At 44.1% G+C, this 140,662-nt stretch overlaps 17 protein-coding genes and 1 non-coding gene across 18 annotated transcripts; 9 read left to right on the top strand and 9 right to left on the bottom strand.

The window, feature by feature from the left end:
• The first annotated feature begins 5,828 nt into the window (after positions 1 to 5,828).
• On the top strand, positions 5,829 to 10,499 carry LOC128711052 (DE-cadherin). Its single transcript, XM_053805919.1, has one exon. The coding sequence runs from the start codon at positions 5,829 to 5,831 to the stop codon at positions 10,497 to 10,499; it is 4,671 nt and encodes a 1,556-aa protein (XP_053661894.1).
• Positions 10,500 to 19,221: 8,722 nt separating this feature from the next.
• LOC128712998 (DE-cadherin-like) lies at positions 19,222 to 37,419 on the top strand. The gene is made up of 2 exons (XM_053807862.1): positions 19,222 to 23,709; positions 37,294 to 37,419. The coding sequence occupies exons 1-2, from the start codon at positions 19,222 to 19,224 to the stop codon at positions 37,417 to 37,419; spliced, it is 4,614 nt and encodes a 1,537-aa protein (XP_053663837.1).
• Positions 37,420 to 42,559: 5,140 nt separating this feature from the next.
• On the bottom strand, positions 42,560 to 43,060 carry LOC128713988 (uncharacterized). Its single transcript, XM_053808863.1, has one exon. The coding sequence runs from the start codon at positions 43,058 to 43,060 to the stop codon at positions 42,560 to 42,562; it is 501 nt and encodes a 166-aa protein (XP_053664838.1).
• Positions 43,061 to 43,961: 901 nt separating this feature from the next.
• LOC128714884 (oxidoreductase-like domain-containing protein 1) lies at positions 43,962 to 44,359 on the top strand. The gene is made up of 2 exons (XM_053809765.1): positions 43,962 to 44,078; positions 44,153 to 44,359. Exons 1-2 carry the CDS (start codon positions 43,962 to 43,964, stop codon positions 44,357 to 44,359), a joined length of 324 nt encoding a protein of 107 aa, XP_053665740.1.
• Positions 44,360 to 46,494: 2,135 nt separating this feature from the next.
• Positions 46,495 to 57,674, bottom strand: LOC128710864 (23 kDa integral membrane protein-like). Its single transcript, XM_053805718.1, has 4 exons — positions 57,584 to 57,674; positions 47,102 to 47,293; positions 46,844 to 47,011; positions 46,495 to 46,758 (listed from the first exon to the last, which is right to left on the bottom strand). The coding sequence occupies exons 1-4, from the start codon at positions 57,647 to 57,649 to the stop codon at positions 46,495 to 46,497; spliced, it is 690 nt and encodes a 229-aa protein (XP_053661693.1). The 5' UTR covers positions 57,650 to 57,674.
• Positions 57,675 to 59,256: 1,582 nt separating this feature from the next.
• Positions 59,257 to 72,283, bottom strand: LOC128713904 (tetraspanin-1). Its single transcript, XM_053808775.1, has 5 exons — positions 72,218 to 72,283; positions 61,911 to 62,099; positions 61,662 to 61,841; positions 61,386 to 61,574; positions 59,257 to 59,487 (listed from the first exon to the last, which is right to left on the bottom strand). The coding sequence occupies exons 1-5, from the start codon at positions 72,281 to 72,283 to the stop codon at positions 59,257 to 59,259; spliced, it is 855 nt and encodes a 284-aa protein (XP_053664750.1).
• Positions 72,284 to 73,154: 871 nt separating this feature from the next.
• Positions 73,155 to 74,518, top strand: LOC128713855 (mitochondrial ribonuclease P protein 1 homolog). The gene is made up of 3 exons (XM_053808726.1): positions 73,155 to 73,483; positions 73,552 to 73,770; positions 73,846 to 74,518. The coding sequence occupies exons 1-3, from the start codon at positions 73,155 to 73,157 to the stop codon at positions 74,516 to 74,518; spliced, it is 1,221 nt and encodes a 406-aa protein (XP_053664701.1).
• An 89-nt stretch (positions 74,519 to 74,607) lies between these two features.
• On the bottom strand, positions 74,608 to 78,594 carry LOC128715609 (ATP-dependent RNA helicase DHX8). Its single transcript, XM_053810517.1, has 4 exons — positions 78,501 to 78,594; positions 78,133 to 78,412; positions 74,902 to 78,027; positions 74,608 to 74,830 (listed from the first exon to the last, which is right to left on the bottom strand). The coding sequence occupies exons 1-4, from the start codon at positions 78,592 to 78,594 to the stop codon at positions 74,608 to 74,610; spliced, it is 3,723 nt and encodes a 1,240-aa protein (XP_053666492.1).
• Positions 78,595 to 79,081: 487 nt separating this feature from the next.
• Positions 79,082 to 79,532, top strand: LOC128712034 (ragulator complex protein LAMTOR2 homolog). Its single transcript, XM_053806930.1, has 2 exons — positions 79,082 to 79,149; positions 79,223 to 79,532. Exons 1-2 carry the CDS (start codon positions 79,082 to 79,084, stop codon positions 79,530 to 79,532), a joined length of 378 nt encoding a protein of 125 aa, XP_053662905.1.
• A 56-nt stretch (positions 79,533 to 79,588) lies between these two features.
• On the bottom strand, positions 79,589 to 80,953 carry LOC128712997 (dynein axonemal assembly factor 3 homolog). Its single transcript, XM_053807861.1, has one exon. The coding sequence runs from the start codon at positions 80,951 to 80,953 to the stop codon at positions 79,589 to 79,591; it is 1,365 nt and encodes a 454-aa protein (XP_053663836.1).
• A 483-nt stretch (positions 80,954 to 81,436) lies between these two features.
• On the bottom strand, positions 81,437 to 83,286 carry LOC128711152 (phosphoacetylglucosamine mutase). Its single transcript, XM_053806017.1, has 2 exons — positions 83,180 to 83,286; positions 81,437 to 82,982 (listed from the first exon to the last, which is right to left on the bottom strand). Exons 1-2 carry the CDS (start codon positions 83,281 to 83,283, stop codon positions 81,437 to 81,439), a joined length of 1,650 nt encoding a protein of 549 aa, XP_053661992.1. The 5' UTR covers positions 83,284 to 83,286.
• A 533-nt stretch (positions 83,287 to 83,819) lies between these two features.
• On the bottom strand, positions 83,820 to 88,148 carry LOC128712995 (DE-cadherin-like). The gene has a single exon (XM_053807860.1). It carries the CDS (start codon positions 88,146 to 88,148, stop codon positions 83,820 to 83,822), a length of 4,329 nt encoding a protein of 1,442 aa, XP_053663835.1.
• A 1,748-nt stretch (positions 88,149 to 89,896) lies between these two features.
• On the top strand, positions 89,897 to 91,661 carry LOC128713492 (pre-mRNA-processing factor 19). Its single transcript, XM_053808352.1, has 4 exons — positions 89,897 to 89,915; positions 90,031 to 90,180; positions 90,252 to 91,452; positions 91,517 to 91,661. Exons 1-4 carry the CDS (start codon positions 89,897 to 89,899, stop codon positions 91,659 to 91,661), a joined length of 1,515 nt encoding a protein of 504 aa, XP_053664327.1.
• Positions 91,662 to 92,067: 406 nt separating this feature from the next.
• Positions 92,068 to 93,595, top strand: LOC128716302 (eukaryotic translation initiation factor 2 subunit 2). Its single transcript, XM_053811223.1, has 4 exons — positions 92,068 to 92,085; positions 92,364 to 92,790; positions 92,899 to 92,934; positions 93,072 to 93,595. The coding sequence occupies exons 1-4, from the start codon at positions 92,068 to 92,070 to the stop codon at positions 93,593 to 93,595; spliced, it is 1,005 nt and encodes a 334-aa protein (XP_053667198.1).
• Positions 93,596 to 94,061: 466 nt separating this feature from the next.
• On the bottom strand, positions 94,062 to 95,042 carry LOC128712994 (uncharacterized). The gene is made up of 2 exons (XM_053807859.1): positions 94,505 to 95,042; positions 94,062 to 94,411 (listed from the first exon to the last, which is right to left on the bottom strand). The coding sequence occupies exons 1-2, from the start codon at positions 95,040 to 95,042 to the stop codon at positions 94,062 to 94,064; spliced, it is 888 nt and encodes a 295-aa protein (XP_053663834.1).
• A 2,072-nt stretch (positions 95,043 to 97,114) lies between these two features.
• Positions 97,115 to 101,027, bottom strand: LOC128712993 (uncharacterized). The gene is made up of 3 exons (XM_053807858.1): positions 100,958 to 101,027; positions 99,506 to 99,579; positions 97,115 to 98,482 (listed from the first exon to the last, which is right to left on the bottom strand). The coding sequence occupies exons 1-3, from the start codon at positions 101,025 to 101,027 to the stop codon at positions 97,115 to 97,117; spliced, it is 1,512 nt and encodes a 503-aa protein (XP_053663833.1).
• Positions 101,028 to 101,745: 718 nt separating this feature from the next.
• On the top strand, positions 101,746 to 109,015 carry LOC128712992 (putative uncharacterized protein DDB_G0289263). Its single transcript, XM_053807857.1, has 3 exons — positions 101,746 to 101,888; positions 105,787 to 105,985; positions 106,103 to 109,015. The coding sequence occupies exons 1-3, from the start codon at positions 101,746 to 101,748 to the stop codon at positions 109,013 to 109,015; spliced, it is 3,255 nt and encodes a 1,084-aa protein (XP_053663832.1).
• Positions 109,016 to 111,209: 2,194 nt separating this feature from the next.
• Positions 111,210 to 111,291, top strand: Trnas-cga (transfer RNA serine (anticodon CGA)). Its single transcript has one exon. It is a non-coding gene; the product is annotated as a tRNA-Ser (tRNA).
• The last annotated feature ends 29,371 nt before the right edge of the window (positions 111,292 to 140,662 follow it).

Raw genomic sequence — 140,662 nt, 5'->3', positions numbered from 1 at the left:
TGAGAGGGTCTGTTATTTATTTTTTATGTTTTGTTATTAACACCTATCAAGTGAACTAATTTAGATTTAATCAAACTGGAATCAAACTGGAATAATCAAGAAGTTGGAATTGACGGTTGGAAAGGTTTCGAACATATTTAAAACAAGTTCGAAAGTCGTTGATAGTTTTGCACATCTGTCAAGAAAAACATATATTTCGGTCAAAAAACGTTCCTTCCAATGCTCAACGTCAAATGGGACGGTGGCCATTTGTTTCTCGAGAATTGTGGTGCCAAGACGTGTCCACGCTGCGCTGCGCCAGTTTTGAATCGTGAGGTAGATTCTTATTTGTTGATTAGCTGATAATTGGAATTTTACTCGTTTGTTGTGGGACCAACGGTCCAGAAGATATTGGATACAGTGAAATGTCCTGCAGAGGTCCAAAGCACACAGCGCTGCAGCCCGAAGCTTGTATGCGTGGTTCCAGTTTTACTTGACCGTGATTTCAATTTACGATCGCCAGGTAGTGTGAAGTGTCGATTTTTCTCCACTATAATCAGATCACAACGATCTATTGTTGGTGCGAGACGTTGACACGAAACGATATTCAGTGTTTTTCAGTGGCAAGTAAAAGCCCTTCATGTGAACTGCGTGGCCTGCGTGTTTGATCATCGATCCCAGCAAAATCTAGGTGCGCACAGGGTGGGTGTCTGCAGCGGGCAGGTGAAAAGATGATTGCGAAAGGAAGCAACGAGGAAGGCATACAAAGAGCAACCGGTGGTGCGTTGGTGTGAGTGTGTGTGTGTGAGCGCGCGTATACGCTGCTGCAGCATATTCTAAACGTAAAAGCGTTGTGTTGTGGCGGTTGTCGAGCAAAATGGGGGAAAATGGGCGACGAAGGTGCGCTTGTGCTCGTGTTTAAAGCTTTTTCGTCGTTCCTCCATTCCACCGCATTCATGCTGACAACACTGCGGTAGAGGTGTGCGCTGGTGTTTGTGCGATGTAAGGAAAGGAAAGGTGCGGGGCAAAAGCGACGCGAAACCGGTATTTTGAGAGGAAAAAAACACGGCCTGTGCATAGCTTTCTTTGTGTTGTGTTGCTAAAGAAAGAACGTTATTCACGTTTGTGTGCGAGTGCTCGTGTGTGTGTGTGTGTGTGTGCTGTGTGCCATCAACATGCCAACAGAAAAATCCAGTCCCATATACCTGAGCAAAAAGGTGCTGCTCGTGATGCATACGTGCAATAGCCAAGAGCACTATTTGCCCAGAAGATAAGCTCCATGTGGTGTTGGTGTTGTTTAGTGCCTGTACGAAGTGTTTCGCTATCAGCATAAAGTTCGTGATCTTACTCGCAATAGAATCAATTATGCATTTTTGCATGTGTACATAACACAACATACAACATACCTTTATGCTTCGAATTGCTTCGAAAGCTTCAATAGCGTCAGTGAGTCGTTTGTTCGATGCTTCGAGAGTAGTTGGCGTGTCGAATAATTAGTGGCAAAAAAAACATATTGTTCCAACAGCACCCGATGACTCACCTTCATCCCCCGGAAAGAAGTGTTCTCATTCCGTATTCCTGAAACGAGTGATCATCTCCGCCGAGTGCCGAGACAGTGAATAAATCATCTCGTTTCGATGGTTCTGTGCGTTCGTCTAATCTCCCAATCGCAGCATGCCGATGGGGAGCTTATGTAAAAAGAAACCATCAAGAAGTAACGCTGGTTTGCCCGTAAAGATTAAATTCAATCTTCCACGCACGTACGGGACGGAGAGAAAAAAAAAGTTAAATTGGAGGTCAATTCCCTCGAATTAATCGACACGATGTCGTGTTTCAATGCGTCAGCTTCAGTGTGGTGTGTGCGGGGTAGTGTTTAGTAGTGTTTTGTTTATGCTTGTGGTTCCAACAATCGGCATGATTCATGCGTGCATATTTTTTTTCTCCTGGTAACAACAAACAAAAAGTTATGTATTGTTTTCCTCTTCCTTCAATTTACAGGCTGCAGCTTAAGTGAAGTGGTCGACGATCGAAAAGTAGTTCAGTTTGAGGGGTTCTAGGGAAACCCAGATTCATCATCCAATCAGTAGCGTGGTGATTCATCAAAGTGCCTCTATAACGAAATCTTATACACATAAGAAAGTGATCGCATTGTGTTTGAAACGAATATTTGCACACATATCAACCGCTCGTAAGGTTAGTTTCCGGTATGGTGGCTATTTATGTGACCCGTTTCAGTGCGAAACACCCGGGCATGTACGGTTGTCGCCCCTTCCTGTCGCGTACGTGACGTGCGCATGCATGGAATTTGAAACACATCATCGGCAGGCGCCAAGTGGATTAGCCACGTTTACCCGACCCAAGATCACGATTCGTTCACAGTGAAATAAGGTGGCAGGGAATCGGAAGTGAGAAACTGCACGATCAAGTGTGTCTTCCCCTTATCGGATAACGCATGCACGTGTGTGTGTGTGTTCAGTGTCGAGATCGAATAATCATCTCCATTCTCGAAGACAAATCCGACTGACAAGACAGATCCGAAAGAGAAACGCCAAACGGACGCTGTTAAAACATCCGGCAAGCAGACAGATGAGCTGAACGAGATTGTCACCGTGTACTAAGGTGCAAAGGTAAGGCAAACAACAACGGCACGAACTTCCTTCACTGCACGGCACACTACCCCGTGTGTTCTTTACTGCTTCTAACTTGGAGAACTTTATGCTCTTCCCTACACAGCACCCCGAAACACCTCACAAATCAACCAACCTTTTCTCCCGTGCGTTTTTCGGGTGATCGTCACACACCGGAAGAAGCGAAGTATGCTTTCTCCCCGTACGATCGTACGCTAGTGCTCCAATTTCCATGGTGGGCACGTTTTGTGTCTCTTCTGCGTTGTTGTTTAGGCCGGAAGCACGGCTAAACGCTAGATTTCAACAGCACTTACGAAGGTTTCGAACAGAGTTCGGTGCGTGTGGCATGAGTAGGTTTATATGTCAAGCACTGTTTCCAAATTTTATCAAGTACCATCCAAGCATAACATTGCTGCTGATTTGGATCATAATTTTGAGATCATGTGTTGCTGCAAGTTGTTAACATATAAGAGATTACACTAATTTTGTTTCAAAATACTCGTTAATAATCTAGAGGTTTAACTCAGCTTGTGGCATTATTCCGAGGTTTTTGGATGCTTGTTCGACTGGCATTTGACTGCAATGGCCTTTAATTTCCCGCGAGATTGCTTGAGGCCATATCTGGAGTCTTTCGATGTCTTAGAGGCAAGTCAAATTCAATACCAAATATAATAGCGTTCTTGAAGCGTTCTGTCCCAAGTCCATCGCTCCATCCAGCTGACGTGTTTGATGGTACCGAAGACTTTGTCCAAGGATGAGGAGGGCACCTCGTCATTATCATGTTAGCTGTGGCAATAGGCTCTCGGCTGTTTTTTTTTTTATTTTTGCTGCTGGTTCGGTTAAACCTACTTTCCAACGTTTGAAGTGCAAATTATAAGAATTTAGATACTTCCTTGTGATCCCTGGAGAAGCCTTCAATTCTGCAGTTTCACGTCCCGAATATAAAATGGTTAATCGTATTTCGTCTACGAGGATGGAGGATTCATGAATCTCTGAGTATGCGTTAATCTTTAAAGAGTCGACTTCTGATATGAATGACTGCTCGCTGATGATTATTAATATGAATGAGTCTTTTGCGCAAAAGATTCATTAAGCACACCACTTGTCGTATCCAGTAGTTCCGATTCGAATATTCTTAGTGTGCTCTCGTTGAGTTTGTACTGCGCCTAAGCGCCTTTGCGAGGATCTACGAAGATCATTCACGATCCAATTTAGCTATATCACCGTAATCGCGAAATTTCTATTACGGGAATTTGGGATACTTCTATACAAGCAGTCGCAACTTAATTGAATTGTATAATTATTCATTTTGAATCATAAAAAAGACGCGTTGGCCACGTATTCCAAAATATCTTTTCGAACTGTAATGGGACGTTCGTTGCTTTTTGCTGTTGAAGTCTCCAGATTTGTTGCAGACTTTGTTTGATTATAGTCCATGAATGTGTGCTGCATCTGAAAATAGAAAACATTGTATTGAAACGATAGAAAATAACAAATTTCCATTTCATAATGTTAAGGTAAGATGAATGTTTGCATAAAACAATAAAAAGGTGCTGCAATCCTGCATTAAGAATTAGGACAAATCTAATACAATTTTCAGATTTAATCCTAGCTCAGCTTTGATTTACATTAAAATAGCGATAGCTATATTGAGTTGTTAAAAACTTGTAATTTAGCTTAAGACGACAAGTGTTGCTCATTATATCAAGCAATAAGTTGTAGTGATTGTCATTTTGTTGTTCCAACATTAAGCCTAGCGTTAGTAAGCAAAAATGTGGCATAGCGAAATAGCTATTATATATATACAGGTTCAACGCTTCCCTCACAGATGAAAAGTACCGAAATTGGTATGAAGCTGCAGGATGTTTACAGCCAACAGGCTGTTAAATCGATTTAACGATGTTGCACCAGGCGATCGTGTGATGTGTGGCGGTCTTGTTTGTTGTTTGTTGCTTCGGTTTCTTAGAAGATAAAGCCAATCGAAGAACATGTTGAGAAAGGTATGCACCTGGTACTGTTCATTAACTGTGCAGCGTTCGAAATGGCAAGCGCTGCTTATTATTGAACTGATCGTAAAATTGTTTTTTTTTATTAGACTTAGCGTTGCGGGATTTTTTACATTCCTGCGGTGTATTTTATTGCATGAAAATAATTGGAGGAATAATGAGCCTCATAAATTTATGCCAATATATGACTTCTTATAGTTATAGTTACATTGCCCTCAGGCATGTGACGTTAATATACGAATGTTATTAACGCACAGTGTAAAAGGCAAGGCAAGAGATAGGATTTTTCACAAAGCTACTGCCATTATTTTCAACCATTTATTATTATCATTTTGTTCAGTTCTTATGTAAATGATTTCTAAGCACAAGCAAAATTTAATATATGTATTTGTTTGTGTGTGCGTGCGTGTGTGTAGCACAAGGAAGAAAAACATTGATCTTCGATTAATCTTAGAATGCAGCCGTTCCGTAATAATACAAAACGTTGAATAAAATGATGTTCCGTGACCGATAAGATGGTCATTAAACCGTAGCTTTAGTGTGATTGTGCATACCCTCTCAACCATCCCTCATAAATCTCATTAAAACAATTTCATAATACACTGATGAGGCGTGATCGCACGCTGTTATCAATACACGTATTCTTACGTTCTTCTACTTTTTATTTCATGCTTCGGCCTGCCGCATCTAATGGTTGGTTATCTGTCACTTGAAATGCCCTTTGTTAATAGTCTTGTGTAGGGGGCACGATCCAGTTAAGATTTTAACGCAGATCAGTCGTTGCGTGTCTTATTTATTTTCCATTGAACTTATCACCGTTCCTTTTGTCCATTTGCAGATGCACGTTCGCAGATTGTCGTCTACTCTGGTCGTCTGATGATCGGAATATCAGGAAATGATGTCTTGCCAACCTTAGAACATACGATCCACAGCTGTAGTATCTGATCAGGCGTACGTATGTAACAAGCCTTAATAGAGGAACCAAGAAGCGAATCTCAAATGAAAGCTGCAGTATTGCTCACAACTTTAAATAATCACCCATCGGTTTGTCGCACGTCGGCGAACGGTTTATAGTTGCGGCTATTTTTAACGTACGCTTCCTATCGCCAACCAGCCTGGGAACAATACAGCTACTGCGTAAACGAAGTACGAGCGATTGTTGGACGTGCTCCACCGAAGGAGCCGTTCGCGAACACATATTGTAAAGGCACATGCCATGTTAAGAAGAGGTAGAAAAATGCGCCAACCAATGGCGCTATTCACTCTATTCGTATTAGCTTTATGCTGGTACAGTTATATACCCGCGCTAGTAACAGCAAATGAAAGTAGTCATAGAAGTGACAGAGCATCACAAAAGCAAAGCAACAATCTCGTTCAAGATGATCGATTATCAGGTGGCGTGAGTAAACTGTACGACTACCATCGTGAGCTGTTTACCGGAGGACAGCGACGAAAACGGAATGCGTTCAGCACACTGTACGATACTGGCAATACCCTCAGCGCGAATGATTATGCTGGCGGCGTAAGCGGGACCGTTAACAGCAATATTGGCATTGGCAATAGTGGCTCATCTAGAGAGTCGTATGTTGGGCCAGAACACTTGCGTGACAATCGGAAACCGAGCTTCGTAGAGTGTGACAGTTACAAACCGATGTTGAAGGAGGAACAGTCGGTGGGTACACCGGTGCTGCGAGTAACCGCCACTGATCCTGACCCCCGACAAACGATCGAGTACAGCTTCGTAACAACGCCGGGAGAACGAGCCCGCTTCCGCATTGACAAGAGCACTGGTGAGATCACAACGGCTCACATCTTCGATCGGGATGAGCCTATTCGTGAGAAGGAGATCTACATTACGGTTCGTGCGACCGATAACGGGCGACCTCGGCTGGACGATGTGTGCACCTTCAAAGTGACGATCCTTGACATCAACGACAATCCGCCTGTATTCGATAAGGTGCGCTATGAAGAGTCTGTGACGAAAGACATGAAAGCAAACCAGCGGGTAGCAACCATTTCGGCGACAGATATGGATGACGGAGATAACAGCATTATCAAGTACGAAATCGTGCAGCAGAACCCAGACAGCAGTTATTTCAAAATAAACGAGAATAACGGTGTGCTCACTCTAACAAAATCGGTCGATCGCAGTCCTGGCCAGTACTATGCGATCCGCGTGAGAGCTTATAATGTGGATCCTCAGGGGGAGGCTGTACAGGATGCGGAGGTGGACGTTAAAGTGCGTGTTGTGGAGTCCAATAAACTTCCACCTTACTTCACCAAGGTACAAGCTACGCCGATCGTGTTAAATGAAACGTTTAAGAATTACACCGAATCATTAGCAGAATTCGATGCAGAATCAAACATTCCTGAGAAACCGGAAGTCATCTTCGAACTGATTCAAGGTCGTGCTGAACAAACGAATTCTAAAAATACCTTCCTACTGGAACAGGTCAATAACACTGCCTCAATCAAGCTAGGGAAGACGTTGGATTATGAAACCGTGACGGAGTATACTCTGACAGTGAGTGTAAAAAATTCACATGATCTGGTCGCAGAAGCTGTGCTTAAGATCAAGGTGTTGGATGAAAACGACATTATTCCGGTGTTCACGGAGGTGACGTCGGGAACGATCCCCGAAGACGAGCCACCCGGTACTGCTGTGATGCAGGTACGAGCATACGATCTCGATGGAACTTCGGCCAACAACATCGTATCGTACCGGTTCGACGACGAAAATCAGCAGTTGTTCCACATCGATAGTCGAACGGGGAACATTACCTCACTGGTGGAGTTTGACCGAGAAGCAACGGATTCTTATCATTTAAAGATCATCGCCGAAGACAACTCCCCATCGGCTTTATACAGAAACGGCAAGCCGAACAGTATCTCACAGCTATTTATTATTAAGATTTCGGACAAGAACGATCATCAACCGAAATTCGTAAAAGATCATTTTGTGGCAGAAAATGTACCGGAAGATGCGAACATTAACACGGTAGTGATCGAAGTGACTGCTATAGATCAGGACACAGCCTCGCTAATTACCTACAGCATTATTGAAGGTAATGTGGGTGATGCGTTCAAGATAGATGAAAACACAGGTCGCATCTCAGTGAACAGCCGCCTGGACTATGAGACAATCCGTAGCTACCAGTTGATAGTGCAAGCGGACGATGGTATCTTCCAGGACAACGCAACTGTCTCTATCAAAATCGAAAATGTCAACGATAATCCGCCACGCTTCATTGACCTCCGCAATGTGACGATTCAAGAAGAAACGATTCCTCCTGGCTGCATCATGACCATCCAGGCGTTTGATCCGGACATCGAGAATCGAGACGAACCGCAACACATTCGTTTCTCGTTTGTAAAAGAACAGGAGGACTTGCTGGAGATCGATGACACCGGATGTCTGCGGCTAAGAAAGGCGCTTGATCGTGATCCTCCACAAGGCTTTAAGAGCTGGCAATTTATTATCACCGCAACGGATGAAGATGGTGCAGGAAAGAAAACGCCGGCTACTGTGAACATTTTTCTGGAAGATATCAACGACAACGCACCATATCTATCGAACGCAATGCCTGTTGTGTGGGGAGAGAATCGCTCTCCGGGATTGATAGTGAGGTTGACGGCAGAAGACGTCGATGAGGCACAGAATGGTCCACCGTTCCATTACAGCATTGATCCTAACGCGCCATACGAAATCAAAGAACGTTTCCAAGTGCAAGGAGACGAACTATATGCGCTGGTGGAATTTGATCGAGAGGAGCAGAAAGAGTATCGAGTACCGATCAGAATCAGCGACTCTGGTGAAGAGCCGATGAGCGACGTCAGTATACTGCAGTTAGTGATTGGCGATGAAAATGACAACGAGATGAGGCCAGGCGAAAGTCGTATCTTCGTTTACAACTACAAGGGCGAATCTCCAAATACGGAAGTCGGTCGAGTATATGTGGATGATCCGGACGACTGGGATCTACCGGACAAGACGTTCCAGTGGGACGATGCTACTCGTCATCAGTCGGTCGACTACTTCGATCTAAATCGGGACACAGGCATGATCACGATGCTACAAGGTACACGAGGTGGAGAGTATGAGCTAAACTTCCATGTGATTGAACAGTCGAACTACTTCCCGCGCCACAACGTCACGGCTAAAGTAATAGTAACAGTGAAAGAGATCCCCGAGGAGGCAGTGGATAAGAGTGGATCGATCCGTTTCCATAACGTAACGGCGGAGGAGTTCGTGTCGCGTACACCTGGCCAACTGACTACACCCAAAGATCGACTGCAAACGAGCATTGCGAACACTCTCAACGTGAGTCGCGAGAATGTGGACGTGTTCACTGTTCTGAAGCGCGACAATGCCAACGGTACATTCTTGGATGTACGGTTTTCAGCCCACGGTAGTCCTTATTACGCACCTGAGCGACTCAACGGAATGCTCGGCTATCGACTCCGACAGCTCGAGGAGGATGTGGGGCTGTCGGTGTTAATGGTGGGAATCGACGAGTGCATCGAAGAGGGTCGCAACTGTGAACTATCGTGCAAGAACACACTCTACAAATCGAACGTCCCGATCGCAGTTTACACAAACACCAGTTCATTCGTGGGTGTGAATGCCTTCGTACAGGCGGAGTGCGTATGCGAGGTGGCTCCCCCTGCGCTTACATGTCTAAATGGAGGCTTCCTGATAAACGATCGGTGTTCCTGTCTAGAAGGCTTCGAAGGTCCTCATTGCGAGATGCTTAGCATCGGATTCTATGGTAGTGGGTATGCTCTTTACCCACCGATCAGTCCCTGTAACATGACGCGAATCAGTCTAGAGCTGTCACCACACCTGGAAGATGGCTTGGTGATGTACATTGGACCGCTTAACTATAATCCTCGGTTGCCCGTGCAAGATTTCTTGGCGCTAGAACTCGTCAAAGGGCTTCCAGTATTGCTGCTCGACTATGGCAGCGGCACTATCCGGATCGAACATCGCCATCGGTTCCCCCAGGGCAAACCATTTACCGTAGAAATCGTACTGCAACCACAAACGATCGAGATGATCGTAGACAACTGCAAGCTTTCCACGTGCATGAGTCTGGATGCACCGAAAGGACCAAACCGTTTCTTGAACGTAAACGCTCCTCTTCAGCTTGGTGGTGCAGCCGTCAATTTAGACTATCTCGGATCATTGTTCAACTGGACGTACGTACCACAGGACAAAGGTTTCAGCGGCTGCCTGAGAAACCTCACCATCAACGAGCGCACGTATGATCTTGGACTGCCGAGCCTGTCGAAAAATGCCGATCCCGGTTGTCAACGTTCCGTGGCAGTGGCCGTATCGTTTGGCATCGATTCTTACTTCCTGATCGCGATCATTGCCTGCATCGTGTTGCTGCTGGTATTGCTGCTTGCGGTGGTCGTCCACAAGAAACACCAGGACGGTTGGCACGAGAAAGACATGGACGACATACGGGAAACGATAATCAACTACGAGGAGGAGGGTGGTGGTGAACGAGACGCTGAATATGATCTCACCGTGCTGCAGGCACCGCCGATTTATCTCGACAAGCCGTACGGCAGTGAGTTGCGACAGAAGGAGGCAACTACGGAGGTGCCCGACATTGGCGCTTTCCTCACCGACAAGAAGGACGCATGCGACAAAGATGCGGACGCGTACCCGATCGACGACGTGCGACATTATGCTTACGAGGGCGATGGTAACAGTACGGGCTCGCTGTCGAGTCTGGCCTCCTGTACCGACGAGGGTGACTTGAAGTTCAACTATCTGTCTAACTTTGGACCGCGGTTCCGGAAGCTGGCCGACATGTACGGCGAAGAGCCTTCCGACACCGATTCGAACGTGGATGACGACGAAGGCTGGAGGATATGAGACGAACGCACGGGGGTGAACGTGTGTGATAGAGAAAAGGGTGGGCAAGTCGCGCCGTGAGAAATCGTGTGAACGCGATAGCAAAGGGATGCAAGAACGTATGCATGAGCGTACTGTGGTACTTGTCTTAATCAAACTAGGCGATAGACGATCCTGTTTTCTCTATTTTGTGATGATCTTCCGTTCAGTAGCTCTGAACCACCGTATCTCATAGCTTGCGTATCGAAGAGAACAACCTTCCTTAGGACAAACATGAGTATTCGAAAGTGAAGCTAGTGCAGCTACTTCACCATACCGGGAACCGTAGCTTGGTCTGTTTCTTGAAGGAATGAAACATCTCTTTCTTTAGAAGGATATATGCACAATTTTAGACAGACAACATCGCACATGTTCCTACGAGTCTCAAACGTGTTAGCAATCGCACGAGTCAACATTCCCTGCAATCTGGTATGTTATAGAAATACTGGCAAAATATTTATTTAAGCTTGAAACGAATTAAAGCTGTTCCATCGATTGATTCATACTTGCATTTATGCGTATACAGTTCCATCTTACTGCCATTTATTACGTCGCCCTTCGGCCGTACTCCTCACCCTCTAGTGTACAGGTCTTATTAATGCCCCAGACGCGTCAAATGTCAAGCTCCATGAGTCAGCTACAATACTGTGAATGTATCATGTAGCTGGCTTCCAATGGTTCGCCCAAACTATGCGTGGGTGATTAATAGTGCAAACCGCCAACTGGAACATCCAAAGCAACGCGCGAACAAAACCAGCTTACGTGCCAGGATATGTAGTTGCCGAAAGGGCGTTGCTCGCATATACAGTACGCACGCTCTCTCTCTTTCTTTCCCTTCGGAGTATTTTCTTGGTTTATTGGTTGTGGTCCTTCTTTCCCTTTTGGAAGGCTTCACTAACCTCAAGCCCGGTTTTTGCCGGTCGCTTCTAGAACGGGAGCAGCTAGGGTCTCGTGATGACTCATGTGCGATGTGTCCCCACACCACCGGCTCGTAGGTGTATTCCCGATATCATCGTCCACAAAGAAGAGGTGTGCTTATATTGTGTTTAAACAAAAAATAATATTTTTCTAGTATTAGACGCGCTAGGCGGTTCCGAGCTATCCGCGTAGAATGAAATTCAACAGCTAGAATTATAATTCAGGACTCCAAAAAACAAAAAACCCCAACAAGCAAAGAAAATGTGAAACGATAGGGAAAGGAAAAATTTCTGTCGTTCATTTTCGGTTTTCGTTATCCAAATCATTTTTGTTTAAGATTACTGCTATACCGTTATTAATTTTTAGGACATATAAGCCAAGGCAAGGAATGGGGAGCGATGAAAGTTTAGATTAAAGTCGAATGCAGCAAAAACAAAACAAGACTTTTATAGTGAAGAAAAATCAAAACATTTTTCCTATGTGCTATTGAACTGTGTAACGTAATGGAATTGATTAGACACAAGTATGATGTGGTCGCTGTACGAACGTGTATGCTAGAAAGATATAAGGAATAATCAATAGACAACAACAGCATTTAGGGTGAAGCCGATGTAGTTCCATTAAGGTGTAATAGTCGCGCTAAGATTAGATAAAAAACCGAAGACGAAATGTGTTATTTTAGATGAACGAACTACGCAACGGAATACACACAAATATCGCGAGGAAAACGAAAAACCGTTTACACCTCGATCGTCCTATAGAGTACTTGGTAGTAGTAGTAAATATGATTGTTACGCATATTTACCGTCGATCGCCATTACCGATCGATCGATTGCAGCGCCTTAGAAATGTAAAATAGCAAAAAGGAGAAAGAAAAACAAAACACGATGCCTTAAAATTCATCCACCCCAGAGGCGGTGTGGCGTTTTGCTTTTGAAAATGTCCACCCGCTGTGCTGGTGGTTGGTTGCAGCTGCTAAAAGACCGAATTCGTATATATTTTTTTTTTTGTGTATTTATTAGCTAGATGAAATCGTATAACGGCGGCAGCTCTTAAGGAAGTGATAGCATATTTGAGAGGTGCGAACAAAACGGAACTCGTAGGTTGTATAAATTAGGTATGAAAGACAGGCGGTGGTTATCCAACAAAAAAAAAGGGAAGGTTCCGAGATAGGTGTGCGCGTTCCACTGTCCACTAGTTACGTGTATGTACAGTTGAAGATTTTAATCACTTTTCCCCATCTCCAATCTACGAGCATCGTACTATTTCAAAAAGCGACAAAACCCTACATTTTAAGAGTGCATTCGATAGTAGCGAACGAACGAACAAAACAAACATATGCAACACGCCGGTTTAGGGCCGAATGTACAGCACACAGATTTTAAATGCGTAGAAAAGACATCGTGCACGGAAGCAAGGGACAGAATGAAGAGTTCGTTTAACATTATTTCGCAAATGATTGTTTAGCATCATTAAATCACAAGACCGTACAATGTATAGACTGCCGCAAAATTCTTTAACGCCCTCCCCAACATTCCAATGCATTGTTCACTCCCATTCATAAGTATCGGTTACCGTTCAGTATATAAAATCCCACCCGGGCACTCCGTTTTCGTGTGCTGCTCCCTAGTGAACTTTAGGTCAGACATTTTGAATCTCTTCTGGGTTCGAACGAACCTTCTCTGCTGCCGGGTTACAGTAATAGTGTTAACGAATTTAGTTTTGTTTTTTTTTGCAATAAATTTCACTAAATCATATCGAACGATGGAGGTCGTCGGGGGGTTGTGTTGTATGTTGCGTCTTTGCTTCTTGCCCGTTGTTAGGTAGTATGTAACGTGCATATGAAAGTAATAGCAAGTGTTTGCAAGTGAGGAATGCAACCACCGGGCAGTCATACTGTATCGCTTCCACCAGGTTAGGAAACCGTGTACGAATGTATCTCCGATAAATTGAACTATGTTGGAACGGAAATATTGCATAAAGTGAAATATTGTATTTTAACAATAGCTTGCAGTTTGTAGTTTTGTTTACTGTGGTTGAGAAATTATTTGATTGTACGAGGTAAAACATTGAGGAGCAATTCATACTGTTCCACAGGTATAGGGTGTCTCAGCAAGCAGAAGCACGATATCTATACGAGGCTACATGCAAAACGGATGACGATGTGTACACTAGAAACAGTAAGTGTGTGCATCGGAATTAAATTATTTCACCGCTTCCATCAAAATGCGAGAAATTTCACCCGAAAAGTGTAAGAGCATTGTGTCGAAATGGTGCTCTATTCCAAACATCTCGCTGAGTCAATCGGCGAAAACTTCTTCAAACTTCAAAGAGGGGGTACTTCAAAGAGCATCGTCCAATGTGCCATGGTAAGAATCCAGCAAATTCAGAATTCAAATTTAATCAAAATTTCCGGAGAGTCAATAGTCACCGGAGTCACCGTACGTGATACCCCTGATGTCGATGATGCTGATAAATCAGTAGTAAGGCGATGTTATGGCGAATGTGGTACCTTACGTGCCGAAACATATGCATCCACCGAACTGCGCTGCAACCAGATCAATCGCAACATTTTGGGGTAAGAAAACAAGCCAAAGCAGCGGACACAATAAAAAGAAACTAGCGGAAGACTGGAAACAAGTGTCTAATACGGTTGTGAAGAAGTCTGTGCTGAAACTGATGAGAAGCGTTAGGGCAAAAGTACGATCTTTGGCATACGATTGACAAATTTGATTTTTTTTCTATGGTATTAACTAAGAACACGATAGAGAACTGGTTATTACATAACCCATATGCATTCTGCTAAAAGCTTTATATTTTTTTACTTTTTTATCGTGTTTATACTCCCTGGGACACCCTGTGTATCCCTTTAAAACGACGATCTTCTACGACTACATCTATTGTCGGCGATTGCCTTTCTTTGCCGACAACTTTATTTTATGGTGTTCGTCTAATGATCTTGTATTTTGTAGCAATAAATGTAGTATAATGTCGTTCTGGTCTCCTTTCCTGCATCTAGTTACCTAATTATTACATAATTACAACCTTAGTGGGATTTCCTTCGAGTCCTTCCTTCGGTCCGAATGGGATTTTGAACCGATCCGTTCGTGTGAAGATCGGCGCCGTTTGCAATAAGCAAAATTTGTTAAGCCAGGACGGCCGGACAAATGTCAATGAACAAAAAATAAATGGGTATGTTTGGATTGGTAGAGTTAGTAGGCTATGGAGCAAAGTATTAATGATCCTTTTTTTTGTTTTGTTTTACTAGTAGACCTTCCCGGCAAACTTTCTTTCTTTTTGCTTCGGCATCCACAGGAATCATACAACAATACCCGCACCGATTGCTCTCGATGCAACTGGTCCAATTTCATCGTGCAAGACAGAACAAAACCACGCAAACGGAACGCATGATGGAAGGATGAAAGAAACTGAAATTGATCCACTGCTTCAAAAGGTTATGATGCCGTAAGTTCCCGTAGCTGAAACTGAAACTAGACGCGAAGCAGCTTGTGTGTTGACGTTTTCAAGTGCACTCGACAAGGGAAGGGACGAACGATCGATGAAGTCTTCGGGTGATTTTTGTTACTGCTCGTTATGTTCCCGCTTCTAGACACGTAGAACCATCATCCACAAAAAAAAAATCGTTGGAACCTGTCTTTCAACGCCGACCGGCTGGCGATGGGGTTTTAAAGAAGAGAATTTCTGGTACAGAAAATCGGGCATCTCAACGGTATCCCGGTGACACGAATCGTTTTAATGCTTTTCAAGATTTTCCCACTTTCCAGATATCCGCAACCCCCTTACTCTGGCCCGGGGCTGCTGCACGATCAGCGCGATCAATCTAACGGCGTTAAAGTCTCCCTCCGCATCTCGCATCCTGGAATGCTTCGGTGTAATCTCTGGGATTGCTTATGCACCCAAAAGAAATAACCTTTTTTTTTTTAGGATGATATTTACTCGGTGAGCGTAAAAGATAAAGGTTACCGCAGAGAGTCGGGTGCTGCGATGGTAGAAAGACTACAACAGAACACAAGCAGCGAAGACACCGTTAATTCGTGACGATGCCGATGTTGGTTGCATCGAAAAACAATGACTCACATTATTAAGCTGGCAAAGCGAGTGTTTGTGTGCGCGTGTGTACGTGTGTGAGGGGTGCAGAAGATCACGGTTGAGAATGAAAGCATCGCAAGTTAGGTTCCAGCTCTTGCCGTAATGTGTGATGATTTGTTCGGTGTAGAATCGTGCGTAGATCGTGTTAAATGTTTTGACAGTGTTTGGGTGTTTTTTTTTTTTGCATCTTTCAAACTCACGGTTATTACGATGGCGCCGCTGTGACCGGTTACGATCGTGCATCGTTTGTCAACGCGTGTCATCATAATGTGTCATCAACGTCGCATTCACACGTTAGGCTACAGAAGCATTCTCACCGGATGCTGCAGGCACCTAAGGTACGTTCCTACGGCTTACATCGTGTACAGGGCTTTGCAGCTTCCAAAGCGTTAACTGAAGTAACCTGGAAGAAGTTTTCCCAAATCGCACTCTTAAGATACACAATACCTTGGAAACAGTTTCCATGGAAGAGGAAAACCCTGCATCTACTAACAAGAAGTCAACGCCGCGTTCGCATTTCAACGACCAATTCCATGTTATATCGGGAACGTTTGGATGAGACCCTGAAAGGTTAAGCTATATGCAGTGTGTTTCTGTACGTTGGGATAAGCTTAGTGGGAGCGATGGCTGTAAGAATCCGCTCCTCTTGTTAAGCGTTGCTAGAAGAAAGAGGTAATGAATTGTTTCTTTTCCGCCTCTTGCTGATGTTATTAGCAACTCAATACATGTTACCAACGGTGCTCTACAATTCTCCCTTTGGCGATCGTAAAATCGAAACGTTTACCCATGTTCCTCCACACGTCAGATATCACCAACACTAGAGCGCTCAATGCCGAGTGACGAGTATTTGCGCATAGTTCACAAAGCATTTCGCCTCTTGTGTTTGAGACGAACGTTTTGTGCCGCTCGCCCAACAATACGAGCGGCACTCTTACGCCTTCATTCTTCGGCTCGCCGCTTTTGCTATGTCCGGTTATTATGCTCGGTGCTTTCCAGGTCACTGCAACACAACTACTGTAGTCTATGACCTCATTCTCCTAGTCACACGTACCGTCCGCGTTGCTTCCATGAATTGGAAAAGGTGGAGCCACATCGCCGGCGACGATGTGGAGCTGCTGGTCGGTTTGCGTTACCTTCGTGCGATCAACGTTTGTTCGTTGATCTGTCCGTAATTTTCTAATACCTTTGCAATCATGTTTATGTTTATTCAAATATATATGTCCACCCATTGGGCTTAGCAAAGGTAATCTTACAGCGTAATGCTAAATATAATAAGGAGGTAAGGAAAAAAATTAAACTTAACACTGGGGATTACAACGAAACGTTGATTAATCGGGCCCGGAACGCAAATATCGAGATTTTGTTGTCAAAAAGGTGAGCAAAGCTGTGGAATGATTTCATCGCTCGCAGTAATGGATCTTTTTGGCCGTAAGAAGTATCGCGGGCTGGAGCGAGCAGAGGCGGACGCGATCTGAGACGGCGACATGGAACATATCGGATCAATGAGGATAGTAAAAATGGGACGTCAATATTGCTGAGGAGAATCTTTGGAAAGAAAATACAGTCAAGTCTGTCTAAAGTAGTGTTTCTCAACGATAGCAAGTCTCCCTAAGATTAACATTTTTGACAGTCCCTTCATGTTCAATACATTGTCTCCTTAACATCAGTTTCTCTAAGCTGCACTTGATGTTTGTACACCAATGTCTCTCTAAGTAGTCGTGTTTTGAGGTTCGCCAATGACAGCTCGTGACGGTTGAGTTTACAGAGTATGGTTGAAGACTTTTGCCATACATAAATGGTATACCAACCAAGTGTGTTTGTCTCCCAAAGCTGCAAGTCTCTCTAAAACAGCGGTTGTAGGTTAAAGAGAGAAGGTAGGAGAGTTAAAGAGACTGTAGTTTGCGCATGTGAGAGGTATGATTTAACATCTACAATTCGCAGCATTCTACAACGGAAAGAGTAGGGAAGCATCGAGATATTCGAATTGCGAATCAATGATCCCATTCGATGAAGTGCGAATCAATGATCCAATTCGTTGAAGTGCGTTGCCACTGGCCGAAGCCCAGGCATATACAAATAAGAATTTAACCCAGCAGCAATACAGCGCCTTTAGACAAAGAGGGTCATCAGGAACATCCATTGAAAGGCGACATTTAAGTCCCAGAAGTTTGCAAGCTTTAGCAAACTGCCATATTCATTTGCTCCTTAAAGGATAATGATTCATCAAGTCATACACCAAAAGGCCTTTTACAAGAGACACTCGTTGTATGGTACAGTTGAGACGTCTAAAAATATATGGAGTAGCATTTTTTCGCGCGCAAAGTTCCAGATCGTTAGAAACATACATCATTTGACGAAGAAACAAGGAAGCAACATTTTGATATCGTGTGCATAAAGCAAGTGTCCAGTACAAGGTAAAACAAATAAAGGCAAATAAAAGGGTGGACTAAGAACACTTACTTGCGGTTCACCAGGCAGGCCAGTAAATTCACAAGATGGATTCAATTTAACAATTCAACAACATATCTTTAGAACAAAATCACGTACTTCGTATTACTTCACGAGTTTCACATGTTGCTTGAGCCAGAAGCAAGCAGCACGCACGATTTGGCCGGGAATCTTGTCCAAGATTTGAGAATTACCTTCTTGAACTGGTCCAAACCGATGTCTATTCATCGACAATCGGCATCCATGCAGAACCAAACAAAAAAATTGAATACAAATCCGGGAAGCGTGGAGTCTGCAGAGTTGTGTCCGAGAAGTCGGTCCAGAATCCAGGTTTGGATCAAATTTCTGTTAATTATGGTACAGCGTGCTGCTGGAGCACGTAGTGCTCATTTCCGCAGAGGTTTCGAAGGCTAGAGACAAAAACCTACACCGAAATTGGCCTTGTTTTGCAATGAATTCCAAGTTCTGCGGGTAGAGTCCCAAATTTTTCCATATAGACACGGAAGCGCAAACTACTGGTCACATAGACATTGCAGTGCCATAGTTTAAACATGGACAATGTTAGATTCAATATTTGCCATTGCTCGAACCCTCCACCGCCACGTCATGGCACAAGTAATTTATTAACACATCACACAGCAGTTTAAACGGGGCTGGAAAGGTAGCATTAGTAAAGCAACGGAGTTTTCTCTCCGATTGTGAATTATAAGAATGTAGCGTTTTTGAATCATTTGTTTGCGTATTAGTCATTTCACCCGCAGTTCGCAGCTCTGTTTGATATGCCGGAAAGTAAATAGATACGATCGAAATATAACAACAGCTAGGCATGGAAATGTCATCAATTTGATGTGCAATTCAGATTGAAATTAGTTAGTCGAAGACTACCCAGCAAAGCAGCTGCCCTGTCTGCTCAGCACTTTTACCATTTTCGTACGTTCAAAATGTAGGTTTTGATCAAAAAGGTTCAGAAGTCATTCTTGTAGATGCATAATTATTGTAGTGGTGTTTCATTGTAGTATCCAGTCAACGTGGATCTCCACTCATCTAACAACAGCAGTCGCGTCGTGCCGAATTTACACCATCCGTAAGATGAAGTGATCGTTCATGTCGTTTGTATTAAGTGGAACGAACGAAACCATCATAAGGAAATCGGGTTTCTACGCTTCTTTCAGCAAGATTCCTATTGTTGGCGAACTTTTGTGAAGATTGCTACGCATATGTGAAAAGTATGTGTCGGTTGCTGGCTCAATTTGCATTGATCTGGGGGGTGGCTTTATGTTGGTACAGCATTGTACACGCAGCAGAGGCAGTAAGTGATGTTGATGTATCCGATGGTGGAAGAACTTCATCAGAAGAATTCTACAGCTCTGTTTTCGGTAACTATCGAATGTTTTCAAGTCTTTACAATTTATACTATGAGATGGGTCAAATAACCAGTATTCAAGATTGTCCTAGCGTGGTAACTGAACCTCACCGTCTTCGTGGCAATTGTAACCCAAGCTTCGAAGCGTGTGACAGTTACAAACCGATGTTGACGGAGGAACAGTCGGTGGGTACACCGGTGCTGCGAGTAACCGCCACTGATCCTGACCCCCGACAAACGATCGAGTACAGCTTCGTAACAACGCCGGGAGAACGAGCCCGCTTCCGCATTGACAAGAGCACTGGTGAGATCACAACGGCTCACAACTTCGATCGGGATGAGCCTATTCGTGAGAAGGAGATCTACATTACGGTTCGTGCGACCGATAACGGGCGACCTCGGCTGGACGATGTGTGCACCTTCAAAGTGACGATCCTTGACATCAACGACAATCCGCCTGTATTCGATAAGGTGCGCTATGAAGAGTCTGTGACGAAAGACATGAAAGCAAACCAGCGGGTAGCAACCATTTCGGCGACGGATATGGATGACGGAGATAACAGCATTATCAAGTACGAAATCGTGCAGCAGAACCCAGACAGCAGTTATTTCAAAATAAACGAGAATAACGGTGTGCTCACTCTAACAAAATCGGTCGATCGCAGTCCTGGCCAGTACTATGCGATCCGCGTGAGAGCTTATAATGTGGATCCTCAGGGGGAGGCTGTACAGGATGCGGAGGTGGACGTTGAAGTGCGTGTTTTGGAGTCCAACAAACTACCACCTTACTTCACCAAGGTTCCCAATGATACGATCATGCTGTACGAAACACTTCAGTCCCATTTGATACCACAAATAGAATTTGAAGCTGAATCAAACGTCCCGGAAAATCCGTTGATTATTTTCATGTTGAATAAAGGACGTGCTGAACAAACGAATTCGCAAAGCACATTCGTATTGGAACAGGTCAAAAACACTGCCTCAATCAAGCTAGGAAGGACGTTGGATTATGAAACCGTGACGGAGTATACTCTGACAGTGAGCGTGAAAAACATACACGGTTTATTCGCAGAATTTGTACTCAAGATCATGGTTTTGGATGAAAACGACATTATCCCGGTGTTCACGAAGATCGAATGGGGATTTATTGCAGAAGATGAGCCACCCGGTACAGCTGTGATGCAGGTACGAGCATACGATCTCGATGGAACTTCGGCCAACAACATCGTATCGTACCGGTTCGAAGACGAAAATCAGCAGTTGTTCCACATCGATAGTCGAACGGGGAACATTACCTCACTGGTGTCGTTTGACCGAGAAGCAACGGATTCTTATCGTTTAAAGATCATCGCCGAAGACAACTCCCCATCGGCGTTACACAGAAATGGCAAGCCGAACAGTATCTCACAGCCATTTATTATTAAGATTTCGGATAAGAACGATCATCAACCGGAATTCGTAAAAAAATATTTTGTGGCAGAAAATGTACCGGAAGATGCGAACATTAACACGGTAGTGACCGAAGTGACTGCTATAGATCAGGACATAGCCTCGATAATTACCTACAGCATTATTGAAGGTAATGTGGGTGATGCGTTCAAGATAGATGAAAACACAGGTCGCATCTCAGTGAACAGCCGCCTGGACTATGAGACAATCCGTAGCTACCAGCTGATAGTGCAAGCGGACGATGGTATCTTCCAGGACAACGCAACTGTCTCCATCAAAATCGAAAATGTCAACGATAATCCGCCACGCTTCATTGACCTCCGCAATGTGACGATCCAAGAAGAAACGATTCCTCCTGGCTGCATCATGACCATCCAGGCGTTTGATCCGGACATCGAGAATCGAGACGAACCGCAACACATTCGTTTCTCGTTTGTAAAAGAACAGGAAGACTTGCTGGAGATCGATGACACCGGATGTCTGCGGCTAAGAAAGGCGCTTGATCGTGATCCTCCACAAGGATTTAAGAGCTGGCAATTTATTATCACCGCAACGGATGAAGATGGTGCAGGAAAGAAAACGCCGGCTACTGTGAACATTTTTCTGGAAGATATCAACGACAACGCACCATATCTATCGAACGCAATGCCTGTTGTGTGGGGAGAGAATCGCTCCCCGGGATTGATAGTGAGGTTGACGGCAGAAGACGTCGATGAGGCACAGAATGGTCCACCGTTCCATTACAGCATTGATCCAAATGCGCCATACGAAATCAAAGAACGTTTCCAAGTGCAAGGAGACGAACTATATGCGCTGGTGGAATTTGATCGAGAGGAGCAGAAAGAGTATCGAGTACCGATCAGAATCAGCGACTCTGGTGAAGAGCCGATGAGCGACGTCAGTATACTGCAGTTAGTGATTGGCGATGAAAATGACAACGAGATGAGGCCAGGCGAAAGTCGTATCTTCGTTTACAACTACAAGGGCGAATCTCCAAATACGGAAGTCGGTCGAGTATATGTGGATGATCCGGACGACTGGGATCTACCGGACAAGACGTTCCAGTGGGACGATGCTACTCGTCATCAGTCGGTCGACTTCTTCGATCTAAATCGGGACACAGGCATGATCACGATGCTACAAGGTACACGAGGTGGAGAGTATGAGCTAAACTTCCATGTGATTGAACAGTCCAGCTACTTCCCGCGCCACAACGTCACGGCTAAAGTAATAGTAACAGTGAAAGAGATCCCCGAGGAGGCAGTGGATAAGAGTGGATCGATCCGTTTCCATAACGTTACGGCGGAGGAGTTCGTGTCGCGTACACCTGGCCAACTGACTACACCCAAAGATCGACTGCAAACGAGCATTGCGAACACTCTCAACGTGAGTCGCGAGAATGTGGACGTGTTCACTGTTCTGAAGCGCGACAATGCCAACGGTACATTCTTGGATGTACGGTTTTCAGCCCACGGTAGTCCTTATTACGCACCTGAGCGACTCAACGGAATGCTCGGCTATCGACTCCGACAGCTCGAGGAGGATGTGGGGCTGTCGGTGTTAATGGTGGGAATCGACGAGTGCATCGAAGAGGGTCGCAACTGTGAACTATCGTGCAAGAACACACTCTACAAATCGAACGTCCCGATCGCAGTTTACACAAACACCAGTTCATTCGTGGGTGTGAATGCCTTCGTACAGGCGGAGTGCGTATGCGAGGTGGCTCCCCCTGCGCTTACATGTCTTAATGGAGGCTTCCTGGTAAACGATCGGTGTTCCTGTCTCGAAGGCTTCGAAGGTCCTCATTGCGAGATGCTTAGCATCGGATTCTATGGTAGTGGGTATGCTCTTTATCCACCGATCAGTCCCTGTAACATGACGCGAATCAGTCTAGAGCTGTCACCACACCTGGAAGATGGCTTGGTGATGTACATTGGACCGCTAAACTATAATCCTCGGTTGCCCGTGCAAGATTTCTTGGCGTTAGAACTCGTCAAAGGACTTCCAGTATTGCTGCTCGACTATGGCAGCGGTACCATCCGGATCGAACATCGCCATCGGCTCCCACTGAACAATCCAACTACTATAGAGATTATGCTGCAATCGCAGATGATTGAAATGATCGTAGACAACTGCAATACGTCTACGTGCCTAAACTTCGAGGCACCTCGAGGACCAAACCGCTTCCTGAACGTAAACGCTCCTCTTCAGCTAGGAGGAGCAGCCGTCAATTTGGACTACCTCGGATCATTGTTCAACTGGACGTACGTACCACAGGACAAAGGTTTCAGCGGCTGTCTGAGAAAGCTCATCATCAACGAGCGCACGTACGATCTACATAGTATGTCGAATGAGTCCAAAAATATGTATGTGCTGTGTACACAACGTAACTTGTCAACCCCATTACAAGAAGATACTATTTTGACTACTAAAATAGCAGTAGTTCTAATAGTGATAGTGCTTTTCCTAGTGTTTATCATGTTGATCGTGTATAAAGAGGCTCAGAATCGAAATAATTTGTATCGCATCTGCGCAAATAATAAGCAAAACAAGGATAATGAAAACAAAGAAATGGAATTGCAACAGTTTCATATCTATGAAGACTTATTGGAAACTTACAATGAGAATTATGAGCAAGCCTCCGACAGTGAGGGCAACTGTAACCATCATGTTTATGAAACGATTGACGAGGAAGATGGTCTCGATGACCCATCGCAGTATGATCGTCTAACATCACCTCCTGTTAATAGCCACCTGCGTCAAGCGTTAGTTGCCAGTAGCAACCCGGAGATTACTGTTTGCAGTGTAGAAAAATCACACCATTACGACAACGTACCATCATCTAGTGATGATTTGCGTTGCTACGGTGACGGCAGAAACATCTGTTCAGTATCGAGCAGTTCGGTAAATGTTGGATCAAACATCGGATGTCCACACGCAATACATGACAACAGATTATCGAATTCAAATTTCGCTAGTGTCGTATGACGGATATGAAGTATGTGCATCATCAAATTGAACTGATACAAGCAATAAAGCGTTTACCTTTTAATTTCCCTCAAGGGGTTGAAATCAATTTGGAAGTCCCGTAAGTTCGGGTTTGCTTAACGATGACCCCATTGCAAATACACAGGAAATAAAATTACTCATTGTACAAAGTGGAAGATATAGCGTTTTGATGCACATAATCTTGAAACGTCTTATCGGCAGGTCGCTTCTTGGGAAAAGAGTCTCACAACACATTTAGCAAAGGTTTTCCCACCCACATTGCAGCACTTCCGCTGAAGGGGGTTTTCTCTAACGACGTGTCATTTGACGATTTTATAACATTTACCAGCAAACACGTCCAACACTGTGTTGACTGGGAAGTGTTTCTATTTTGCTGCGAATAGTCAACAATGATAAAAAGTGTATGACACGAAGTTTTCCTGCTGACGAGCAAGCTTGCAACGAAGGAAAGATCAACATCGGCACCGCAAGGCAAAACATCCCGGCGAAAGTTCTTGGTTGGCCAGTTGCGGCTTCTGCCATCCACTCGAGCCGGGGGGGATTTTTTTTGTGTGGTTCTTTTGACTTGTTTAGCAAAACGCTTGACTCATGGAGTTGGAGATCGCGCACTTCAAGAAGGTTTCCAGAACCGTTTCGGCTCACCAAATGTACTTGACGGTTGTCTGCGAACCGTTAGCCTAAAACGAACGTTCGTTTGTTTAGATCTAGCGAGGCGTCATTATTGGTCCGTAAGCCATTGAAACACATATTGGTTTCGAGCTGTTCATACCCACGAAAACATTAACCAGATGTGGATGGCCTTCAGCGCACCAGGCAAAAATAAGTTGTTTGCTAAACAAAAGATAATACAAGCTGGAAATCTGCTATATTATTTCATGCTTTCCTATTCCTATTTGATTCTCGATGTTTGGCTGGCTCTTTATGGCTTGTATTATAACCCTTAGCAAAAGATGGTAGCTGCAGACAGATGAGTTACAATATATTGGAACAGTACATTGTCTGAGATCCTACTTCTACATGTCATTATTGACTTTTATCAAAAATCGAATTGTTCTCGTCGATCAGTATTTCAGGGAACTCAAGGTTTCATTCGCCACTGCTCTTAGGATCCATGCATTATTCATGTGAGAGCAAATTCTTGATTTGAATGACTCCATGCTTAAGATTTATACGTGATAGATACTTCTCAAAAGATTCATTAAGCACAACACTAGGTTTTTTTTTCTGCCATGTCCCAAACCCCAAACATTGACGTACACAAGGTATTGGTTCACTATGCTTAAGTTCTTAGGCGACCCAACTTACAGAATGCTTCAACATTTTGCTTTCAACAGTAGTGTACTATCATACATGAACTCTTTGTACTCTTGTTTTTTTTTTTTTTAGTGTTTCTCACACTCAATCAAACTTTACCAGCAGAAATCGGAGAAATATAGCCAAACGCGAGCTTGCCCATTGAACGTCTGGCAGCAAACACGGCCAGCAAAATGGAACGATTTGGAAATGTGAAGGTAAAAGGGCGGTCCACTTGTAGTGGATAGTTGCTCCACGCCCTGAAGCCCTGATGCCGAATGTCAACTGTGCACTGGAAGCTCAAATATCGTTATGACAGCAATGGGCGAACCTAAGCATCACCCTCCATCAATAACTGGTGCCGTGACCGGGAAGAACAAAACCATAATACAGTGTGCGCTGGCTAGCCATACCGGGCATATCGGCTTACTGTTCCAAACCGAGTCGCGATGATGTCGCGCTTGTTATTATAAACCGCAAACCCTGAAGGGAACTATTGGTCCGTAATTATTTGTTTGTGTTTTGTGTTTGGTTCTTTTTTTTTATTTTACTCCGATTAAAACCTAGACCGCTTCCCGCTTTCGTCTTGGTCGTTTCGCTGGTCGGGGGCAGCACACCCTGACGTTGGTGTAAAACAGCGGTATCGATTTCATACGATTCGTGACCTGTGGATCTTGTTTATTTTACGCTCAGCTTGCGTTCGTACAAGCCGGTGGAACTGAAACGTATAAACAAATTATAAGATGTGTGTTAATGCTAATCTGAATTTCTGTCTCTAAACCAAAGGGAGGCACCACATCTTTCCACACACGAAATATTCCCCGCAACAGCTCAATGCATCAGACCTCTTAGGCTGAGTGTGCAGCAACTGTTTCCAACCCAATCCACAGTACACTTTCGCTTGCCAGTTGAACGTTTCACTGTGCTACGGATCGTGGAAGAACGGTAAGACACGGTTTGGCTGTGGCTGCACATTTGGGCCCCCGTAGTGTAATTGAAATTGTGTTGCGTGTTGCCATTGTTGTGGTCCGGGAGTTGGTAAAAGTGGAGCACGCGCATTCACGAGATATGACGCTCCACGATCGGTCGGTTGTCTGCCAAACGAAAGCACCTCCCAGAGGGGCGGTTCAGCTCGTGGGTTGAATTGTGTATGCTCATGAAGGAAGGAGAAATGGCTCGAAATTGATCGAACAACTCGCCTTAACCGGCCACAGTAACTGATTCTGAATTGCTTGATTGATTGGTTGGTTGTTGTTTTTTTTTTTCTTCGTTGTTGTTGCCGTTATCTCTCACTTTTTGTTTACTTTCCTTCCCAATGCATACCCACTTCCGCTGGGGTTCGTTTCGTTTGAATTTTTCACACCTTTCTCCTTCCTTTTTGCTATCTCCTTTTATTACAACCGGGCCGAAAAACGTGGTCACGGAGGTCTTACGGAGCTGCTCGATCGCTTTGATTGGCGATTTGTTTAAAAAGTGAAACCATTAGACATTTCAACACCACCGACAAGTAAAGAGGCATTCTGGAGCCGGCGGATTGTTTTACCCGTAGCATTTCTGTTCGATGCTTCGCTAGAGAGAGATCTTCATTAACTCGAAACACCGCCAGCACCTTTCGAGACGAATGGTAGCGGGTACGACTTTTCGGCCTCATCAATGAAACCCGATCGAATGATCTTCAAAGTGTTGGGCTGATCAATTCCAAGAACCGCCAAGAGTTCATCGTTTTCCGAGACCTCCTTTTACACGGGTAGCCGTTCCGAAGGTTGCCAGGCCACGATGAGTCATCGTCATTCACGAACGATTTAAGAAGCGTTTGTTTTTTTTTTGTTTGTTTCGCCGTAGGCAGATCTCCCGTTTAGCGGGAAACACCCTTTTTCCTACCGCATGGAAGCAGATTCCGCACCATGCAGGATGAGTAATGGCGATCGTATGCGCCCAACACCAATACGAACATGGACGGCACAATTGAATTTTACTATTTGCTACTACCCCCCATCCCCCCCCCCCCTCTCCCTCCCCCTCCACCTTACTTATCTCCCATTTATAGTGTTGGTGCTGCCACATCACAGTTGGTGTGGTGGTGGTCACTGATTTAAATGGCAATATGCGATTGATTCGACCGTGTGTATCTGTGTAAGTTACCCCTTGGGATCTTACTTCATCGTACCCAGCCGACCTCCGGGGTTTAATGAATCTTTCTTGTCGCCGGACGGTAAGGGCACGGAAGATTACCGGTCCCGATGATGGTGGGGACAAAGCTACCACGGTGAGAGGCAAAGGGGCAAAGGCAGGGCGGCAAGAATGCAATGCATTCCACTGAGACAGCGCATTCCCCGTGCGGTGCAATGGAGCTGAATGCTCAAGGGCACACAGCGATGATGGTGACGCCGACTGGCTTCCCCACCCGGAGGGGCAACAGATAGGAAACGAGTTTGCTGTCGTTTGCTGCATTTCCGACCTGTGTTGGGACTTAGCGATCTTGGAAAGCGATTTTTGACAGTTAGCAGAAGGAAATTTGTGATCTTTGGGAGTAAAGATAGCTCCACGGCAGTAAGCTGATAAATCAAACTTATTACCCGGCGGTCTGCACTCATTAAACATTTAGCAAAAGCTTTCAAATTGTATAGAAAGTGTTTGTTCATTGAACATATTTCCCGTACGATTTGACAGTTCTTGCTCAATGTCCAATGTCTGTAGACCCTCGGGTTAATGGCCGGAATCATACTCTAAGCCTGTTTTTTTTTTTGTATGTGTTTTGACGTTTAGTAAACCAAGTTGCTAAACAAATGTCAAAACAAACCATTTTGCTAGCAGATTATGTCATGTTTCCTGTATGCTAATAATGCAAACAATTGATTTTTTTAACGAAAGCAACTAAATAAGGGCTTATTTCAATAATCAGATTTATATATGGCGGTTCTGCCAAATAATTTTGTTGTTTATCTGTCAAACTGGACTCTGGCAGGGCGATCGACAGATAGATACCGTCCGGTAGTGTAATAGGATACTAAAGAACTCATCATCAATAAGTTTCGTTTTATTTTTAACAAATCGTTGTGTGATAAATCTGTGACAGATAAACGACCGGCCAAAGCAAATCGTAATCGTGCATGCTCGTTTCCGATTTTGAGATTGTCGTTTTATCTGTCAAACGCGTTTTGACAGATAGATGACAAAACCGCTTGGCAGAATCGGTCCGGTCTAATAACCCCATTATGGTATAATTTACCCCAATAAAGGTAAACCTTTTTTAAGGAGGTTACGAATAAGGTGTGTTAGAAGTGTGATCTACCATACGAGCGCACAATTCGTAGGAAGGTTAGATCTTCTTACGCACATTCGCTCTGTTGTTTAAGAGCTCCGTGCTCTCCGTGTGTTGTACGTACGCCTCCAAAAATGCACGAGATTCAATCGTAATTGGAGGGGGCCATTGGGGTCATTTGGTTCGAATAGACAAACACCGCGACGTGTGCGAGACACACGATGAGCACTTGTTTGAAGAGGGGAGCTCAGATTCACTTGTGTCCTACTCGAACCTAAACTGAAAGTGAGAATTTTTTTTTTGTTAATCTTCAATTTCAATTCAACGTTGATGGATTGGTTCGGTAGTTTCGGTTGGTAGTTACTCCATGAGTGTATGGTTGCTTTGATGTTTGAAAGTGATAAATTGATCATTACAAACTGTGGAATACGATAAACGCGAGCGTTATTGCATGGAGTTTGGTTAGCACACTGTAAGAAAAGCTCAATATTATCGAAGGAACGGGATACGTTCGGTCAGCTGTCACCAGCAGTACCTTATCTACAGTTTGTAAACACACTGCAGACAAACCGATCCATGCTACAAAGGAAGGGAACAGACTGTACGATAGGATAATTGTCCAAACTAGCGTACCCTAGGTCGATGGATTGTGTTTCAATGCATGCCTAAAGAATGCTACTTTGAAGCGCACAAATAGGGCTGCGATAGATAGCAGAAATGGTAAATATTTAAACTCTATCCCGACATTGCTTGCAGGTCTGTAGGTTTATCGCATTTCCCTATTTCCTGTACAGCCAACTGCAGCTCGAGAGGCGTCCACGCTGAAGAAGTGCAAGAGCTTCTCACGGGGAAGAACCATTTAAAATCGTAACCGCTAAGCGTCGTTAACGGTTTTGAGATTTGAGATCGTGTGTGTGTGTTGGATCGTCCGAAACAGCAAAACCGTATTAGCAACAAGCTTTCAAACATCCCAGGAAGCATTAAGAATAGCATTTTTTTTTTTGGGGTACGCCATTACCGCGCGTATATTTTCCGTACTGTGGCCGAATCGGGAAAGCAAACAAACACGCTAAACAAACGAGATATATTGTTTGTTTACTGAAGGCCTCCGGTCGAATGTACAAACATTATTCCGCGTGGTGGAGGATGTTGGGCGAGTGGTTTTGCTTTTTGGCGTAAACTCTCTACCCATTTATTTGTCCCGAACTTAGAGAACGAGCGCATCTTGAGATAGAATTTGAAAAAAACGCCTTTCCCGGAGCAATGAAATGCAGGCAGATGATGAAAGTTTAAGGGTAGGTGACCTTTGGGAAATTCCTCATCCCGAAAGTGTGCAAAACATACAAGCAAGCGAGGTTGCGAAAGGTTGCGAAACTACGTCGGATTGACAAAAAAAACCCCCCCGTGAGAAAAGAGAACAAAGACGCACTGTCTTGTTGTAGAGTGTTGCAGTTTCGGTGCATTCCGAGACCATTGGCGCGTACCTAAGGAGGGTTTTGCGTTTTATGAGGGTAGCATCATGGATGATGTTTTGTGTGTGTGTGTGTGCTCTGGTGAGATCACGAGATGTACCTTCCCTAGCACAAAGCGTATGTGATCATGGAGGATCTTTTTAAGGGGTAGAAAAAAGATATGCCTCAATATCACCAAATATCCATAAATCTCATACCTACAGAGTAGTGATGGGAAAGTTCCATTCGGAACGAAACCAGGTGCTTTTCTTAAAAGAACGGAACGAACCTAGCAGATACGTGGAACACATATTTTACATATTCGGCTACCATCATTAAACATATTAGTAGACAGTAGAGCACCGATTATCCGGGTGTTTGATTATCCGTGCAGCTCGGAAATCACAGTTCCAAGGGAAAAGTTGACATATTCCGGGCAACACCGAAGACAGAAGATTGTAAGACCCAATTTGATCAAATAAAAAAAACCGGTTGGAGTTTTTTTTTGCAACAAAAATACGCACAGGAAAAATAAATTGTGCACTAAAAAAGTCTTAAGCATGATGGATTATACACTGATATTTATCATAAAAAGGAGATGTGCCTATTATCCGTGTTTTCCGGATATCCGGCAACCGTCGTGCCCCGGCGAGCACGTTGATGCGTTCATCAGAAAGGCCGTGATAATGGATTGACAGACGAAGGCGCTCGACCGAGACCGGTTTAGAGGACTCCTGCAGCAAGCCAAGACCGCGAAGCGGTTATAGCGCTTGATAAGTAAGTAAGTAAGTGAGAGATACATTATTCTGTCGATCAGTAGATATCTGCCCGGTATTAGAGAAAACACCACTTCTACACAACAATATTGCGGCATACCGACATCCGTTACCTCTGAGAATAGAATACAAGATTATCCTAGATTCTTTGAAAAAGTGTATGAATTTTGCAAAAGATCATTGAGCCCATACTAAAGCTTTGAGCAAGAGTAACAGAAGAAAACGTTAACGTGTATAGCCTTCGCAAGACGAACAAAGCATGTAGGTGCAAAAAAAAAACCTACTTAGTGAATTTGTATGCACCTTGGTTCGATCGTTCCACAGAAGGAACGGAACGAACCTGTTAGGTTCGGAACATAATTCTCATCACCACTGCAGTGGTGAGCTTTGTTTGTGAAGCAAAGAAATCTTTATTAGCTTATTTATGCGCTAATTAATTTCATTCATAACAGGCTATATGCTTGAGAAGAATCGCCACAAAGAACCCATCAATGAGATGTCCGGCTTGCACTGTCACTGGAGGTCACCGTGTAACGGCACAAGCGCGCACCCGGGTCTTCACTTTCTTTTCTACTACATTAGCTCAAGGATATGGTTTGGCGAAGGCTAACAAGCCGTGCATGATTTGCAATTGCGTGCATCATCATTTTCATAACTAACGAACCGTTCGCCATACCCTTGCCTTTTCCTCCCCATCGTGCTGCGTCACATGCTAGCAGCAGAATCGAAACCTATAAAAGAACCGCAAAACAAAAGAAGCAAGGAGGAAAAAATAACCAAGATTTGTCCTCTCGGCGCAAAGGCCATAAGCATCCGTACGGAGCTAAGAAAACATACAACACCGGGCACCAACGGCAGCAGCAGTACATGGAAGCATGTTTTTGCAACGCAAACAACGAAAGCGGCCGTCGGAGTATGTGCAGCAAAGATCTTGGTTGTGTTGCGGCCCGACATACTTTCGTTCGCGCTGCAAACAAAAAAAAAAAGCAGAGAAAAGGCAAACTGCGATTCTGTCACCAGCTGCGACTAATGTTACCGTTATGGAAACTGCGTGGCAGAAAATGCATCCAAAATAACGAGGCGTCAACGAGTTCCGGTTGCTGGGAAACGCGATCTCGCGATCAACAACACACACGCTCCGGATCCACATTGCAACTGTTGGAGAACATGCAACCAGCATGTCGCGACGCGAACGTAAAAAAAAGGGATTATTTCCTTCTCAGCATATGTGGAGCTGAACGCTGCGGCAAATGGGTGTGAGTAGAAATAATTAAGAAATTGTTCATGGCACCGGAGCGAATTGGAGACTTGCTCCACGGGGCACGTCTCAAAGCGATCGCTTGCGATCCACGGCCTCGGCCAGCAGACGGAATCAATCTTAAATATATCCGTAAGAAATTTCTCATTTCATACTTTGCTTCCTATTTTACAGCAGCAACACTGGAGTATCGCACACACAAAAAAGGGACTTTGGAAGGAAATTTTTGAAGACCGTTGGCGAACCACGGGATCGTGCGGAGGAATAAGTGATCCAGCATGGTTTAAACGATCGCACTTACGGCCCTGTCCCAAACAATGATGTCATTATGCTGCTGTGTGCGAACGCGGCAGCTGATCGTAAATTTTAATTTATGGCAAGATTTTTGGTACTTTACATCACCAACCAACCGCGATACGTGCCGAACGTGGAGCGTTCGGTAAGTGAACGAGTTCACTCATATTCTACATCGCTTTCGATCGAAACCTTCATTTTACGCCATTCGATCCCGTCTGCGGTGGACCGACAAGATGTCACCCGGCCCGGTTGATTTACGCACAGATCGTTAACGTAAATCAAACCCATGGTGGGGACCAATCTAGCACGGCAGGCACCGATTACTTGCCGAGAAGAACCACAGCCGGCGCAGTACCACCAGTGTCCACCCTTGGTTGTTGCATGCAATTGCAATTAACGCGTCGGTGCGTTCCATCATGCGTCCGCATGCGGTCGCCTAGTACGCAAGCGACCGTACGAGCCACCAAACAGTCCGATGATTTGCGTGCGACGAATGAATGGAACGGATTCTTTGTGTCCGTGTGTCATTCTACACGCTGTTGCTGCTCGTCGACCTTAAAATGCATGGTGGTGGACAGGGCAGTAGGCAGACAGAAATGGCAACAGAAAGCGTCATTAGGTAATTGTTAATTAATCAGCTGCATCAATCAGGGCAACTGGAGAAGATCGCACCGACTGACAACCCCGAATGGTGTGACGGGTTAACGTTACACACCCCGCTAACACAACAAGCAGGCTTTGATTGGTAAAATCACCAAATCTGCTGGTGCAATCACAGCAAACAGTTTTGATCAGGACGGTGTTTCGATTTAATGCGGGAAGGCGTTTAAGAAGAGCAAACAAAACACTATAATCACCATAGCAGCAGGGCCGGAAGATTGATTGGTGGTGATTACTCGACGCTGCGCGGGAAAGTGATGAGGCTGGGTCTTAGAATTTATTGAACGAAATCGATCTTCGCAACTCGCGCCTCGATTCTCCCGCAAAGAACCCTAAATGGTCGAAAATCGTAAAACGCTTATGGGAGTTTACTTCATGCGGGAAAAGTACGGTTAACATTGTGTAACATGTTTCAAGTGGAACTACTGTTATACTGTACACCCTACGCCGTGATATGATAGATCATCGCTTTCAGCGATCGTGAGCATGGGATGATCGCTCGGGAAAGTGAAATGGAAACCCCGAAACGTGAATGCAACTCCCGGGCCGTTGATGAGAACCACCACAAACAACCCATTTGTATGCCGCAAGATGGAAACTGCCGGGTTTTCCACCGCAGCGCCCCAAAACCACTGCACTGCGATCCGTTCACCGGTTCTTCGCCGGTTGTTGTTCGCTTCAAGCCGCGTCTTTGATTTACGGATGCGTTGCTTCTCACCCTTCACTGGCGAAGCTGCCAAACCACGAAGAAATATTAAACCCATTCAAAAAGAGGGGGGGGCGCGCACACGCTCGCTCCTGAACGCACCACCAGACCCATGCTGCAAACCCATGCGTATGTGCGGGTACTCGATGTGTGTTCGTCTCAAAGATTTAATTAATTTCTCGTTGGATGGACCAAGGCAATGGTACCCCTTTTTTTTCGGGTGCATTTAATTTTGTGTTCCCTTCGCGCTCCTTGAATGATTGCCATCCGTTTGGGTAATTGGTGGATGGTTTCTCCCGGAGTCCTAAAAAGGGGTGTTTGCTTAGTGTATGCAGCTAAGCAGCAAGGTTAGCCCTCGCAAATCGCAAGTCAAGACCCATAAGGTCGGGCTGAGTAATGAGAAACACATTAGATATCATTGCTTTTTAAATGCTTCTTTGCAACGGAAGATTAAAGCTGGTGCGTTTATGTGTGTTTGTGGTTGCTGGTGGGCGCCCTCGGGTCGAATAACTTGTTGCAGTGCTGCAAGCGATAAATTTTCCAAACCAAACGAAACCCAACGAACCCGGACAGTGTGTGTGTGCGTGGCTGGCAAGTGTATCAATGTTTGAACAATGGTAATCCCTGTGCCGCACATTAATCTTACCGAAACGGAGAACTAGAAATGTTTTTCTTCTTGCTTTGAGGGTTTTTTTTCTTTAATGCTCAGCATATTCCTTTCGAGTAATACAATACGGTAACCCCTTGTAGAACTCAACATCACGCTTAGGTCGACGGAGGACAAGCAAGTAAGGATGGAAATTGCATACAAATTCTTGATTCCGGACCCCTTTTGTAATAGGCGCTAGGCCGAAGGATGGATGTGCGCTTCGTTTCATTTCCTCCACAGTACATTGGACAAACAAATCAAGATTTTCATTGCGCCAGCCCTCTTCAAATGAGAGGAAAGGAATAATATTTATCTAAGCCCGGTTTGGGATTTTCGGAGAAGAGTACATTATCCGATGTCAATAGATCCCGGACGGGAGAATCGGAAGCAATAAATCAACCCACCCGATTGCGAGCGGAAATTGGAAAAGACTTCCAAAACTATAAACCACACAAAAAGCCGGCAACAACATTCAAGCGGGAGATCTCAAAGACATGATGCCGCACATGACGCTGATGATGCACGGTGTCGAATTTCCGTCAGCGAGGGGTCAGGAAGCAAGGGTCGGCCACGCACACCGCGTTTGGTTCATAAATTTGACGAGGTCTGTGAAAATCTTCCATCTGCAATAAACCTATCAACCGATTAACAACCTTTTCGCCCCCGTTGCTTTTGTTGTACAGTGGACCGACACTCGCTCGTCTCGTTACCACTTCCATTCATTAACTGGGGTCGCCCGTTGAGTGTGCGCTTCGACAGCCCATTGAAAAGCTGGGGAAAATCGCCACTCTTGACCACTCTGTTTGAGACGAACGCGTTGCTATTTCAGCTGTTTGTCCGTTGTTCCGGCCCGCACGGGAAGGGCGAAGTAATAACAACCCTCTCCACCCCGTAGGAACCCGGCCGGTACGTAGCCCATCATGTTTGCAAACCCATTAAAGTGCAATTAAAAGTCCAATAAATTTGTCACACTATTTCGCCGCCGGTGAGGTCGGCAGGCGGATCGGCATCCTGAGGGTAGGGTTGTGGAATATGTACGCAGCGTGGGATATAACTCATCAGTTTGCGTCGTGCTTGATTTGCAATAGAAACAGATGTCAAAATGGCGAAGGATGGAACCCCGTTAGTAATTTAATTTGACAATTTCAAATGGCATGCTTTTTTTTGTCTTCTTTTGTAGGTTACTTTCGCAAGCGAAGTGCCTCCTGGACATTGTCGTATCATTCTTTATTCTTATCATCAGGGCGTGTTCTATAACGGCACCCCAAAACCAGGGAAAGCAGGGCTTTCGGTAGTACAACGTTTGATCTGCTGACATTAACCGTGCGAATCGATAAAACCGATTCCACGAACAAGTCTAACATACACAACAGTCTGCATTTCAAAGCAAATGTCTTATCAACGGATCGGGAGCCGTGCAAGGTGTGCCCATTAGTGAGAATTATGTTACTGCACCCGGTCTAATCACATCTTTGTATCGTGTTTTGGCCCGTAGTAACTGCCACATTGAACCATTCTTGCCGTTGTATAACAGCCTTGTATAACAGCACACTGATTTTGTATAACTTGCGTATAAACTAGTGTTTTAACTAGCACGATTGTTGCACGAAGCTTTATGAAACGATCTTAAACACTTAAGGCACGCAATTAATTATCAGTTAATCGTACCTGTTTGAAGCTAGTGCAGGGATAGAGATGAATCATGCATCATCGCCGTTCGCTGTCGTTTTCTTCCATCAAAGTTTACGTCCTAAAATGAAACGAGCTTTGTTAGTGAAGTTTTTCTTCTGTAGATTCACCATTCAATTAATACTGCCTGTCTTTTCCACATGTCGGTTCAACTGTTCTCTGTTTCACAATAACTAGCTATGCGTAATCAGGCAAGCGCATGTTAAGCATATGAGCCGACCATTATCGGCGGCCCAAAAATTATCGCTTTCGATAGAGCTGAGATTAAAATTTAATCTTTCACACATTTCACACCTGAATGTATACGTTTTTGTTTTACCAGCTAAAAATGGTGCATTTACTTCACTAAAACATCTGGACGATGTAGTTATGTGTTATTTTACGGTACGAGCGGGTAAGTGCGCGCTGTTGCGCGGCATAACAAGGGGAACGTATCAATTTTCGTTCGCACAAATATTGAAGCGGGTTTTTTTTGTTGTATTGTTTCAAGTAACCTAAATCGCTCTCCTTCACGTTGGATAGCACGGTTCAACGATAACTTATCGATAAGGGCGAAAGTATCTGAGGCACATATTGTATAATAAGGTCTCATTTTTTTTTATATGCCAGTACCAGCCGCGACCGCTTTTTTCCAAAGAAACAAGGAAATGCAGGACACGCTGAATTACATTTTTACATGCCAGTGATCGAATTTCCACTGGGGTGGTTCCCAGGCGATGTGTAGCATAGAAAAAGTGCCAGAAATGAGCTTCGGCTGGGAAGTTTGAAATTGGACCCGCGGTGGTAATAGAAAGCATGAAAGCGAACAACATCCTTCTTGCAAGTGCTCGCGTGGCCAATTGAATACAACGATTTTTTTTTTCTCTTACTTTTTTTTCAGTCCCTGGAGAGACTCACCCTAGAGTGCCGCACTGTGCCGCGTTTCATATCTTGCCGTAAGACAGGCAGGAATAGGAAGTAAAAACACTTCAAAATCGTGCCCGGCTAGCTCCTGACGGCCAACACATGGCCTATCCCTGCAGGCGCTTTGGGCGAGTTTAAACGAATCCTCCTACACACGGTCGGGGCAAGGCAACGGCCAACTGCAGCCAGCAGGTTGTAGTTTGAATTCCTCTTTCCACTACATCGCTCAGAGCGTCAGCAGTTAATCTGCTTCGTGCCGGTGGTAGCGTCCTTTACCTTCGCCATTTGTTACTCAACTTCTATACACGCACATACACGTATTGCTGCGGATCGCCCGAAGTCGTCCAAAGACGCAAGATACCAGCTGAACCTTCCAAACAACAAAAAAACGTATACGTAATCCTCCCGTGTGCACGTGTGTGTTTTTTTTCCTTCAATTTCTTCTCAAAAGATCGTCTCACCTTGATCGCATCTCAGCTTCCAGGTAGATTTGGTATTATTTCATGCCTTTCTTTTCTGTGTGTATTCCCCACAGTTTGGACCCTCTGTTCGGCCGTGCAGTCGAATACTGATGAAGGTTGTTGGAAAGAAAAATGATCACGGTGTGATCGTTGCGTCGTTGCAGCTGCGTGCCATCGTCCTCACGCCGGTGACGATGTGATGGTTGTTTTCTGTTTAATGCCACACTGGCCACAAGCTTTTCGCCCGTTCGCAATCTGCTGCCACGCAGACGGTCACTTCCGGCAGAATGGCATTGGTTTGCAGCACTCGGCGAGCGTGTCGCGCGGAACCGATGAGTACACGTTACTTCCGGTTTGCAATGCCGGCGGGAAACGTGATGGCGAACACCATGCTACAATGTGGCACTGTCTTAAACTACCTTAAAGTCTCGATCCAATACACAATCTTTAGAAACGCGCGTATTAAACTAAACATTGCATGGGCAGAATGAAGTAGTTAACTCGTTAACTTAAAAAACATCTTTCCAATGTTGAACCTTTATCGACTAATCGGTAAATGCATCCGGTTTTCCTTCCCCTTTGATGTTCTTTCGCGCAGGGATTAGGGTCTTCCCGTTCCCATACCATCGCGCAACCCAATAAAGACCAATTAGGGCACGTGAGAAGGAAGGATATGTTGGTGTTTCTTCTGCACCGTACAAGCATCCTACTGGTTGAAGCGGACCGTTTCCGAATCACGCCAGTTCCCAAGTCGGTCGTTTGTGTGTACCTCCAGGGAGCGTACTCCATTCGCCGGCTTGGCGTCCGTGTCGTCCATCAAGCGCTACATTTAATGAGGGCCTCCTAACAGTGGATGATGAGCACGGATTTGGTGCAGTTCTAGCGGTGTCCCTAATAAGGAAATTTTCCTTCCGGCGAGTGTTTTGTTCCTTTCCAGTTTTTTAGTTTTTTGGTCGATAATTTAAATAAATTAAATCGTGAATCGTATCGGGACGCTGTCTAATGAAGTATAGAACGAACATGGTTAACTAATACAATTTATTGTTTAATGACTTCATTGGCATTGGTACACTATCAATCTGTAGCACTTGCTGAAAGTCACAAATAGAGTTGGAAGCTTGATTGTTTGGTGTCACTCTTCTGACGTAACAATACCTCAACAGGGTTATGTCTAAAGGGACATCTAAGCATGTGTGATTACTGGGTCGTTCGATTTAAGTCTCGGTTGTCACTACAGGGGCATTCTTCCGACCAACTATTTCCGGGAACCTATAGATCCCTTCCCACAAGAATGGTAGAGACATGTACCAGCCAGATTATTTGTACATGAAGATGAAGAAAGTACACTTTCCACACACAAAATCTAACGAATAAGATTAAATCCCACCTCTACACAGCAACCATTGCCTTTTCGTTATCATGAAATATGCAACTGCCACCCCGTAGCTACAAAGTTCCCACGACTCTTAACGTTACCGCAAGTACCGGGCCGGGAATATTTGAGATAAAGTCAGGGCCCAGGTATCTGGCGCTGGCTCATTTCATTTTCGCGAACTTAATCTTCCAATGATCCATTTATTTGACTCCGTACGCAAACCGAATGTGTGGGCCATAGCTTCCCGGTTACGTTATTTTTTTTCCCACCCAGCCATCCATGGCACGGAAACTCCCGAATTTGGAGAGCCCACGGGGGTTTCGCAAGGTATGCAACCATCCGCAACGGGTACCGGCGCGGGTTTGTATGCGCGATGTGCATTTTAAGCATGTTTTTTTTCTGTAATGTTTCACCCAAAAAAAATTGTATAGATTTACGTATCGGACCGTATGTTTGTGTGTGTGTGTGCCCGTAGATCCGTTCGTTCGGGTGTACGAACGCCGTTGCATCACGCTTGAATGCAAACGCCACCGGTGCTGGACGAAGGGAAAAGTTCCCATCGTGATGTGGTACACTCCTCCCTCTCTCTCTCTCTCGGAGTTTAGGAATTGGTCATCCATTTTATGTCGCATATTTCGAACCAAATCTTTCACGGGTGTGGGTGACGATAGTTTCCCCCCGCTTCATATCTCTTCTTCCCGTTAATCACACAACAAACAAGCATCTCCCCACCCCACCATAAAACATATAACCCCTTCAGTGTGCCACACCTCCATTTCGACGAGTGGTCGACTACCGGAAATGCTAGCAATCTGTCACAGATTCGTCGGTGGCGCTACTACTGTGCTGTGGGGCTAACTTATTGGAGCCATTTTTACGTCAACAGTGGCTGTCCAAACAAAACATTCGGTCCCGCTACCTGCCGAAATTGTGTGCCCATAGGGTGCTGTTTGCGCGTTGGTAAATCATCACATTTCTTCCAAACGATCTGGACATTCAATAAAGCGCTCCGGGGTGATCTATGCTCATGATCCAGTTCCAGTCCCCGAACCAGACCCACAAAAGCACAGCCAAATAGAGAGAGAGAAAAAAAAAAACAAACCGGTAGTAGGCCTGCGCGTGGTGATTTATGGGATTGGTCCAATGACTGCCCCAAACCCGTGGAATGGAAGCGAGCTGCGTTGAACAGAGAAAGCTCCCTTTGTTTTGATCGTGCGAGATTCTTTGGTACGGCATTCAAATTGTCCATCTTGGTACACACAATGGAAGCGACACTAACCTTCAAACGGGGGGGGGTGCATGTGTGCGTTTGGTGCATGTCACGATCACAGCACGATCTAGCTCTACCAAGGAGTGCCAATGAGTAGCATAGACATGTGATGCACTCTACTGCTAGTGCTATGGAATTGGAGCTTTTGTTTTGTGATAAACTTTAAACAATCACACGATGGCGTTCAGTTTGCTGTTGCTTTCCTGTATAGAACGCACTGCTAATGTCTAAATGTCTACAAAGATCTCAACACACTGTTATACACCGTAGCAGCTTTGGTGCAAAGAGGTTTTCAATGCATACTTGTTTCTGCTCGGTATTAACTCGGATATTTCAGACTCAATTTATTGATCGACGATAGCATTCATTGCGTTGTGTAATCGAATACTTTTAAACCCTCTTCAATCAAACGGTGTTGCTCAATAATGTTCTCTTTCTGTTTCTTCATAGGAGGATAACGCTACTTCGCAACTTCATGCAGTGCTCAGAATACACCCCAATGCTACGAGGGTAATATTCTACCTGATAAGCGATATCAGATACATCACCCATCAGGCAGGGGGGTTCATCGATAAGGCGAACACATACATCTTCTTTTGTTACTCATGAACCGTACTCATGAGCTGAGGTAGTAGTAGTAGCCATCCTCTGAAATACTTTGCATAGCCGTGCGCATTGACCTTTTTTTCGCATTCGGTGTACTCACCCCACATTGTGAAAACGTTTTTATTGACAGAAACCACATGAGGGACAGCAGATACCAGGAAAGCACTTCTCTGCATGATTCCGTACAAGCGGTTAAATATTCCCTTCCAGGTGAATAAATAGCGACGTACAATACGCACACGTTCTTCCGCTTTCTCGTGTCTAACCCAAGGGTCACATTGCGAGCTTCCCCGGTCGATGCTTCAAAGTTTGATTAAACTAGCCGATCGGGCCGATTACAGGGCTACGCAACAGAACTGCGAGCTGTACGCAAACTCATGGGTGTATTAATTGCAGCAATTTTATCAATTGAACCGGCAACCGTTCAACGACTCTTACTGCAGTTTGATAAAGTAGGTATGGTACAGTTAGAGTGTAACTTTTGCACGTCGAACTGCATCTTGGCGAACAAGATACATTGGCCTGCTAAACCCTACATACAGATGTAGTAAAGAAGCAATTTATTGCCTCACCGAACAACTGGTGAGGTGTGCTCATTCTGACTCACGCTGGAACAATTCATTTTCGGAGGCCCATGGTTTAGGTTCTTCTACATTCGTTGTTTTTTTTTCGCGAATGAGACATGAAAAATGACGGGAAAAATGTGTACAACTTCCGGTTACGGCAGGGGATTGTTGGACTGACGTTACCACTAGCTGTGATCATCGCGGAAAGATAAACGCGCCACGCTAGTGTTTTGTTGGAACAAATTTCTTACAGCGTTGCACAGTGCATTGACCACGGTAAGCGAACGGTGTTTATCTGCTGTTGGTTTTGAACCATCCACGGAAGGAAGACACCGGCCCATCTTGCCCGTGGAAGGGTGTGAGAACTGTTCCGTCCTGACTTACCATTCATTTCGTGGGTGACAATTTAAGCACCAATTAGGGTTAATGTTAATGGTGTTAACTTCAATTACACCCTAAACTAGAAACGCTTTAAGGCGCAGACTTTTCCGAACTAATTAATCGATCCAGAGATATGCGGTGTGTACCTTTTCTGTGATGGATTCGTCGATTTCGAACTGACAGGTAGGGGGAGTATACTTTAACATTAGGTAGTAAAACTAACGAAAAAATAAATAAATACAGGAAATTCTACATAAAACACACCCTGCTAGGGATGCGGAAGGATCCAGCTGTTCTGCTTCGTAGCACTTCCGTTTGCATCGCTGCACCCCACGCTGTGTGGAAGGTGAGTGCCGAAGTTTCAACCGTTCGGGTTCAATTAATTTAAACGGAGGGGAAGTCATGACTGGTTTTGCGTTTTACGGCATGAAAAGTTCACTCGGCTGATCACCATTTCCACCTTTGGCCGTGGATGAAAAGTGAAACGTACTTCCCGTTCCTCGTGCACAGCACCGTTGACGTAAGGTCAGGTTGTGGATTGTCGAAGAAGGTGAATTACTGCAATTGGGTGCTAATTTTCATGTTCATCATTTAAATTTCGTGACCCTGCCCGTTATTTAAAATGGTTTGTTTCTCTTTTTTTGCAGACGGAAGTACTGTGCGTCGTCCATGGTGCAACGCACAATACAATTGATCGGATAATGAAACTGTAAACTGTCTAGGTACCGCTCTCATTCTCAACTTTCAGCTTGTCGAATAGGACATAGACCACATTATCACTGTCGCGTCTTCTAATGTCTAGTAATCAAAATTGGCATATGAAAGATATCTTATCTTTAGTTAGTAACATTTGGATCGTATGACTTTTCGCAGCCCATTGTATATTTGTTTTGTATTTGCTCTTGCGTATAATAAGCTTAAACTCCTTTCTGGCTTTAATTTTCTGTTCTAAAACGGCGAATTGCATATTCCACAGCTGTTGAATTACATTCCTTGTACTTGAACTATGTTCGAATGTGAGATTGTTCACTCGTATCTTAATTCTCGCACCAATCCTCGTACACGCACTGTAGTATCCACAGTATTTATTGCCTAACATGCTTTACAACGGAACCGGAACCGAATTTATCCATTTTCAACACTCACTTGCCGGTCGTCCATCCCCGTTCGCGTTCCTGAGTCAAGGTGAAATCGTAACGGTTCGGATTGACCGCGCTGACGGCGTGTTTCTTTACATCGGGGAAAAATTCCCAGCCTTCATCCACGGACTGCTTCTTGAGTGCGCCCGCGACGCTGAAAATTAAACCAGCTACCAGCCCACTGATGACATTTCGCTTCCACGCGCCGTACACACCGCCAGCCGCAAACGCACCGGCAACGTAGTTCCAGCCATCATCCTGACCGCGCAGCTTGTTGGCAGCGTATGTACCGACGGTAAAGGCCGAGGCCATCCCGACGAACGGGCCCGTGAAATACATGTACCGGGCGATGGTGGGCATATATCCCTTCGGTTTCGATACCATCATCACTTCGACCGTGGACCAACCGAGACCACCGGCCAATGCGTACTTGTTGGTGGCGATCATCTTACCGAATAGGTCTTCGCCCTCCGGCTTGTCGTAGTAATTGGCCTTTAAGCTCATGTTTGGCTGAAAGAAAACAATACACATTGAGCAAATGGTGTAGAAAGGATAGTACAGATGGGGTAACAATGACAAATCTGCAATTTAACCGCTTCAAACTGATTATTGACGAGTTTCAACTCAATAACCGGAGATGTAAAATCAAAACAAAACACAGGGTCGGGAAGTTTTGCGAACTTGCTGCAACGATTCTCACGATTAAATCGATTTATGTTTAACGTATTTCGGTTATATACTATTGAGAGAATCGGACACTAGATATTTGAAACAGAAATTTTACAAATTTGTCACAGTTTTTGCTAAAAACTTACGTATTTGTTAGAGCAAAAGGCAAATTTTTACGTAACTTCAATCCAACAACGACGTTTCGCCAAAAGTCACAAAGCTGTTCGAAACGTCAAACTGGTTACAGGGTGCCTCGTGAGAATGACAATGTTTGGAGAAAATTACCTTGGAAGTTGGTGGACAACGTACGCAGCCCAATTTTAATCATAATTCGATTTTATTTCAACCGACAAAAATCTATACGCAACTAAATGTTAGAGATACTTTTATTTAAATAATCTCTTTTCTAAAATCAAAATAAGCTAGAAACTAAATAATTTATTTTATAAATTACATCGCACACTAGGTACGCAATTTCCCGCCCTCTCTTGATTACGTCAAGTTGTCAAGTTGCAAAATTAGCGAAGTAAATAGAAAGCAGCTGATAGGAAGATTGTTTGTTTTTAATCCAAATTATGCGTCTCTTTAAACGGTTTGAGAGTTTCAAAGTGTATTGCGATAGGTACAGTACCAAGTAGAAGCAAGAATCGTTTAGTGAAAGGTGTTTTTTTATCAGATCGGTTGCATATAGTCGCGGTGCGAGTCGCCTTGCCTTTCCGGGTCCAAGGTGCAAACGATGAATTGCGTTATACTGAATACAATCCGCAACGTTCAAGCTAGAAATGCTGCTTACCGCTTTTGCTCTAGTACAAATGGACCTAATGGAACGGTAAAAGACAACATTGTTCCGGAGGTAATGATCAAGAAGCATTCTGCCACTGCCATAAGGGGAATAAAGTTCTCATTAAAACCGATTCCCATTTTTAGCTTCCACCTGAGCCCACCACATGCTGCATGTCCGGTTGCCAGAATTGTGTTTGGATTCAGTATGCTGCAGATCTGACCAAAATACTAGACGACGGGGGCGAAAAGGCACGCGAAATTGTGCTGCAAAGGATCGCCGATCCAAGCTTGAAAATGTTTTTGAAAATGGAACTACAAAACATACAATCGACAAAAATGGATGCTTCGTGAGAGCAAACCAAGACAGCTGTTGTAGTTATAGTAATTGTCCTATACGAAGTGTACATTTTGACTTTATTTAGCAAATAGACTCATGAAATACTTAACCAACGAAGACGTTTTTAATCAAATGCTATATAAGTAAGTGTGATTTATCAACAGAGGAAGGGCTTTTTTTCTTTCTTTGATTAATGAGATGAGCCCACAAAACATTCAATAAAAAAGCAAAGGAAAATTTATCAGTAGTTACAGCCTTAAATCGAACCAAAAACAAATCAAAGCAGAGAATGGAAACATCGCCCAAAAACATGAATAACAAGCTACTACAGCACGTTTTCCACAAGACAGACACACACCCTGTTTTAACGACAGAAGTTTCTTCATTTTTGTATATATATATATTTAACTGCCTTTTGTTGGTCAAATTCAACAGTTCTCTCCTGGTGAGAAATACTACACTGAAAGTACATGAATTGTTCTGTTCTAGAGCTGAAGATGTGTTTGATACAAAAATTATAATATAAACTTTGCCTTTTTCAGTTGCAAAAACCAATTATGAGTCCTTCCTTTTGGTAATAAACATTATAAATGTGTGAAATATTTCCCTGCCTATCAACAACAAACACTATAGGTCCGTTAACGTGTATTGTTTGTAAATTTCATTTGAATTCGTTCAAATTTCCTTTTCGTTATGCCATACAGATATATATATATAGTTCAATGAGGATGGAGATTTGCCTTACATGCTAACGGTCGTGTGTTTCTCCCTTGCCCAAACAGACCCACACAACGTTACATACATTATATGTTTTGCGCATTACCGTACACACTCGGGAATATTCGAAGTTCGGAAAGAATTGAAAGCAAACATGGACCAGTTGGTGTTGATCAGCAACCTAATTAATGTAGCACACACTCTCTCGTTACTCTCTCTCTCTCTCTCGTTTGTAAACAGAAAGCCAAAAATAGATAAATATATGCGGTTTGCATGTGATGAGTAGCATCAATAGCGAAAAAGCCCTTTCTTGTGCAAACATAGAAAAAAATACAACATGTAGCAAGTTCGAGAACGATCAACGATTTACACGCACCCCAACACACGTGAACATATTTGCTTAGTTGTGTGTGTGTGTGTGTGTTTGTAGTTTCGCGTACGTGTGGCACACGCACATACACACCGGAAGATAGAACGATCCACGATGATCCTCTCTGAAGCCCCCTTTGGTGATGGCTGATGGTGTCGGTGGTGATGAGGTTTCCTTTTGAGGCGCGGCCCTTATGATGATATTCGCGTGTTTGTTGTTCTTTTCAACAAATAAGAACAAACAGCAGCTGATTTGTCTTCATTGCATGAATGAATTGTGCTCAAGAGTTGTCCTTCGATGTGTTCCTCTCCTGCAGGATGCATTATATCGTTGTCTAGGCTTTCTCATAAGGGACATAATCCCAACATTAAACCGCAACCCCAATGACATCACAAACTCGTACACACACAAACGTCCTCGTGTGCATTGGTGTACACACACACACACACACACACTACAAATAATGTTCCCGCCGTTTGTCTTAAATCCCAAACTTATCTCCCTACTATGGTTACTAACTTGAAAGCATCATATTTTCGCGGTTTCGTTTCCTTCTTCCGGCACTGCCATATAATAAGACGGACGACATACACCACCCCACCCAAAAAGCTACTAAAAAGCTTATAGTAGCGAACACTTTTTAGCTGTATCTGTATTGGTAAGAGAAACGGGACGAAGAACACGACAAAAAAAATAAAGACACAAAATAATGCATTAGATGAAAGGTTTGCACTTCCGGGACAGGAAGAAAAGAATCATGATGGCAAAGTAGAGATATTAGGAGCAGGTTTTAGTTTTCGTTTCGTTATTATAATGATTGTTCATTACATGTAGGACACACTGTTAGTAGGTGGTAATAGTAGTAGGTTATACGCGTTTCATATTAATACCGAGTAAAGGGTACGCGCGAATAACAGGCGCATAATACACTTTCCCTCCACACTCATCTCTCCATGGAGCTTTGGTTTGTGTTTGGAGGAAGGATAGATGAGAAGGAAATGCCGGGTGAATATGGGTGTGACACAGAATACAGGATTGATGGGAAGGATCAGGAGGTTCAATCTAATATCCAGACCTTCTCTGCTGGTTGCGGATGGCGTTGGCCAGGCAGCAGGCCGAGATGAGACCGACCAGCTCGATGGCGGCCACACCGAGCGACACCCAGGCGACAATGTTACCGGCACTGTCCAGGAACTCGGACAGTCGGCTCAAACAGCCAGTGGCAAATGGAACGCACAGCGGAGCAGTTCCACCGGTGCTGCAACACGACTGCGGGAACGACGAAATACCGTAGTCCAAGAAGCTTGACTTGCCGCAACATTCCAACTACAAAATTGGGTAAAAAAAAAGAAATTAGTGCTGCTCAGTAACTTTCAAGCGCGTGGCAGTGCGAGCCAATAACCAAGCTTACATTCTGCTGGATCGAGTTGATCAGATCGGCGTTAACCGGGTTGTCGCGGTTTTGGAATACACGCTCGAAGCCCTTCTTGATGGCAGTGGTCACATCACCGACGAACACAAACACCAACACAGCGATCACGATCTGGGCGATCACGAGCAGGATCAGGAAGAAGCTATACTGTTGTATCCCGGGAGTAGAAAGTGGGATATAAAATTGGAATTAGAATTGAGTTGACTTGAGGCCACTTAACCATCGACAATTACTTACGGTCGAGGTCATGCAGTACGATTCGCGGATAGCACCACAGCATCCGAAGAACGAGATCACAAACACGATCGAGCCGAAGACGATCAGCAGGATGGACGGTGCGACGATGTTGTACTCATCGCTGATCTCGCGCAGTTCCTCTAGTTTTACCAACGAAACGGCACCGATCACGATCAGCGCAATACCGCACAGCTGTGGTGTGTTAGACGAGGAGAGAGAAAAAAAAATATTAAATTAGAAATAGATTTCTGACAAACATTGCACTATACGGTATAAGAAAATGTTTGCTAATTCTAATCAAAGTCATCTTCATGTCGGGACAATACGTTGTGTTGCCTCAGTAAACTGGTAACTGTTGAGTTCGTATGCTGCTACAGCAAAAACCAGTCCACGAAGCAAAAATCTCAACCGAGTACAATCTTAACTTAGCTGCCTATACCACATCTGCGCCACGAGCTTATCAACGAACCGGTATCCGATATCAACACAACTTTATTTTTACATACACACCGCTCGCTGCTCTGGATAATTTTCGAATGTACAAATGTTTGAAAAATATCGCTTGGCCATTTTAAAAATGCACAAAGAATTCCCTTCTGCCGTGAGAGTGTGAACATATTTTACCGATAGATAGATCAATCTCTGACATATGCACACGTACTCGAGATAAGACAAGTCCTAGCCCAAGAAAATCAACTATTATCTTTTACTTCATTTGTTTCATATGTTCACGCATGAATCATACCACGCATGGAACGGAAGCGATAAGATAAAGAACGATGCAACAAGTTACGCATACGTCGTAAAGCGAAAACATCTCCGTTTATTTCTCTATACGGCCAATAAGTAGGACATACCAGCTCCAGACAGCCTACTTTTGCTACCAGTTTGGTTGAGTTATCGTAGTGTGATCAAGCTTTTCATGGAGAAACTTGAAATTTTAACTGCCGAAAATGTGACCATTTAAAGATTGCGATAGGTAACGACTCGAACGTTGAGGGAATTTAACATTTCCCTCAAGACTTCCATGCAATTCAATCGATTTTCGATCGATCGATCATTCTTTTCTCCCTGTCTGTATCGGAATGACTTCCTGATTAGATCATTCGTTCTCTACTGCTATGCTTCACCAGCACACACACACATACAAACAGATACTTGTGTGATATGCTTGCGGGGAAAGGGACTGTTAGTATTGGAGCCTTCTCTGCTTTGAATATTCTTCGCTTCTCGCTCCATTCCTGCTGAACCCACCGTCTTCCCTCCACATCACACCCATCTTATCCATCCCGGATATGTTACGGAATTCGTCCAAGACGAATCACACCATAACGCCCAGCAGCACAACATCGTTGTTGACGCGGGCACAACCCCTTAAATATGCTGGCTGCCCCACGGCAGCAGTAATAACAAGCGCAGCAAAAAGAAGCAGCACTCCGTCGCCATCCTTAAACTCCCCCCGGTACCACTGTCCTCTCGTCCCTTCCAAAACCAAACCAAAATGGTGCCACGATTCTGTGGGTGGAGGGATGCAGAAGCGGCATACCCGACATAGTGTCGCGTCCATACGGTGGTGTGAGAGGAGTGTTTTTGGGGCGCAATAGCAATTACGCCGTTTTAGGGGGGGGGGGGGAGGGGGCCCCGAAGCCACGAGAGGGTGTTTGCACAAGACGAAGAAGAACTGCTACCCTCCCCCCGTCTCTCACTGCCAACTATCGAAAGTTTGATGCAGATGGATATAGAGGCGCGTACGCTTTTCGGATTGATTGTGGCCGACAAAAAGGGGGAAGCAAAAGAGTCGCATTTGGAATTTGCGACCGGAAAGATTGGGAGCCTGCGCGCACGTGTGGTGTGTGCTGTGTGTGTGTTTTCCCGGCGGGTTTTGTGTTTGGGATTTCATGTCACGAAATAAAAGGCAAAATAGTGATGAGTAAGAACAGCTCCATTTGTTTCTAAGTACTACTTACTTTCCTTTGTGTTCTTTAATTTGGGTGTGTTTTTTTTTTGCAAGCACAAATAAAGCTGTAAAATGCTTTGAAAAACTAATCTCGTAGCGTGTTTAACAATATTTATGACTTCCGCATACGGTCAAGCTTTACAAAGGTGCCCGGCAAAGCTACGATGGTCACCAAGCCCACACAGACCAGCATCTTCGTCGACCCATCCCACCACAACACACTCAACCCACCCAATGAGATAACCTAAAAGAATTTTGGGTTAGAGGGTTCCCACAAATACCGTCGAAGAAGACTTCAATTTAGCATGAGGTACCAAGAATTGGTCATTTCATTTTGCGCCCATCAAATCACATGACAAATTGAGGGAGCTTGGTGACCCATCGTCATCGTCATCACCATTCCGATTTACATACCGACAAGTCGCAGTACACCAGAATGACAAAAACCGCGACATGATGTCATCGTGACCGACAGAGAGAGTCACAGCCACAACCTCAACCACGGCCAACAGGCAATAGCAGCAAGCAGCACACACAATCGCCCATAAATCCGGCAAGGTTCTCGCGCGTCTCGGGCGAGGCGTGTATTTATTTTTCACACTTGCATATATCGTATTTCCTCTCTCTGCCGCTGCAATAGGCAGTGTGTGGTTTTTCTGTGTCGTGGACGTGATTCCATTTAATCTTTCTTTTTTTTTCCTGTCGGCAAAGCTCCAGTAATACATGGGACTGACTAGTTGATTGTTCGTAGCAAGATAAACAAAAATCACGCAAATGGATGTTTGTTGCGCACTGCATTCGCGCTCGGAACACATATTGGTGTAAAATGGTCCGCGCGGGAGTACACACTCGGTTGTAGGAGTCTCGCACTGACCTTGGCCATGGGATACCGGTAATATCGCCATCGTGTGCATGAGATGGTTGATTCGTGATCACACACACGCACAATTCCAATGGACATGGACATGGACAATTACAACCGTGCACAGAACAGCTATCATTAGTATGCAGGTCAGGATATTCACGCCACATTTACCCTCCCATACGTTGATGGTAGTGTGCAAGGCACTGGAGGGGCAAGTCAATAATGCTGTCACTCATTTCAAATATTAAATGGAGACAACAATAACTTGTCCCATTAATCGATATCGAACACCCTTCGTCAACAGTAGCGCACGCAGTAGGGGGCACAAACGCGCGTGAGGACAAGATCGCGACTTCTAACACCCCAAAAAAATGTCCTGACTGGATTGTCGGGTGTGCCCACCCACCAACAGGGCTAAATAAACTGACCTCCTTTTGCTCCCACTTGCTTTCACAGCAATGAAGAAGAACAAACCATTTCCTGTTCTGCTGTTGTTACAGATACGGGGACAGAACTCTGGCGGGAAAATGAAATCCACCGGAACAGCACACTGCCACGTGACTAATCACCGCAAGCCACAAATAAAACCGCACCATAATGGAGAACTAAACTGGGTTGATTGAAGGTGAAAACATGAAAAGTGCGAAAGCGACCATGAACCTCTTAACGCACCGCAGGTTTTTTTTTTGCGTGTACGAAGGAAATAGTCTCTCCAATCAACAGATAGCTTCTTTTCCCACGCTAAATTCTATTCCTCTGATTCATGCTTTGTGGCAGCAGAGCAAAGGCGGTTCTCTCCTCACCAAACTAAAATCTAGGTCGTGAATATTCATGCCCCGTCACGATCGTCATTTATTTCATGGTGAGGCCAAAAGGTTCTGAGGTGCGTTGCGATCAGCGTTCCACGCCGCGCGCTCTGTCCGGTGAATTATTGGGCAAAATTAATAAATATTGTATCAATACCGGGTCGAAGGGCGCGCTCTGGCTATCTGTTTGGGGGAAAACCGGTAAAATAGAGCACCGACGAAAAGCAAACAAAAACAGCTCATCAAATGAGTGGTTTATGCTCGCTAAATCGTAACCAAAAGCGGATTATACGCTCAACCTACCCCGAAAAGGCAGGAAGAGGGATAGTGGAGGAGTCCCCCTGTGAGGGCCATACCAAGAGTGTGGTGTTTTTTTTTACGATTTCAAACGCCACACCAAGCGTAAATGCGGTTGCGATTGGAAGGGTATGAGAGGTGGACAAGAAAAGCTGTATCACCCTACTGCTGCAAAAAGAATGGAAATGGAATAATGACCTAATGACGGGTCCAGAAATTTTTAGTGCGTTGTGCCTCTATACAGTGAGCGCGTAAATGAAACGCCTTAGAGTTTCACCTACACGCGCACAGCAACATCCATTTTCCGACTGGAAACGCGACCAAGTCTCGGGGGAGAGGGCTGTTAGTATGTGGGTGTTGTTGGGTGCCAGTTCAAGCTGGTAAATAAGACGCCCCCGAACAGCTTCTTGGATATTACTAGTTCCAGATGGTTTTTGTAAAAAAAAAAAAAACAACAACATTTCGTGTGTTCTTTGTCTCAAATATTTTTCAAATGCGTAATCGGAATGTGTTCATGGTGTCGCTTGTAGCTTTCCCGCTTAAGTTTGTTTTCTCCCCATTTGTTACAACACGAACGATCAAGCACACAGTCGGACCCAAAAACGGCTCCGTTCGCTTGTATGGTGCGAGATCAAACAGAAGTTCGTGCTGAGACGGCGATCATCATGTGGTTATTGCTTCTTTCCCCTTGACACGAAGGCGTTCTAGTTCCATAAACTTTTCGCACAACGCCTCGTTTAGGCAGCAATACGATGCCGATTCCGAGGTTGGTACTACTACACACGGTGAGGGTTATGTGGCTATTGCAGTAAACCTCATCCTCAGGGGGGTTCACCCGTAGTTTTCAAACACTGAGGTGCAGCCACCCGTAACAGCGATCGCGTGGACCGTGGCGTTCTGTTTGCGTTGCTCTATACGCATGTGTGTTTGTGTACGGTTGCTCTCGACGTATCATGCAGTCCGCCATTTGCAAATTCTGAATCGATAGTGTAACCCCCAAACACATACACGTGACCCACCACTCTTACCCCGCTTGGGGTTCTTCTGGTGGGCAGCGAACGGGTAATGGGGGAGGAACTTACGTTGTTCCCAATGTATATACGTGCCATATGTCATTCTGATGAAACAGTTCTAATTTCCAGCAACTTCCCACGTCTTCCGTGATGACGGTGTGCGTCATCCCATGCAGAATGGGGATGGATCATCAAAGGTAAACAAGCGCGGTGGCGCACACTCATCGAACCATCCACCAACTACAGTATTTGCTCCTGTCCCAGTATCAGCCTGACACGCACACAAGTCATTTTCATGCGTCCGCCGCCGCTGATCAAATGCGCCTGTCATTGGTTTGAGTGATCGCGCGCAAGCAACGATCGAAGCAATTGCACTAGCGCAACCGAACAAGTAAACAGGTGATTCATACAGTTCGTGCCCAAATGACATTGAAGTAACCGACGATGCCGCTTGCTCGAGAGAACGCGAGTTTGCAAAGCGGAAACCGCCATATGTAGCACCGTATCGAGTGCTCGTTTCGCAAACGCACCGAAACCCAATATGTCATCCTCATGGTCTCGCGGGAATCGGTTGGGGTCTTCTATCCGAGACGGTGCGTGACCTGAAGCGATCCTCCAAGTAGCGCGACCTTGAGGGGGGAAATAGCATAGCTGCTGTTCATTTTCGTTACATACTAAAAAAGGAGGAACAGAAAGAAGAATTAAAACCAATTAAATCTGTACCAAGCCAGATAAACAAGGGGGCCTTCAAATTGCAAAAAGGAAGTGTTAATAAATTTGAAACATCCTAAGGCTCGCGACACGGTTGTCAGTCAGACCAACTGCTGTAATATGCAGCACGTCATCAGCACACTGTTGATCGCCTTATTTCCTCGATTTTTTTTTTTTGCAAAATATAATCGATCGAGCGCACGATTGCCTCATGGGTTATTACTAGGAATGCGCATAATCTTATCAGTTAGCAATTGATGCACATCCTGGGTTACAACCTCTATCGCACACATACAAAAAAAAACAGATCCAACAGCGAATACCGTTCCGTTTAACATATTTAGTGAGTCTGTTTATTTATTCGAACGTGAGTAGCGTGAAATTGGTTTATGTGAAAATAATTTTCCAAGCTTTTGCGCCGACCCGGTGGTGTTGCAACTTTAACAAGCGAAAAGAAAGAATAAATATTTACATTTCATCTGAGCCCGATTGCAAGTGGAACCGAAATTGGATTGTAATCAAAATTCCACTGATTCGTTTAATCAACACTTTTTCTGACCACACGCCCTAGCAGCAGATATTATTCTGTCCAATCACTTGAAGCCCTGTGGTACAATTATTATTTTTTTTTTTTGTATGGAATTAGGACAAGTGTCAAGTTACGCAATGACTCATCTTATCTACACCTAGGCATGGTGTTTATTGATAAGATACCTGGGTACATTGGCGATGTATTTGGTAAGCCTTTCACCTAATCACAGATACGGCTCTCTCGATAGGACGTGTTAGGTGGTTCTGGATACAACAATTCTTCATAAAAATATAACACACATTAGTGAAACATTTTTTTCTAATAACGAGCAAATGTAGACAACGTATCCAGTGGTTTGAGTCACGTTATAAGGATGACACCGAACAATCCACCCGTTATGTTTCTATTAGTGGAATATTATGTTGAAGCTTCATGTGTCCAAGTCCACTAACACTAGGCAGTGTTGATAAAATCTTACAAACACAATAAATCAACGGATGCATACGAATACAATTTTATAAAACTCATTGGTTCACTTCTTGTACATTAAAATTAAGCTAAAGTATACCAGCAATAATCTAAAGGGCCTAAAGAGCATGAAGCCACTTTAACGTACTTCCCAATACAAAATTTTAAAATAAACAAACGCACACAACTGTCCATTCATTCTCGATCGAAACGCTTACAAGAGATCTGTTCCCCGCTTCGAAAGGGCCTTACACACATTCCCCGGTTGAGTAATTGTTCTACTTTTCAAGGGATATATTTTTTAACGATCTTCAAAAGCAAAACCACATGCCAGGGCATGCATCCCGAATACACACACGAAGGCCTAAAATTGTTTAATTGTTTACAAATCGTTAGCCGTTTCTGTGTACGTCCGTCATAAGATCTCTTTACATTGTTTTCCCTTACACTTCACGCGTATTGGGAGGAAATGAAATGTGGAGCATTTGTTTACATTCGTCGATGTGCGGCAAAAGAAATAAGGGAAGGCCGAGTATATCCGATTCGCGGTTAGCTTTCATTATCCCGAAGGGTTCGCTGTTTGGGAATAGTAGCGCGATATACAAGTGTCCTAAAATATACACAAAACATTAAGTGAAAGCATGAGAACATAGGAAGACTTGCGATCTTTGTGTATTTGGATTATTAAAACCTCCCAGGAACGAACATTGTCGTCATGCCTTGTGGCGCATAACGTTTACAATAGAAAGAAGAGTTAATTATTTTATTTGTCTCGTTGACTTAATTACATCCTGAGGAAGCTCCGAAGTTAAGACATGCACTTGAGAAATTGACGACACACACCAACAATACTTGAGGGTTCCTGTACTCGTATCGATAAGCGCAACTGCTCACAATAGTAGCAGCAACGTGCTCGCCGGCAGGAAAAGGTGGCAAGCTATCTCACGAAAGTTTACCTTACGATAAGACTGAATTTACTGACTGATGTTTACTTACACTGGGTGTTTAGCAAGAAAAATGACTAATTCTTGGCAGACGAAAATGAAATGCCACAAAAACTTCATCCTTTGTTGAGCTGACAAATACACAAAATGAAGAAATAATAGAAACCTGTTGCTTCTATCGTACCGCAAAACTCGCAAATGGGCCAGACAATTTGCAGGGCGCCAATTTAAAATAAACAACCAATTCAATGGATGAGGTCATCCTGCGTGCATGTGAGAATAACACCGAAACAGGCTAAGCAAGCTTAGACAATGTTGTGACAAACTGTAGCACACTTCGATGGAATGCTACATATAGAAAAATAACAAAATACCGTCGACTGCGATAGGAACCGATCGCAACTTGAGAAGCGTTTTGAAAGGGAACACAATCGATTACCAAATTCAACACAATGTAACGCGAGACGTCTGGGTGCTGCGTACGCGACAATAAAAAGCTGTACAATGGGTAGAAATTTCCATTTTCAACAGAAAGTAGCACAGCATGTTGTTACTTCCCTGTCGTGCCAAGACCTTGGGCTGAAGAAGCAACTCCTAAAGGGCTTGAGAAGGTATCCGTCAGGAAAGGGAGTAACAACCGAACCGCTGATACGTTGTGTGCGTCTGCGCAGTCTGTTTATGTAAGTGTGTTTGCCAGCCCACAAATACAACGCACGGCAAAAGCATTCCAGCATGAGAGCTCAGGCTAAACCTGACACACACCTTTGCGCCCCTGACTCTGTTAGGTCGCGGTTCGCTTTATTCCAACGCTATGTTGACTGTCCGCTTACCGCGTTCGTAAGCGTTTCACAACAAAATGGGGGGGGGAGAGTTGAGATTCGACGACAAAAAGTGACTACGCCTGCGTTTTTAATGACGGGGTGCAGGCAGGCAACCAATATTCCACATGCGCGCATTCCCGTCTGGATGTGGGTGCCGCGCGCAGAAATTCAAGCTTCTACGATCCACAAAGAAGAAAAACATGTTAATAAGGGAGAAAACTCCCAAACGCCACCGATGCCGGTATGAAAATTATCGCACCCTATTTTTTGCCTTATCGCACAGTAAACAACACTTACCCACCACTACATAGCAATAGCACTTTGCCGAATACAACGACGTCAATCGCCATCTGGCGTACGTTATAGGTCCCGAGAGTGGTTAATTTTGCTTTCTTTCAGTTGCTTGTCCTTCGCGAATCCTTTATGGAATATGGCAATGGGTTGGTAGTGCGTACGTGTTGGAATTAGCGAGGTTAAATGCACGTGTCCGCATGTCTACTTCTTCAATAAAGAATGTTGAAATAGGTCATCACCACATTCATATGGATGGATTCGATTGATTTGCTGAAGGCATTTTATAAAACATTTGAATTAGAAAATCAACACAGAAACATATTTTCTAGATTGCTCGTACCCTATCCAGCATTCCTCTGTTCACCATGCAATCTTGATCTTTTGCAAAAGTATTCGGCATCGAGAGCACAACATTTCAATTGTTCACAATTGAAATCCAACAGTAACGAAGATAATCTACAATAATGTCCAAAAGACTACGACACTATTGTACCACCAAATTTCTGCTAGAAACCATATTTTAAGCAGCAGTCTGCATCTTTTCAACGTGCATTGGCCAATTTGACTAAAGCCATCTTCATGTTTTGCAAATGAAAATCATTTTGAATTCGTGCATCTGGTGTAGCACAAAGTTTCGTAGAATCTTATCACACTACATAGGGAAATGCATGGTTCGTAATGCGCTTCATTCCTCCAATCGTAGTTTTCATAGCAACGATAGCTCTTTTGTGCTTTAACGAGAAGAATATCAATTCAATTAGCATTGTACAGTATTAGAGTATTTGTATTCGTTTTCCACAAATTTGATGTCCTTGGAACCCAATGGTCATATTCCGGTAAAATAATCTCCGAGTCTTTAAAATTGGTCGTCTCGCCGTATCAAACATCTTCTGTCTTGGTCGCTCCTTAACGACAATGTGATAGTTGTGTGCGTTTAATGTCCAAAGAAAGCAACAATCCCAGTTGGCTCTGATTTTTTTTGTGCTCCGTCAAACAAAGGGGAACACGCAATTTCCTTTCGCTTATTTTCTCCCTTTGCTTCGGAAAAGATCAGACAGGGAAGGTAAATCCAAAGGCCCGAACAAACGCACACCAGCAGCCAGCAGCGGCGGCACTGCAACGATGGGGAATTGTATTTACGCATCGGTTTATTCGATACGCTGCAACCGGCAACCAAGTAACAGCAAACGGGGAGGAAAATCTTACAACGAATTGTTACAAACAAAGGAGCGTTCTTGCTCTTCTTGCCTCGGTTAAGAATCTCTCTTAACGCGTTGAAATATAGTGTGATTCATATATCTATATCCCAGGTTGCTTGCAAGGAAGGCGGCAGTAAAACGCGCGCGCGATTCAAACTGAAACATGACCTGTTGGGTTGGCTAAATATAACCTCACACACAGACGTTTCGGTCAGAAAAGGTGGGACCGAAACACAGCATGTTAAATGGGTGGCCCAGGAACGCCACCAAACACAAGCGCACAACGCCGGTTGTTTTGGAGCCCGGTGGTAAAGTTTTAAACACGGTGCAGTTTTTTAGCCTCTCCGGCTCACGATTACATGCATCGACGCGCTCTGCCACCAATGGTTTTACAGCTGTGATGGAATCGAAGGGAAACATGTCTAGAGAACACTTTCCCTTTTATCGTACCAAATCGTATGTGCGACTTTCAGCTGTCGTCGTACCCGATGATCTCATAGGGCCGTATAATAGTGGTGTGCTTGTAGAAATGTGTTTTTCATTAAGCGGCGAAAAAAAAAACAGGTCGCACTTACCGAGCACAGCAGGTTAAAGATGAAAAGCAGATACTTTATCGTCGAATGTCCACAGTTGAGAGCCATTTTGCACCGGAATGTTGTTTCGCCTTGCTGGGGTGTTGTTGTCGTTGTTTGCTAGAGGTAGAAACCACAAAATCTCAGGTCACTAAACGAACTCGATGATTAACGAAGGGGAGTGAAGGTATAGCCGTATACTAGCAAGCGAAGAACGAGCGGAAAATCCGAGAGGGGACAGAGTGCTCAAATTACAGCACACACAAACCGATATCACATGTGCACCACTCACAAGAAAATAGCACCGACTCTGGTGTGGAGTTGTAACGGACGAAACAGACCTGGTTAGTAGTTCGAATTGGTTATTGACTGCCCAAACGATGGACCAGAGATGTATTAATAATTCACACTATTCGTTACAGCACTTTATCACAAATGATAACGCTGAAGTCACATACACACACACCTCACGATCTGCGAAGATTTGACGCTGCTTCGATGGAGCACACGCTACGTACGTCCGTTCAAACCGATGTCAAAGGTAATAATGAGTGAGAAACGCAATTCTAGCACGGTCCTTTCTGTGGCATATGAAGCTGCGGCCATACGCAATCCAAACACAACTGTCGAGAGCACGAAACGTCAAACAGTCTACAGGGTGCCTAGTGGCTGTTGTTCATGCTATTTGAACTTCACGTACGCAGCCACAAAACACATGGCACTGATCATATTTTAATTCCAGCTTTATTGAACGTGTATTGTTAACATTTCCGACTTGATTTTCATGTTTTATCATCAATTTGTGTATGAACAAAGAGAAGACACTAATTACTTTACACATGGGGCGTAATTTTAACAGGAAATGCATCAAAACCATCGATTTGAAAAACTATATTCACGGTAGTGTATTTCTCCGTTAATGGTACACATTTATTGGATGTTATATTTTGTATGATGACTATTTGTCCTAGCATAATCTATAAAACTCACACTGGATGTTGAACATAACAAGCGTAAACTGATCGTGAAAACAAAACGTTATATGTAGCAAAGATCTTAACACATCCATGAACAACACATGATAGCAGGTGATTCATCTGCGAGCTTATGTTATTGTATCAGTGATAACACCATTCAAACAATCCTTCGACTGTGACTCAAGCAAACAGACCCACCCCCCTGTGTGTGCTGAAGTGTACTTATTATCAATGGACAACTGACGCACTATGTGCATTACGTTTCTTTCTTTCGCGCTAAACCTGCACGAGTGGGAGTAACTTACCCCTACATTTCGGATTGTCTGAACGATTGGACTCATTAAACACGCCGGAGACTGAGATGATTCATGTTCATAGCTCTCTATTTTTACAAACTCTACCTTAAGCTATAATTATATATTCGATCGTTGCTTGTGCTCAACCGTTAGCCTCAAGATGATTCCCCCGAAACGCATCTTAACGGCCGAAAGGTCTAAAAGCGCGGAATTTAAGTACATGTTTACCCTAACGCCTAAACGTACGAATGATTAAAAAATAAAACGAAATGCGAAATTACTTTGCGTACTTTTTCTGATTCGTTAAAAAGGAGAAACTACCCCGTACGATAGTGACAATATAACGGTTATGGGCACGATTGCCGGTATGCTGGCTGTTGCGTTTGATTAGGGCGGTGACGATTCAATGAGAGGACTTCATGATCGGCTGATCTACGCGTGGCACGACGGGTTTCAGTGGAATCGGCGGTTTTGTACTGCTGTGCGGTGTAGGATTGCCGATGGTGGCCGTCGAAAGAGGAGTCTGCTCGCGCGTTCGCTTCACCCGCATCGAGTGGTGGTCCCCGTTTGGCAACATTAAGGTCGGTCGTCGAAGCAACATCTGGAGCTGGATGACACAGAATATACCTAGACTCTGGAAACGAGAAAAGAGAATATGCGCCCATGAGTCGACTGAGTGCAAGGTTGCATGTAACATTTGTGAGATGATATATTTCACTCGCAGCAAACAACGGTTGAAACATTTCATGCGCATATGAAATATTTCAAATGAAATTATACATAGCTAAACATTTGAACATTGGAGAAGTTTATTCTCACCAGCAGTGCATAGCTATTCTTCTCTTCGTCATACCGATTATAACAAATCGTAACATTGTAAAGAAATGTTACAAAAGATACTCCAAGCACCGTATGATAATGGAAAGTAATATCGGCATCCACAAGGTTTGTTTATTATTACTATCCTCACACGCTACAAACGCGGAAATTGTTTGTCTTTTTTCGTGTGTTTATTAACTGGGTATGAAACATTGCAGCAGGAAGTCCCTGAAGCCAGTGTGTTGTGTTGTGTACATATGTGTGTATTCGGGATATATTTTTACATTTTCCGACCACACGCAACAAAGAATCGTGAGAAGCATCATGGGTGGGGTTGTGCTTCGAGAGTGCATGAATATCATTGGAAAAACAGGCAAAACAAGAAGAAAAGTAATACGCATGCTGTTGCTGATGCTGCTCGGTTTGTCGAGACTTCCGTAATATGAACGCGAAGCTACAGAAACAGAATTGAAATAGGCGTGAAGGGCAAAGGAACAGAAGACGCTTTCCGGCTGGAACCGATAAGTATGACTTCAGACACAAAGGTATTCTATCTAGTGTGGACAGAACATTCCACTATGCTTATCTCAAACAAAAACTGCCTACACTATAAAAATGTGACCGTAGTGTGGCAAGCAACAGTTGAGAAATTCATTGAAGGAACATTAAACGACGTTGGCAAGGTTCCATTATACGATCCTAGAATGAGCGGTGAAAAACCGGCCGTAAGACCATGACCTACATTCGGCGGACGGGTGCGGGCCGGTCTGAGTATCCAAATTCAAGCAACAGGTACACACATCACCAGTCTCATCTACTGGTGTGGTCAGTTATATCATCCCTCCCGGCAGCTGTTACTGCAAAACAATTAAAGAAGAAAAATAAGACTACGGTGTCTTACCGCAACACAACAATGGTGATATTGTGGCCGACTCCGTCCACGACGGACGCGTACCCAATATCAGTCAAAGTCGTGTGACCATTAAATCAGATCGACCAGTAGAACCGGCAACCGACAGGCAGCCGCAACCCACTATGGATGTTGTGTGCCGTAGGAATGAGTGGCATTTGCCATACATTTTCCCGAGACATTCACGGGGCACTGTATACAACGGTGGCCTTCCATTTTCCATTCCGCTGCGAGTGTCTCTCCCTGTTTTTTTCCGTCCACCCGACCGTTTAGCTTAAGGTTTGTGGCGTTGACAGACAACGAACGAATGACGTCGCCAGCGACGGCTCTCGAGGTGTAAACAGAGACACACGCAAGTGAGGACGCATTTTATTTTTGACCACAAGACCGCCAATACACACACAAGGCACACGAATGGGAACTCATGACGGCGATAGGTGCAACGCACCGGCCCCCTTCTGCCCTTTCTGCCGTTCCTGTTTGTGCACCGTTTTGTTGAATATAAATAATCTATTCATTATTTTGAAATCTTTCCCTTTCGCAAACCCGCCTATCAGCGGCTCTCCATCACGCACATCTCCGTGGTCCACCAAAACACCACGAGATCGCTCTGGATGAGATCCTGCGAGAATGACTAATTTTCTTAATTAGTTACTCCATTTATGCTACAAGATTTATCGTCCCACTTGATGCACAACAAGCCACCGGACGTGTGGGTATACGCCGCGCGCGGGAAAAGAATTTATGTTAAGATTTAAGAGGACAGCATTCTTTCATCACCACCGTGAGAGACGCCCACATACCTGTACTAGCGCGGAGGCAACCGCAACCACGGCGACACGAATCATGTTCATCTCGATGCTCCGCACGAACACGTGCATGCAGCCGGTGTTGAAGACTTTCGTGTCGATCGGATCGTAGCAGGACCATGGGAAACCCATCTGTTTGTTCTTTTTGTAGTCATGGATGCCATTATAGCCGCAGCAATGGAACTGGGAGGGTAATTGAGTTAAGATAGTACATCGTGTTAAACACATTTTCCTACCAAGCGGGGATCCCCCCCTGTTCACCGCACTTACATCTCGCTGCAATCGGTTCCAGATGTGCGTCTGATCGTTGGTGTTGTCTTTTGCCAGAAACTCGCTAAAGCTCGTCTCGATAGCCAGTTCGGCCGGTACGATGAGATGCGCCTTGGTGGCCACTGCCCACCCACTTACTAAGAATAAAATCACAATGAAGAACACTAAAAATGCACAGAACTGAAAAAAGGGAAAGATTCGTGTGGTCAAGTTCATGTGGAATGGCTATGTAAGGGACTTGTGTTTTACCAATCCTAAATAACACCGATGCTTCCGGCTCGCTGATGTCCACCCAAGGTAGGCGAGGCCCTGCGATACTACACCAAGCGCGATCAACACGGCGAACGGTTCCCAGAACTGATTCTTTACGATCGGTGCGTATTGCTTATGGGTCCATAACAGGAATGCTCCGATTACTAGCTGCGCGCCGCCACATATCTGGTGAAATGAGTGCAAGAAGTTTATGTTGAGCGACAGAGTACGTACTACAGATCACACGAGCTCAAACTGTTTGCCAAAAATCAGCAGCCAGAGAGATGGACATGCACCTTTCTATTCTAATGCATCCCCCGGTGTTCGTTTGATGATCAACACAGTGCAAATGCAGCGGAAACCAAAGAAAATTAAACCAAGCAATCCCTAATGCATGCTTCCGAACGGCATTGAAAATGGACGGGACTGGATACAATGGGCGAAGTTAATAAATTTGTACAGGGGCGTGCGAGAGATGGATCTGTGTGTTAGCATAAACAAATGCGTGAAAAGTTTATACACTTCGCCACCATCACACACGGCGGCGGCAGTGAGTAGAGTAAGCTAAGATAAACAATCAACTGTCTTAGAAAAGCACGAATCCCGAAACACACACGGTTTATTCATGTACGAGTCTCCTTTACGGCCTTCCTTAGAATTTGGTTCTTTTCAGCCAGCAATGCGTTTCCACCGGTTGAAGCGGACGCCGTACACCTATCGACGTCCGATGAGCAATAGCTTAGTGTAGTTACGAGGTGAGTTTAGTAAAGGTTCTCTCGAGATGTATAATATTGCACGAAGCAGACCTTTGCCGATGATGGACGCACTAATACGCGAATGCTGGATGATGGATTGTTGACAGACTGACGGTTTAAAGCTAAATTTGAGGTTACTCTTTTCTCGACACTATGTACGACTTAGATGCTATATACTATATTTGCATTACATACATTATATAAATTACAAGCATTAGCGGACGATCAACAACAACATTGATGTTGGATACGCGCTAGGGTCCTGGCCAGCCGGTCTTTCTATACAGCCTGAGGAAACTTCTCCACTCAAATCACCTGTCGCGATGAATGAAGCTGGGATTTTATAAAACTTATATAGCTCCAGCACTAACATACGCCTCTGAGACAAGAACTTTGTCCAAAAACAGACGAAACCCTCTTGGTCGCGTTCGAGAGGAACATGTAGGAATCCTCCTGCCGTACAGGAGGACTAGATTCGCGAGGCTCCTATAGGTTGGCCACGTCATGCGAATGACACTGGACGACCCAATCCGTAAAGTCCTTTTTGGCCGCTCTCGACCGTGATCAGTTTAAAGGGCTCTTGCAGCAGGCCAAGACCACGAAGAGATTGTAACACCTGATAAGTAAGTAAGTAATTAAGTAAGCATAACAGTTATTGCGGTCGCGATATCTAACGAGACCCACCAGGAATTCTTAGTGAACAACATCGATCTGGTCGATCAGGGGCGGTCCGGTGGCATGATGGTAACGGCGCCGGTCTTCACACGAACGGACCGGACCAAAATCCCATCCGGACCAATCCCCCGTAGCAAGGACTGACTATCCGGCTACGTGGTAAAATAAGTCGATACGGCCAGGCCGTTCTACCGAAAAAAAAAAAAAAAAAACATCGATCTGGTCTCTAATATGTCTTTACGATCGGCATCGCTACTAATACATCACCGGACGGCCCCTGGGTAACTCTACTATAGTCCATCGAATAGTGCAGCACAAGTTTGACCTCAAGGCTGTTTGATACTGTAATACCTACCAACTTAACTGATGTTTTGCAACCAATTAATTGTGGCTTGGTCTTATACCTTCCTGTAGCAATGAGTCGATATCGACTAATGGAGTATTTAGCCGTTTATATTATTCTAACGCCATACCATTTAAAATGCATTAGTAGACGGCTCATTCTGCACATAGCAGACACGAACGTCCTAGCATTGCAAATATTGCGAAATATAAACAACTATAATTATTTCTTACGGTCCACAGGTTGTGTGGTTGTGTGCGCACTATGGTTGATTGCTCAGCGATCTACGTTCTTTTCCAAAACCCTGGTGATGCGTATAATGCGATGCGTGAGTAATTGAGAAATAACATAGAGTATGGAATTTTCTACACCATTAGCTGCCACACAATCGGTTTTGTCTTGATTGGAGCGTATTGGTATAGTAAATATTTACCAGCAGGCTCGTGCAAACAGCTGATCCGATCCGCGCTTACCAACGAAGCTCACATGATACTACACATTAATCTCAAAATTCTGAAACAATTTAGAGCAACTCCATCTTAAGAGATTTGTTTACACAAATCTCGACGCCATCCCCTCATAGCTTCGAAGCAAATCCTAAGTGCTGATAAACACACATACACATTCTGCCCATAGCCCGTAACTTTCCAGAACTCTTCTCGCGCAGTGTCACTCACTCTACCCCTTGTTCACAACCCCGCACAACAAGGGCGCGTTATGCATGAAATAAAAACTGCCAAAATGGATATGTCACACGATCATCGGTTGTTCCTTCCAATTCCTCAGTCACATCACGTTCGACGCGGATGGTCACACTCACCACAGTGTGAGGGCACGGCGACGAATAATGTGTGAAAAGTTTACTGTGCCAGTCTTCACCACTTTCCGGCATTGTTGGGTCGTGTGGTTCATAGGTTGGTGGCATCGTGCGGACCAGAAGAATGTAATCCAAACACAAACAGCATATTCAAAACCCATTCAGAGAGAAGCATATACACAGTGTGGTTTTGGTGAGTGGAACGAACGAAAACTAACGGAGCGATTATTCGAAACTAGCGGCCGATTAGGAAGTTTGTTCGCCGGTGGTGGTGGCGATCCATGCATTATGCATGTTCTTGTCGATGGTGAGCCACGAATTGGTGTCACCCGGAATCACATCGAGATGGTGACAAGGGTGTCAATTTAAGATGGAACATTTTTACAACCACTTTTATGACACAACACAGAACTACTAACCCTCAAACGCACCGTGTCCTAGGTTATACGATTTCCATAACAATAATCGAAACGGTCCAACAATCATCGGTGGAAGATACTGTGCTGCCTTTTTGCCGCAATTTGCAAATGCTCTGCTGTGTGACATAGAATTTACAAACATTGCAATCATAATGCCAGCATTAAGTGCGTCCCGCATCCGAACCACACCGTGCAACCGGTGTAAAGTGTTGAGGGCACGAACTGGCACTTATTAGCAGCATGGGGGTAATTTGGAATTCCGCATAATAACATGAAGTTTTTCCATTCAAGATCGATAACTGCGGGATTGGTCAGGGTTTGTGGTGGCCGAAGAATGGAAAGAATCTAATTCGCTTTGTTTTGTAAATTTTGCGTTTCGTCATCGGTTACAAAAACGGGCCCATCGTCAAAGCTGGAACTGTATTGGGGTTCGGGAGGTGTCTCTCTCTCTCTCTGTCATGCAAATATATATATATACAGAACTCGTCAACCCATCTTACACCACAATCCGGTGCCGTTTCATTAGCCACCAGCTTCCAAAGCAAGCAATCCATTTTTAATTTGACGTTTTTATTTTCCAACATACGCACCCCCATTATTAGCTTCCGTGCATCACGGCAAGAAACATGAGAATTGGTGACATAATTATGTTGGAAAATTTATTGGAGCACCGCGACGTGCCAAACGGCAGTGGCCGGGAGATTTGCTGCTGGGGACGCACTAGTGGAGACCCCCTCCCATTCGTACAGGCAATTTCACGTGTGCTAACGTTCGATTCGGGTTGAAAATACAAAAATATCACCCGAACGGCATCTGAGACCCGAGACCGATGCTACTGGCAGCATCATCTTGACACAGATAGAACGGTCTGAATGGATGGGAACTAAGACAACACTTCACTGGCGCGAAAAAAGGCGAGCTAGCGAGATGATTTTAAGCAAATGAAGTGTGACTACAAATCATCTTGTTTTTTTTTTTATGAAAAGCACACACAGCAACATTAAGGGTTTGGCTCTCATTTTGCCTGTGGACAACCATCCGGTAATGATGCTAAAACATGCTGGGAGAGAGAGAGAGAGCGATGAAGATATGGCTGTACCGATTGCTTCTTCGCCAAAAGTATGATGTGTGTGGATCGCGTTTCGCAATGCCTACTTGCGCTCGTTAATATCCTTGCAGAAATGTAGCGTTGCATCCTGAAGTAAAGAAGATGAGAAGATGGTTTAGTAAATCAATGTTCAGGAAGTTGCAAAAATACCGTCCCTAAACATATTCGATCGATTACCATTTTACTGTTGCGGTGTAGTAAAATCGTTTCAAAAAACCATCACAAGCGCATAAAAACGTCAGCACTCATCGGTCGGTGGTTCATCCGCTTTATATCGCGCGCGGATTGAAGTGATCACTTACAGATGCGCGCCCGGTCATAAAAGATTAATGTAACGCACGCATTAGTGTGGCATCAAAGATGGAAGATATAGCGAGCGGGAGGCAGCTAAGAAAGATGTGTCCTATCCTGTATTATGTGTCACGTCCCTCAAGGCAATATTCGGTGACCGAAAAACCCAAGAAACAGCATCGTAACGTTGTTAATTAAAGACGCTTCTCTAAAAAAAATCTAAAACTGCAACCAGTGAATGCAGTTCAAAGTCTGCACTGATTGCCACACCCATTAGCACTCGTCTGTCTGTGTCCCAGTCTTTTTTTTTTGCATCATCTCATTTACCTTTGGTGCACTTTTCTTACCTTGGGAAGGTGATGAGAGACGTAGGTGAGTCGTAGTGCTGTGAGTTTGCTGCAGCAGCACCACATTCGCCACACCTTGCCCGCGTGCGCATGGAGGGACTCACCGTTCTAAACATAGACACACCCTTCCATCAGCTGGCCAACGTTTTCCGTATGGTTGCGGCGGGGAAAACCCTTGACTCAAGCGAACTTCGACTGGATGTGAATTACCGACAACCGGAGTGAACCGTAAGTACGCAACTCCTATCGATAGGCACCACCGTAAGCTAGTCGTTCTCCATTTTTTGGCTTGTGTAGAAAAGGGCTTCAACAGCACGCGGCCGAGTGGGTTGGTGAGAACTTGCACGGTTGAATGATCTTCGGTTGCTCCGTGGCCCCGGGTGTGTGCCATTCTCATCCCCCTCATAATTTTCCCCCAAAGGCGAAAACCGCACCCGCCTCTGGAAGGTTTTGTTTATTTATACTTTGCCCCATGGAAGAGCAGAAGTTGGAGTGTATTCCCGTAGTCATTCGATTCGAATTCTTGAAGCGCACATACACGGAACATCTCCAGATGCGGTAGTGGATGTGGCACCCGGCAGGCACCTTCCCCCCGCGAACGATCGTCAAAACAAAACACACTTGATCTGCTGATCGTCAGAGATGGAAACGAGAAGAATCGTTCGTTTGTTTGAGCTTTTCCAACCATGGGGGTGGGGAGGAAAACTGCAACATTATTGCCGTTTTATTTGCTTGTTCGACAGCGTGTTTGACGCGGAAGGCAACGCAACAAAACACACACACACACAAAGCAACATTTGGGTGCTCTAACTTCAAATATCCGATGTCTTCTCGGTACGCCCGTGACGGGCCACAAACAGCAAACAACACATCAACATGGCTAATTTGCACTATTCTTAATGATATATATACATACACACATACACCGAGACGCACAGGGGGAAAAAAAACCTGTTCCAAATTGTAGGCAGTGGTGTGAAAATATGAGAAACGACCCAATGGACCATAAATAGCGGAAGTAAAACAAGGGAATCTCTGCTTTGAAGTGTGCGATCAAACGTGGTGTTCTAAAACAAAATTTCATTACCCTTGCTCGGGTGTTAAATGCTCGGGGTTTTACTACCGTAACCGTAGCAAAAAAAAAAATACACACGCTTTAAAAGGAACCAAAACCCATTTGATCCAGTAAGAAATGAGAGTTGTTTAACGTTAATTATCATCTTCGCGATAACTGACTTTCCAAACAATCGCGAGCGGGAAGGGAAATGTTTGATCAAAGCGCGGCCTTTATATTGTTTGGATCGATAAAGAGCTCTATCGGAAGTTTAAAGGGAATGTTAATGCGTGCAAATTAAACATCAAACTGCCATGAAGCGATTGAGTTCCTTGCTACAATAGCTGGGCGCATTTAAATCTAAGGCAATTCCACATCCCAATTGCAGTTCACACACCCAAAGGAAACTGCAACTGTCCTTCGGGTGTCCTAAAACCATCAACCCTCCAATATGTGTTGCATGAATACGCAATTATGTGCATTGCATTACATCCTTTTTGCGCAGCAGTCTTCACACAATTTCGATTATTCCATCCAAACGAAGGGGAAGTCGGACGACTCAGGATTCGTACTGTTCGGTACTAAGATTCAAATCGTTCGAAGGGACCGCGTCACGATGTTATTATATCTCGCCGTCGGTACGGGGGACCAAAAAACATGGGGTGATTTATTCACCAACTGCGCAAAACTACGGCTTCCTTCTTCCTGTGCCTCGTTCATCGCATATTGCGTATTTCCATCACAGGTTTTGCCCGTACACATTTGTTTCACACGTGGTTTCAATGTGTTCCTAAAATACAAGGAAATTTGTAGAAAATATGAGTAAAAAAAACAAGTTTGTTGTTGTGTGGATTATTTCGTAGAAATTGCCAGACAGTTTTGAATGAGAAATTCCTCAACGCTGATTAACCTATCTCGGATGAATAACCGATGAGAAGATGTAACAGGAATTCCAGGCACTGTTTGGTGGATGTCTCCTAACTCCAAGAACACAAGCACACACATATGTAGCGAATAAAACAGCACCATGAAGCATCGTTTGGTGGTGGGATTTTCCCTTTCGACCAGTCAATCGTGTGCCATTTTGACCGGGTACAACAATTCATAAATTTCTAACCGCCAGGCAGGGCGACTTTACATATCACTTTCCTTGCTTTCGCTGCTTGCGCCGCAACGCCGGAAGACGCTCCTACAAACGTAGCATGTGCACATGGTCAAGAAGCAGCATGTAGAGTACGAGTAATCCAACTAAATGCTTTCTTCTGCAGGATTAAAGTAATTGCCTTTTGCTGGGTTTGCTTGTAAACCATTCGATACCCGCTGGTCTCTCGCACACTGCTGCTCGGACTGAGAACTGTGGACGCCTGAAATGGGCATAGATAATGCAACGCACACGAGAGTGATCGCAATTTGGACCAAATCCAAGCGAAGCCCCATAACATAGGATCTTCATAATCCACCATCAACATACAACTACCCCGCGAGGGACATACGAACGAACGCCTTCCCATGAAGTGGAGTAATGGAATGATGTTTTGTTTTTATGGTTAAAACATGTTAAGAATTATTACTATAGCATCTAGTGTTTTGGGTTTGAAAAATGTACCGAAACAGCTTAACTGAATTAAACGGGATACCACACACAGTGGCCACATACAGAAGTTCGGTGGGGATTCAATTTTGGGTAGAACAATCCTCGAAAAAAAACCCCACTGGTGTAAGGATTAACTCTTCGGTCACGGATAATCCTTTGCCGACAATTCTTCGGACTGGAGTGCAGCAGTATCCTGCAGAGCGGAAGGGATTGTACGGCTTCGGCAAGTGGCAAAGCGTGAGATATGTGTGCCACACGAACTCATTAGGTGTGTGTGGATGGACGATTCTACTGCTCTCGCTTAATGGTGGTCTACGCTTGGCTGGAACTGGACAACTTCGTTACCATTGTTTTTCATGGCCGGGAAGAAAATAGGCATCCCATTCCCCCCGTGTAAGACTGTCACGACCGGGAACGGGAGCAGCCATAATTACAAGTGTGGCGCAATACCCTCGAGACGACGTTGTCTCGCCAAAACCGCAGAAAAGATAATGATGTCTTGTTGGGCCACCAGAGAGAGAGAGAGAGATGAGCAGAGCGCAGTAATGGGCAACGATAGCGCCGATAATGAAGTGGACCCAAACCTCGCGTTCTGTTGACATCGTCAGAGATATTCAAGGGTGTTTCTAGTGTTACTACCAATGTGTTCCTTGCTTCCCTCAGTCAACAATTGTTCACGATGGATGATAAAAACGTGGAGCGATCCTTCGTTTTTTTTTTGTTGTAAAATGGTCCAACCAAAACACACACCGGTTAGACCCGGGGTGATATTTAGCACGGGTTGCGTGTGTTTGCTTTTAGCACACCGGAGCTTTGGGGTAGGTTTCGTTCGGTGCCTTTGCCAACCCCCTATTGGAATATTAGGGGTTGAACCGAAATGTCTCTTCAATGTGTCAACGCAACTGCCGCTGAAATAACTGAATCGCGTCCCTGGGAAGCGATATATGATTGTTGTTCAGCATGTTCCAACCCCCGTGGATGGTTTAACGTTTCTCGCCCCCCCCATTCATGTCCGATTTACTACCACAACTTTCGGCAAAAGTAATCGTATTGCATTCTCCCTCCACACAGAGACAGAGATCCGTGGGTGACTTCTGGGGTTTGTCATGGTTCCGCGATGTAATGTACTCTTAAACGTGGTACCATTTTCCACAACAAGGGTGGGCAAGAGCTTTTGCTTCCGAAATCGGTATTTATGTCCGTAATCACCGGTCCCGATGTTTTATTTACATTCCGCGTCGATGATGGTAAACGAAATTGAATTTTGTGAAATTATTGAACGGTGCAGACCACATCTGGTGACGGCCCCAGAATTGGTTGTTGAACCTTGATTGCTTGGTGTTTTGTTTATAACAGCCCCCTCTGTTTTGGGGAGGAAAAGTCATCGGATACCTTTCCGAGCGGTTGACTCCTTTTTTCGTGGGGAGGTGTGGGAGTGAAGAATCAACCGGGGGAGGTCAGAAAAGATGGATAGATTTAAAATAGATCCTTTTGGTGCTTAATCATTCTCTGGTTCATCATGCCGTGTCCGCCACCGACTGTGTTTTTGATGATGAATAATCACATTTTACACAATGGTGAAACTTTACCATTTTCGGCTGTAAATATGATGATCAGTTTTAGCTTCAATTCCAGCGGGATTTGGATGAGTTTTCCGGCCAGCAAACCAACAGCGCACGCGACAGGCGGCAAAATGCTTGTGTGGACAGCGAAGCGTAACCGGTGTGTAGAGTTTTGAATGTTCTTTGTGGTATGTGTGTTTGTCCTCCGTACAATGGCCAGTGACCAGTGAGGCGGCTTTTCCGCTTAATATGGCTAAACAAAAGTCAATAGCGGTCTTTGTTGTAGCGTTGCCTCCCGATGCGCTCGCTGGGAGATAGTGGGAGAAAGTTCCCGTATTTTATCTTCGGTGACATTTCAGTCTGGCCTCGATATGCCTGCGCACCGTTGATGGATGTGCGTGGATAGCCTAAACTAGGTGCGTTCCTTCGGCGACACAGAGAGGGCCAGGTAAGAAAACTATCGCACCCATACAATCGTAGCAGGCGTAATGCACGCGTACAACCACGACAAAGCGTTGTCCAGGTGTACACACGTACGACGCATCCGTTTTAAATGGCTTTGGTGTTAAATTGTAACCGTGGTGACGTTAGATGACCATTGTTTGTAGTAGGTGATTCCCCAATTAACCAATTTTTCCAACAAACTTCTATGCAGGTGTTTCCAGAACGCTGAAAAGAGCGGGTTTTCTCTTGAACGGTTATTTGGTCTCTTTCGCACCGCTGCTGCTTGCAACCGGGCACGTTTTCTTACCTGCTTTTACCAAGCGCATTTTTGGTCTGTTTTATGTTAGGTTACCCCTCTGCGTAAATTGCTAACCTCATCACCACCACCGACAGACCGACACGATACAGTCCGATTCCGGTTTTGAGAGTGCACCGTGCGTGTGTATGTGTGCGTGTGCGCGTGTCTGTCAATACAGGTTTAAGACCCCCAGCAAACCATTTAGGGTGGAAAGGGAAGACTATTAACAGCGATCACGTAAATCGATGCATTTTGCGAGACTTTTTTGCCTTCAAGAAGTGTGTACTGCCATCCAGAGCACCATTGCGTTAACCAGCAACGCACACTGATCACTTCCAAGGGAAGGATTGCCCTTCACAACACAACGACACCAAGCAGGCATGCAAACATGCCCCCCGCCCCCCCTTTATTCTGATCACAGGTAGCATGACTTCGCATACCGATCAACTCATGATTGCTCAGCGTCGGCCCTGCATCAGTAGAGCACACGAATTCCCCGAACGAAAAACTGATTTAAATTTTCGAACGAACACACGTCTTTATACCACCCATCTCTCGAGAATGCTGCCGATCACCGAGCAAAAAAAACACACTCACCGATATTAAAATCACATACGCATACACTAAATACTTGAAACACTTGATGCGAGCGGAAAGACGCATTTTATGGCTGGCTACACGATTTGCTGGGAAAACACATTCAATCACTCCGATGCACGGTTCAGATGGGATGCTGTGCACTGCGTTGGTACCGTGGTTCGAACCTCAAACGCATGATTAAATCTTAGATCATTATTGCTACGCCCAGGTTGGCCGCTCTTGGACACCTGAAAAGCACAGTAATTGCACAACCGTTTTCTTCCGTTGTTCGTTGCAACAGCGATTCCGCGAGATTGACGCTCCGCGCAAAGGCACACAATAGCTGGCGCGTGGAAAACGACGAACCGATTTCTTGGAACCAACGGTGTGGAAAGCAAACGTTAGCAGTTTTGGATTGGCGCTGCACACTATGGGCGAAGGTTGTGTATCAGGTGTGTAAATATGAAACCGTATAAGCTTATTATCAATGCACGAGTTTTGCGTTTCGTCGCAAATGGTTTCTTGCTTTCAATGATGATAACAAACAATGGCAATGCGCAATACGACCTGGCCGTTCTTAATGGATAAAATAAAATAGTCACCATTGTAAAGCCTTTGCGAATTATTTCCTCTACTTGAAGTATGCAGAAAAATTTCATAATATTTTAACTACCGACTGTAATTGTAATAGTGTTATCATGATTTCGATTAAGTTACAGTTGTTTGATAAACATTGTTTAGTTTTTTTTACACTAAACAATCGCTGATAAATATAATAAAAATATCCCTCAACAAAGCCAGTCAATTTCATTCGATCCATGCAATGCACATCACTAGCTGTATTTCTTGACATTTGCAAAAGGTAAACAAATAAACGCGACTCAATCTGTCACTGGACGCGTGCGGCAGTTTTATGCGATTGTTTACAAATTGTTGAACTTAATTGTTAGACAAAATGTTACGTACCTTTTTCATAACGACTAGAGTACTTGCAAAATATACCTTTTCTGCTGCACCTGGCTCGATAGGTGCTTGCACTCTTAGGCCAACGGGAGCTTTGTGGAAACAGTACACAAATCTTCCACACAGCCGGAAGCTTCCGGCAGACAAGATCGTAGGAAAAGAAAGGATAAAGGGTAACACCACACCTACGATCGATTTAGAAAAGCGAAGAAAAGTGCTCGAGCTTGAAATAGAGGTGATGCGCCAGGAGGGTAGAAAGGTACCATCGGTATCTACCATCAAGCCAGACCAATGGGAACATCTTTTGAGTTTATCGTCCCGGTAAGGATTCTCCGCTTGCTGTAGGTTACAGCGTTGCAGTAATAGGAATGTGAATGTATATCTTCCAGAAATCAACGGCGTCATTACTATCTTTACCTTTGGAACATTGAGATGGTGCGTTTGGGGCAGAAGATTAAGAAAGAACGCAAGCAGGAAGAGATAGCCAAACGACGCGAGGAACTGTTGAAGGCGAATGCGGAAAATGATCACATTGTTTACGGTCTCTTCCACAATTCCATGTTTCTGCGGATATACGATTCGAAAATGGATCACTTTCATAATAACCGGTACGGTTCCAGTTTATCGCGTTCGTAATATGAACCTACTTCATGGGTAGTAATTCTGTCCCTGACCTTTTGCAGACTCGTTCAAGCGATGCAGTTTGGCATTAATCTCGTGATCGATTGCTCGTACGATGATTACATGAACGATAAAGAAATGCGTAACACGGCGAAGCAGCTGATGCTGTGCTTTGCACTGAACCGATCGCACGTGGAGCCATTTAACATTCACCATTGCAATGCCAACTTTGGTAAAACGACGATGAAACAGCTAGAAAAGCATCTGGTGCAACTGCATCAGCCGGAATTTCCTCTTAACATTACCGAGCGTAGCTATATGGATCTTTTTCCCAAGGAACGACTCGTCTATCTGACGCCCCATTGCAAGAACGATCTCACCGAGTTCAATCCGGACGATATCTACATTGTCGGTGCGATGGTAGATAAATCCTCACAGGAACCAGTTTCACTGGGAAAGGCAAAGAAACTAGGCCTTCGGATGGCGCGACTTCCGTTGGATAATTACTTTCAATTTAAAAGCGGCAAATCGCTTACGATCGATCAGATGTTAGCGATCATGTTGGAGCTGAAGACGAGCAACGATTTCGGCAAGGCGTTCCAGTTTGTACCACGCCGGAAGGTGACAACGCTGGATGAAGCTGCAGCCAAGGAGGCGGAAATGCGCGAAGCAGCCAAATTCAAGTTTAGCTTCAAACGCACCGGTGATAAAAGGAACAGCAAAAAACCACGATAGGGTGTGACACTGTATTTTGTATTGTAAGATTAAAAGTTAGTCTAGCCCAGCAGCATGGGTAGTCCCAGTCAATGATGTCGCACAGTTGTTTAATTTCTGCGCCTTCGCGTTCTGCTGATACGCCACGCGTTCGGTTCCTCGTACTTGTTGTACAGCGGTTCTAGACGTTGGTTCTTCTTGAATTTGCTCAGCTTCGTTGGGTCCGAGAAGCGGAAGAATGCAGGCGCGAACTCTACCAACCATTTTGGATCGATTGTGGTAACTTCTCGCATATACTCCTTCGTAGTCTGAACGAGCTCGTGATAAACCACCCTAAAAAGAGAAAATAGTTAAACCAAAGGTTAGTAAAAGAAATCAACACTCCTCAACGTGCAAGTTCTTACCATTCCGGTTGTCGGTTAAATAGTGCGCTGGACGGATGAATGTAAACGACTTGTGAGTCAACCAACGTTCGATATCCCTCTTGTGGATCCTTCTTTGCCGCATTTCGGAAGAAACCGGAGCAGATGGCTTTCTGTACGCGTACCGTATTCTTACCAGCGGAAACAACATCCAGCTTGTGTCGATCCATAATACCGAGCAACTGTTTCCGTACGTCCTGGGCACGCTTTAGCGTACGAATTTGTACAAAATTTTCGTAACACCAGGCGTTAGAAAACTTATTGTTCTTCCAGCTGTTATAAACAGCCAGCAGCGTCAAATGGTCCCCTTCGATCTGGTTGAACTTTGCCTTCTTCTGATCCGCCAGTGCCTGTTTGTCCTTCGGTCGGTAGAACACGTTCTGTACGGAGAGCATGGACACGATCGTGAGCACCTCGTCGGAACACTGCAACGCTACGGACATGATGAGCAGCTTGGAAAGGTTCGGTTCGAGCGGGAATTCGGCCATTCTTCGACCGAGCCGCGTCAGCAGACCTTCGTTATCGAGTGCGGACAGGGAGTGCAACTGCTCCAGAGCCATCACCAGCGACTCGACCGGTGGTGCGTCCATGAAATCGAAATGCAGCAGATCGTTGATACCCATCGTTTTTAGCTGAAGCACCGTGGTAGCTAGATTGGTTCGCTGAATCTCGGGCACAGGCGTTGGCAACATTTCGTCCCGGTAGGCTCGTTCTGTGTATAGGCGGTAAGCTTTTCCTGGCCCTGTACGGCCGGCACGACCCGCACGTTGTTTGGCAGCCGCTTGAGAGATGGGAGTAACCACAAGCGAGTCCATACCCGTCTTTGAGTTGTACACTTTTTGCTTTACGAATCCGGGATCCACCACGTAGTAGATGCCATCGATTGTGAGTGAAGTTTCTGCGATATTGGTAGCAATCACTACCTTACGACTACCGGGCGGTGCTGGATCGAAGATGCGTGTTTGCATTTCCGATGGAAGCGCAGAATATACGGGCAGTATAATTAATTCCGGAACATCCGGACCGAGCGATTTCATGCGTTCGTACAGAATTTCGCACGCAGTGTCAATTTCTTCTTGACCAGTGAGAAAAAGCAGCACATCTCCTGGTGGTTCGCGTAGATGAATCTGCATTACGGTTATGAGCGAAGCGTCCAGATAGTCCGTTTCCGGTTCCTTCGTGTAGAGAATCTCCACCGGGAACGTACGCCCAGGGATGGTGAAAATGGGTGCCTCAAAGAAATACTGCGAAAACTTTACCGCATCAAGCGTAGCGGACGTGACGATCAGTTTCAGTTCCGGTCGCTTCTGTACCGCTTGCTTTAGCAACCCAAACAGCACGTCCGTATGAATCGTACGTTCGTGCGCTTCGTCCAGCATAATGACGGAGTATGATTTGAGGTCAAAATCAACCAAACATTCACGCAGCAACATACCATCCGTCATGTACTTGATCACCGTTTCCTGGCTTGTGCAGTCCTCGAAACGGATCGTATAGCCAACTTCCTGCCCTAACCGGCAACCGTACTCCTCTGCCACACGCTTTGCCACCGACATGGCAGCGACACGACGGGGCTGCGTACAGCCAATCTTTCCTCGCGCAATAAATCCACTCTCCGCGAGGTACTGCGTAATTTGGGTGGTTTTGCCCGAACCAGTCTCGCCGATTACGATCAGTATTTGGTTATCCGTAACTGCCTTTATGAGATCATCGCGCAACTTGTATATTGGCAACGATTGCCGCTGCTCTACCAGACTCATATCCGTTTTCCGTCCGAACGAACTTTTCTTACCGCCAATGATGGCCTTCTTCCATTCCGGTACGTCTTGGGTGGACATTCCGACACCGCGTGTATTGGACGCCATAGTCCGTTCATCATCCTCGTCCGGTAGTGGGTCAATCCAATTTTTGTTCATGTTCGTCGGCACTGCGTCCATTTCTTGTTCACGTTGCAGCATTTTCTGCTCGCGCCGCTCTTTCGCCAATGCCGTCTGCATCATGGCCGCTTGTGCGAGTGAACCATCGGGATTCTTCACTATTCTAACGGGGGAGAGATCGTGTAGGGCGCGCCCATGTCCCTGTAGGAACGGTGGTTCGTCCTCTACAATTTCAATCTCAATGTCTGCTTCACTATCTTCATCCTTCGGCAGCAGACCCGTTTCTTCATCAAAGTCTGGCATCTCGGACCGATCAATCACACCGGACGAGATCATCTGTTTGATTTCCCACCGTTCGGGCGAAGATATACGCGTCACCTTTTTGCGTGACGTTTCCTCCACCGGTTCGAGGGTGCCTTCTTGGAGATTTAGCATAGATGGAACGGTCATCGGACGATCTGGATTACGACCGGCAGCTTCCGAATCTGCCGCTTCCTTTAGATGTGCGTGCGACAATGGATTTAAATCGCGTCCGTTCGATTGATCTACCTCCTTCATACTGAGTGAAATTTTGTTACCCGCAAGGGACATCACCTTCACCTTCACTTCATCACCACGATTGACTACATCCGTAACCAGGTTCACTCTGCCTTCGGTGGAGAGTTGCGAAATGTGCACCAATCCTTCCTTTTTGCGTCGGAATCCACCCAGCTGCACGAAGCATCCGAAAGCCACTATGTTCACGACACGTCCGTCATAAATGTTGCCCGGTTCTGGTTCTTCTGGCATGGGAGGTGTGCGTTTTCTTTTTTCCACCATCGGTACCTCTCGCGAATTGCTCCGATTGCGATGACGGCCTTTTTCCCTCGATTGGCTTTGCGAACGACTTCTTCTCGCTCGACGATCCCTTTCTCTATCACGATCTCTTTCACGACCACCACGCTCCCGGTCGCGATTTCTGTCTCGATCATGGCGATCGCGACTCCTTGATCGGCTTCTGCGTCTTCTTTCCTTCGATCTGCTTCTTCTTCGCCGTTCTCGCGATCTGCTCCGATCCCTTCGTTTTTCTCTCGATCTACTGCGATCTTTCCTCCGTTCTCGTGACTGACTACGCCGGTCACGACGCCTTACTTGTTTGTCCTCTTCAGTCGTTTTAGACGGTGCAAGATTTTCCAGCTCGGCTAACATGTTATCCACTTCGAGCTGTTCGCGGGATTTCTCCTCCTCCTTACTCGCCTTAGATGGAGCCATTTGCTCTAGCTCCGAGAACATATCATCCACCACATCGTTGCCGAAGGGTTTCTTATCTTCCTTGCGATCGATATTTTTTTGTTGCTTCTTGTCATGCTTCGAATCACCCTGCTCCTCGTCTGATGAGTACGCTTTCTTGTTGTTTGGTATTGCCAGGCCGGGAAACTTGAAAGCAAGGTTCTTTCCATCGTTAGCCTCATCCTCGAACGCGGATACCCCATGCTTGCCCGCTGGTTTCATGAGCTGTATAATCCGGAGCAGATTTGTTGTGAAGGAATCTGAAAATTCGGCACCATTTTCAACTAACACGCGCTTGAATGCCTCGATGGCAGGGTTTTTATGTGCAAGATCGATAATAAACTCGGCTGTGAATGAGAAGACCATATGAATTTAGTTGAATACTGTATCCCAATAAACTACACCAACCTTGTCAACACAACACAAATGACTTACCCAAATCTTTGTCGTTCAAACCGAGATGGTTTTCCAGTTCCGTGCAAATTTTTGACACCAGCGACAGGTGCTCCAGCTGCTCCAATTCATTCATTTTGGAGGATGATTAATATTAAAGTAAACTTGTATTTACTCAACTTTCGCACGCTTTTGGCTAGAAGCCATCAAATAAAAAATTGCGAATAAAACTGAGCTGAATGTTTTGACAGCCTTTTGACGTTAACCCTTAATAGTCCACTGGGGGTTTTGGGAGGTTCTGTCAAAAATCTTAATAAAATATTAAATATGGCTTTTAGGTGAATTAAATGCTCGTATTCTTTTATTACTTATTCATTAGCTTAGATTTTATTTTTTAACAAAAATTATTAGTGAAAGTAATTGACCGGTTTGTCACACATTGATGACCCAATCTGCCTTGTTTTGATACCAAGCATAAACAACAACATTAACGGTGTTAATCATTTTTTTCATCTCCTTCCCTTTGATACGTATTGCAGGCTGTTTCACAGCTCGTGATAGCAGATCAAGTTTCTTGTGATTGTTCCATTCGAATCGGAAAGCCTTATCATCTGTGTAGCAAAATGCTACAGCCAAAAGTGTTAACATCGGTTCTGAGTCAAGCCAATACGGGAGGGGTTGAAAATACGATGTAAAGCAAAAAAGGACCTTTCGCTGTTTTGGTGCAGTCGTGATTTACATACTTTCTTTCCATATCGTCTCAGATTACTCACACACGAAGGAGCATTATTAGCATTTTCCGGATTTGGTGACCGAGATGCAACGGTAACGGCGGCAATCGCAAGCAACATTTGGTCCGTGTACGAAAAAAATGGCCGAAACGCGTTTCGGGAAGATAGGCTTCAGTACGTATTTCTTCAGTGTGAGAATGGTAACGTCGTCATCACGCAGGTTGCCAACCTTCTGCTCTGCCTGTATGCCCGGGACAACGTGGGACTCGGTATACTGAAGGAGAAAGCACAAGCGCTTGCAACGTATCTGGAGGGCCCACTGAAGGAGATTGCTACGTCATAGTGAACGGGATGGACGAGATATTGTTATTCCTATTTATTAGTGCTTAATACATTCGTTCACATATTGGAGATTTGCTTGTAAAAAAGTACGGAATGTGTTTTGTTGATGGAAAAGTTCGTTACCGCTGCTAGGGACTCTTTTTGTGCATATGCCTTTATCTTTTCAGTGTGCTGTTTTATCTCTTCCTTGGCGAAAACGGTCAACTGGCGCGTTTCGAAGCACAGCAGACAGGTTTCCTTCCAAGTCCTATTGAAACCACTCTGCAACAAACCCAAGTAATTGCTAGCCACAAATACCGTGTCAAATTTCGCAGCAAACCGATCCAGCTCGTGCATCCGCAAAACGTCCTCAACGGAGAGGAAGTGAACTGTTAAATTATCGCATCGGAGAAGAGGTTTGTTGTAGCGAGCGGCTTCGAACAGTTCCGTACGGGCATCGTGCTTGTTAAGATTTTTCCCCGTATCAAGCTGATGTGATCCAAACCGATGGATGTCCTTTGGATCGAAACAATATGGCTGGCGTTCCTGTATTTCGTACATGATTTGCAGCACATTTCTTTCCGTAACATCGGTCGAGCGGAAGTCATTCACTCCATGTTTCGATCGGGAAAGCCTTTCCTCGGCACACTTGTGGCCGAATGCAATGTAAGGACCGGTCATGTTGTCCCCTACAGAACCACGGTGAAGAAAACCCTTCCCATTGCGCACCAATCCTACTGCGAACGTTTTGTTCGGATCGCTCTGTTCGTACTCGGGGAAGGTGAAGGCAATGCCCGTTTCGCGCCAGTGTTTGTACTCCTGGGGACAGATCTGTTTGGCTCCGTTTTCCCGCAATCTCATTTGCAGATCCCAATCAAACGCTCCGTTACGATGGTCGTATCGCACTCCTAACTGTGTACGCTGCCTGTCTTCCCAGTAGCGGGCGATGTTGAACACGTGCTCCGGGGCGTTTGTCCAGAAGCGAAACACATTTTCCAGCTGATCGCGTTCCTTGTACCGCAAAGCTTCGTAATTGAAGATTGGCGCTTGTCGTTGAGCGTACTCTAGGTCCGTAACGATGCCCGTTAATTCCCGCCCTTTGCTGCTCAAGTATGCGCTACTGAACGGACGGATGAGATTATTTCCGTAGATGTCCATAAAAAGATGAGTTTTCCCCTTCAGCGACAGCAACGTGGGATCTTCGAAAGCGATCGTTAGCAGCACCATATGGCGTGCAAGCAATTCAATGCATCCTTCAGCGAGGTACAGGTTCACTTTTAGTTTCGGGTATAGAAAAAGCTGAGATGCGATCGCCAGAATGTGGCGTGGATCACCACTGCCAAAGAGTAAAATATCCAGACATTCCGGCAGCGGTCCATCGGTGGGTATGATTTTCCTATATTCCTGAACGAAATTAAGAGCTTCACAGAATCCCCAAAACATCGTGATTCGGTACGAAATACTGACCAAAGAAAACACTGCAGACCTGCTGGGATGTGTCGCATGGAAAATAACAACCCGTACAACAGTTTCTCTTGGTTACTACGTTTCCATAGTTACCATTGTAAGCTTTTGCCATAGGTTCATACTTCTGAGCAAACACTGTATCATTTTTTGTATAGGCGCATCTCGAACGTTATTTCAAATTAATAAAGAAGTGTATATATTTTCGTATCCGTTTGTTAAAAAAAAACATTAATGTAAGATTCTGTTTCGATAATCGAGAATAATGTTTTCTACTCCTACACATGTGATGCTAAAAACAATTTACCAGTAATCTCATTGCTTCCGATGCGTTATTCTTAAAATTATTCAAAAGCACTAGAAAGAATGTGGAAAAAACAGGTGCTGTAAAAAAGTGTTGGCAGTTTTCGTAGCACAACTTTTTACTTTAACCGTGTTTCGGGCAATTCGGGTCAAATCTTATCATTCCATTTTAACGGGACGCGTGCCAACACCACCGGCTCGATCGAACACCAGATTAGCCACCTCGAACGCTAGCTGAGTAGCATTTGCTCGTGTGTCGGCCTCGGCATACACCCGCACGATATCCTCCGTTCCGGATGGTCGCACGAATGAACGGCCCTTCGGGAATTTCAATACAATTTCATCGATCGAATCCTGCAGTCCATCCGGTGAAACCACCACTCGATCTGCATCCGTAACGGTGATAACGTTACGATCGGCGAGGTAAACCTTTTCCAACACATTAGGCAAATCGGTATAGCTTGCCAGCCAGTCATCTAGGTTCCAGCCCTTAGCATGGAGCACCGTTTCGACCAGCAGCATATCGGAGATCGCATCGCCGACGGTTTCATTCGTAAGGTCCACGAATTGAAGCAGTCTGGTTGCGGTTTTACGCTGTTCTTCGGTGCGGGTTTCATCGGAACTCGCTGCCCGTATAACTTGCTTCGCCTTATCACTGTAGATGATAGTACCGTGTCCATTTGCCTCAAAGTATACACCAATATCGTACTCGAGTGCTTTATGATGCAAATGTTTGACACCCGTCCGAGTGCAGCTTACAGGGATTTTCATTTGATTTACGATGTAATCTGTAGAGGCTCCGTTAGCATAGGCGGTCTGCACCAAACCCATTTCTAGCTGGACACCGCACTGCCCTACAAGATCCTTCAAATAACCGGCCAGCAGTGTTGCTATTCGATCGCCGTCCAGCAGATGGAAAACTCCTTCATTATCGGTGAAATAGTACACCACACGATCGGCGTCACCATCCACCGAACAGCAGCGTCCACTTGTCAATGCTTCCTCGGGTAAACCCTCCGGAACGCGATGATTCGTTTTCACAAAGTCTGCACCGCATTTAAAGTTGATTTTGCCATTGCTGTTGAACACTTTCACGTTGAGCGCTCCATTTAGCTTTTTGATGAAACCGAGCATCTTTAGCGAACCCACGCCGTTTGCTCCGTCGTAGTACAACTGGTTCCGATAGTGACCCTGCTCGCAAGTCTCTCCACGAAGCGCTTTGAAAGCCGTAATCAGCTTGTTCATGTAGCCTTCCTCCGTAGGTAGTCCGTACGCATTTTGCGTGTTGGTACAAGTAATGAAATAGTGCAACATCGGTGTGGTTACGATACCAAACTCGGTGACCGTTCCTTTCAGTGCTAGAATACCGTTCACAACGGCACGCGATAGTTGCGGGCTGTGGTAGCGTGTATCCATACCGACAAACACCCTGGCCGGTTCGTTATTATCGATTTGCTCATCGTCACAAATTTTCGCCACCTGCGCCTCCAATTCGCTATCGGCCACATTGACGAGATCGGTGGCTAGCTTTTCCCAGCGTTGTTCCAACATTTCGCCGAGCGGATCGATCAGTTTCACCCCATTATCGTGTTCCGGATTGTGGGAAGCCGTTATCATTACACCGATCGCTTGACTCGCTTTCGCCCGCGAACGAAGCGCTGCCAGCACACCCATTCGATACATTACGTAGTCCAGGTTATCAGCACTAGAGCAAGAAAGAGAGAAAGCGATATTAGCACAATTAAAGATAAGCATTTTATGAGGCCGTTTATCCGCAAAAGCTTTGCGCTTTTGGAAAGCCATTGGAATTCTATTGTAGCCGGAAATGAATGTTGAGCGGGACACGCAATGGGTGTAGCTCGCACAAAAAAAACCTTTCACTTTTTTGGGAACCCTACTTACTGTGATCGGAATCCAGCCGTTCCATACTGAATATCCTTCTGCGATTCCTTCTTCTGATGGTACTCCTTGGCGAAAGCAAACACGGAACGTAAGTTGACGGACATTATTATTAGGATATTTAGATGTTGTTATTACAAATGAGTCAAACACAGCCAGCAAGTCCAGGTGGAAATGTTTCTTATACTCGTGACGATGTGCTCGCGGCAAGCGCAATGCAATTTGTAAATTAGCGATCAAAACAGAACAGTGTTCAAATTCTTTCAACGTCAGCAGCAAATGTGGGTTTGACAGTGGGCGGTAGGCAAAAAGAAAACATCACCTCCCACGTTTGACAGCCGTCAGCTGTTACACATGTTTGAAATGATTGTTGTGAATAGCAGTAATACAAATTATTACTGTGTTGTTTATTATTTTTATAGAGACTTTGAACAATTTATTACTCCGGGGTGTAGAGTTGTGAGTGCTATTTATAATCAATGGGCTTAACGGAAATCTATAAGTAACACATATGTGATAAGTGAATAAGGAAAGGTAACTGATAGGCATATGAACAATGCACGTTGAGAAAAAGAAAATGACTAACGATGGAGTATTGAAACATTATACTATTGCTTTTCGTAGCTGTTGCTAATATTCGTAGTTATTCGTCAGGATCGGATGATTCCTCGCCATACACTTGAGGAAGTAATTGAGAAAAGGTAGGAAGATGTTGCAGCTTGAGCTCGCTCTCATCGGAGTAAGTTGTAAGAGTCGATAGTGATTGATATAAAACCTCATCTCCCTCGTAAGCATAGCAACGTAAGTCGTCGAGCGGATAGACATTAGTATCATTTTCGCACCAATACAATTTGTTTGCGAGAAGAACGCCAACATCTTGAAAATTGTTGTCCTGTGTTTCATAGGGGAAAGGCTTAACAAGCGCGTCGAGGTTGTAGATACAGTCAAATTCTCCTCCACCCTCCTCCTCGTATTCCATAACCGTGCCGTATAAATCTTCAGTCTCCTTATCGGACCGCGCATCCTCCTGATTCTTGCGAATTATTATCACAGCTAGCAGTATAACCAGCAAAGCGATACAGATGAAAATAGCGAGCAGCAAGTAAGAATAGATGCCAAATAACTGCGCGGATGCCAAAATCCTTTGATACCCCTGATCGGCATTTTTGGACAGGCTCGGCAGTCCAAGATCGTACGTGCGCTCGTTGATGGTGAGGTTTCTCAGACAGCCGCTGAAACCTTTGTCCTGTGGTACGTACGTCCAGTTGAACAATGATCCGAGATAGTCCAAATTGACGGCTGCACCACCTAGCTGAAGAGGAGCGTTTACGTTCAAGAAACGGTTTGGTCCTTTCGGTGCATCCAGACTCATGCACGTGGACAACTTGCAGTTGTCTACGATCATCTCGATCGTTTGTGGTTGCAGTACGATTTCTACGGTAAATGGTTTGCCCTGGGGGAACCGATGGCGATGTTCGATCCGGATAGTGCCGCTGCCATAGTCAAGCAGCAACACTGGAAGCCCTTTGACGAGTTCTAGCGCCAAGAAATCTTGCACGGGCAACCGAGGATTATAGTTAAGCGGTCCAATGTACATCACCAAGCCATCTTCCAGGTGTGGTGACAGCTCTAGACTGATTCGCGTCATGTTACAGGGACTGATGGGTGGATAAAGAGCATACCCACTACCATAGAATCCGATGCTAAGCATCTCGCAATGAGGACCTTCGAAACCTTCGAGACAGGAACACCGATCGTTTACCAGGAAGCCTCCATTTAGACATGTAAGCGCAGGGGGAGCCATCTCACATACGCACTCCGCCTGTACGAAGGCATTCACACCCACGAATGAACTGGTGTTTGTGTAAACTGCGATCGGGACGTTCGATTTGTAGAGTGTGTTCTTGCACGATAGTTCACAGTTGCGACCCTCTTCGATGCACTCGTCGATTCCCACCATTAACACCGACAGCCCCACATCCTCCTCTAGCTGTCGGAGTCGATAGCCGAGCATTCCGTTGAGTCGCTCAGGTGCGTAATAAGGACTACCGTGGGCTGAAAACCGTACATCCAAGAATGTACCGTTGGCATTGTCGCGCTTCAGAACAGTGAACACGTCCACATTCTCGCGACTCACGTTGAGAGTGTTCGCAATGCTCGTTTGCAGTCGATCTTTGGGTGTAGTCAGTTGGCCAGGTGTACGCGACACGAACTCCTCCGCCGTTACGTTATGGAAACGGATCGATCCACTCTTATCCACTGCCTCCTCGGGGATCTCTTTCACTGTTACTATTACTTTAGCCGTGACGTTGTGGCGCGGGAAGTAGCTGGACTGTTCAATCACATGGAAGTTTAGCTCATACTCTCCACCTCGTGTACCTTGTAGCATCGTGATCATGCCTGTGTCCCGATTTAGATCGAAGTAGTCGACCGACTGATGACGAGTAGCATCGTCCCACTGGAACGTCTTGTCCGGTAGATCCCAGTCGTCCGGATCATCCACATATACCCGACCGACTTCCGTATTTGGAGATTCGCCCTTGTAGTTGTAAACGAAGATACGACTTTCGCCTGGCCTCATCTCGTTGTCATTTTCATCGCCAATCACTAACTGCAGTATACTGACGTCGCTCATCGGCTCTTCACCAGAGTCGCTGATTCTGATCGGTACTCGATATTCTTTCTGCTCCTCTCGATCAAATTCCACCAGCGCATATAGTTCGTCTCCTTGCACTTGGAAACGTTCTTTAATCTCGTATGGCGCATTTGGATCAATGCTGTAATGGAACGGTGGACCATTCTGTGCCTCATCGACGTCTTCTGCCGTCAACCTCACTATCAATCCCGGGGAGCGATTCTCTCCCCACACAACAGGCATTGCGTTCGATAGATATGGTGCATTGTCGTTGATATCTTCCAGAAAAATGTTCACAGTAGCCGGCGTTTTCTTTCCTGCACCATCTTCATCCGTTGCGGTGATAATAAATTGCCAGCTCTTAAATCCTTGTGGAGGATCACGATCAAGCGCCTTTCTTAGCCGCAGACATCCGGTGTCATCGATCTCCAGCAAGTCCTCCTGTTCTTTTACAAACGAGAAACGAATGTGTTGCGGTTCGTCTCGATTCTCGATGTCCGGATCAAACGCCTGGATGGTCATGATGCAGCCAGGAGGAATCGTTTCTTCTTGAATCGTCACATTGCGGAGGTCAATGAAGCGTGGCGGATTATCGTTGACATTTTCGATTTTGATAGAGACAGTTGCGTTGTCCTGGAAGATACCATCGTCCGCTTGCACTATCAACTGGTAGCTACGGATTGTCTCATAGTCTAGTCGACCATCTACCGAGATACGGCCAGTGTTCGTATCTATTTTGAAAGCGTTACCGTCGTTACCCGATTCAATGCTGTAAGTAATCTGTGCAGTTGTGTCTAGGTCGTGTGCAGTTACCTCAATCACAGCCATGTTAATATTCTCATCTTCTGGTACAAGCTCCGTAACGTAATGTTGCTTTGTAAATTTTGGCTCGTTGTCGTTCTGATCTAATACCTTGATGAAGAGTTGCTGCGAGATACTGTTCGGTTTCCCGTTGTGATACAACGCTGATGGCGAATTATCTTCTGCAATTATCTTTAGCTGGTAATAGTCGTTTTTTTCGTAATCAAGGGTCGCTAATGTTGTAATGATCCCCGACTCACGTTCGATGTGAAACAATTGTTGCTCATCGTCGTCGAACCGGTACGACACGATGTTGTTGGCAGATGTTCCGTCCAGATCATATGCTTGTACCCGCCCTACATGAGTTCCGGGTGGCTCATTTTCTTGGATGGTTACCAACGTTCCATCGTTGAATACGGGGATTACGTCGTTCTCGTCCAGTATATTGATTTTCAATGTGAATTCTGCGACCAGGTCATGCGAATTACTAACACTTACTGTGACAGTATATTCCGGCACAGCTTCATAATCGAGCATCTTCCCCAGCTTGATTGAGGCCGTATTGTTGACCTGTTCCAGCAGGAAAGTGCTTTTCGAGTTCGTTTGTTCGGCACGCCCCTGAATCAGCTCAAAAACAACGTCGGGTTTCTCGGGGATGTTTGATTTAGCGGCGAACTCTGCCAACGATTTGGAGTAGTCTTTGAATGTTTCGTTCAATGCAATGACTTCATCTGGGAACATTGTAAATTGAGGTGGTAGTTGATTTGTTCCTATAACACGTATCCTCACATCAACCTCTGCATCGTGCACAGTGTCACCGTGAAAGATTACATTGCGGGCCCTCACACGGATTGAGTAATATTCACCAGGACTACGATCAATTGGTTTAGTTAATGTGAGCACACCATTATTCTCGTTGATATTGAAAAATGCGCTGTCTGCAGCCGTCGGTATGATTTCGTATTTGATAATACTGTTATCTCCATCGTCCAGGTCCGATGCTGAAATAGTGGCCACACGCTCATTTATCTTCAAATTTTTCCTCATGGATTCTTCATAGTACACCTTATCGAACACCGGCGGATTGTCGTCGATGTCCAGAATTTTTAGCTTAAGTGTGCATATATCATCCAGATGGGGTTGTCCGTTATCTGTGGCACGCACGGCGAAATAGATCTCTTTCTCGCGAATTGGCTCATCGCGATCGAAGATGTGTGCCGTGGTGATTTCGCCCGTACTGTTGTTAATTCGTAAACGGAGTAGCTCACCAGGCATGGTCAAGAAGCTGTACTCGATGGTTTGTCCAGGGTCTGGATCAGTGGCAGATACGCGCAATACCGGTGTACCAATGGGCTGTTCTTCCTCCAGCGTCGGTATATAGCTGTCGCACTCCGGGAAGTTTGGTTTGCGATTGTTTGACATGTGTTGCCGGGTTGCGTGCTCACTGGTTGTACTACTGGTTATACCATTTGGTTTCACAGAGATTAACACGAGCAAAATAAATATTCCCATTGATCGATGCGTCATGATCTTCATCTCGGTTACGTCGTGGGATAGTTGGTCACCAATATTTTTTTTTTCTCACTTATGGCTCAAAGAGGTCCATCCTTTATCTGAACTATTTCCACTTTCTAAAGTAAGTCTTCACCTCCCTGCATCAAACACAGCATATTCTCCTACAAAAAGGAAAAAAAAAACCTCATTGTTTTTCATTCGTATGTTTATTCACTAATGACCGAACTACAACTACATCTCTCATTTTAACTTAAACTCTGGAAAGTTTACAGTGTTTTTGTTGTTCACTTTGCTTATTTGCTACACCGGAAGCATTTCGAAGGAAAGGTATCTACGAATAAAGATACGCGGTTAAACATATAATTCACGAATCTGATAGAGAGCGATAATTATTTCCTTATCAACGGTAACATTTTTAACTGATGCATCATCCGTTACGGTCACGATATCTTCCACGGATAAGTATTTTTCGACGGATACGACGCTTTTCATGTAGCGATATTTGATTATCTAATATCAAAGCAATGTATTTGGCACACAGCGTTGTAAGCCTAATTCAAACTAACAATTTTAATATGATTCGATTGAAGCTTCTGCACCATTCGCGATTAAACTGTGCACTGCTACAGTACGCGTGCATTGTGTTAACATCTTTATCTGTTACTTTAAATTTTATCTCACATTATCTTATCTTATCTATCTGTTTCTTTACTAGCGTCCAAAATCCCGTTGACCGTCAGGATAAAAGTGTTCGTTTAAAATTGGACTGTAGCTGAGCTGTGAAACTTTAATCCCGCACCAGAGACATTAAATATTTTCATTGTTATACAAATACAACTGGTTCTCGTAAGAATATTGACGAAATATCCTTTTGAATTTGAACACACGCACAGCACTGAACCTTTGCCCGGAGTCACTCATTCACAGTTGCGGAGCAGAATGATTCATAATTGTTTGCAAATCTAAACTCACGCACTTCTCACGTATTGTTGGATAAGTCAATTGCTTACATTTCAATTCTAAACTTATTGAAAAGTCCTTATTCTTCACGAAAGTATACGACCGACAATAATATCTCGCATTGTTTCGCGACGATCCGATACCATCAAGACGTTTGGTGCGAATGAGTGGGTGTTCACATCGGGTACTTTGCAAGCGTGCGTTGCGATTAGTTGCCGTTTTGAAAATTATTCATGTCATTACACAGAAAACTAATTGTTTGCTTGAGATATGCTATCATTTCTTTAAATAAAAATGAAAAAGCGTGCATCATATTGAAATTAAATTTCTGGTGGATTAAACCAAATGTGTGTTTTATTTAATAAAGATGATTGAGTCCATTTTCCTAGCTCGACGACGGTGGAATTGTTTTGTTAAGCTTTGGTTATCAGCAATAAACAAGATATTGATTTTAAACGTTTGCTCTTGATCGTTTGGTCGTACTTATTCGAATTTGCGATCGAAATATGACTTTCTACCAGCCAAACTCCTAAGGCTTTTATTGTTCAACAAAACAAACCTTATATTTTCTTCAATGTTTTTTGTAACTGCCCAATCAAACGATTTCGATGTAAACGAGCCTTTATAATGGTCCAATACAAATAGTCGCCCTTTTGTTATCTGGGGACAGTTTGACTAACGGCTGTCAAAAAGAGCAGCGAACCCAAAGCAAAAAAGCGTCCAGAGAACCGTAAACCTTTGGTATTGCGCTTGTTGTCTATTTAATATAAATTTATCTCCAACACCAGATCCCTCGTAGCCAATAAACGATGTCGCTGGTGTGCAGTAGTAAGTGCTCGCTGATAATTTTGTTCAATTGCTTGCTGTATCTAGAGATAGTTTCCGGTTAAAGCAAAAGTGAGGTTATGGCAAGTCGGGTAATAAACATCTTTCGCTTTTGCAGTATCGAATGAAGTACCGGAACACCCATGTATTTCGCCAAAATCGGGCGCTATATTTGAGCGTCGGCTGATCGAAAAATACATCGTAGAAAATGAGTGCGATCCAATCAACGGACAGCCGCTGACGGTCGAGGAACTGATTGATGTGAAAAGTGGGTTGTAATATTTTACGCGCGGTTTTGTTTCCGATCCGCTTATTCTCGGTATGTTCGCTTCCTTCTAGCTCCACCGATTGTGCGTCCGAAGCCACCGAGTGCTACCAGTATACCAGCGACACTGAAAACAATGCAAGATGAGTGGGACGCTTTGATGCTACATTCTTTCACGCAGCGCCAACAGCTTCAAACAGCCCGTCAGGAATTGTCACACGCACTTTACCAGCATGACGCAGCCTGTCGTGTAATTGCACGGCTCAACAAAGAGGTGGCTGCAGCACGAGAAGCATTGGCCACACTGAAACCCCAAACGGGAATTTCGGCTATTCAAGCTGCACCACAACCATCGATTGCCTCGGAAGCGGGTGGTGTAGCCGCACAGCCTGTTGAGCAGGCGGGAATGAGTGCGGAAGTAATTCAAAAGTTGCAGGATAAGGCAACTGTGTTGACGCAGGAGCGCAAGAAGAAGGGTCGAACCGTGCCGGAGGAATTGGTCAGCCAGGAAAAGCTACGTGGTTTTCTCACGTTGGCATCTCATCCCGGCTTACATTCGGCCAGTGTTCCCGGTATTTTAGCGCTGGACATCAATCATTCCGATCAGAGCAAAATCTTGACCGGTGGCAACGACAAGAACGCAACCGTGTTCAACAAAGACACCGAACAGATCGTGGCCGTACTGAAGGGTCACACGAAGAAGGTAACGAAGGTGATTTTCCATCCCGAGGAAGACACGGTTATTACGACGTCTCCCGATGCCAGCATACGTGTGTGGCACGTGCCTACATCGCAAACGCAGCTACTGCTGCGATGTCACGATGGACCCGTCACCGGGCTTTCGCTGCATCCGACCGGTGATTATGTACTGTCAACCTCGTCCGATAAACATTGGGCGTTTTCTGACATACGTTCCGGGCGGTTGCTTACAAAGGTGGCGGATACGGCCGAGTACGGTCTAACGTCCGCCCAGTTCCATCCAGATGGGCTTATCTTCGGCACAGGTACGGAGGATTCGCAAGTAAAAATCTGGGATTTGAAGGAGCAAAGTAATGTGGCGAACTTTGCCGGTCATACCGGCCCGATCACTGCCATTTCATTTTCGGAGAATGGTTATTATCTCGCCACCGCGGCCGATGACGCTTGCGTGAAGCTATGGGATTTACGTAAGCTGAAAAACTTTAAAACCATCCAACTGGACGATGGTTACGAGGTAAAGGATTTGTGCTTCGATCAAAGTGGAACATATCTTTCCATTGCCGGTACGGACATACGGTAAGTGGTCTGCATGATGTGAGTCAGTTTTGGGTCGTTTTAATGACTTTTGCGCAATTTTCAGTGTCTACCTTTGCAAACAGTGGCAAGAGCTGAAGGTGTTCAATGATCACACGGCACTGGCAACGGGTGTTCGATTTGGCAAGCATGCACAGTACATAGCTTCTACGAGTATGGATCGAACACTAAAGCTGTATGGTATTGAGTGAATGAAAAGGTTCCACTTGGCGTAATTATCTACCGTAACATACATATAATAGTGCATAGTCTGGCATGTTCATTGCGTTTCTGTAAAATCTTCACTTTTCCGATCAATAAATTAGCTTTGACGATAGTAAAGCGAAACATTATCATACTGAAAAAACGAATTTTATTTTCAACTACCGTGTAACGCTTCGTAACGTAACCAATGTTGACGTTTGCTGGCGGACGAAATGTAGCAAGAAAAGGAAGAAGCATGCGTTGACAGGCCAGAATGTGACAGAAGAGAAATTTACGAAAAGCTGATGCAATATTGCTGCGGTAGGAAGGTTTGGTGGCTCCCAAAAATAAATTAAACGTGCTGAAAGATTGTTGAAAAGGAATTTAAAAGTACCACAAGTGTGAGAGCAAATCATGGCGGAAGATGATGCGGTAAGTTGGGGGCCGGATATGATAGTGGGTATTGGAAAACGAGTGAAAGGTTGACTATGTCTACCGTGTCGCCGTTGTGGGTAGAGAGAAAAGAGCCACATCGCTGGCAGCAGCACTATTCCCGGCAATGATGTTAGGTTATGAATGCTGAATGTGTTCCATAGCTGTCGCTTTGGAACCGAGCCCTTTCCGGTCGATTCTCGATCTACTTGATGTATTTATAGTAGGGAACAGTTTCTCATCCCGTCATGCTTTTCCCTTACCTTTTTTAACCACAGATCTTTGACCCTTCCTTGATGAAGAAAAAGAAAAAGAAGAAGACTCCGTTCGATTTGGATGCGATGGCAGGAGCGACGGAAGAACCGACAGAGGCAGAAACGGTGACACCAAGCGAGTCGAAACCGTTGGCCGACGGGGAGGACGATTTGGATCTGGAGAACTTCAACAAGAAAAAGAAGAAGAAGAAGAAGCCATTCAATCTGGACGAGCTGGAAGGGGCCCTGCCTACGGGTACCGGTGAGGGTGATGCAGATGCAAAGGAAAGCAAGGAAGAGGGCGAGGTCGGCGCTGATGATGGGCTGGACGAGGACTTTAAGTTAGATTTTAGCATGAAAAAAAAGAAAAAGAAGAAGAAGGATCTTACAGAACTGATGGAGCAGGAGCAGGTGGACGGACAGGACCCACTGGACGACGAGAAGGAAAATGGTAAGTGTGAATAGCGGTAGCCCATAACGAATGCAGTGCAGTGTTGAAGAAACAGTGTCGTTTGTTACGTTAATCTGATGATATTTTGCCATTGTGTTGATTTTACATGCCTTACCGAGAGCGACGGGATCGTCACCGAAACTGGTATAACGAACAAGCAAAAATATAGCATTAGATTATCATTTTTCTTTATTAAGTTACAACTTCAAGCAATACTTTTCGTCATTGATTGCTTAATAATTTTTTTTTGTTATTTTTTCCCTGCTCTCGACCATCCACAGTGGATGAAAATGTTACTTCCTGGGCAGGATCAGATCGTGACTATACGTACGATGAGCTATTGAACCGCGTGTTCGAGATCATCCTCGATAAGAACCCGGAGATGGCAGGCGGAAGGAAGCCTAAGTTTGTGATGCGCCCGCCGCAGGTGTTGCGCGTCGGCACGAAGAAGACGTCGTTCGCGAACTTTACCGAAATCTGCAAAACGCTGCATCGGCTACAGAAGCACGTGCTGGACTTTCTGCTGGCGGAATTGGGTACGAGCGGATCGGTCGACGGTAACAATCAGCTCATCATCAAGGGTCGCTTCCAGCCTAAACAGATCGAGAACGTGCTGCGACGATACATCAAGGAGTACGTCACCTGTCACACCTGCCGCTCACCGGACACGATCCTCCAGAAAGACACCCGCCTGTTCTTCCTGCAGTGTGAATCCTGCGGGTCCCGGTGTTCCGTCGCTAGTATTAAGTCTGGTTTCCAGGCCGTCACCAGTAAACGTGCCGCCATGCGTGCTAAGACAGCCTAGATTTACCGTGGAGGTTGATGACAAGCATGGCGGTTTTGTGGAATACCCCGCAAGAAATCGTCACCGGTTGGTGTTCATGTCACGGATGGGTAAAGTGAGTTAAAATTCATCTTTTGTGGACCTTGTCCCTTTCTTGGTTATTTTTATTTCTTGCAATACGGTGGGCGCGCCTTTCATCCATCGTTAGTAGATCGATGAGTCGATCTGACGAATGTCCTCACATCCATAACTCTCTTTGATTGGTATAAATTGCTATGTCGTTCAGGTTGCAGATTGTGTAATGTACTTTTCCGCAGAGTTAGAATCAATGCACGGATCTTATCTAAAACCAATAAAGCGCGATTAAATATTCCATACGAACGAACCAATCAAGCCTCTTGTACGTCTCAAGGAAAATAAATGCTAACATTTGCAACAGAAAAACAGCTGGCTTAAAGATGCTTCTTCCTTAGTCTTTCCAATAGAATCAGCTGGAATTATTTTGGTCGCTAACATTTTCAAGCATGGGTTCGTACACCGCAAGCAGATAGGTCTTCCAGAACAGCTCACAGGAATTGGCGATCTCGTCGTCCGGCAGTATAGTTTGAGCAAATACAGATACCTTGCCTTCGATGCTCGTGAAAGGACGTCCTATAACAAAACATCGTGTTCTTAGCTCTAAGCGAGCGAGCTGCTTATGGCACTGACATTTGGCCATTGATATTAGCAACCTGAGATGTCGCCTTAGCTCAACTGATGCTGGAATCGATTCTTCGTTCAACGGGGATGGTTTCCTTCGCAGAGTCTCTTCGCAACAGGTTAGCTTGTTCAGATGATCTTGAATGAAAATACAAAGTAAATCATACACACGCGGTAATTTCACGTAGATACATTTACAGCCGTAGGTAATTTTCCATTTTTTTTACCAACCTAGCATTTTGTTGTTGGATAACCGGTGGTAAACATAAACTATCGCAGTACCATCATCAAGTTGATATATGGTAACATCATCTTTGAAGTGTTTGGATGTTAACGTTCCATAGAGCATGGCGTTGGTAAAGTTAATACGAAACAGTTCGCATACAAACGTATCCTGGTGTATACGAACGTGGGACATAAAGTGTGCCGGTACACATAGAACATGTTTCACTCTTTTCGATTTGGCTTTAGTACCGGTACGCCTTGCATCGATATCATGCCGCCGGTCGGACAGTGTGTTTAGAAAGCCTTTGAATTCATTCTCATACTCATTCTCGGTAATGTCTATCACTTCGACGGATGCTTGCAATAGTTTGCTTTCGGATAACACTTTGTGCACCGGCAGCAATTCCTCGATATCTTCCTCATCATTCTTTTCTTGCTTTATTTTATCGACAGGCACGGTAAAAACGCTCATTTTTGCGCCACTGTTGTGTTTGTTGATGGCAAAACCAAGTCGAATTGACAGCGTTACTACCAAGATGTGCATATAAAAAGGAGCTGTTTTTGTTGTATGTGATGTAAAATATAATTTGAATGGTTGGTGGTGGTAAAATATTAGCTTTCTATACGAGCATATTTGAAGTAAGTATAAAACTGGTAGTATTGCTGCTTTCTTCTAATATTATTAGCATAAAAAGCTTCATGTGGCGAAGTGTAATGAAAACTGTAACGTGCATGTGTTACCTTTTATGTATACCCCTTGGTTTTAACGCAACAGCAACTGCTGCCAACATGTGAGCGAGAAAATGTACAAATGGTCGAAGAAGAAGAAGAAACAGTCGAGCAAAAATTACAAAAGAGTTTTCGTTTCAGACGTCGCCATCTTTAAGCAGGACAGAAAAAGCATAATTTTCGGTGATTTTAGGCGATGCGAACAGTTACAAACGTAGCGAAACGTTAGAACAGTGTGTGGCAAAGCCATTAAATATAGTGATTCGGTAAGTCGAATGAGGTTTCTAGCAGAAAGTACACCTTTTTAAAATCGTCATGTAAGCGTCCCTGAAGTGCGTGTGCGTGTGTGCGAAGTGTGGAAAAATTTTAGATTTATTAAGCGATCAGCAGCTTTCTATAGCCAAAGAAGGCAAGACGGTGAAATGTAGCACTTAATCTAATTAAGCATCATGTGAGCTGAACTGCCAAAGTATGTGGTCGATATGTAAACCGAATAAAGAATAATTTCTTATTCATAAGATGGAAATCATTCGAGAAAAAAAATAGAGTGGTATGGTGATGGTGCTACAACGCCATTATATACGTCACATTTCTGCAGAGGTCTTCCAGCCAGCAGTGAGTGCCTATCGGAGATTTCTCCCTTTCGACGGGTTGTTCGGCTTGCTTATGCTTTTTCGCTCGTTGTTTAGCGTAGAGTTCAACCATTTGAGAAGTAGGCTAAGTAATGCAAATGGTAAGAAGTTGAAGCAAATGCTTTCATAAGTAAGTATTGTAAGCGGGAGCGCTCGCGAGAAATGCGTAAATTACACGCTTCTGATTTTCAATACATGTGCCAAAAGTGACTGAGCCGTTCATAGAATTTGCGTCCATCAGAATGTTAAGAATATGCTCTGATTAAGATCTACGTTCTGGCTATGTTTATAATGCAAGCTATAAAGAAGAAATCCCCTTTGTAATTCGTCTATTCACGGTCGATAGCAACGCGTGCGTAGAACGGCATCGATTAGTGCCTGGCATGAAGGGTTCAAATCCCGTTTCAATTCGGTCATATTTAAAGAGGGGTATTTTGTACATTAAGCTCCCATACAGCAATTTTTTACTATTGTAACTCCATGCAGCTTGAAATAATGTATCATCAATATATTATTGATTCAAAACGCATTTATCGAATGTTTTCAAAGGATATTCAACTTTTGTAAAAAAAAATCAGTGCAATTACAAGATTAAACTTTCCCTTGTATCTGTTATGCATCATTTCTTTTTTTTTTATGGATTTATAATTTTTTTTCTGGATTCCTGTTGTAATGTCCGTCATATCACATGTTAAAATCGCATATACCTAAAAGGAATCGAATTCGAATGAGGTAAGAAATGAATGATACAAGGAAGAGAGTAACGATTCTGAATATACTATTTTATAATACTGCTGATCGTGGTCCGAAATATTGAGGAATTGATAAACTGTAAAGACTTCCGATCTCCTGCAAGAAATACTTTACGTATGGTAAATTTACGGCCCGGCCTTCTCGTAGCGAATAACATTAGAATATTTATAAAATGGAAGCTGATAAATACGGCAAATGCCGTCATACCCGAATGAATAAAAAAATAGAAGATGAGCCTCGTTGGATGGGTGAGTCGTAGTCGGGGATGTTTTATTAATGTTTGTACACTGATAAGAATGCCTTCCGTACAAGAGAATAAGTGCCCAAAGCATATCACGGTGTCGCATATTTAAACATGTTAAAACAGCAAATCAATTGCGCTCGTTCCAAATTCATAACACTTGGAAATCATGCATAGGCTACCTTAAGAAATAAATACTTTTCTTCGGTTTGTTGTAAAACGCGTGTGCTGGTGGTGCTAGTTTTCCTCACAGCGAAGGCATTATGTGTTCTGCCTCTTGGACGAGAAGCGCTTGAATCCGCGGAGCTTCGGTGCTATATAGCGGAGCGGTTTCTTCGTCGTGGTCATCATCATAACGGGCGCTTTTATTGTCGTACTTGCCACGATCACTTCGGTCGAGGCCGGTTCCTGATAGTCCACCATTGTGGTCGTTTCGGCGTAATTTCCAAACCCGAAATCGAACGATGATTTTGCGGTGGTAGTTTCGGCCGCCATCATATCCTCCGTCGTGGTTTTTAGCGATTCAAAGTCAAGCTTTCCGATATTGAATGTTTCTTCCAGCTGACTGGCAAGAGACTTGATCATTGTAATGTTCCGCGTGGTGACGGCATTGTGGAGTTCGGCAAACAGTAACTCTGAGGGACTGTTGTACGTGTTGCTGTCGGGTGTTTCTGCCTTGGAGGACGTAGGTTCTTCCCTGTAACCATAGGGTCTGCCACGCAGATACTCCTGGACTGCTTTCGGTGCTTTCGAGGCCGCTCTAAACTCGAACGAACCCGTCTTGTGGTTAAAAACGTACTCCGACTGTTCGAAATCTTTCAGTTTGATCTCCTCCTCCTCGCTGGACGAGGTGGACGAGTATGGCATCTGGAATGTGGGAGCCTTCGTCGGTGGCTCCACCTTGGTACGAAGCTTGCTCACGATCGGTTGACGATCTTTCGGATCCGTCGTCAGGATGCTGGTATACTCTTTGGCCACACTCACGATTCCGTTCTTCTTTTTCATCATCATCGCATCGGAGGGAAACGTTACGGGGCCGGTGTTTTCACTCGGTGGTACGACCTTTGCCTTTTGGGTGAGGGTTTTCACTGCCGATTTGGCCAGTTCTAATATATCTACCGGATGCTGCGGTTCCTCCTGAGCTGGTTCCTTGATTTCTGCAGGTTTATAAGTCATTTTGGGTGCTGCCGCTATTTCCTGTTGACTGTGATGGCGCTGATGACTGCCCTTCGGACGGTGGGTATTGCTGACTTTGTGAAAGTTCTGCTCCAACTTCAGCCGATGGGCCACGTGATTCTCCTCCTTTGGTGGCCAATATTCTACGTGTGTACGCTTCTTCTGCGTTGATCCGGTGGAAGAGGTTTTCTCAACCGAATCGTAGTAGTGTTCCGAACGGTCACTAAACATTGTGCTGGTCGGTTTGGGAACGGCGATATTCTTGATCACTGTTACCGTCTTATAGCGTCCAGTTTGCGGCGATCCCATGTCCGTGGAAGAATAGCTGTACGAAACATCACCAAGCATAACGCCTCGTTTGAATATGGAGAAGCTATGGGGATGTTCGATCTCTAGCCCTTCGCTTGGGCAACCGTTAATAAGCACGGCGATGCAAGCTAAATATAGGATCATCTGAAGAATAAAGAGAAATAGGACATGATTCAAAATACTGACTACTAAAGGACGACAAAACCTTTAAATATGTATATTCTTCAACAAAACAAATCGTTCGATGCGTTAGAAGTAGAGAATTAATTGTTCACGCCATTCGTTTCCCTGATAGCTTGCTAAATTCACCAGCGCCATTTGTGTAACACTTCTTCTGTACGTCATACCTGACTAACGGTAAAGCTTACGGAAGAACGTTCTCATGGAGATCATCAATCCAAACGCAGCCATTCTTACCAACTACGAGGTTATGACGGCACTCAAAGACATGAAGAACAGCAAGAAAAAGTATGGTCTTCGCAATCTTGCCACAATCACGTACGAAACGGTACAATATCTGGAGGACACGCCGTGCAAGGAGCAAACGTCGGCCGGCATCGTTGAGTTTCTGCAGGCGATGAAGGAATTCAACCTGACGAAGAACGAGTGTCTTATGATGGTTAACGATCCACCCTCATCGCCGCTACACATTCAGCTGATGATCGAAGACTCGGATGAACGGTTAACGGAGGAACAAGTGAGCCGGATACTAGAGCGCGCAGCTAAACTCCGACCAGTGGTACCAGCAGATCCTACGGCACAACCGGGACAAATGGATAGCTAAACCGTTTGCTAACAACACTAATCGCTCTAGCACTTCAAAAGACTGTTTTGTAAATATAAACATGTAAGAAATCTCACTGGCAATATACATAATCCTTTCGAGCGGCGTACAAATTGAGTGGAAATCGATGCTAACCAAGCAATATGTGTGCATTTGACAGTGGAAAACCGTCCGTATGAAAGTATTAAACCTGTAAACATATCGTCTTCGAACGAAAGTCGTATCCCTTTTATCTCGATCTATCTACACCTGTCTCGTATGACAACGAATTTGCCGTTCTACGGCAAAATATAATATTTTTCAGTAATGTCACATCGATCCGAACGATTCCTTGAGTATCATAAAGCGAGATAATAACGTCCACTAAACGATGGAAAACTCACTTTAAGCAGTTCCATTTCCACTTTCTCTCCAACAGTAATCGCACATACGACGTGTTTTCGTTTTCTTTTCCAAACTGGAACTTGGCAAGTATTTCCAACACAATCCCGCACAAGGAAGATAGATGCACCACTCGCTGATCGCGACTGCAGCCTTTCTTTCCACGTTGCATCGCTTTATAGTGTTGTGAATTTTCCGACCCGTTCGTCAGTGAAAACGGGAGAAAGGGACATGTTACCATTCCCTCCACTGTTTCTCGCGGGTGTCAACTGGCATGGTAGCGAGCGAACAAGACAATCGCAAGTGCATTTGCTTCTGCGTGGATCGTGGATGGATTAGAAGCATATGTCCTAAGCCATATTCACTGCGGTGTGTGGTGTTGTGTACAGCTTTTAGCTCAGAAGGTGCGCAGTTTGTTGAAGGCTTAAGTTCCGTTGCCGTTTTTCACCGTTTACGCTGCGGGTGGTTTGAAAAGATGTTTGCGGTTTGATTTGCAAATTTCCGATCCAATTTTCAGAAATCATACACTGGAAAGAACTTCAAGATATTCATTGTTGTAAATATCCTTGTTTTTATTTTGCGTAATAACACTATCCAAACAAAGTATATTGTGCTTTCGATGTGCCGGGACAATCATATCCTGTCTGTTTAACACTTATAAACCGCAATACTTTATGTAAACCGTAAGCAGGTTTCTTATTTCAATGTGGCGACAAAGGATAATTCAACTTCTTTGAGTACTTCGGACTGTCCTAAACGAGCCAATCGAACAGAAATGTCTATATTTCAATAGTTTAATGCAGAGGTTTAATGCAGAGGTTTTCAAACAATGGCCGCAAACGGGCCGCACAAGGACGTCCATTTCAAACGGGGGCCGCATGCGACGTCCTTGTTCTGGAAAACATAATCTCGAGCGCAATAATTGTGTAAATGATCCGCAAGTTACTGAGTAATTGTCCGTCAGCTACGGCAGTTTTTACCAATGAGGCTAAAAAACCTGGGTGGAGATTCCTGGTTTAATGTGCCAAATGGTGGACATCGCCATACCCTCATCATATTGGCCATAATAAACTGAAGGATTCGATAATTTAACATGATTGAGATAATCGTTTAGAGATACTTTCCTTAAAAAAATATGTTACAATATCAGATATTCATTATAGGTTTTCAGATAACACGCACTGAAAGAAATAGGATTCGAACACCGTATCAAAGCGATAATTGATGTTTAGCCATGTTAAGATCGTGTTGGTTTAGTAGTTTCCGCAACTCTTAAAATGTCATTCATTTCGCTCCTTTCGGACCAAATGCTCTGCAGTAACTTTGCGTCCCAACCTGTAGACTCCCGCTTTTCCTTCCTTCGCGAGAAGAGCGCCCGTGTGTCCGATAGATAACAACACGCTGCCCGGTTTTGTGTGTGGAAAACAGGTTCCCTCTTCACACGCGCAGATCACCGAACTGCGTCGGGTTGCCGGGGAAGTGAACGAGTGGAAGCACCGGGTGTTGCTGTTGCTTCGGTATCATTAATGAGCATGCCTGAACTTCACGGAGGCTTCGCATACACATTCAAACGCACGCACTAATGTTAGCGATCGAGAGGTGTTCGTTCGCAACAATGTTTGAACTAATGATAACATTAAGTGTACATGTCTTTTAAGAGCATTGGTTTGTTATTTGCACACAGGATCACTGGAATATTATGTCACTGGAGCATTTGGTTCCGGACAGACTCAGACCCGCATATCGTGATTATAATTTTTGTTTCGAATGATTTTCTTCTTTTTTTGTAGGAATTTTGGTGGAACCGGTGCTGCTTCCCGTGGAAATTCCCGTTATCAAACAAGGAAGGTAGCGGCGACGCAAACAGTTGACGGCAGTGAACGTGTTGGGAAACAGGACCCGTAACCCGTTAAGCATTTGTATTAGCTGAGCAGTAAAGAGAAGAATTTGGAAAAAGAAACTCTCGCTAGAAACAAAACACAGCTATCAATCAAAAAACCATCAGCCTTCCTTGCGTTCAGTCCTATATTTTGCCTTGATTTGCGGTGCTGCTGATGTTTGTTGTCGTCCTAGCAGGGCCGTAACTGGGCTCTGTTAATCGAAAGAAAAGGAAACAAAAAAAAAAAAAAACCGGAAGCTGTGGTTGTTCGGCGGCGGGCGACTTTTGCCGTCGTCTTACCGTTCACTCTATTTCCCGCGCAACAGCCGGTAGCAGCAGCAGCAGCGCAGCACCACCCGAACCATGAGTGTGATCATTCGTCTGCAGAACCTGCCCTTGGCGGCGAATGCGTCCGATGTGCGCTCCTTTTTCAAGGGTCTGTCGATTCCCGACGGTGGCGTACATATCGTCGGCGGTGCGCGTGGCGATGCGTTTATAGCGTTCAGGTTTGTATTGATTCCGTTTTATCATTTCTCTCGACTGTTTAGCACACTTACATTTCCCTTTTTTCGTGGCATGCCCGGTGGGGGATATTACATTCTGATGGTCCCTCGGAAGAGTATGGGCGCGGATCGTTCTGTGAAGCGTTCAGAGGAGGTTCAGGATAGGTTGAAGTTGAAAGATTGATGAAGTTATGCGGGGAGTAATCTTCCCCATCTATCATTCGGCCATCACACGGGTTATGTGGACGCACTATGCGTCTTCCCCAGGGAATTTGCATTCCATCATCAAGGAAACACGCACGGGTACGGAATGTTTGTTATACAACTCGCATCATTATTTGGTTGTGCAATGCCATGCATCATCCTGTGGACCAATTTCACTATTTTAACACGCCAACGAATAAAAAAAAAACTGATTTTCCTCCCTCAGCGTTGTGTTAACAGGCAGGCGCAATGTGTCATACATGTTCGGAGCTTTATGGCGAATCATATTTTGCGATATCGTATCGTACTACCGCGTACCATAACTAATCTGAATCGTATTCGCTCGGCCATTTCACCCAGCCGGTTGACGAGTTTATTTGCTTTAGCAACACTAAATAGACTTTGCCGCGTCTGTCCCGCCGGCTGCGTGTGTGTTCGTAGTGGAGAAACTAGTTATTAGGTTGAACCCCGTGTGTGGTTATTGGTAGATTATATCACCAGAAGTAGGGAACCGAACGTACTCGGAACCTCCCGAACCGACACTCACTACGTCGGGGTTCGGGTAGTTGCCAGTCGGAAGTGCAAATAGCAAGATAAGTTACTATTGCAAGATCGTATCGAACCGCGTAATCGTCGATCGTGTTATGCTTGAGATTACGCGTACGGTGTCGTTGGGTCAGACAGTTATGCTGCGCAGAAAATAAACCATACATATTCCTTTCGGTTTTCCACGTTTTCTCCGCACATCGGTGAACGATCCAGAAGCGCGCTTGGTGCAAATGCCTGTTTTTTTATCCTCCTTCTGAACACCGTGTCGTACAAACGTCTTCGTGTGTAATGCTCAGTGGTTGGCGATAAAACCTGACGGACGTAGCTTTAAGGAATCTGTGTGTGTTTTTTTTTTCTCTTCTTCATCTCTTCTTCTTCATCTTGTGTCGTTACATATGGTACGATCAAGATGAGACGCGAGTGCAGAGGGGGTGAGTATGACGATGATGCTTCTACTTTCTTTCACGATCAAGTTCGTTTACGTTTGCAATGCGTGTTTCGGGTGCACGTTTCAGGCTGTTTCTCGCCACATTATAAGGAAGAGGTGCGCAACCAACTGCACTAAACTGGTATTCACTTACCACCGATATGCACAAATCTTGTCTTGTGGCATGTGGGAGCAACCGGACATCAGGCACACGGCGCACTGTGCGTTGTGTAAAGTTGATCATTTCGATTTCATTTCGGTGCACAATGCGATAGTGGCTCCCGTCGGGAGATATTGCCGTGCAGCACGCTGCAGAGTTGCCATGGTCATATCTGGTGAGGCAGGCTGTCTGTCGCAGTACTGGTGTGACCGGTGCGGCGTGGTATAAGCAGGGGCCACCTATGGCATGATTCATTCGTTAATGTCGGGTGTCTGGTGGTACGCGATCAAACTAAAAAATGGCTCGGATTTGGGAGTGGCTAATTGATCGTAATGAGGACCATTTATTTTAACCACAAAACTAGGAAACTTTTCCGACCGCCGCCTTATGACGGAGGGAAGAAAGTCCGTTATTCACTATATGATGCTACACTGTAACATAAAATTTTTATTTGAAATGTTAAAATATTTCATCATATGCTAAGACATCATATGGAAAGTGAGCGGTGCAAACCTACCCCGTTCTATTTTTTTTTTGCCTAAATTGGTTTTAATTTCTAAACAATGCCTTGTGAAAAAAATGGTTTTTTGTTTGTAAAATATCAGCAATACGTTTCAAAATTGGGTCAATTAAATAGTTTTGTGGTGTGAAAGTGGGTGATGATGACGATACTCTGGTAGTTGAAGAATAATAAAGTTGGTTCATGATTCAGTTTATATCAAACGCCAGTCCTCGTTTGCATCTGTAAATGATTCGTTGGATAGAATATTTCTATGGGTTTTCTATCGTTGTCGGGATTAGCAGGTTAACAACCAATAGTATGTGGCTTGAATAGTTCATTGTTATTGTTAAGTTGGCTTGAGAGACTTTGTGCCTTATGATTGCATTCGTCTCTTTTTGTCCATTGTTGGATAAACAAAAGTCCACCTACGAAACAGTTCATTACTTCGTAATGGTCGTGGGTTCGTATTACCGACTGTCCACATACTTTACTTTGCAGTTATTCCCAGAGCTTTGCTTTATTGATCCGATAATTATCGTAATGATTCCTAAAAAAATATGTGCAATATTAATTTCTTCCGTATGTTCATCTATACAAAAATGCAAAGTTTGTTGACACAGAATTTGTTCTGTGAGTGTTGCATCGATAGGGTTAATTAATTTTCTTAATTAACTTAAAGTATTACCTTTTTTGCTTTAAACGTTTGGTAAGTTGTTAGAAATTGTTGGAAAAGTAAAAAAAAAGTTTTAATGATATATTGAGCATTTTTTGAGTTATCAAGTTTGATACTCGATTATTAACCCATTATACTGCAGCATTCATACGCAAAAATACTCTTTATAAAAAAGCTGTATTTATTAATCTAAATGGCCCAGCTTGTTTTCAATGGTATTAGCTGATAATTTTAAATAGCCTTTTGTGTTAGGAGCACTTTCTGCGTAAATTTTGGTAATTTTTGTAGTGTTTTGTTGTTGTCTAAAAGTTCCGTAAAAAATTAGTCGAAAAAATTACCATCTAAAAGTCCTAAAAATTGTAACTTATCTTGTTCTGAATTGATTAAACTTGAAAGAAGAGAATTGAAAAATAAGAAAAAAATTAAAAATAAATTTTATGGATAAAATTTTGTACACCAGATATCTCTAATTCTGAAGAGGGCTAAATGAAAATAGTATCCTAGAACCCTCCATTTTGTTTCACTTCTAGAAGGACTACAAAGTTTCCTTCCATATGGAATAAGATTTCGTACCCCTGGTGTGTGATGGGTTAACGAGGCGGGGCTCGGGTGGTGTAATGTGGTAGTAGCACTAGTCTTCACTCTACCAATCACCAATACCACAAGTCTTCACAATCCCCCGTTCGCAGGACTTTGACTATCCTGCTTACGTGCAAATGAAGCCTTAGACCTCTTGAAGTTGTTGTGCCGGTTAAGAAGAAAATGAACTGAATATTTAATTTTATTTCCTACGTACACTTAATCAAATTCTTGAATGTTCCCTTCAATAGTTCTGGGAAAGAAATGGTAAATTATATTTTCCTATCCATTTTCATAAAAGTATTTACAATTAATTTTGTGTAAAATAAACTCTTTATCATATTGCAAAGAATACTGTAAAGATGACATTGCCATTACTAAGGATAGATTGCGAATCGAAGTTTGTTAATAATTACTATTCAAAGTATACTTTTTTTTGCGCATTTTGTGTCCATATACAATTACTGTAGATCATCTGTGCATTATTTCGTAAGTAACGATGACTTTCTTGAGGAAACAATTTTTTAAACAGTTTTATAATAATGGCAACGACAAAGTTACACTGCGGTAAGTATATTCAGAACAGTAAAATCCAACTCCGTTGAAGAACATTTGTCCTCTCTTGGGAAAAAAAAATTTCACGAATGTTTTCTAGGTCACATTTCGATCGGGTTTCGAGTATGGGGACTATGGGGAGTGTGATATCCCTTCCGCCAGTCATGTTAGAAAGAATGTTATCACTTCGTTAGCCAATGCATTATTCTATGTTTTCCTTTTTTTGTTATTTTTCTCCTATATGAATTTTAGTACCGATGAAGATGCACGTCAAGCGATGTCGCTTAATGGAGGTTATATCAAGAATGGACCAATATCACTGCTACTGTCTTCCCGTACCGAAATGCAGAAGGTGATCGAACAGGCACGGAAGGCCGCCCTTAGCTACATGCAACTGAAACAAGCAGCGGCAACCGTTGCGTCCACCGTGCCGAGCGCTGTGATACCCAAGCCCAACATCATGCCGACTCCCTTGAAACCTGGAATGAATCCAAATGTAAACGCGATTGCGAGCATGTCGCAGTTTAACGCGCCACTATCGGGAAAAGCGGCGTCCGGCAGTGGAACTACGCGAACACCCACTACCGCCGTGCAACAACCCCAACCGCCGGTAATATCTTTGGCTGGATTTTTGGCGAAAGCAAACGCGGCCCAGCTATATAATGCTACTGCAACTCCGGTTGTAGCGTCAGCCAAGGGCACCACGGTTCCATCTTTGAGCCCACTCTTATCCCAAGGATCGGCTTACAACGAAATACCTGGTCTGTCCTTTCTTTCATCCGATGCACCGCAAACCGGTGACGTCGGTGCTGTCTCTTCGTTGGCCGGAGCGGGAATTCCGTCGGGTGCTAATGGTGGGCTTAGCGGGTGGCTTTCGGCGTTGAATGGTTCGGGTTTGAAGGGACCCACTATCAATGACGTACCGCGCCCCATCATTGTGGATGATTCGACACCGTGGAAATTTTTGAAAAAGGATCGTTCGAGCCGTAGCCGCTCCAGTTCGCGGGACCGTTCGCACCGGAGAAGCAGCCGGTCGTCTTCCCGCGATCGCCGCCGAAGTCGCTCTTCATCGCGTGACAGAAGGCACAAAAGGGATGGACGCAGTCGCTCTTCCTCGCGAGATCGTAACAACCGATGGTCACGTAGTTCCAGCCGCGAGTACGGTAGAAATCGATCAAGAAACAGTCGCAGTCCCAGCCGCGATCGGTTCGGTCGGACGCGTCAAAGAAGCCGCTCGCGATCGCTGGATCGACGCAGCCACGATAGTAACAGCCGTGATCGGTATGACGCCTCGAACGGTGGTCGTTCGAATCGAGTATCGCGCTTTTCCGACCGAGGCAATTCTAATTTCAATGGCCAGCAACAGATGCAAAATTCGGCGGATAATATGTTTGGAGGTATGAACCAAATGGTTGAACCCATCTACGGACTTCACACGATGCCCGGTGGTATGGTAGAAGGTGGACGCTCGCGGCTTGGGCCAAACCAACCAAGTCATTTCTCTAAGATTAGTGGCACAACATCGTCGGGTTCGTTTGGTTCGAATGGTGGACTCGGGCAGGGCGGTGCGTTCCGTAACACGTCGCCACTGCCGGAAGGTGTTTACACAAACACGCACAAGACAAATAATGGTCCGACGACAAGCGATTTTGCGGTCAAGCTGTCCAACTTTGAGGTACCTACCGGGTACGGTGAGATTAGGCGATTCTTTAAGTCCCACATGATATCGACGCAAGGTATCAAGATGATCAACGATCAACATGGCCGGAGAACGGGCATTGCCTTTATTCAGTTCCTGCGTAAGGAAGGCAAACAGCATGCACTAATGCGCGATGGGACGATAATGCGCCGGACGCGTATTAGAATAGAGTCTATTACGGATCAAGACTTTGAATCGGCGATCGACTCATACCGACCGGGTAACGATAATCAATCGCAGGACCAGCAGGGATGGAGGAACGCACGTACCGTTAACCAGTGGAACATGAACCAAGACGACTCGAGGCACATGGGTGGCGAAGACTCAAATAATGTGCCGCGCAAACAATTCTCAGACAATGGCACAGCGTCAACAACCACTACGCTGGTGGTGTGGAACTTGCCGTCCTTTACCACCGAGCAAGATATTATGAAGATGTTTTCCGATTATACCGTCGTCGAGGTGCTGATTGTGCGAAATCATTACGCACCAAAGCAGACGGATGGATATGTGAAGTTTCACCGGTCGGAAGATGCCAAAGAGGCATGGACCATGATACATCGACACTACATCGGCAATAAGAAGGTTGTGGTGCAGGCATGTGAGGAGATTGACTATGAGGTTGCGAAAAATGAGTACGAGAATCCGGGCGCAGATAACGACAACTCGTCGGAGCAGGACAACACCAACGTGCAGTTCGATCAAAATACTGAGCAATTTAATAACGGCGATTCGGAGCCTGGAAATGATGACAATGACACCAACGGGGGCAATGATGGTCGGCAGGGCCGTAACAATAAGCAGAGCACTAGGTGGGATTCGGTTGAAAGGAATTGGGATGAGCCGGGTGACAATAACCATCCGGCGACAAGTATGATGGACGCACAACGACGGTTAGATGGCGATGGGGGAGCTAGCTCGGATACGAACTGCTCTTGGAACAATCGTGATCCTCGTTTGCAACGCGACGATGAATCGGGCGACAACGGGGATGACAGCAACAGTAACTTCAACAATAACACCATGAACAACAACAATAACTCCAACCGACAGGGCAATTCGCGCGATCCACGCAAACCTCCCAACCGGTTCAGTGGTGGCAATGCCGCGGTAGATAATAGCGAGATGTTCCAGCGTACCAACTGGCTGCTGCTCCGGAACGTTGACTTCAGCGTGTACGAAGAGGACGTGTACGCGTTCTTCGGCAATGATGGGTTCCACGCGAAAACGGTGCTGCTCGTGCACAATGAGCGTGGTGGCCGTACGGGCGAATGTTTGGTAGAGTTTGGATCGCCGAGTGAAGCGCACCATGCCGAGTCGAAGTCATCGCAGAACCTTGGCCGCCGGAAAGTGTTTGCCAGCCATCTTGACCGGGGTCAGGTGGCGGATCTGATGGCCCGCTTCAATGCGATCGCACAGGGTCTGCAGCCGTCCTGGCTGCCGGACCATATGCAGAACAATGGTAATGGGAATAATGGCGATGAGCGGAATGATGATCCGGAGAAGAATCAGGGCGTTGGCTGTGGACCGTACCGTACCTCAACCGTCGGTTTGCTTAACTTGGCCTACAAGACATCGGTGGAGGATGTGCAAAAATTCTTCCAGGAGTTTAACCTACCGCTGGAAAATGTTCGACGCCGGTTCTTGGACAATGGTCAACCCACCGGAGAAGCGATGGTACGCTTCCAAAACCATCAGGATGCAGAGAAAGCGTTGAATGAATATCAAAACAGGCGGCTGTTCGGTAGGAATGTGCGTATCCGATTGATCAATGATGACTGAAAGGAAGGTTGGCGCTCCACAAAGGATGGAGCGTGAACGTGGGTGGAAATGATATTTTAGCTTACAGCCAGGTTTTTCTTTTAAATACCGATAAGAAACCGTCACCATGTAACTGAAAAACAACACATTAAGTCAAGCCAAGTTCCTCTGCAGAGTTCGATCAACAGGAAAGATGGGGTATGAAATTCACGTCTAGTGCATCATCAGCTTTTGTTTCTTTCGAATAGTGGTTATACTACTAATTGTACATTATTAGCGATTAGGCATCGGACGTATATGATTAATTGCATTGTAATTAAGTGATGTATTATAATGATAGCGTAAGAATCGCTTTACTAATTTGTACTACCGTTCGTGAGAGGTAAGCAATGCACTTGTATGCATAATTTTATATTAAAATAAAGAAAAATTAATCTGGAACGAAAATAGTCGCGCATGTTAATGAGAATTTTAATTAGAGAAACAGATTTAAAGGAAAATTCAGGTAAGAACCATGCGAACTTTGAGGCGAAATACTTTCGATTATTGGTGGTGCTAATGTCCAGGTTGTGGTACCGGTGGAACTAGTTAATATCGCGATAACATTAAATATTTGCTTCTAACCAAATTACCGATGCACAAACGATTTCGTGGACTTCTTGGAACGGTTTACCGGTGACAGAGTCACGGTTAGTTTGTTAGAAATTCATGAACGAGTCCCGTCCCGTCTGAACAGTTTGATGCGTGGTAATTTAGGCAATTTCCCGTGCTGTGCATACATGCTGCACATTTGATGGAATAATTAGATTTGAAAGTTAAACAGTTACTCATTGCCGGTGTGGTAAATTTCGGAAAATTCATTGTACTGATGCAAATTATTCATACATCCGCAGCTCGATGATAGGAACTTGTATATGACCATGAAAATTAAATAACTGCTAGATGTATGAAGCGGACTGATTTATACTAGCCAATAATGTGCTTTTTTTAAAACAAACCCTTCATGTACCAACTGGCATGAGTACCATTGGGAATGTAAGCGTTTATCATTTGAAACTTGTGTGGTGCATGTGTAGTACGAACATTCAGCTCAAAGAAGTAAAACTATTTCCGGAGAACACTAGTTAGTGCGTAAGGGCAAGTATGTGTAATTACTAGCTTTCATCAGCCGTTTATTACGGATTTTGCCAGTAGGGCAACTTCCAGAATATCACCAGCCTAGAGTTTTGGGCTAGGGCTTTGCGCAAATATTGACGTTAAGGTTCCCCGTTTGTATTTATGCAACAACTCAAACAATCATGCTCCGACCGGGAAGGAATCGCTCAGCACGTTTCGCTCGGTACTTCTAACGCTCGTTGTGTGTGTCCCGATGGTTACGTACTACAAACAAAACATAGCTACCGTTCCCGCATGCGCTGCTTCCCAACGCTCTCCATAATGGAAGCGGAAGCGGGCTGACGTCTTCCAGGAATTAGGTTTCTGTTGGTTAGCCGACATTGAATACTCCGCCATGTACATGGCCGTATCCCCAGTAACAAAACAGCACAAACCGAATAATTTCCTCCTTGCTCTGCCAAAACATCCAGCAGGATGGATATTTTGGACGGAACGTTTGGCCAGACACAGGGTCGTCCGTTCGGGAAGCTGTAAAGCCAGGCCCGTTAAAGCAGCAGCACTAGGCGCTACGGTGAGTAAGTTTAAATATTTTATTTCGTATATTTTAGCAAACGTCCCAAGCTGGGTACGACGCACGCTGACGGATGCCGATTTGGTTTCTCCTTTTCTTCGATGGTTCACATAAAGTGATGAATTTAAACGGTAAGTAAGCAAGGCAGGGTTCAGGTTGGTTTGGCAAACATCGGCTTAACATTCCTGCCCTAGAGATAACCATAGGGGAAAAGGTTTGGAACCGCTATCGTGTATTTTTGCCTGGTTTAGTACTCTACGAAAGAAACTCGGTTTTCCAGTTTGCCATTTAAGAGTAAACATTTTCGTCCGTTGCTAAAATCAGGTCAACGGGGCACATGTTGCCCATTTAATATGAACATTTTTGGTACGCTTTACACCAGCGTTGAAAATCCATAATTTCCTTTGTCAACAATATGGTACACCCTGTAGGTAATTATTGCATCACATCGCAAGAGGGTATTTTTAAAATGGACACAGGTCAGTTATTTTTGTTTTATGTTGTCCCTGGTGTCCCAGTTTGCGTGGAGCAGTCGTGGCCGAGTGGTTAAGGCGTCTGACTCGAAATCAGATTCCCTCTGGGAGCGTAGGTTCGAATCCTACCGGCTGCGAGCGCGCTAGAGAAGAGTTTTTAACGATCGGGATTGTTTTTACAAATGTAATGTTTTTAAAGAGAGGAGGGAGTATGTGGTTTACCATATTTTCATTCAATTCTTGTTGTTGCTTTGGGTTTGTCTTTGGTGCAAGATTATAAATGAACGAGTTTCTGTACCTCAGTAACCTCGTTATATTGTGCACTTAACTAGGGTGTTTCACACGAACTTGGCATTTGAATCTGTCCGGCTCCACGATTGGTCGATGCTGGGGAGGTTTCATGAAGACAGGACGACTAACTTATGGGTGAAAGAAAAGATCATACAAATGATCTCACATTTCTATTACCATCTTGCTATCATTGCCACCATCTCCACAGTCGTTCTCCAATGCTATTAGCAAAGCGCTACAGTATAAGAACACTTCGCTTTGTAAATTGTCGGAATGTCTTTCCTAAACACTTCAAACACTGTAAAACTAAACATCCGTCTCCCGGAGTTCATCGTTCTTCTTGTCTGCAAAAGTTCGCAGTAAGCAATACAACTCCTCGTTTTACTGGACACTAGAAAGGATCATGTTGTTGATCGAATCGACAACACGTGATACTTTTTTCCAGAAGATTCAAACGAATCTTTGTTTCATGCTGCTTGTCCCAAGGATGCTATCTTAATCTTCAGCCTTATCACTTCGCTTCCATCACTCTGTCTAGTCGGTAAGCTTACCTTTCGGTGGTAATCTTTTGCTCTAAGACTACATCTACTATCTGGCCTCGCAGGTATTTGGCTAGAAATCGTTCAAAGTTGCGCTGCTGTGCGGCCACTTCCAACGTGGTAATTAACTCCTACAGCGTCATCCTTCCTTGGCATCGTTGAGAATTTTGAATCGCCAGACACAACGTTCTACGTTCGAGTATCCGGCTGCACCGATCCGATTCGATAGGGATTTGTCATTTTTGCCAACTCTAACTTCGCCGCTAATTTATAGTTAGATAAATGATTCATTACAAATTAAACACGCGCTCTATTTGTGACTGCAGTTTCCACATTCGACATTTTGTTTTTTTTTTGTAACTGGGTATAATAATTCGAAAGTGAAACAATAAAATGAAAATACGCGTCCTTCAACCCATTCGATCGATCCTTTCCTGCCCTCCCCGGGGTCATTCACCTTGTCACATACGGGAGGTTTTGCATTGGTGAGTTTATTTTATATGTGTAATGCGGCTTCCCCTTTTTTTTTCTTCCCTTACAGCTCGCTGATGGGTGGAGATGGGTCGTAAATTATCCACCCTCCAAAGCGCATAATAAGCGGATAAGTCGTCGGTGTAAAACTCAATGATGCATGAAATCAGCGAGTTTTCCACTCTTTGCTGCAGTGAAAAGTTTCAATTCTTGCTTGCACAAGTTTCATTCTCACTCTCTTTCTCTCCTCTTTCTTCTCACGCTCTCTCTTTCTTTCTCTCTCTCTCTCTCTCTCTCTCTCTCACTCTCTTTCATTCTCTTCCTAACCTATAATCCCTTTCCTTTCCTTGGTTTCGTACTTCCCCGTTTGTCCATCAACATTGCCCGGAAAGTACATCCGGTTTGATGACCACCCGTTGCCCGATGCGCTTTTTTTCGGTCGTTCGATAAACATCGCCCAAGCGCAAATAATAGCGTGAGCGCACGTGCAGCCCGTATATGCACGCTGCGTAAAGCGGGATTCGAATGCAATTAATTTGGCTTTGGACAAAGCAGCAGTGCGGTGAGTGCGCATATGAAAGTGTGTGTGTGAGAGAGAGAGGAGGGTTCTGGTTGGGGGCATATTTGTGAAACCCTCCCTGAAGGAGGGCCAACGATATTTATTTCCATCGAATCAATATTTGTCTTTTGATCGTGATTTTTGTGCGTTTGTTTCGCTGAACTGCCCGGTGGTACAATTGTTTGATCCGGGGTCTCGATAGTAAATTTTGGACGATGGATTTGATCCGCAAGCGGTGCAAATATTGTGTGTGTGGCGTGTAGAAATTAATAAATTTAAGGTTTCCTGGTATTATGTCGGATTTGATTGAATGTTTCAGTGCAGGTGTAGTTCGGTACCAGGCGCCTCCATTCAGGGAGAATTTAATTCGCAAAACATTCCGTTTTGTTGTAGTTTTATGTGGAAAAACAAAGAAATCACTAGCGTAATGCCGATATTTCATTACCATTATATTCATCGCTTTGGTATTTTTTCCTGTTTGAAAAGAATGTAAGAATTAGTCATTGAAGGTGGAAAATGTACCCCACAATTACAGTCATTTACAATATCATTTAATTCTTTACTTAACCAGAGAAGCCAGTCAAGGTAAAACCGGCAAACTGCTGTTGAAACCGTTAAGGTGCATAAATTATTCCACGCTTGGTGTGACTGTTAGGTAACGCGTAAGAATCGCGTTCAGAGTGCTCTGAATCAGAACGAGAAACTATCCAACAAGATGATGTATGGTTATGATAATTTTCCTAGATTAAAGCAAAAAAAAAAACGGAACGTAGCAGGCCACAATATGAATTATGTTGTAGACGTTTGCCAGTGTCTTCTTTGGCTGTTTGGCCGTGCAGTTGCAAGAATACCACTTCAAGAAAGAAGCTTGCACGGTAAAGTAAGCAAGAAGCGTGTGCTGCTCAGTAGTACTGGGAACGGGAAATGTACGCGCAGAAAGCTCGGTTTGCAAAACAGACGTTCTCTCACCTTTTTAACGAGTGTTTATGCGTCGAAAGGTAACTCAATTCAGAGAACATAAACCCCTGCCCAACGTTACACTCCAACGGTAAGTGGGTATTATTCACGTCCAAACAGATGGAAAGCCACGGGAAAAGAGTGCGATGTTCTTTCATGTTTGTACACCGAGATGCGGTATAATTGCTGTTTACGGGACCATTTCCCAGAAGGAAACTTCCATAACTAACACGCTTTTATCGCTCATTAAACGAGCGAATGGGCAATAAGTCAGCACACGGCAGGGCTGTTTGGCATATTGATTGACGAGTTTCGGCCCGGAAAAAAAAGGGGAAACGTGGGAAAGAGTTCAATTTTGGCTACTTTTCGATATCGCTTCGGGCGGCAGTTCGGTGTGTTGTGGGGTGGTGAACAAGACGAAGCAAATAAAACTCTTCCGCCGTATCGATTCTTTTCTTCCACAAACGACCACGGATGCCTTCTTTCGAGGCTGATGATTGTGTGAATAATAAACAAACAAACAAAAAAAGTGGTTCGCCAAAAAAAAGGGACTACCGCTGGTTCCGGGTTAGCCTTTAGCTGCTGTTTATTGTTTTAATTTCCGGTTGAAGCACGAGTTCCGAAAAGGTTTTCGGCGAATAAAATAGCACTTTTCCACTGCAAAATCACCCACACACCGGATGAGTGTTTCTGTACGAATCCGTCGATCGATGTTAGTAGATGTTAGTGTGTACGATCGCGGGCATAAACGAAGCGATGGATAACAAATGGATAGCACAAACATAACATTTGGACTGTTTTTAATAGCTCGCAAAAATTGTGCGCTACAAAAGTTTCGCATCAGTAACAAGATCAAACTTCGGTATTTAGCGTTTTTTTAAATTTATTTTCAATTCGCTTAGAAACATAATGGGTCGATTTGTAGGTGGGAAAAACATATATTTTAAGATCATTAAAGAAACTTTTTCTACCGTAACATTTTTCACCGGCGAGAGAACAAGCAAGGGAAGGAAACAAAATTGAATAAAGTCCAGAAGGTGCCGTAGCTCCATGTATGGCAGACCATAATTGATGGTGTGATAGAGTGGCAGGATAATTACGTGTTTGATTTGTGTTGTTGCAGAGGCTGCTGTCAACATTAATGACACGGGGCGGTATATTTTGACAGCTGGGGTTGACATTTACTGACATGTTAGTGTTGGTAGTGGTAATTTCGCACATTCGTGGATTATTTGGACCCAAAGTTAATAGCAATTATGGAAACTTTCGGTTATCTTGGCATTATTTGCAGTTTGATCACTCGTCAGCATTATAAACATAATTCTTGTAAGCCTTACATTATTCATTTGTTTCCAATTAGCGTAACAGCTATCAATAGATTGTAGTTAATAGCTAATTTAATTATTAACATATAGATCTCGTTATACATATCAATATGCAACACATTTTGTTGTTGTTGTGCTGCTACTGCTTATCTAAACAACAGCACACCAATGCGATTGGTTTATTGAATGTTTGCATCAGACAGACCGAACACGGCTGAATAGTCCCAACCCATTTGTTGCGTTATTGGACACGTGCGTTGTTCGCAGGCACGTCGGTGTTGCGTGTTATTTGGTTGGCTACGATTGAAATCACGCATTAGGGTCCCTTCGAATGCACATTATTTTACATCCGTGCCGGGTTCGGTGCGAGTGCACTCGATAATTACGCGTAATATGGTCACATCAATTCCAACCTCTAATTAATTGACGGACGGTTTAAACGAACAGATAAGGCATCTGCTGGTGTTGCTGGTGCTGGCAGAGAGGGTGGCAATGCGGTCGATTTGCTCGGAGAATGCACCCGTTTTCGCTTTGATGTTTGAAGCTTCCAATATTTTTATACAAATACACATTAAAGAGCGTTTGTTGAAGGGCTTTTCTACATTAAATGAAAACTTTATTTTTTGTTGCATTTTACGATATTGGTTTTATGCCAAATAAAAAAACCCGGCTTGTTTCCGTGATTGTAAAACAAGTGAATGGTTTGAAAATTAACCACCATTAACATGCATTGGGCGTCACCGTAAAGCGGTGTAAACCATTACAGTACGCTATCGAACCTCGATAATAAAAGCATCCGATTGTTTGTGCGAAAACCAACGAGAAAATAAAAAACCAAATCAAGACAAAAAAAGTCAAACTTCAGCACGATTGTGTACCACGACAGATCGGGTTTTGCGAGTGTCCGTTAACGAATCCATTTCCGGCTGCTGTGGAAGGCGGTCGTATTGATTTTGGTTCGTGCTTTTCCGTTCCGATGCGCATATCGGTGCGTGTGGGTGTGAGTGGAAATTGAATATTCCATTCGGTACTTTTACATGCTGTTTGAAGTGCTCGATTACTTTGGGGCCCAAAACGTGCCACCGGATACAGCCAGAGCACGATTGAGATTGCATTCTTCTTGGGGGTGGGATTTACTTTTGGAAGAGTTGGGGGAAGGGGGGTTCCGTTACCGGTAAGCATATTTTTCCAGAGTTTGTTCTTTGAAAAAAAAAAACCTTTTAGTGATTGAAACAAAGATATTGAATTGGTATTTATAAAGGATTAATTCAATTAAACGGGTAATGCCATGCGGATTGCATACTTTTAGACATTTTATTGAAACATTTTAAACACAATTTTTATAAATCTGTTTAATGAGCGCAGATTGTTCAAAGCATTAAATCGCTTCCATTTCCATTAGATAGAACCCCAAATGGAGTATAGTGAGGTGAAGGTACTAACCATAGCACTGAAACATGTCGAGTGGTCTTGAAGTTAACACTTGAAGTGTCCAGTTTTATATCCTTTGTGCGCTTAATTCACTAGACCCACCCTTTAATTTCGTTTCGGCACCGTTCACCAAGCTTAATTGTAGTGCACTGTAAACGAATTCCTGCCGGTATATGTGTCGATTCAATAAAGGGCGGAAAACATTCGCACCGAACCGATGGATCCACCAGAGCAACCGAATCGAACCAAAGCGCCCGAAACCATTAGGGACCATCGTTGGCGATAATCCTTGTGTTAACAGTGGCTGGTACGCTCCGGTAAACACAATGCCAGGCTACATAATTTGTCGGTGAAGGTAAATTATGCGCCATGTTTACCGGCTCCCTGCTATCCATCCGTTTCGGGTTCGGCTCACAAGCCGTGGCCGGTGCTCGTGCAGGTGCTTTGTGTTGTAAAATGTAGAACCAACCGATTCCGCTTCCAAAACCAACTCGATTCAATCGACAAATTCCTCCTGTTCCATCGGAGTTTTACCACCGGTTCTCACTTTTGTAGCCGCGTTAGGTAGAGTCGTCCTTTGATAAGCAGAAGTCTCGTGTACATCCTACGCCTTGGCTTCATTTGGCACGATAATTTCCACGCTGTGTACCCAAAGTCGTGCGCTCCGGGACGGACCCATTCCCGGTGGGGTGGTTTGTGGCTTTGCTCAACAAGAACGCACCAAGTTCCATTCAACAAAAACCACCGGTCAGAGAGCTACGCATAATCATAAAACAAGCCTGGAGCGTGTGTGGGAAAAGGGTGCGGTGGGGAAAGATAAATGGAAACTCGAGGTTTTCAGTACATTGAACCTGGTTATCGCTCATCCCGCGCAAAGCACACAAATCAGGTGGGAAAACCTGTCTCTAGCGCGAGAAAAAGTCATTCGCTGTGGGTGTTTGCTTTTACCTTGTACCCCAAAACCGGCAAAACTTTGGCTGCAAAATGGACGAAATGGGCAAATGGGGGTGGTTTTTTTTCTCAATGTCCCACAATAGGTAAACCCGCTGAGAATGGGCAGCCCACTTTTCCCGGTAAAGCTTTTTAGACGCTTAAAAGCATTCCTTCTGAAACGTCCGAACCAGACAACGCTGGCTGCCAGGCACTGGAAGTGCTGGCCCAAACCGTCGAAACGAACCGGTGCGATGATAACTTTAACATTTTGATTTAATTAGCATTGCATCGGGCGGGCTGTGGTGGCGGGCACGATTTTGAGGCCGGGGAAAATTGCAGCGTTTTCCTTCGGCACGGGGCAAACCCGTCACGAAGGTACGCTAATTGCAACAGGCGTACACCGGTGTGGAATTTGCGTAACGTGCTGTGGAGTGAAACGTGGATAAATGGCTTTTAGTTGGAAGATGGAATGGTTCTACGTTGCTGTAATTTGCTAGCTGCATCAACTTTGTGAGCTGATTATTGCCAGGAAATGGCAGAGAGTTTTCATTATTTAAACAAAACTAAAATGTAGCAGAAATATTTGCAGGTTAACGTAAAGAAGCAAATCGGAAAATATTATGCTTATATGGAGGCGCATGGTGTTTTGCTGCGTTTGTTTATTCTATGGAATTGTTCTGATGCCTTTCACAATCCATGCTTTCAAATATTACATTCAATTAACCAAACATGTGTTGAAATCATTTTTAAAAGCCACCACTGCATTACATTTTAATAAGAGGATGTTTGAAGGCATAAAAAATAAAAAGCCTAAATATAGGCAATACGCCTGACTAATTTCCTCAAACAGCATTTATTTAAAGCCACATCCATGCGCTAGTGAATTATGATAAATTAATACTGGATAATTCAAGTACTTTATCTCGTTTTAATTTTATTTAGATAATGTTATTACCTTCCTTCCACGCAATATTTGAGAACTACTTGATATTACTCCAATTAATTGAGCAACCCTGCGTTTTGGTAGTCAATTTCAGATAATTACAACAAGCGAAAGAAATCTGCCCACTGCTTAACTTCAACAAAACCAGCATCTAATCCACCACAACCTTTCTGCTCGCTGCTAAGCACAACCATGATTGATTGTACCGAGCGCACAATGGCTTTTGACCGGTGGTGGAAAATTACAATCAACACCGGGACAGAACACCCACACACGGTTTCCGGACCGGACGCGGATGGCGAGATGGACTGAGATTGACTATTGACTGGTTTTGCAATTAATTGACGCTTCGGTGGCAAACTTCTTCTGCGGCCCAAGAAGCTGTCACTAATTAATCTTCTACTGCTGATTGGATTTGTCGACCGGTTCGGCTGGAACCGATGACGCTGGATTGGACTGAAGAAAAAGAGAGAAGCATCAAGGGGGAGTGGGAAAGACAAAAAAAAATAAAAAAGACGTCATCGATTCCATTGACTCATTCGGTGGTTTGTCTGTGGTGAAAAGGTGGAATCGTTTTTTCTTACCAATTGATTGGACGATCTAGCTATTTACGCTCTTTCTCTATCTCCTTCTCAGTCTCTTTCGAGTTTGTTAAGTATTGCAAACGCTCTTAGAAGCTAAAATTGAAATGTGGAAAAAAATCCCAACATTTTTGCACTCGCACAGGCTTGAAATGAGCGATTTTGTCGTTCGGCTTGGGGAAAGCAAAGCCACACGAACCGAGGAGGCAATTAATTTCGCTAATCTCCCGTGGTTTTTTTTTTGCCTGTTGCTGCTGCCCGGCACTACGCCAACCGTGGTCTTATTAATGAAGCGGAGAAAATTGAAAGATTAAATAGGCAGAAATAATTAAATGATCTTCTCGGAAGGTGGAGCATGAGGTCGTTAAGGCGGGTAGTTGGAGAGATATGAGGTATTTAAGATGTTCCAGGGATTTTCCAGCCAATTTATATTTAATTTAGTGACAGACCTTGATGCTACTAGCTGCCATAACATCCTGGTCAGTCAGTCGTTGAAGCTTGGCGTTGCTTATTACTACTGGCACATTGTTTCAAGTGTGCCAGTAGTAAAAATAACATAATTTTTATAATGAAAACTAGGAATTTATAGTAAATAGAATTGTTATCTAGTCCTTTAAATATAGCCACATTTCAGGGCTTTTTATCGTTGCACAAAAGCTTAACATATGCTGCTAAACAAAAAAGCTTTCATCAGCATAGGGAAGGAAGGAAACGGATCGAATGTCAAGGAAAAGTCACGTGTGCCGAATTCAAATAGCGTTTTAAAAAAAGCCACCCCTCCCACTGGACCGGTTTTCATAATTTCGATGATTTTCCATTCTTATGGAGCCCTCTTTTACCTGCCAAAAAAAAAAGCGTAAAGTTTTGCTAGTGCCCACCATAGCACAGTGGTGAACGGGAAAGAAAGAACAACATTTTCTAAGAAAAAGTGCACAAACATAAAAACAACCCACAGCACATGGCACCTGAATGTAGAGGCGGTTTTTTTTTGCAGATGAACCAGCATGACCGAGAAATACGGGGAGAAAAAAAACCCGAATTGCACCAGCATTGTTGAACGGGCGCACGGGCCCATCCGTGGTACACACAACACCGTAAAAGACCACCGATGCATGAATGCGATGCACCGTTTTTGAATGATGCAAGATTTATGTGTTGGCTCCCGCTGAGCTTGCATTGTGATGACAACGCGAGGCACACACGGTCTGGCAACGGCGGTGCGCCTGCCGGGGAAAGCGCGGCTGGTGGAAACGGAGCGTTTTCCGGTGTTTCTGGTACGGGTGTGAACGGGGTTTCTGACTGACTGACTGGGCATAGGTGCCGTTCGGCAAAGGCATGCAAGCGCTTCCAGAGCCGCACAGTGCACCGGGAACGGTGCTGATGTCATCACAAATGCATTTGAAGAATAGTCAAAAAATTGATATGCAAAGTCATTTGCATAGTTCGAGGTAACGGCGAGCTTTCGGAGTGAAAGAGAAGCAAAGAAGCGAAAGCAACACACTACACGCATACACACAATAGTGCGGTAGAAACAGGCTAAAGGAAGGATCCCATTTTTCCGATCTTCTCTCCCACATGGGAAAGTGGACCACTGTTCGAGTTTTCGTTACTGGCGCTTTTCGCCTGTCGAGCTTATATATGCTGACGAACAATCGGCTTCGCATTTCGTGTCATCAATCACGGCCCAAAATTCGGTACATGTGATGTATATTTTTGCGGGAACTATTTGAATATCCTTTCCAAAGGGACTGTGGGATTCTGACGGAGGAAAGAGAAATAGAGCGCACAAAAAAAATCATACACTCGTGGAAATAAGTATAGGGATAGGCCCTTTCGCACGCGTAACCAGATGAATGTTGCGTCGATTTATCTTTTCAAAATTTTTATTTAAATTGTCCGTTAGGGACTCCTTACCGTTCACATCACAGTCAGCTAAGATCTTATTTACTTGATTTGGGGAAACCAACAGCAAATTTTCAATCGAATTAAAAGATAAGCGTCCTTATAATTATTTACAAAGGATGTGTACAACAAAAGGCTACATATTTTATTCGAAATAATTTAAACATTTAATCTCTCGTTTATAAGATGTCGCTTGCGGATACTTTAAGAAAAACATTTTTAAGAAAATAAATGGCTGCTACAGCATTTATTTTGTTAAACGTTTGAAAAGGGCTATCATTATACTTATGTCCACCAGTGTATAAAACACTTCATGCAAACCTGCATGCAAAGAAATGCTAACGCCCGAACTAACATGAAAATTGTATCAGCAAAATTTGTTATACTAATATAAACAAAAGAATCAGAAAAAAACAGAAACACTTGCTCATATCTATAAACAAAACTATCAACTAAACCATTCACTCGAAAGAAACATTTAAATAATCTTAAAACAATAAATATGTCAGGCCAATTGCATACTTTACGGAGTATTTCACTAGTGTCAGCAACAATGGTATTAGTAAGAAAATTGTTTCGGTTTTCTCTGGCTGTTGTTGTTTGTATGTTTTTAGAGATTATGGATTTTCTCTGATGTGTTGAAAATAACTGTTGTTTGTTTGTAGAAAACAAACCTATGAAATAAGATTATCTTTTCATAACGCCCATAGCTATGCATTCTGCATTACATGTGATGAGTTGATTAGTGCTTTTTAATTTTTCCACTACCACCAACCCATTCCATTCGTAAACGGTTTATTCATTGCCGTTGCTTCCTGGTCTTGAAAAAAACAGTCCAGCAAGATGTAATAAGGATTGATTTCAGTATTTCAAGCGCAGCGTATCATGTACCACGCTGCCCGAGACCGCACGGTGCACGGTTGGGCCTCTCATCAAAGCACAAAGGATGCAAAAAAGCTTAAACATTAAGCTCATTTTCGGGGTGTTGTTGATAGGGTGCCCTCATTTGCATAGCATTTTTGGGAGGTGTTCTTCGCGATACCGGGCTGCGCGATGGTTCATGGGCGGAACCTTGTGCACGAGCAAAGACATCATGCATTAGCCAACGTACCGCATAACGCTAGTATGTAACAGGGATGCTGCTGCTGATGGCGCATCGAGTATCATCACCGTCATCATACCGGAGCGTGTTTGGCTTTGCTTTAAGCACCGCGTACCGAGTGAGGACCACCTCGCTGTTGTGAAATAGAATTCTGTTCGCGTGCGGCATAAAATCATAAATTTCTTTTAAGAGTAGAGGAAGTTTTTGTTTTACCTTCCCGAACGTACGTACGGTTTGTCCGAGTTTTCCCACCGTGGTTCGGTGTTCTGGTTGCCGCCGGGCGGCAAACTCTCACGTACACTTGCCCGCAGCTCATCAACGTGTGGCTTTGTAAGTAGATTTATGCCATTACATGTGTAAACGTGCCGGTGTGTATGCGGGGCTGTGGTCCGCCGGTTGATGAGAAAAGAATATTATCTTGGCAGAATGGTTGAGTGCGCTGGGTGAATTAAAAATGGAAACCCTCTTCTCGCGTGGGCACTCTTATCTTGACTGTGCTTTGTTTGTGTAATGCTATTTAAAATCAACGAGCCATTGTAATTGTCATACATCTTCTAATTATTCTTTTCTGCAATGAGAAGCTTTCATATGCAGATGATAGGGCACCGAACTTGTTTAATTTCGTTCAAGGTAAAATGCCATTGATATGAAGGTAAATCAGGAAAAGAAAGAATTAACCGAACAATGCACACATGTTTGGGAGTAGAATTTACTACACCACATAAATGTACACCCATGGGAAAACTTTTACCACTTACCTGTTTAGTTTGTAGATTATTTTTTTTTCTATCACTTTCCACAGTGCACCGAACCCGGGCAAACTGTTTCAAATCCCCAAGCATCTGTTAGCACATCATCCGCCTCCGGGTCGAGCTTCCTTTCCGGGGCGCAGAGGAAAAATATTATTCTTGTTTGCAGAAACATATTTCAACTCTATTTTCCACGCGTTCTTCCATTCACGCGCACGTTCGATGGTGCATGTTGGAGAGACTGGGCACAATCCGGCACCGGGGACAGCTGGGAAACGGATACGATTTTGCACCGCTTCAGCAAAAGTTAAGCGAAAAACATGAATATTATGTCGGAAAAGTTGTCTTCGATTGTACGTAATGTAACAAAACGATAAGGGAAATGCAAGTGCAGCAAAGTCCACCGCTGCAAGTTTTGCAATGCATTGCCTCGTAAAGTTAACTCTCGCCGTTGGGTGTGAGAAAATTGTAAAACCGGGAAATGCGGGAATGCTGGAAATGTACATATGTACTGATCGTATCTTGTTTGTTCCCATTACTTTGAGTTATTGCGGCGAATTGTAAAGTGAATCGAACTCGTTGCAATTAGAGATGGGAAATTTAATTTCCTTCAAGGATTGAAATCCAACGAAAAGAGTTAGAATAAATATTTAACTCTTTAACTCACTCATAAAGATTGTAACAAATTTAATTGAGTGAGGTGTAAGGAGAAGACCTCCTATCCAGAGCAATCCTCCGTACACAGGACTGACTATCTAGCTACGGGTAATTTAAGTCAAAGAATGCCAGGAATGGCAGGCCTCCAGACCTCTTAAGGTTGTTGTGCCGATAAAAAAGAAGAAGGGCACCGTGAAGAGAGTTAAATCCCGAATTAACTCTCACAAGTGTAAACTCATTTTTTTTTTAATCGTGAGTTGAAATTCTCCGTGAAGAGTTAAATCCCGAATTAACTCACACAAGAGTTTACTCATGATTTAAATCGTGAGTTTAAAGTGAGGAGTTTAACCCCGAGCTAACTCATACAAAAGATAATTCATTATTTAAATCGTGAGTAAAAGGTCACCGTAAAAAGTTTGATCTTAATTGTTTTGATTGTTTTGATTCTATGTGATTGAGTTAAATCACAAAAAGAATCATAAAAACTTTTCTTAAAGATTTCAATTAACTCACTCCCTGTAAAGATTTAAATCATTCATTCATGCATTATTCATTGTGCACATCACTAGTAGCAATTATTTAATGTCAGGCAAAGTGTGTGGAATTTGGTGTTTGCGTTTGGTGGACAATTTTCCGGCACTGATTCTCGGTATATTCTTCAAACTCATTTCGATTTAAACTGAATAGATTGCAAAACATTCTCAGTAGCATATAACTCTAAAACCAACATCAGAGATATACGATCAATTATCAACACTCCTGCAGGAAACTGGTGCAAATCATTAAGAATTCAACCCAGCGTGAACATTCCGCGTTTCTAATTTGCTAAATGTCTGGTTGCCCCGGTTGTGCGTCGGAGCGTAACGACATAGTTTGAAAGTATAACAAGCATCAAATGAATCCTGTCATCCCAGGCTCAACTTCGGATGAAGAATTCCAACCCATCGCCGAGAGGCTTCAGCAATTGAGCTAGATAAGGGATGGTGTATAAACATTTCCGTAGTATTATGTGTGTATGTGTGTGTGTGTGTTTTCTTCTTTTTACCATCTCCAAGAATACATCGTGGCAGCCGGTGGGTCTGCGAAGCTGAGACACCAAGTCATTCATCCACACGACAGGAAGGCAGCTAAATCAACGCTATAGCAATCGTACGAGAGTGACCTGAAGAAGTTGACATAGAGCATCACCCTCGTAGTGGATGTGCCTGCTGCAGGCCATACGTCAGTGACGGTGGATAAGCGAAACACACATACATCACCCGTTTCGAGGCGGGCAGCGTGTGCATGTTTGCCGGAAATTGGACGTTCCGGATTTGCAACAAATTTCTATCTGAACTGTGAGGGCAAACCCTGCCTACTGTGCAACACATCCCTGTCGGGGACTATCAAATATCCTTAAAATGAGCCAGGGAACTTCCCTATGAATCGAATCAGGGTTCAGGCGGAGGGCGGTGAAAAAACATGATAAAAGGGTTAAACGATCGCGGGTAGGATTTTGCAGCGAAAATATTCCCATGCAATGTCAGGATTCATACTAACACACACATACACACACACATACACATACATGCACATGCACCCTTTGGCACGTCAAGGAGACTTTTATGCTTTCTGGTCACGTACGCGAGGTTTCAGCCGGCTCCAGGTTTTGGTACTTTGACAGTGAATCCTCCAACGTATCCCAGTTTAACAGGATCGCTGCAAGCGGAACGGAGAAGGAAAGGGATGATGAAAAGAGTGTGTGTGAGAGAGAAAGAGAGACAGTGAACCCCTAATTCTCTGCCTCGTTCTTCGGTGCGGTCTTTGGACGATCTTTCCCGGTGGTTCAAATTAGGGCGAAAAGTTGAAAATATGCTGCCGCAGCTGCATGTTGCTGTTGATGTCTAATAGAATTAACTCGACCTGGGGCGGACCAAAGGCTAAACTAATGCCAAGATCGTGCACGGTGCATCCACGGTGCGAGTTTGGGGCGCAAAAGCACTCAACGCGGCCGCTCGGAGTGCTCTTATCCCGGCCACATATGTGCATCCCTCGGCTATCTTAAAGCCTTGAGCATGGGCACGAACATTTGATATGTTCTTTCTGTTTTCGGTGGTGAATCCTTACGACTCTTACGTGCCGTAAAGTGGCAGTAATTCAATTGCCTCGTTCTCAAATTAGAGCAAATTTGGTTGACATTCTGCCGGGCTCGTTGTCGACAATGATGGTGAAGAAAAATAGAACGAATCAATTCGAATACCACCTCCTGGGCTCTTTTCTTTTTCAGCTCCGGTGATTTTATCCTTCCAAATTGAATTAATGTACCACTTATTTGAAGGGAGTAGCTTAGTTAGCGACATTCCATATAGCTGCTTCATGTCGCAGTAAGCAGCAAAGTGTGTTATGATAGGCTGTAGGAATTTAAGTGTCCTTCATACGTACTCATTTACTACCCGTACGCATTGTGCGTCCATTCGCTCAATGGAGGTAATTTTTCCCATCGCAGTAGATCCGATTAGACGGTTGTTTTCCTTCCCGAAAGTGGATCTTTTCTGTGGAATTCGATAATTTTCCCTCCAAAACGAATGAGACTAATTATCCGGTGAATCCGGCGCAGGCGAACACTGCCCACGCCATGTACGTCGCGGGAGGATATTCGTGTGAATGGCTCATGGGAAAAAATATTGCAAAGCAGGATGATACCGCCAAGAGCGTTGGGGGAAATAGGACAAACCCGCAGCACCATCCCTACGACACGATACGAGGCTCATTTATATTGGGCGTGCATTAATCTTGCTGGTAGATTAATTGTTCCACTATCGTAGTAGGATAATTAATTAACTGCCATAATGAAAGGTTCATGAGATGTGTCGATTATTTACGTTGCGGGATTGCCGAGCTACTTGGGTGGGAACGGATTTGTCTGAAGGGTTTTGGTTTAAAGGAGAAGAACGGGATACCTTCAAATTAGGCTGTGAGAAGGAATACATGTATATTTCTAGTAAAACAGGGCTAAGTGAAATTATATGTTGGAGATAATCATTTAGAAATGAATTCTTATGTATTAAATTTGTTTTGCATGGCAAATTGCATACTTCTAGGGGTCATTACTATTATGTTCTGAACTTTATTTTGCAAAACCGCCTATAGTTATGCATTTTGTGTTGCACTGTGGGATTTTCTATTGTTGAGAATTAATACCATATTTTGAATGATGGAAACTGATAATAATCGCTTATTACGCAGGTTTCCTATACTGGATCATCATCTCAGCACCCGCGGTCCGTTACATCAGCCATCATTTTATAGATGTCGTGTTGTCCTACCTCAAATATGTAGCTACATTTATCTTTCCGGCCCATTTGCAACGTGCTGTTGGTGGGGATAACATTACCAGCAGTCCAACCATACCATTAATTTGGAATTTTCAAACGCATTCCCGTGCCCATCTATTTGCTTTCAAATTCCGGTTAGCAAACAGTACAAATCCCAGCTCGAAGCATCGTATGGCGTACCCATGGCAACGGAAGCGGACGACCATTCTAATGGAGCCAATACAAACAAGAAAAAAGAACACAACATGACAACCGCAGGGCACACATTAAACGAGGAAGATGGGAGAGGATGGACAACAAATGGCAAAACAATCCCAACCATTCCCGGAAAACCTAACTACCGGTGCATCTTGGCAATGTGACCGAGAAAAGAAGGAAAATTCCTCATGTTGTTGTTAGGTTTTGTTCTCTCTCTCTCTTTCTTTATCTCTCTCTCTCTCTCTCTCTCTCTCTCTCTCTATCTCTTGCACACAGATACAGTTTGATACCGGCAATGTCGCAATCGATTTTGCGACTCTACGCCACCATCGGTCTAATGCACGCTCCTGTTGCGAAAGCTATAAACAAAATGGTTTCTATGGAAGAAAATAGCTCAATTAAAACCAAATACCCGGAAGCTTTTTATTTCCTTCGAATTGGTAATTAAATGCTGTTGTGTTTTACTTTTTTTGTGTGCCACGCTTTATCTCATTGTTGCGTTTGTTTCTTTCCTTTCTTCGTACCTCCCCGACACTTCCGCCACATGAACGAATGTGCTAAATGACGGACGGTTACGATGGACCGAATGGGACATGCCGGTCTTAGGCAGTGTATTTATGTTACGCCATTTTAAAACTTCACATTCAAACTTCCCCCGACAAAAGCATTAGAATGAAATGAATGGTGTACGCTTTGTTATGGTGTTTCTCGTTTGGTTTTTACTTCCATCAAACATCTGCCCCACCCACCGATGCTGCTGGATGGATGCACTTTGGTGCAGTTCCGTATCGGCAACGATTGAGCGATTCGGGTGGGATTTGTTTTTGGTCGCCTGGACTTATTTATGGTTATGTGATTTTGGGTGATTTTTTTTTGCATTTTTCGCTGCATGGTCAAAAGGGCAAAGAGCTGTAATAAATCTAGCGTTGCATTCTGCTGGTCCAAGAGAGTGTGCTTTCATGCGTGCTTCTTGCACCGGAATAATAGCGTTTATGGCATTTCGCTAGCGAATGATTCCATTTGAATAGTTTGTGCACGGTATTGTTTGTTTAGAATTTATTTAGTTTTAACTGTTGGAACTTCTCCAAACCATAGTCCGAATCAACATATACACTTTTACTCCCTGTTTTGTCTTTTCCCTGCGTTATTTTCAATCCATTTTGCGCGCAGTTTGAAACGAAAATCTCTAACCTCACACGAGAAAGCATAACGTCCGAATGAAAAAAAAAAACGTAAAATAACACACAAGAATGTTTGGTTCCCATTTGTTACTGTCACGCCGGCTAGCGGCAAGGTAGTCGGGAGATAGTTAATACTGATAGAATTTGCCAAAAACTATTTCCCAAACATTTGCTGACCTTTCGGAGGTATGGTGAATAAAGCGCGGAAAGAAGAATTGTACAAACTGCTCCATTACCTGCGTTTTTATTTGTCTTCTTCCTGCCGACATCTTTCCTCCATTCGGTGGCACCGCAGATAGTAAGCTACCAGTGGACATCCAGGTCAGCAGACAAGCAGTGGCCACATGCCAAGTTCAATGTGCAACTTTCTGGTTGGCGTACAAATTAAATCCGCTATCGATACGAGACAGGGCTGCCAAGTTGCACCGGGGAAAGTTGAAGCAGGGTTGTGTTTTCATTGGAATTTAAACTTTCCTTGGATGGCGGCAGAGGCTGGGACTGTTCGAGAGTGTGAAAGTGGACATTGCACTGGTGCACGTAGATAACGGTGCTAGTATAAGACACTCTTTGACATCCATATTTGTACGAGCTGCAGATTGCTGAAGTGCTGTATGGTAACACAATTTTTATTAAATTACGCTAACATTTAAATTGCTCAATGAAATACTGGAAGTTGCTCGATTGGATATACAAATTTTGACTGGAATTCTTTTTCAGCAATAGAACATAAACCTGTAGACTGTTATTCATTGGGTATATACGCCTGGAGGTATGCAATGCATTGAAATTTAAGACCAGTTTTAAGAAGTCAACTATTTTATTCGAGAGCAATTGTTTCTTAACATTTGAGATAAGTCATATACTTTCAGCTTTATTTAATTTTCCAATTTTACAAGATTCCATTAAAATCTTTATGTTCAAAAATAAAATGAATCTGTGGCACTCTTTTACTACAGATATCTAGTCGTATATCTGGTCGTATGTATCCAATCCCATGTTTTCAGCTGAGCGATTTTTTAAATTTCCGTTTACCATGACATCAACAACTTCAACTTCCTGACATCATAACGTTCGATTTGTACGGGTGTGCCGGGTTTGCTGTGTGTATCGAGAATTCCGGGAATTAAAGTGTGGTAAAAGGTCGTAAAAAACTTCTCACTTCTATGTCCGAGCGAAATGGGCGGAAGTTTTCTCCCTTGCTCGCCCTACAACCGTGCATCGACTTACCTCGGTTTTTTTTTCCTTCGCCATCCTCATCCCACCAGCCCCACACGTGAACCATGCTTGGATCTAAATTTTACTTCTATTCCGGGCGGATGAAGATTGCGATCTTTGAAATCTGCACGTCGTTAAAAATGGATGCCCGGGGAAATTGGGAGTGAAAAGTTGGGTGGGAAAAGTTTTTGAATTTTCCAAACCTTTTCCCACCGAAGTACCGAACCGGTCTTGTTGTTCATGTTTTCAACCTTTTGTGCCGTAAAAAGGGGTGCCTCACATCGTGGACAAAAAGGAACGCGTACAGGAAGGAAAAAAGTTATTGATCGATGCTCTGCTTTAACCGCGCACGAGTTTGCTGGCGTCTTGCTTCTTTCTGATTGTTGTGTGACATCGGATGTTTGGATGATTGCGGATACCGAGGAGGGGAGGGCAGGGGGGGGGGGGGGCGGTTTAGAATCGAAAGTTCAAAAGTCACACAACCGCACAGACAGCGACGATCCGTTGATGTACATTTCCGATAACGACATTGACGGCGTTTGCCTTCGCTTGCCGGCGTGGATTGAAACGATATGCTTTTGCCTCTTTTTCGCTTTTGAGCTTTATTTGCTGATGTTTGACTTTGTCCACCAATCGGAAAAGCACAAATCGAGCGGAAGAAGTACAAAGAAGGATAGCTTTTTTTTTGTTCGGTCTGTCAACAACATGATTAGCGCGAAGCATCGGTAAAGTTATGCATTTTCGTTTCAGTAAATAGTGATTGGAATAAGTAATATATGTCGCCGTGTTATTTTAAAGCAATCGGTTGAATAAAGTAAAAAAGGATATATGTTAAACTGAAGAATTCGATAAAATAATAGCAAAAAATATAGAAAAACATATTCTTAACACTTAACTTAACTTTACATTCTACCTCAAAATTCGTATAAACCGCCTAAATATAGGCAATCTGCAATACCTTATGCAGGAAATAGTTTTCTTACATTTTCCCTCGAATTATTAAAAAGATTCTTAAGTTTTCAAATCGTGCGTTCGCGAAAATTACAATTTACTTTCAAATAAGTCTAACTAATCTCGTAACAATACTTGTTACTGCGTATTGAAGCAGTGTATCAATCAATTATTCCATTACCAACTTGGACAAAAGTGTAGCTGTATGAACTGAACTAAAGTAATTCAAAAATCAAAGAAGGAATCAAAATAGACGAAGATTTGACTCAAATGAAATTCTTAACCAATGTGTTTACCTTCAAGTTTTGATGCTGTAAGCGTACTAGAAAAAAATTACATGCAACTTATTGGAATACTGCAAATTCCATATCTGTACCTAACGCTACCAACGAAGCTGTGCTGTTCTTTACTCGTATATTTACTCTACCCACAACCCCAACTGCAGCCCTGATTTTCATCTTTCAAGAAACGCAAGCAATGCTGCATTCGTGCCATAATTTCTAAATTATTTCATCATCTACGCCAACCACGCACACGAGATGGGGGAGCAAGGACGGAAGGACCGGTGAACGAAATTGCATTGAAATGCACCAAGCCAAGTGCCCACGACTTTACGACTTCCAATTACGGTGCACGCCCGGGAACGAAAATTCGTTTAGCGCTTCGCAAGCCACGAAAGGATCAAATTCTTTACACCGACCAATGTTGTACTTCATCCGGTTTGTTGCCGGTTGCATACAACCCTGGCCGGGTCGGGTGCATACCCTCCCCAGGTTGGAGCAAGAGATAAGAGAAATCCAATTTTACATATCGCAAACACACCGCAAGAACTGTAATAGAGGATTGTGCGCTTGAGGTAAGTATCGGCGAAAAGCGAATGACGTTCGTAACGGCAATTTATGGCCAACCGATGGAGGTAAACAACATTAAAAGTTGGTTAGAAGACAGATCTATCATCTTGTTGAGGGGGTATCGTAAAGCGAGCAAAACGTGTTGGGAAAGTAACTGCTCCGTCCGGGTGCTGAGATACGGACTGTTGAAAGGAAAACTTGTTGCGAGGATGTATCGATACGGCCCTTTTGGACACACCTTGCCCTCCTTGCGATGCGAGGCGACGTGTGGTTCTGGTGCCAAAGTGTGTGCTGAAAGTACAATTTTTATGATCATAGAAAAGCCGAACGAACGTGACGGAAGGGAACCCGGGAAGCAAGTTTGCTGAAGGAGAAAATCCTCACGTATGTGAAGCTCAGTAGCAGTCTGCCACAACACGGCAAGAGTTGTGCATATTTACCGAACACACTTCGCACTGTTTGCCACTCTTTGCCACCGAAGAAGGGCAGGGAAGAGGGTGCTTACCGGGGCAGAGGGTTGCTGTGGAAGTGCAAGGGCAGGATATGGGATTGGCAACTACCCTTTACCAAATATCCCGATGCAGGCACGGACAGGTGTAGTGCTCATAAAGGATATGGATTGGAAAGCGCCACAATAAAACCCATTTACGACACTCGTGCTCGCTTTCCAATCGACCGATGGGACGTCCTGGGAAGTCCAAAAGGACAAACAAGAGGTGCAAACAAGAAAAAAGTATAGAACCGACAGAAACATCAAGCAGGAGTAAGGGTAAATATGAAAATATTACACAATAAATAATCGTACAACATGATGCCGGCGGGATACTATTCCTCCCGTCACTTCGCGCATCTATGCTAGGTGCTCGAGTACCTCAGACGAGTTCGAGTCTGGTGCGGTGTGTCATACACCGGCCAGTGTTGCAATGTTTGTGGAACACGCAACAAAAACCCCCAACCCCGAACATGGTTCAATGGGAGACATCGGGAAGATCACATCCTCTCCGCTGTCTACCAAATTTCCACCAATCCCTGGTGAAAGTACACTTGAAAAACTCAACTCAAGCAGGCTTGAAACCGATTCGGTCCTCGGTTGTACTCGCCGCCGGCTAAATTTATTCCGATGCGCTCCAGGTGCAGACATTTCATTAACGTTTTTTTTTTGCTCCACCGTTGATGCTAAGTGAAATATGTTGGCTTATGTATATCCCATTTCGTGGTGGGTGGTCAGTCCCGTCCTGTGCTCGTATCTGTGGGGCAGAGAGTGAGCGAAAAGATAAAAGAAAGGTACGTACCACGGCACCGTGCGCCGTATTTCCTCATTCGCTGCGATGTCGGCACTGTGGTGTCTTGTTGCAGTTTTGCTTGACCACATGAAACTGCTCGCCACTCGGAGAACCGTGGCGAACGGATGCGACCGGGTACGATGTTGGGTTTATCGCCACTGGGTACGGCATAGCAGGACGCTTTCCTTGTAATCCTATTTGTGGCGGAGAGACGGGCAAGAAGTGGAACGAGATTCCCATCTCGTCGGTACATTCAATGTCGATGATTGTGGCTAGCCCACTACGCCACTGGTATGTTGCTGTTGGATTAAAGTGCAAGCACAGCATAATGGGCCTCGTGTAGACGAAAGTGTAGGAAATCGAGCCAGATATAATGGCCGGCTGCAATGCTAATGTTGCATAATAATGTACTAAACACAAGGATTATAAGCGTGCTTAGTACATTGTACAGGTGGTGAGAAATGATACATTTAGAACCTAACGGAGCAGGGGAGTCTGTTTCCTTGCAATAATTAATAACAATTCCTCTGTTTCATTTTCTTTTTGTATTTATAAGATTTTTAATTCAATGAAAGCAGCAGAAAAAACGCTGTGTCTAACAACATAGTAACCATTGTGTCCCAATTATGAAACTACGCTTTCTAGTCACAATGAATAAGAATCCCGCCTAAAGTTATGCAATCGGTACGTCGAAATGGATAAAAAAATGTTTCATTTATTATCTGTCACCTTTGGAATGATGCAATTCTATCTTAGTTACCGCTTTAAAAAAAAAGTTATCAAATGTCTTCAATTTATGCGGCAATAAAGCATAGCAATTTAATTGCCAATTAACTGTAATGGAACTTTAGTACAGTGTGTGTTTTAATAAAGGTTTTTGATTAAATTGTGTTATGACCAACTATACCGACCGCATAACGTATTAATTTAATTGGATTTGCATTGATAATCAACCCATCTCTCGAGCATCCCCATTCCACACACCCATATGTCATCGAACTTCTGTTCCTTCATTTTATTTTTGTCCGAGTTTTATTTTTTTTCAACTGTCATTCGGTAACTGGGTTTGAACATTGTACCAACGCAGCTTCCGAAATGGTTTGCCTTCCTGAGGGAAATCTATCAGAAACGCGCAATAACACGACACATACAATCGAATTGCGGAATGGATGGATACATTTTTCGCTAATCAATTTGTGGCAAACTGACGTTCGGTTTCCGTCCACGCATTGTGCAACTGCTCTGTCTCACTCAGTCCTTTTCTCTCTAACGTGCCGGGCGTGCACATTTCGTCACGAGGCAAATAAAATATTAAATTTGTTCAAAATTAACAACAAAACCCCCTGTACCCCGTTCGCAAACGGTGGGTAACAGTTATGCTTGATTGCATTGCAGACACCCATCATCATCATTAGCTGCCATCGCTTTCGTCATAATGACAGAAAATGACCCGGGACCTGGGATGATGAATAAATATTTCATAAGCGAATTGATTGCGTCGGTAGTTGTTGCGAGCTGCTGGGAGGATGTGGATGCTGCAGTCGGACCATTTGGTGAAATAATGGACGACACGGTAACGATTGGCGGAATGCAGTCCGCTCCGGTTTGGTCGTGCGTACGCTAATGTTCGACTCGGTGCGAAAAATAGAAATGTGTCCCACCTGAGTTATGCGGGACGCCAAACGGTGCATTAATGTTGCAACACGATTTGAATAATGCACATTTACGCAACTGGACGTTGACTTGGTCGCTCGAGGCCCTCCATTAGTGAATTGTGGATAAGTTCGTTGTTTGAACTAGAAGCTGTTTTAGTGCTGCCCATCGTCAATAGATCATATTATCGTGGCGTGAGCATCATAATGGATCCGTCGCGCAATAGATGATTTTCCACAAGGGTCAATTTTTTAAAAGCACATTTTAACGTTGTCGTTTTAAAAGAGCTGAAAATGACAACAGGTTAATATTTAATCAATGGATGAAAGGATGGGACGAAATCATCCTTCAAGGCTGAAAATGTTGGTAATTATGCGCGATGCAAATTACACCGGTCTTATGACACTGTGGTTGGCTCAATTATTTCACCCATAATCACCATTGTGTTTCACTGCCATGGCACCATTCGAAGGAAATTTCAATTAACCTTTTTTCACACTTCCATATATCAAGCTCCGGTGCGTTTTTAAATCGATTTTTCACCTTCACTCTTTTATTAGTTAGGTTCGATCCGTTCGGCTTATCCACGGCGAGGTTTGTGTGTGTGTCTGTGTGTCTGTTTTTTTAATTCCACACCACCAGCTAACGAGTTTATACTTTCAATCAATTTCGAACGCCACAGCGAAGATGGTTTGAAAATATTATTTATCATCCTGTCACTGCACTTGCTTCGCGCCGGCTTATAGCAGAAAGTAACATAAAAGCGGAAGCGGGCCACAGGCCAAACTGTCTCTGCAAAGTTGATGTGCAATTAAGGGGAGTCCTTTTTTCCGTGTGTGGCTGTGAGTGCCTTTCATTTCCACGACGTCGATTACTTTCCGCACAGTGGCTGTCGCTGTTCAAAAGAAGTGATATTTATTGCGATGATGATCCATTTTTCATAGTGTACCGTTTGTTGTTTTTATCACCCCGTCAAAGTTATGATACATTGTTCGAAGGAGTCATTGATGCACATGTACAGCGTGACGGTGCCTGGCAAATGGAGGGTGCTTCATGATGCATGGACAAAAGTTTTGCTTCCGGAGGTTGGGTCGTTTCGTGAAAGGATATGGATAGAGATGCAAGGTATGATTAGTGTGGATGTGCGGATAGTTTGTTTAAAGTTCGTCCTATGGTGAAAGAAAGATAGTTCACATTTCCTTTTTAACTGATTCTTAACATTATGATACCATAGGTAGTTGCAAGGTGTTGTAACATTTAAGCTAAAAGTTGCTATTACTAATTTTGCGATTGATGTAGTTAATACTTTATAAGAAAAAAACTTAAAAGAATATTAGAACCAATTGTTTTGTAAATTAAATATTCTTGAATGCTTCTTGAAAATTTTCAGACAACTCGAAGACATCTTCAAGGACTCGATTATTAGAGATTATTCGCTTGAAGGTATGCAATGTATTGCCTAAAGCATCGGTAGCCTAGCAAGAGCTAAGAAGTTGCAAACATTTAGGCGTGAACTCTGATGAAATAAGCTAATTAAAATACGGAGTTTACGTTTTTAAATTTACTTTTATTTTTACGTTTCTTATGATTTCGGTATTAGAGAAATAATTTTATAGTAATGTATTTTACATCTGTTATCTTAATAGTGTTTAAAAAATCCTTTCAAATTCAACATACATGCGTAAACGCACCTTTTTTTTTAAATATAATCAGTATATATAAATACTTACGACTGATTTCGACGGTGCACATTGCGGTTCAATGGATTGAACCGAGAGTGTTTTCTAATGGTTAATAGGCACATAAATAAAACCCTTTCATTCAGGAAAACGTATCTCCCACCAGCATCAGTCACGACCTTAGAATTGTGGTCTGCTCCAGTTGCGAGTCCCAAACCGACTCCACGCTGAAGCGATAAAAATCATCATCCCATGAAGCTACATAAAACATGCACAGCAGCATATTCGCTCGTATCATCCGCTAAGATTTCACGTGTCTGACTTCCACGGGCACACGTAAGAATAATGGAGCATCGGCGTCGTCTTCCCACTAAAAGCCGGCTTTCACGCAACCGTGTTTCGCGAAAAATCTTAACATTTGCCAAAAAGTGGAAAAAAGAATAACGCAAAAACAGTACGAATAAATGCCGCCATCTTGTGGGGGGCATGCTTTGAAACCCCGGCCCGGTTGGGGTGTGTGCTCTTCCCAATGTGTTTTACAGCTCGAGAAGCTTTTTTTTACCACTTTTAATGCTTCCCGAATCCGATCGGTGGCATATTTGCGCTGGCAGCACGGATAACCACCACCAAAGGTTTTGGCTTGCAATGGGTGGATGAAATGGGGGTTGAAGCATAAATAAAAGAGCGCATAAAATTAATGTTGCCGTAAAATGCAGACGATAAAGCCAGATACGTTGCCGGTGGAGTATGATGTTTGTGTTTTGCTTTTCCTGCCCCGGGCCAAGGTTACCCGGTTCACATTCGGAAGCAATTAAACAAAAATGAAAGAGAAATTCAAGCATGAGATTGAGTAAAGTTTGCATTTCGAGGCGAGTGCACAAATTTGCTTGAACTGGCTAAATGTGAAGGGAAGATAATTACGGTAGAATTAATCATTAAAGCAATTGCTGTGTATTTGATGGGGAATGGCATTTGTGATGAAGATAAATCATAAAGTAATGTATTCAGTACAAATTCGCAGCTTTAAACCTTTTAGACGAAACCATCGGAACATCGGAACCAACCGAATAGATTGGGACCATCTTTGTGATACGGGCAGTATACTTCATTACATTCTTGAGTTATGCATCGATTGCAATGCAGCACAAAGCGTAATTTACATTGAGATTGCAGTGCGCTAAATAGCGATTGCCTGCAGCCGGCATCGCCGGCTTCGATTCCGAGATGATGTAGCGATGCATTCCGTAATGCTGTTCTGATCAAACGCTCAGCATTGCCATCGATAGCTGTTTTCCACTGGGGTGTAATTTTCCCTCGATTGAATGCACTTTGCAGGTGGTATGCTAAAGTTATGCCGTACGCTCCGGCAATCGTCTAGACTCGTAACCTTTCCGTATGACACAATCTAGAAGCTGCAGCTAGGGAACACTTTTAGTTCCGATAACATTGGATGCCTCGTCACGAAATGAAGCCTTCGTTCTCGGTGGGGTTAGAGTCGTCTCCAGCACTGCTGCTGCTGCTGCCGCCGGGTGCCGCTGGCACCATTCAGCAACGCCACGCAGTACGATCTCGTTATAGTCAACGTCACCGGACTGGCAGAATGCCTTAGCATCCGCAGCACAACGACGAGACCATTGCCATATATTTCAATTATAAGGCCATCGTAGACATTGTGTTCCAGAAGATGTGTGCTTTGTGTGGGGGTGGCGAACGGCCAGTATCTACACCCTTTGCCCACGCGGCACGAATTCGTACGATACGGTTCTGTTCTGATGAAACTCGAGCGAATGGGACTTTGCATTCTTGTCCAAACCGTTCACGCGGAACCAGCTGTTAATAAGTTTCAATCTAAGTTCCGAGACGGGGCAAAAGTACGGGTAACTACTACCTGTGGGCCCCGGCAAACTGCCAGAGCAAATTGGACACGATAAATTAATCATTTATACAAGTCTTAACGAACCGGTTGGGAACCGGTGTGCTTTGTGTGTGCAGTTTTCTCCACAGCACTTTATCATATGAGAGATTCGTAACGGAGTCGAGAGTTGCACATAAATGCAGTAGTCCTAATTTGTTTCCTGTTTGCTAAAAACAAAAAGATTTAAAATGATACAACAGCCATATGTTTTTTGAAGCATTGCATTGCATCATTGGTGCCGTGACCAGGATATTTTTCTACCTTTGCCCGAAAAGCGGGCTTGTTTTGTGTCATAAGCTACCCAAAACTCATAAATTATTGTTAAAAAAGGTTTTTTTTAAACATTTTTACTAACTACAACCATCGATCGCTAACGATGATTAACCGTATTTGCATGATAAATAGAAGTCGGTTTATTTAAATGAAGCACCCCGTTTCCACTTTGCAAAATAATTATCTTAATTGAGCTCGCTCGCAATGCGGTGAAATGTGGAACTTGGTACTGCACAAAAAAAAAGAGGGAAGAAACATTGCAACATCAAACATATTAACACACAGGTGGTACATATTTCACTGGCTGTCGATTGAGTTAATGGATTGGTTGTGGATTGGTTCATTTTGCTGTTTCCACGTACGATTCGTTTGATGCGTTATTCGGTGCCATAGACTGTTAAAGCGAGCTTATATTTTATTGCTGCAAACATTCCGGCAAATCCATAGCCGTTCAAACGAATCTGTAGGACTGTAGGAGGAAAAGAGGACTTTAAAAAGTAAACCATCATTTATGATTCATTAGATAATGCTATCGACCGTGGACAGCCACTTCATGGAGCTACGTAACACAAATGAGTAATTTATAAATAGTTTAGTGGGTTTAGCTTTAATTTTTTTAAAAAATAATTTTCCAAAAAGATTTTAATAACAGTAGATCATCAATATATGTTACTTATAACGATAAACTTTTAAATCCAGTATTATAAATACAGTAACAAGAAGTGTCCCCGATCTGTCAAAACGTTCTGTCAAAAGCTAAATGGTTAGTATTTTATTCTAGCAGCACCAAATGAAACCCGGAACGGAAGAGCTTTGTGTAGCAAACAGTGAAAAACTTTCAATTAATCTTTAACATACAAAACTGCTTCCCTGAGAATACGAATTCACATTGCCTCACTTTACCGTGAGAAAAAAAAAGTGCGTAGATGTGATAATCCTATCAACGACACAAGCTTTTCAAGCTAGCTTTTATTTCGATACATCGCATTATTGAATCTGCGTTTTGGGTCGTGTGAAATATGCAATAGATTCATTAATTCTTCCTGCCTTATCTTGCTCATTTGACTTTCGAATCGACACTCCGAGCCATCGCTGAACCGTGCGTTTTTGTCCTTCCTTTAGTGCACCCGTGCGAAATGCGAGCAGGTGAGCACTTTCATTTTTGCTGTCTCTCTCTCTTTTTCTCTCTCCTCGGTTCGGTCCCGCCAGATGCACTAAAAGCAAGACAGCGCAGCGCACCGTTGCACGTGATATGCATTTAAATGATGAATATTGCATATGCATTGTCGGTATGCTTTCCGTGGTGAAGCGAGTTTGCTTTTTTTTTTTAGCTTGGCCCGTTCACTACCATGCATTTCCATGGGGAATGAAAGTACACCCTAAAGGGTTTTCGGAGCTGGCTTTAACGGAGAGCCACAGAAATAGCTCAGCATCGGGGTCTCAGACATGCATAATTAATTGAAATATTCATGCAGCGCGCGCGAGAGTGTCGTTGCTCTTTGGTGCAAGGATGCAGGAAATGTGGAACCTTTTTTTTTAGCCCGTTAGATGGATCGAAACTGCCACGGAAAACGTGATAAACAATTCAGGCTGATATCATTTCACTGCCATGGCGCTGCTAGTGGTGTTTATTTTAATAAATATATTGCTTTTAGGAGGGTTTCGAGGCATTGCTGTTTAAAATAAACCTCTGACGAAATGCGACCTCACCGTAACAGTATTGTGGGCTTTTGAAGGTTAGCTCATTTAGAGCCGGGCAATATCAGTATAATCAACTCACATCACGTAATCGTCTTAAATGGATTCAGGTGGAAAATTGCTTGTACGTAGGAAAATTAACATTTCACCACTGTCGCAAAAATGCCTACAAAAACGTTCCCGAAAAACCTTTACACACATCTCCGACCAAGTAATATTACGAAACAACGGTGCGTCATTTTTTTTAAAAAAAGGTAGGAAGGTTCACATTTGAGGATCTTTCTGCCACAGTCAGCAACAAACGTCCGTACGCCGTGGGTAGTAGCTAGTAAGCAGTTAGCTCATTGGCCGGTTACGTGTTAATAGACCGAGATTAAGTTTGGGCATTTATTGAATGTGTCTGCATTGCATTGGTGGCGGTTGCGTGAAGGAAAACCCCCGGTGCCGGCTTGCAAAGTGGTAAGACGTGTGTATGGTCGTTTTCATTTATTGTTGCCAACAAAACCTGTCGGGTCGACGAAACGGTCCCAGAGGGATTAGGTTAAGCGTTGCCATTTCACGTTAGATTAAAGTCTCAGCTGGAAGGTTGGACATGTCGTTGATTTCTGTTGGCACTGAATGGTACATTTTCAGTTAAAATGTTATACACACGGAAAAAGTATTTTCCACTGACAACATGACAAAAAATTAAACAGTAAGGTAGATAATGATTATTTTGTAAAATGTAGTCTTATGATAATCATTTTCCATTGAAAACATCTAGTAATTTTTTAATGGAGACACCGGGTGAATTCAAATGGAGGCGCCTGGTGTATTCCAATGGAGACGCCTGGTGTTTCACCAAAAATCATTTGATA

Source organism: Anopheles marshallii, chromosome 3 (assembly GCF_943734725.1).
Source record: "Anopheles marshallii chromosome 3, idAnoMarsDA_429_01, whole genome shotgun sequence".
NCBI lineage: Eukaryota > Metazoa > Arthropoda > Insecta > Diptera > Culicidae > Anopheles > Anopheles marshallii.
The sequence above is the reverse complement of the archived record's forward strand: the minus strand, read 5'-3'. Positions and strand labels throughout refer to the sequence as shown.

What these genes read in the sequence shown, in the direction of transcription:
- LOC128712997 (XM_053807861.1), bottom strand. Translation starts at nt 80,953, where the DNA reads ATGTTTTGGGGATTCTGTGAAGCTCTTAATTTCGTTCAGGAATATAGG.
- LOC128711152 (XM_053806017.1), bottom strand. Translation starts at nt 83,283, where the DNA reads ATGTCCGTCAACTTACGTTCCGTGTTTGCTTTCGCCAAGGAGTACCAT. An exon ending in ACGGCTGGATTCCGATCACA is followed by an intron (nt 82,983 to 83,179) that starts GTAAGTAGGGTT and finishes TTCTTGCTCTAG; the next exon opens with TGCTGATAACCTGGACTACG.
- LOC128713492 (XM_053808352.1), top strand. An exon ending in GGAACTGATTGATGTGAAAA is followed by an intron (nt 90,181 to 90,251) that starts GTGGGTTGTAAT and finishes GCTTCCTTCTAG; the next exon opens with CTCCACCGATTGTGCGTCCG. An exon ending in ATTGCCGGTACGGACATACG is followed by an intron (nt 91,453 to 91,516) that starts GTAAGTGGTCTG and finishes CGCAATTTTCAG; the next exon opens with TGTCTACCTTTGCAAACAGT.
- LOC128712998 (XM_053807862.1), top strand. Translation starts at nt 19,222, where the DNA reads ATGTGTCGGTTGCTGGCTCAATTTGCATTGATCTGGGGGGTGGCTTTA. An exon ending in GTTCAGTATCGAGCAGTTCG is followed by an intron (nt 23,710 to 37,293) that starts GTAAATGTTGGA and finishes TATTCCCCACAG; the next exon opens with TTTGGACCCTCTGTTCGGCC.
- LOC128712992 (XM_053807857.1), top strand. Translation starts at nt 101,746, where the DNA reads ATGAGTGTGATCATTCGTCTGCAGAACCTGCCCTTGGCGGCGAATGCG. An exon ending in GATGCGTTTATAGCGTTCAG is followed by an intron (nt 101,889 to 105,786) that starts GTTTGTATTGAT and finishes TATGAATTTTAG; the next exon opens with TACCGATGAAGATGCACGTC. An exon ending in CGAGCGCTGTGATACCCAAG is followed by an intron (nt 105,986 to 106,102) that starts CCCAACATCATG and finishes GGCAGTGGAACT; the next exon opens with ACGCGAACACCCACTACCGC.
- LOC128714884 (XM_053809765.1), top strand. Translation starts at nt 43,962, where the DNA reads ATGAATTGCGTTATACTGAATACAATCCGCAACGTTCAAGCTAGAAAT. An exon ending in AAGACAACATTGTTCCGGAG is followed by an intron (nt 44,079 to 44,152) that starts GTAATGATCAAG and finishes TCCCATTTTTAG; the next exon opens with CTTCCACCTGAGCCCACCAC.
- LOC128710864 (XM_053805718.1), bottom strand. Translation starts at nt 57,649, where the DNA reads ATGGCTCTCAACTGTGGACATTCGACGATAAAGTATCTGCTTTTCATC. An exon ending in TCTTTAACCTGCTGTGCTCG is followed by an intron (nt 47,294 to 57,583) that starts GTAAGTGCGACC and finishes AACACACCACAG; the next exon opens with CTGTGCGGTATTGCGCTGAT. An exon ending in CGTACTGCATGACCTCGACC is followed by an intron (nt 47,012 to 47,101) that starts GTAAGTAATTGT and finishes GGGATACAACAG; the next exon opens with TATAGCTTCTTCCTGATCCT.
- LOC128712994 (XM_053807859.1), bottom strand. Translation starts at nt 95,042, where the DNA reads ATGCACATCTTGGTAGTAACGCTGTCAATTCGACTTGGTTTTGCCATC. An exon ending in ATCCAACAACAAAATGCTAG is followed by an intron (nt 94,412 to 94,504) that starts GTTGGTAAAAAA and finishes TTTTCATTCAAG; the next exon opens with ATCATCTGAACAAGCTAACC.
- LOC128713904 (XM_053808775.1), bottom strand. Translation starts at nt 72,283, where the DNA reads ATGCGTCTTTCCGCTCGCATCAAGTGTTTCAAGTATTTAGTGTATGCG. An exon ending in ATCGGTGTTATTTAGGATTG is followed by an intron (nt 61,842 to 61,910) that starts GTAAAACACAAG and finishes CCCTTTTTTCAG; the next exon opens with TTCTGTGCATTTTTAGTGTT. An exon ending in GGAACCGATTGCAGCGAGAT is followed by an intron (nt 61,575 to 61,661) that starts GTAAGTGCGGTG and finishes TTACCCTCCCAG; the next exon opens with TTCCATTGCTGCGGCTATAA.
- LOC128713855 (XM_053808726.1), top strand. Translation starts at nt 73,155, where the DNA reads ATGTTACGTACCTTTTTCATAACGACTAGAGTACTTGCAAAATATACC. An exon ending in CTTTTGAGTTTATCGTCCCG is followed by an intron (nt 73,484 to 73,551) that starts GTAAGGATTCTC and finishes TATATCTTCCAG; the next exon opens with AAATCAACGGCGTCATTACT. An exon ending in GATCACTTTCATAATAACCG is followed by an intron (nt 73,771 to 73,845) that starts GTACGGTTCCAG and finishes GACCTTTTGCAG; the next exon opens with ACTCGTTCAAGCGATGCAGT.
- LOC128712995 (XM_053807860.1), bottom strand. Translation starts at nt 88,148, where the DNA reads ATGAAGATCATGACGCATCGATCAATGGGAATATTTATTTTGCTCGTG.
- LOC128716302 (XM_053811223.1), top strand. An exon ending in GGACGACGAGAAGGAAAATG is followed by an intron (nt 92,791 to 92,898) that starts GTAAGTGTGAAT and finishes TTGATTTTACAT; the next exon opens with GCCTTACCGAGAGCGACGGG. An exon ending in CGGGATCGTCACCGAAACTG is followed by an intron (nt 92,935 to 93,071) that starts GTATAACGAACA and finishes GACCATCCACAG; the next exon opens with TGGATGAAAATGTTACTTCC.
- LOC128712993 (XM_053807858.1), bottom strand. Translation starts at nt 101,027, where the DNA reads ATGATACCGAAGCAACAGCAACACCCGGTGCTTCCACTCGTTCACTTC. An exon ending in CGGCAACCCGACGCAGTTCG is followed by an intron (nt 99,580 to 100,957) that starts GTGATCTGCGCG and finishes GCCAAGTTCCAG; the next exon opens with TTTGGAAAAGAAAACGAAAA. An exon ending in TGGAAATGGAACTGCTTAAA is followed by an intron (nt 98,483 to 99,505) that starts GTGAGTTTTCCA and finishes TTTATTCTTCAG; the next exon opens with ATGATCCTATATTTAGCTTG.
- LOC128715609 (XM_053810517.1), bottom strand. Translation starts at nt 78,594, where the DNA reads ATGAATGAATTGGAGCAGCTGGAGCACCTGTCGCTGGTGTCAAAAATT. An exon ending in TTTGAACGACAAAGATTTGG is followed by an intron (nt 78,413 to 78,500) that starts GTAAGTCATTTG and finishes TCTCATTCACAG; the next exon opens with CCGAGTTTATTATCGATCTT. An exon ending in GATTCGAAGCATGACAAGAA is followed by an intron (nt 78,028 to 78,132) that starts GCAACAAAAAAA and finishes ATCTAAGGCGAG; the next exon opens with TAAGGAGGAGGAGAAATCCC.
- LOC128712034 (XM_053806930.1), top strand. Translation starts at nt 79,082, where the DNA reads ATGCTACAGCCAAAAGTGTTAACATCGGTTCTGAGTCAAGCCAATACG. An exon ending in GGAGGGGTTGAAAATACGAT is followed by an intron (nt 79,150 to 79,222) that starts GTAAAGCAAAAA and finishes ATATCGTCTCAG; the next exon opens with ATTACTCACACACGAAGGAG.
- LOC128713988 (XM_053808863.1), bottom strand. Translation starts at nt 43,060, where the DNA reads ATGAGCTTAAAGGCCAATTACTACGACAAGCCGGAGGGCGAAGACCTA.
- LOC128711052 (XM_053805919.1), top strand. Translation starts at nt 5,829, where the DNA reads ATGTTAAGAAGAGGTAGAAAAATGCGCCAACCAATGGCGCTATTCACT.